Source organism: Numenius arquata, chromosome 1 (genome assembly GCF_964106895.1).
Source record: "Numenius arquata chromosome 1, bNumArq3.hap1.1, whole genome shotgun sequence".
NCBI classification, from domain to species: domain Eukaryota; kingdom Metazoa; phylum Chordata; class Aves; order Charadriiformes; family Scolopacidae; genus Numenius; species Numenius arquata.
This window is the reverse complement of record NC_133576.1, coordinates 36,692,955-36,823,454: the sequence shown is the minus strand read 5'-3', so window position 1 is coordinate 36,823,454 and position 130,500 is coordinate 36,692,955. Positions and strand designations below refer to the sequence as shown.

Genomic DNA, 130,500 nt, shown 5'->3' with positions numbered 1-130,500 from the left:
GAGAAGAAACCACTGAGATTGACTTGCAGTTCCCAAGACATCCCAATTAGCTGACAATCCACAACAACTTTGCCTCGTACTACAAAATTATTTTGCCTGCTGGTACCTGACCTTGAATGAGCTCCAAGCAAACCCTACACCCAACAGTGTGATGCGCAAGTGGGGAGAGAGAGGGAAGGGGAGAAGTTATTGTTTCATTTGAGCAGATCAAAACACAGCTAGAAAATAAAGTCTGTCTAAAACATCCACATTCTGCTGCCCAGTTCATTAGAGGAAGAGTTTCAGGCTAATGCACCATTACTTGACATTAATATGAAACTAAGCCAGAAATAGTCACATGTGACAACTTATGGAAACCTCAGTAAGGAGACAGACAAAAAAAATAATGTGGTAATATAAATGACTTGGAATATCAGCGTTTCAGGATCCTATTTTTAATCTCCTAAAAAATGCATTTACACATCCCACACATTAGCTACACAATCTCTTCCTAACACTAACAAGCAACCAACCTTCCCAATCATATGGAAGATAAAAAGCTCATCAGCCACTTGGAAAAAGCAAGAAGGCATCATTTAGAGAGGCCTTTGGGTGGGTGGGGGGTGTGACCCAGTGTTTACAAAGTCATGATGCTGGATGCAGAACTGTTATCTATCACCTTGTGCACAGCCAGAGTTTGAGGGCACCTGCTGAACCTCACAGGCCATCAGTCCCAAACAGGGAAGAGCGAGTGCATCTTTAGACTGCAGGCAGTCAGCTGTCACTCACTGCCTCAGGAGCTCAGGGGGGGACAGACAGAATCGTCAGGTCCAAAAAGGGACTAGAAAAATTCATTAACAACAGGTCCATAAATAAATACCAAAGGGACTGGGTGAGGATGCATCCTCTAACAGACCAAATACAGTGCCTGGGAACATGGGTAGAGTGAGGCAGAAGGACTGCCACTGGCAGCCGGGCTCACGTGCACACCTTAAATGGCATCCCCCGCTGGCACTGTCGGAGTTAAGATGCTGGGTGGCTGAGATGGCCCATTAATCTGATTCAGGAGGGCATCTGTCATGTTAAAAATAACCTTCAGGGAGGAAAGAAAGAAAAAAAGCTCTTCCATGTGACCACAGAACGTAAGAGAGGCATAGAGAGCATTTACACTCCTGGGAGCTTTGGCAGTGCCGGCCACCTCAGGAGCTGCTTAATTACACTGTTAAGCCCATTTCCCCCCTGGAGGGCTCTGCAGCCAGCTAGCACTGGAAGAGCACTGGGGGAATATTTCAGATGGGCTGACAGCAGGGGTCACTGGCAGGGTCATTTTGCTGCTCTCTTCTCCTGCTCTACGTGCATTAAAAAATTAATATGGAAATTCAAATGATGGCAATTCTGGAGCAGGAACGGGTACCGAAACAGAAGAATAACACCTCAATGCTGACATGGAATAAACTCTGATGAGGGAGAGGTTAGGGATATGCATGGTCGGTGTTGCCTTCAGTGATCACATTTAAAGCAAGCAGTGTGGGGAGTGAGGGAAGTGCAAGAGGACATCTAACGCTGCCACAGGGGTGCCGTGCCTCAGGCATCACTGACATAATGGTTTGCTTTTCCACTCTGTGCAGATTCGGTCCATGCTGCGCTGTCTCAGTCTGTCGCTGACGTGCACCACTGGGGATGGTGATACAGAGCTGGGGAGGAGGACAGGTGAGCTATCGTGGCCTGGATCACCTGGCCACCACACAACGGCAAGGAGGGCTGGTCTGTCAGGGCTGAGGTGGATGGGTGCAAGGTGGAGATCTCTGGGAGGGTGCAAGCAAGCTTACACCACTCAGTAGCACTTAAGGTTGGGTGTCAGCTGCTGAACCACTGCAGATGGGTTTTGTGATGATACAGTTTACACCAGAGATTAACAAACTTGACTTCAAGTAGACATTAGGGATGTAGCAGGGCAGAACTTACTTGTTTGCTTGCACCTCTCCTGCTGAGTGTTCACTTGTGTGATGTGGCCACCTGTAGTTTTGGCTCAGACCTGTGTTTGTGTGCATACTTGTTCTCTTGCTACCAACAAGTGCCTTCTCACACTAAAGGTCCTTTGAACGTGGGGTTACATTTTTTACACCATTATTAAGGTATTGTGTCATTCAGATCTCAGTTAGGACCCCCATGTTCGAATAGGATTTGTAGTCAACAGGACTAAGGCAGCTTTTCAAAAAGACCGTGAAGGAAATAACTTGCTCTTTTTGCTAGCCACAAATCTTTTTGCTGGTGCTACCTAAAGGGAGTGGAATGCTACACCTGCAGTACCAGGCAACAGCCAGGAGTTACCTTCTCTTTTGGGCGTTACCCAGTGGACTTGTCAGCTGAGACTTTCTGGCCCTGAGATGAAATGGGGAGGCTGGAAGCCTCAGGGAAGGAGGACCAGGCTCAAGAAACCTGCAGATGATGAATTCCTCCCTAGTCTTTCAGATTTCTCTCCCTGTCTTGTCTCCACAAGAAGATTTTGGTTGGCCCGTTGTTAGGGATGCTGGAGCTGTGGGCTCAGACACCACCAAACTAGTCAGAGGTGGATATCAAAACAAGCTTGTTGGACTATCTAAAATATCTCTCTTTCTCTGGGGAAAAAAAAAAAAGTTACTACTTGATCATTTCTGAGAAACTCACTTTGAAATCCTGTAACCAAATCTTGTGACTTAACACAGTAAATTTTCTCTGAGCCTTCCTGGGAGGAAGAAGGCAGAAGCTAAGCTGAGCTGTTCTCCTCAGTCCTTTGCCCTGCACTTTCCCCTCACCTCCCTCTGCGCTGGGCGCCACGGCCATGCAGCCAGCACCCACTTCTCCCCGGCTTACAGGGAGAGCCTGACCTCCCCTGGCGTTTAATTTATTTTTTTTGTGGCTATTATGATGCTGATATAAAACCCCTAGAAAATGCGACAACTATCATTAGTGTAATGCTAGAATGAAGGGATTAAGTGGGGGGGGGGTGGGGGGGGTGGGGGGGGAAAGAAGGAAAGAAACAAAAAAGCCAACTTAACCTTACACTTTGTCTCCAGAGAGAGCATTGATGCATCTGCTTGCCTTGCCTGGAACAGCCCACGCTGTGAGGATACACATCAGGGAACTTACCACCATGTCGGTGCTGTTCGATCTCTCTCCTCCAAACTAGGATCCAGCCACTCCTTTTGCCCAGCCCCTGGAGGTGACAGCTTCTGCAGGGCTCAGGCGGCTGCCTGTGCATTTACAGCTCCATCTCACAGGGAGCGAGAGCCCCTGCTGTGATTGTCTAGGAGAGGCAGGCGACATATGTGCATGCCTTGTCTCTCAGCACCTTTCGTAACAGTCCCTTATGAATTGCTTTATCAGCAGCTGGTAGCCAGTGTTATAAAAATCCTCCACACCTGGGGCAGGGAGGGAGGAGGTGGATGACAGAGTATCATGTCCTGTGTGGAGTTGTACAGCTCTGCCATCACTGCTCATGCAAGGACCGTGGTTTGCTATGACTACTTAAAAACATCATGGTAGCTCCTATGCTTTTTTTGAAAGAAGACCCTCCAAAGCAGTCTGTAGCCTTGCATGCTCTGCCTCAGGCTGCCCCATGGCTGCCTTAATATCCAGCCTCTGTGGGCACAGCTCACCCAAACTCACACCCTCGGGCAGCCAGGGTCCACAGGTTCTCGTGGGCTCTGCTGGGCACAGCTTTGCTGCACTTGAGACCATGATGGCTAATTTGGAATAGAAAAGACATCTTGCTTGGTGTGGAGGGCAGTCCCCTGGGCTGCCCTTAACAGAAAGTACTGGCACAGTAGATTAGTCTTCACGCATCGTGCAGTAAGGGGAGATCTGGGGTCAGGTGAACATTTGGGGGTCTCTGTTTCAGCTGGCGGGCTAGGTAGCCAGGTGCACCAGCAACACCCAGGCAGCATCAGGCTGTCTGAGCCATCCTTACAGGGAACCTTACAGGAACCTCCGCCTGCAAAAAAAAACAATGTTAAGAGGAATTTCTTTTCCACAAGGCAAGGCTGGTTTCCCTCTCTTGAGTAGTCTCTGCAGGACCACCTGTGGCAGGCAGGGGGCTGGCAGCGTGTCTGTCATCCTGGTACTCTCATCCGCAGGGGGGGATAGCGCAGTACCCTCAAGCAAAAAGACCCCTTTAACATGATTTGGTTTTAGTTTGTTTTTTTTTTTAAAAAAAGGCTTGAGTAGCAATAAGCTCAGGCTGTTGCCCCAGGAGCAGTGGGTAATTCTCTGACTAAAGAAAGGCAGCATGTCAAGGAAAACGTGTGGGCTGTAATGCATGACAGGTTTCACTGATCCCAGCATCAGGATGACTCACTATGAGATGGTGTAAGGACAGGCCTGCAGGATGCTAATAAAGGCAAGCAGGGAGCACCTGAAAGCGGAATTTTCACTCAACTGCTTAGGAGAGACAACATACTTCCAGGGATAGCTTGCAAAAAAATAGAGACACAGAGGAGCCACTGCTATTGGCAGCTATTACAAGAAGCAGCTGTGTGCCCTCCCAGGCAGCCACGGTATGGGGACCCCACGCAGGGAGTAGCATTTTATGGGCTGGGTGAAAAGAAGCAGTGACCCTCCTGTTCTTTAAAGGCCTGTGTGTGCTCCTTCCTGGCAAGTGGTTTCCAGCAGTGCTGCCAAAATGGCTGACCCTCCAAAGAACTGATAGCTCCACCAAAAAAAAGAAAAAAAGGGGGGGTGGAAATGCGGTGAGTTGACCTTGGCTGGCTGTCAGACACACACACGGCTGCTCTCTCATTCCCCTCCTCAACAGAACAGGGGGAGAAAATAAGATGAAAAAGCTCATGGGACATGATAAAGGCAGGGAGAGCACTTATCATCATCATGGGCAAACGTTAATTTAATTTATTACCAATTAAATTACAGTTGGATTCTGAGACACAAAGACAAAAATTAAAACACCTTCCCCTTATCCCCCTTTCTTCTCAGGCTCAACTACATTCCTTCAAACCCAACTATTCTACCTTCTTCCCCCATGCTGAGTGGTGCAGGGGAATGGGGGATGGGGGTTGTGTTCAATCCACCGCAGCTCCTCTCTGCTGCTCCTTCCTCTGCACACTCTTCCCCTGATCCAGTGTGAGCTCTCCATGGGCTTCAGTCCTTCAGGAAATATCCACCCACTCCAGCATGGGTTCCTCCATGGTTGCAGTGTGGATATCTGCTCCATCTTGGTCTCTCCAGGAGATCCCTCTCTGGACCCCTGGAGCACCTTCTCTAGCCTCTCCTCCTCTCACCTCAGTGCTCGCAGGGCTGCCCAGCTCCCTGGGCACCCTGAGCACAGCAGACACAAACCTACCAAAAGGGATGGCACCCTGGGCTCTCTGGGAAAATGGCCCCTGGGTGATGGCACAGGTGGTGGCTTTCCTTTATGTTGTACTTCCCAATTTCATCCCAATCTTCTGTGATATTTCACTGTGCAATGCCCCTTTGTCCTGGCAATGTCTCCTGGGGCAGTGAAAACATTTCAAAGATCAGTCCAAAACAAGTTTGTGGGATGGTTACCAGCCCCCCTGCCCTGGTGCAGAGACCCTCCCCGTCAGCTGTCCCCATCAGCCATCCCTGTCCCTAGGATTCAGCTCTTCTACAGCCACGGTTCTCACACTGATCCTGGGTTTCTCTGGCTTTAGCTGTCAATCTCCAGATTCAAATCATAGCACAAGCTTTACTGAAACAGGTAGCGTCGGCTCTACCAGGTTTCCACCGCTCTGTCTGCTTTTTGGGAGATAAACCAGCTTGTGTGTTTGTACCCCACAGAGCATCCTTTGCTGGAGAGCTGTTGGAAGGTGTGGGAGAGCAGCGGGTTGGACACTGAGTACCAATGAGCACAGGCAGCATCCCCTCGACGCGTGTAATTGTGCGTGGCAGGAGGCTGTCAGGTACAGCAAAAACAGGCACAGGGCAAGGCTTAGGCCAAATGGCTGCAGGTTCTCCCCAGCTACTTAACGGAGGGGTTCGCCTTGGCGTGAAGCAGGGTGCTGAGCCTCATGGATCCTCCAGCATGGGCAGCCATGTTAGGAAGGTGCTCAGAGCAAAATTTGGGTTTGGTAGGATTTTATCATTTGAAGAACAGCTGACCCCTGTGACAACCGAAGGGAGGGACAGAGAGGAGGGAGTGTGACTGCAGAGGCTGCTTGCAGGAACTCAGGATGGAGCATGAGGTACCACCTGACCCCTGGTACTGAGTGATGCATACTATTTACCTATGTCTTAGAGCACCCCAGAGAGGTGGCAAAAGCTATAGCAGAGCTGGAAATAAGGCACAGCAGACCAAGTGAAGGCCTGAGGGCGGCGGGGAAGCTTTTGTGGACCTGTGTGAGTACCGTTTCTGATCTTCTTTCCATGATCATATGGCACTAAAACAACAAGGAAAAAAAGAACTCTTTTCTTGCTATGGCAGAATGTGGTGACACAAAATTCAGGCCGAATGATTGCGGCTTTGCAGTCAAAGGGATGTATTTATACAGATTGGAAAGAAAATAAATCCCTTCAAAGAATAAGCTTCAGAAAATACCTCCCTGGTAATCCATCCATCACTTCTAATAAGGTGGTGATGCAGTATCAGGTAACGTTATCCTCTGGAAAAAAAAATTTCTTCCAGCCGAGCGCAACACCATGGGACAAAGTGAACTTTCCTGACCTGCACTGGAGAAGGAGTTCCCATGCTCCAGACTCTGCACCCAGGACTTCCTTCTGGCCATGTTACCCGTGTGTTTCAAATACATCCCAACCTGCTCAGACACGAGGCAAACTCCCACGCTTCACTCCTGCATCCTGCTGGGCTCTCGTCCCACGGTTAAATTTCCCAATGGTACCATCTGCTCTTTCTGTTTAGATAAAATACACTTAGAAAATCCCAAAGAGAAGCTCAGCACGTCCAGCTTTTGGCACGGTCAAGCTGTGAACAGCCAAGCAGCCGCAGCCCAGGACCCACTGAATGGTGCTACTGCAAGGACCAGGCCTTTCCCCTTGTCCTCTGGACAGCAACATTCAGTTTTGCTCATGCTTTGAGCTGCCTCTGCATTTTGCATCAGCAATATCCTTCCCACCCTGGCTGCTGCAGAGTGGGCTGAGGGACAAGAGAGGTGTGGCCAAGATAGCCTGCCCTCTCCGGCAATGACTCACATAGGTGGAAGATGCCTTTTTCTCCATTGAGAAGCCTGGAGGAAAGTTTTTCAGGCAAAATATTTCCGTTTTTGGAAAACAAAAAAAAAATCTGGTCCACAGAGATGTCAGTGGGAAAAAGAGAAGCCCAAGCCCATGTATTTTCTTCAGAGAATAAAATTTCTGTTAGCAGAAACCTCAATCTGAGAGAGAGCTCCTCCAGCATTGATGCTGGCATGGGAAAGTTTCTTTCCTTTTTTGGTTATGTCCTTTTATCCTCTAACTCAGAAAAATGGGGTATAGGATGTCTCGTACTCTCTAAAGGCCTGAATAAATTCAACCAGACAGATGTGTAATGAGGTTTATTTAACAGACCCTTTTACACTTCAGGTATTTCCACAGACAAGCGTGCATGTGGAATCCATCCATTTCACAGGAAGCCCATAATACCCACTTCAATTTAAAATACACACTTAAGAAAAAATTGCACTGCATCTTAATAACTGTAGGGGACTTCGGAGGTCATAGACATGGGGAGACAAGTGGATGTATTTGCATCAGGCATTAATTCCCTTTTGTAAGGTCTATCAGCACATGGTAGTCCTTAACCTGTCAGTGCTGCGGTGATTTTCCGACCTTAGGCAGGCCTTTTCTGACCAGAAATCAGCAATTGTAACAAACTGTATTGCAGTTTTATTAATCAGACACCCACTGGAGACTGCTATTTTCACTAACAACTCACTAATACCTTTGGTCAAATCCCATGCGCAGTGGCAGCAGGCGTTTAAACGATAATTCAAAGTTCAAGGCCAGGCTTGTTTGTCCACTGTCAGGGTCACCTGTGTAGCTGACAAATTTCACATCAGAGAGAGGAAAATAGAGAAAAGAAATAGCCAGCATAAGCCAAGTCACCTGTGAATTTCTTTGGTTGAGAGATTCCTGATGGCATTCCTTTATTTACGAAACCGCTGACTTTCTCTCTTCAATGCTGGTAATGAAAGCTAGATACAAAAAAGCACTCCTGACATCTTCCATATGTCCACATGCCTTCCAGCGTGACTGGGAGATGCATGTGAACAATTCCTTATGGCAGGACACAGCTTTCGCAGAGCTCCCAGTCACGAAAGCAGCCCAAGGGCATCCACATCAGCCAGATGCAGGGTCCCTCCTTACGCTGAGGGTCGCTTCATCCATTTGTCTCGTCACTGGCTGAAAACCTACTCTGTCTGCTGCCTGCAGAAAGGTTCCCCAGCCACACATTTTCAGGCTGCTGTCTGAGAGCATCGCAGGGCTCTCATTTCAGTCACAAGAAAGGCTTTTAGGAGTAATCTGTCTGGCAACCTGTATTTATCGGCCTGCTTTCGCATGATTTACACAGTCTTTTCAGCATTATTCAATCGATGCTCAACTAATCTTTGTTACAAACCTTTATATCTAAACCATTTGTATCTTTCTTTTCAATAATATAAACAAATTTCAAAGCAGGTATCACAGCATAGAAAGCATTATTACACAGACAGCTTGTGTGTGCAGGAGAATATTTCATTATGCTTTTAGCTTCTTTATACTCTCCGGGCAAAAGACGATCAGGCTATCCCAACGTCGTTTAAGAAGTAGCAGGAACAAAGATTTTGCTGAGCAGCCCCTACTCAGGCATATGGCAGCAGGTTGCTAAGACAAAATATTTGGTTTTTTCCTTTTTAGCATATGCAGGTGCCGATCTTGGAAGGCTCAGAAAGGCTTAGGGGTCTTGCTGACTTTTGTCCGTGCATCAAGCTTGTCAGAAATAATAGACGTGTAGGAAAACCTTGACTGGAGAGTGCCTCTTACTTTAGGGTTGAGTAGGGTAGTGATTTATACCGGTACATCACCACATGCAAAAAAACTACCTGACCCCAAAAGGTATCACAAGGATCTGCTAGCTCCCTGTGACTATGCCGCCAGTGCTTCACACCCCTTTGCTGCCGTAGTGGCTGCCTCTACCCAGTCAGAGTGGAAGGCGAATAAGCTTCACCTTGACACAAGCAGCTTGGACCTACAGATGCTGTGAGAACTTGTCTGAGTATCAGTTTTTCGGCACCACGCTGCCTTCACGCATGGCCTCAGTCTGTCGGTGTTGCTTGACACTGGAGCCTGGAGCAGACTTGCTGACACCAGCCGAACAGAAAGCAGCGGTGTAAGTAATGCACACAGTCATCTGTTTGGGTTTGTTGGCCTTGCTTGTCTCGAGAGAGAGGATTCTTGAAAATCCATGATGGGCTGTCTTGGGGTTCAGTGTGATTGCAGGCACCGGTAGGAAGCCTCTAAAAATGAAAAATATCATAGTTTTAACAGAATAGAAAACTAGTATGGTGGCTGAAGGAAGGGGGGGACCTTCTTAAGCCATAATGGTTACAAAATGTGAGACTCCTGTGTTGCTAAATTACTGCTTACTGAGGCACTTCAGTGAATCAATCTCTGCAAATAGCTATACCATTTTAACTTCTCTCTAGGCATCCACTAACCCAGCCTCCTGCTCTGACTCTGAATGCAAGAAATGGCTGCCACTGGCTATTGAATTATAGGCTCTGGCATCTTCACAGTGACATTTCATAACAACAAAAATTAGCCTGGGTTTAAAAAGGAAAAAAAAAAAAAAAAAGAAGAAAAAAGAAAAAAAGGAGAAAGCACCTGAGGGGATAAGGATGTTTCTTCCTTCAGTCACTGTACATGAGACATCATGGCACTGTCTAAGACAAGATGAGCAGGACTCGGGGCCAACTCACCGAGACAAGCCGCCTACCACTTCTCATGAAACGAGAGGTGAGAAGGATCCCCTCCAATTTTCTAGCAACGTCAGTGGCCCGGTGTAATTTTGGTGGCTGCTGGCATCAGGAGATGTGGGCAGTTGTATATCGCACATGCTGATGACACAGAATGGTGTTGGCTGCTCCTTCCTTTCTCTTTACAAATCGCAGTTCCAGTAAACTGATAGAGGAAACCTTTAGGGATCAGGGCTAGGAGGTGAGAGTGCCTCACAGCATCAGCCCTTGGGGGCTGGTCTCAGGGACGTTGCTGCCAGCAGCAAACCTGAACTGAGCAGGGTCAGGCCCTTGTCACATGCAGGTATACACTCCTGTCCCCATGCAATCTTCTCCACTGAGTCCATACAACAGCTCACAGGGACACATCTTTAACAGGATTGCAAAACTAATCCAGCTGAAAAATAACTCTAACTAAACATACTGTGAGGGTTATTTTAAATAATTCATCTATTCTGTACAAATATTAGGTATACATAATAATGTATTATGTCATATACAATTGCTATATATGTTTTCATATATGTAAACTTGTATTTTTTACTATATCTCCCCAACCATCAAAACTTGTCATTTTTAACCTGGATGAGTTTATTGCTGTGGCTTACCTTTCTGTGAAGCACGGCATTTTTAACAAAATCATACTTCACAAACCCTCTGCCATGAACTGTGGCTATTTCTGATCAGCTTCTGGTACTGCTTTCCAGCTGGGACTCCAGGTTGGATCCTGTCATCTCACGAGCTCGCAGCCCACATGCCTTATTTAACGCAGAGTGCATAAAGTCCAGGTGATGCAGTAGTTCCTCTTCGACACACACCCCACCTCCTCACACCTCCCAGCCCCCCCCCCAAAAAGGCTACTGGAGGTTGAAGGGCTGGGCCAGGCCAGGGCATCTCTTCTGCCATGTGAGCTGCAGCCCCAGAGTAATCCCCCTGCTTCCCACTCCGCGTTGCTAAACCACCAAGTTGCGCGACAGCGTAACAGAAATGATTTTTTAATAAAAAAGGCCCCGTTTTTGAAGCCAGAGGTAACAGGATCATAAATCTTTAGAAGCAGCTCATTAGGAAGCTGGAATTAAGCGCAAGTGAGTAGGAATTTTAAAGATGACATTCTAATTTTTTAATTCAAATTATTGACACTGCAATCTTCTGTTAATTTCCCTGTAATTTGTATATGCACTTAACAGAACATATATCCTCCATCCATCTTGTCAAGCATGTACACCCAGGATTTCGCCAGCAGGAGACTGAGAGAACGACCCAAGGTTGGTAGAGAGAAAGCTGGAGTAACACCCACTGGCGCAGGGAGCTCTGAGTGCCTCTCTGGCAAATACGTCACAGCACAGTTCTGTAACGCAGGAGGCACACAGACCATATAGCTTCACAGCTTTTTTTTTTTTTTTCTTCTGCATTACTCCAGTTGAAATGCTTCAAGCACACCGCTGAAAATGTCAGAGAACAAATCAATAGCATCGAGAGGAGAGTGTTGTCGATGCACCACCACATCACATGTGAAGAGGGGCACAGCACTCTGCTCTGCAGTGGTTTTGCTGGAATGAATGCTACCGCCTGACATCTTCCCCTAGGGAAGAGAGAACTGTTGGGATTTCAATCTTACTTCAGCTAACCATCCTCACTCTAATTCAGCTGAAAGCTCAGAAACCATGACAAACCATCTCCAGGGTGTGTCATAGCAGACAACCAAAGCGCTGGTTTAGAAAAGACAGGAGTAATTTTCATATACTTGAGGAAAGCCTGGGTTGAAAATAACCATTTTCAGCTGATGCATTGCATCCACTACCTGCTGACCCAGAAGACACGTCTTGCCTGCAGTGAGGAAGGCAAAAGCTCTCTGCCCACAGCAGCAGCTGCAGGTGGTTGGGAGGAGGAGGAGGAGGAGGAGGGACGAACATCCAGCTGGGAAGGTGTAACCCAACCAGGCAGCTTCAGAAGGGTAAAGTGCAGCAGCAGCAAATGGGAAGCTCTCTGCTGGACTTCATGACAGAAGCAGCATTAAAAAAAAATTCCAATAAAAACTACTGAGTGGTTCATACTTTTCAGTGCAGTTGTGTCAGACTCCTTGCAAATTCAGCCCTGGGGCCCTGTGAATGCTTTGTCACTGTGGTCTCCACCTCCTTGGTGCTTTGTAGACACTCAGTTAAGTAATTAACCAATACAAACATCTTTCTTACAGAAAAAAAAAAAAAAAGAAAAAGAAAAAGAGGCTATCTTCAACAGAGAGCTTTGCCATGTGACATGGTCTTATTTTGGTAACATATGAGGGAGTTTTGACAACAGTTATAGAAGATGAAGCTTTTTTTCTCCTTTTTTAACATCCTGCTACTTGCCATTACTTGGCACTCTTCTGTTATGATATGCTCGATTTATGTGCTAAGCCTAACCATTTTTAATTACTTCCTTGCTTTTGACTTGATGAATCTTTTTCACTTGCTTTCCAGGTGTTTTGTTTTAGGCTCCTTTATGCATTTGCACGTTATCTTCTTACGATTTTTCTGGGCTTTGTTCCGATGTGTAGTACAACCAAGTCCCATGCAAAGCCTTGGAGCATATTCATTGTTACCTCTTTTCTGGATTTAATTTTCCCCATGCTGTTGACAGCATTATTCATGTGTTTCTTGGCTGGCACTAGCATACTTGGGATATGGATGCCTGATGACTCTACTGAGTCAAGAACAACAAGAAACGTCCCCTACCGAGCCACCAAGTTCCCGTAGCAATCACACGCCACCCCTCCTATTTCTCACAGGGAGGACATGGGCTACCAGGCTGGTTGGTGACATCCTTCACGCAGCCCCAGCTCCAGCTGCAGCTCTGGAAGCCAGGCTGCAGCGGAGACCTCTGCCACAGGGCACTGTGAGCCAGAGGGCCAGCAAGGGCAGTGGTCAAATCACCTTGGAAATGCCCCATGCCTCTTCTGCTGGCCCAGCCGCAGCAGCTGAGAGACACTGTGGGGCTCAGCTGACCACTGGTGCCCACACTGAGCCTTCAGCTCTGCCATATATGTTAATATAACTTCTTCCTACGCCCCCAGGATGAGTGTCTTCTTCCTTCAGGAGCATCATTAGATTTCATAAAGAGTGCTGCTTTTCTGTCTGGTGCGCTTGAATTCATTGTCAGAGTGACATCAGCTGGGAAAAGCTGGTACTGGAGCACAACTTTATTTTAAAGAAATTCCTCTCCAGCCAAAAGCAAGTTCCCCCCATGCTGCACAGAACACATCAGTTCTGAAATCCAAAAATCCCAGGCAAATTATAACTTTCCATAAGTTGAAAGCAACCAATGACCTCCCTCTTCAAGACCGTTACCTAGACTAATTATTCATTTTAACTGTAAATTCTTCATACATGAAATGAGCAAGAGAAAACCGGAGCAGGACAGTGCAGCCAGCCTCACTGAAGGACAAGGGTTGCACACAGTAGGGTTTTCTCTTTCAGGCATACAGGAATGAAGCTTCAGCATCAGCTCTCGTGGGGGCTGGAGGTGGCAACTATCATACTGATGGGCTGGCTGCTTGATTTAATTTTTTTTGGTCCTTCTGGTGGTAGTAGTTGTATTTTAATGTTATATTAAGACTACAGGGTTTTCATTAAAAGACAAGGCAGTTGCAACACAATACTAAGTGATTCAACACATGTTTATAATAATTTCTGCTTTTGGCTGGCCACACATATTACTACACAAGAACTTAATGTGTTTCATAAGATCTGGGCATAAATAAGGACTATATTTCTTTCTGAAAGGTATCCACAATTACTGTAAAGTACCTTGAACAATTTTGGCATACACAGATGAACTGGAAATACACCAAGATTTTTCTTTGGCAAGAGAGCACACACACTTCATTTCTGAATGTGTGATAGGTGAGGTTGGAGAAATCCTTCTCAAAGATGAATATGGTAGAGAAATCCTCGAAGACTCAAATCTGCATTGAAAAAAAGTTTCTTCTTCTTGGGAGAGAAGACGAATGTGTATGATATTTTTTTCAGCCAAAAATCTCTATAACTGAGCTTGTCTTTTGGGAAAAGAAGCTGTATGAGCTTTTACTTAGTACTCAGTAACAGCTGTGATGTTTGCTACTCTCAAATCTATTATTGATTTGCTGAACCACCACAACCTTGACAGAAGGGCTTCTGATTAGGATTTTGTTTAGTGGCTAAAGTTTTGTAGCTCCAGCAAGTGACAGGCATTTTCAGTGTCTAAGGCAAACTGTGCAAAGAGAAATTGCTCCTTTTACATATAGAAAACTGATTGCCCTGAAGGTCACAGGTAAAAAACCCCACTTTTTACACACAAGCGAATTTAAAAGAGGGTGGAAACAGCCTATGAAAATCAGTCTGCACATTGCATGTCTTTTGGGAGAAGGGAAAAAGCTGAGCTTCCCAGGAGAACATCACTCCTGGACTGGTTTTGGCACCACTGTCCTTTGATAAAAAGAAGAGATGCTGAGCTAGCACACTCCCTAGGACCACTGTCAGAAAAAAGGAGTATTTTTGCCTTTGGTTCTTCCATTTCATTGAAGAATTTCCACGATGATATAAGGAAAGGGAAGGAACGAAGTGCGTACCAGAATAAATAGCTCCAGTAATTCCCGAATTATTTATGAAAGTCAGATTGACCTGGTGTGTAGTTTGTGAGTTTCACTGCAGCAAACAGTATCCGGCCAAACTTTAATTTTGCTGCTGGTTGAAAGAAAATTGTGATCAGTAGGTGAAGCAATGAAAAACTGCAGGAACAGCGGAGAGCAGTACAGCACGCTTCTCTCTAGCAAGAGCTCCTCTATGATCACAAGGCTAAATACAGATTAAAAAAATTAGACAAAAGTCTCCCTGGTACTTAGAGGCTTTGGGACCAAAGGCTTTAAATGGGTAATTTAAAATGCTTCATTGAATAACACTGTAATATAACAGTCTGTTGGAAGTTGTCTGCTCCCTGGGATCACCGCTCACCGGACATATCTGTTAGCTCATACTGAAAATTATTCTCCCCAGGACATCCAAAGTTTAATCAGAGCAGGTTTTTCAAAAGCCACCAGTGAAGCCCAGTTAGTGAGAGAGGAAATGTTTCCGAGGTCTACAGCGCTGCCAATGAAAGAGGAAAAACTGCATTTATCTGTTTACTCTTCCTGGCCCAAGGGGATAATCAATGCCGGTTGCTTCGGTCGGCGGCGAGCGAGGATATAATCAAAAAGATCTACCATAACACCATATGGTTTAGTTACAGAGGCTCTCTGAGATATGGAGCCAACAGGACACAGTTCCTCAGCTTACAGCACCAGCCGTTCTCAGGCAGCAAGCAGCAGCAGCTCTCGCTGCATTGCCTCAACTTCAGCTGAATCAGAAGTTTCTTTGCTTCCCTGAGTTTTTCCAGCGATGGCTCCCTTTCTCTCCCCTCTGGCTTGCCTGCACCTTCAGTCCACATCAATGCTCTACCGGCTTTTGTATTCAGTCTATTAAATAACACGTCCAGCCTCACAATTGCCATATCTGAGCAGCTCTGCACCTCTAAGGAAGAGGTTTTTATTTCTTCCTTCAATTTGTTCTCTTTAGTCAGGTCTGTCTTAAAAAAAACCCAAAAAATGAAATCACTCCTCTGTTTAAGCTTTGTCTAGTGCATGGTGAAGTCCAAAGTGCTATCTGTCTCACCAAGCAAAGCCAGGGGACTGCCCCAGTTGGGAACCCACCCCTTGAGACACTCCCTCCCAATATATGTGTTTATTTATAAACTCGCACAGCACTTTTCTGTCAGGACACATCCGGTCCCTCAACACAAATCAGTTTTACTCCACTCCTGTGCAAAGGCACCTTGACTACTCCCATAGAGTGTCCGGGCAAAGGCTGGCTGTTCCCTTCATCTCTGCAGGCCTGGTCTAGCTGGCCTTCTGGTCTGGGCTAAAACTCACCTCTCTTGCCTCATTTCTGGCTTTATAAGTATTTTGCAACTGTTTCGAGAAATTAATTAATGTTGTTATTTTTAGTATAGTGCCAGCTCAGTGTCATAAATCAGTGGTCAGTATGGTACTGCGCTCTAGCTGGTCTTCACCTCTCCTCAAGGAGCTATCCTACTTTGACAAAATATTTCAGCAGCAACAATGAAACTAACGAAAAAACTGTTGAAACTTGTTTTCCAAAGTAAAGTTCCCTCTGTCCCAACACACCCACGAATTGCAGCTCTGGTCTGTCTTTTCCTGCTTTTCCAGTTGAGAAAAATTCAGCCAGTCCGCAAAAGCATACTATTGATCGCAAAAAAGGCTGAATTACGCTTTATTTTCCTACCTGGTCACACCAATTTGAGCATCATGGCGCCTAATCGGCTCTTCACTTCCACAGAACTCGTGAATGTTTATTGTTTGCAACCCCTTGGGTTTGGTAGAGCAGGAAAGACAGACACACCGCTTCTCGGTAAAAACCCCTCTGCACTAGGAGTAGTCCCCAGCTGATTTTTTTTCCCCCCTCTTCATTGTTATAGAGCTCACTTCAGGCCTGGTGAATTATTCCTGGGGACAAGTTCAAGCTCCTGTTACAGCTTCTAGTTCCTTGTCGCTTACAGTTCAGGTCACCTGATTAATTTATGGTTGTTAGCCAAACTGCTTCCCCATCCGTTCTACCTCTCTCAGCTGTTTTTAGCGGACAAGAGCCAGGAGTGTCACCCCCTCACCGGCTGTCTCTAACCTCCTTTCGCTGATCTCAATGGGGAAACCAAATTCCCGAGGCGGGGATTACGGATTCCTACACTGGGTAGTTTCTGTGAAGCCCAACATGGTGGCATGCCTTGGCAGGCAGGGAATATGCTTCATTCTGGGAATAATGCTGCTTTGAGTTTCTGGAATAAAACCTTGCTTTCATGGGGGCGGGGGGAAGAATACTTTTTCTGTTCTAACCCTGAAGTTTAAAGAACCACCCCCTGCAGGTATCCTGCCCCCTGGTTAATCTCATTAAACCTCGTCTCTTGCATTCACTTCTAGACTCATTTTTTCCATGCACGCTGTTTGCAGCTTTTACTCTTACAGGATTTTTTTAAAACATACTGGTTTCCCATTGTCTTCTGCAGCTGAAGTTTTTTTCAAACCCAGATCCTGTGAAGCAGTTCCTGCAGAGTCCTTGAAAATGAGAATATTGAAAGACCTAAGCTTACTGGGAAGAAGGGGGAAACAGCCAACTAATATTTTTTTCATCCCAAAATACATAAGTGGGAGGAATGTCAAATAAACAACAAATCTTCTAATTTCTAAGAAATAATTTGTTTAGCGCCATCTGCGCTTTCTTCAATTATAATTGATACATAATATATTATATAACATACATAATTTATATAATTTGCTTTTTGTCTGCTGAGCTGGTGATGTTCTGATACGTAGCCCACACAGGACTAGAAATATGGCTCCTAAATGCTAATTTTTTCCATTTATGTTACAAGGCAGGTTGCAAAGGTAAGGGGAAAAAGAAAAAAAAGAGTCTTAAGATATGAGATCTATTATGGAGAGCGGGTGGGTTTGTTTTTTTTAATACTCCCAGCTCATTTAGATCATTAGTAGCAAATATCTGAAGCAATTCAAACGCAAAATTAAATGTTTCCAGAAGTTTTCACACTCACCAAAGCTGTGCTAAACTAAACAAGCATTTTCCCTGCTGTTTCTGAATGACCTTTTCAACTCTGGAAACCTGAAAATTAGTATAAAGAATAAACCAAAATTTTATTCCTATCTGCTGTCCAGCAGTTGGGTAATTAAACTGTTGGAAAATTAAAAACTAAGGTGGTTTCAGCTGTTTCTGGTAACATGAGACAACTATTTACATGAGGATTCAACTGTTTTTGATATAGTTATCTCCTCCCTTAAACTGCCTTTACTTTTATTTAGTAACTGCATAAGCAAGTTGCTTACAACTATGATCAATAATTAATTACCTTTGGATTCTTTCCTTCCCATCACAGGCAGCTTCGGTGACACCACCTACAAAAAGAACCTACTTGGACATTGCGTGTCACGAACCACAAACACAACAACCGATTCCCCTGTTTTTCCAGGTAAATGAGAACTGTCTGATGGGTTACAGACGTATCTTCCAGTACCACTGCCACTAGCACCACATCATCTTGGTTTCCAGACCAGTTCCACAAGTAAAGAACAATTTCAATTAAAGGCACTCAATGGTTTTTTCCTCCCTCCTCAGCATTTTTCTAACCTTAGTTTCAAATTATTAATGGCTGAGGTGTCAATACTCTAAAATAACAAGATGATAAAATTTCAGTTTGGTGCCCCATGAGATGCTGTGGGCTCTGATCCTGAAATAAAAATGCAAAATGTAATTGAGTCACAATATAGAATCATAGAATCGTCTAGGTTGGAAGAGACCCTTGGGATCATAGAGTCCAACCATTTACCCTACTCTACAAAGTTCTCCCCTATATCATATCCCTCAACACCACATCTAAACGTCTCTTAAACACATCCAGGGATGGTGACTCAACCACCTCCCTGGGCAGCCTATTCCAATGCCCGACCACTCTTTCTGTGAAAAATTCTTTCCTAATGTTCAGTCTAAACCTACCCTGCTGGAGCTTGAAGCCATTCCCTCTCGTTCTGTCATTAGTTACCTGTGCAAAGAGACCAGGACCAACCTCTCTACAGTGTCCTTTCAAGTAGTTGAAGAGAGTGATGAGGTCTCCCCTCAGCCTCCTCTTCCTCATACTAAACAGTCCCAGCTCCTTCAACCGCTCTTCATATGATTTGTTTTCCAGGCCCTTCACCAGCTTCGTTGCCCTCCTCTGCACTCGCTCCAGCACCTCGATATCTCTCTTGTATTGAGGTGCCCAAAACTGGACACAATACTCGAGGTGTGGCCTCACCAGTGCTGAGTACAGGGGCACAATCACCTCCCTACTTCTGCTGGTCACGCTATTTCTAATACAAGCCAGGATGCCGTTGGCTTTCTTGGCCACCTGGGCCAAATGTCTAATATATCGAGTCCCGAAACCAGTCAATCGTTCCACTCTTTTGATTATTAAGTAACATTCTGTTTAGCATCACCCATGTTAAGAATTACTTTTCCAAAAGAAAATTTACACAGCATCAACCCCAAATATATTGTAGAAGTCCTGATAGAGCTGTATTAAAACCACAGCCTTTAAGAATATGTATGATCTTGGAAAACAAAACCCTCCAGTTTAGTCAGTAAAAATATTTTCCGTAGACACGTGTGAATCGATCTTATATCACACTCTTTTAAAAAAAGAATAAAAATGTTTCCCATAAACCTATGTTGGTGGACCTTACGCCATCCTTCTTTCACTCTCAGGCAACGGAGCCCCACGTCAGCTCATTTTACTTAAGAGTGATAGTCGCAGCCTGTTAAGTTTGTAATTCCCTGAGAACGGGAATCCCAAAACAAACTCTCACTGGCATAAAGATACGACTTTACTATAAACAGAAATAAAAGGTCCTCAATTAATAAGATACTGAACACTTGTAAGTGCATTTTAAAAGATGGCCAACAAGTTACTGAAATGCTCTAAAAATCATTTTCCGTCCATTACACGCTGTTGCTGCTGAGCTAAACATAAACATTTTGAAATCAAGTGATCTGGTAGGTTTAAAGATGACAAAATATTTCAGTCTTGAATTCGACAGTCCAGATGGTGGAGTTCAGAGGTATAATGAGAATATTTCTAGTGACACACGATCTAAAAATAAGGTAACACCAGTATAATCAGAATTTTATCTTCTTTTTAACGAGGACAGTACTAACAATTGAGTTAGCGGGGCCACATGAAACATGCGGGGCTATTTACAAGAATGAAACAAAGTCCAGAGTTTATAGATCAACATGAACCTTTCCAATTTAAACACACCTAAAAGCATAAACCAAACTATTTTACAGGGCTACATTTCACCCTACTGCTAAGTTTCCATCATTATTTTTATCAAAGCACCATTTTGAGACCTACAATTAAGATGTTAGAGAAAACTGTTACAGTAACGAAGGACAACGAATTCTGGGTTAAAAGTAGAAACACGTAGACAAGTCCTGAGCCAGAGAAAATGCATCTTCAGAAAATAAGACAGTCTGCCTTCTTCCTGTAACGAGTCTGTGATCTTACAAGTCATGAGAATAAAGTGCAGGTATTAATCTTTAAACTGGTTGCACCTGAATGACATTACAAACGGCTTTCCGGAAAATTAAGAAGTCAACAGGCATTAGATGTATAACATTTTTATTTTACTATATTGACATTTTATGCACAAATATTTTATCAGAGTAAAAATAGAAAATAATTGTTTCATGTAAAATTACCAAAAAAAAAATGCAAACCACAAAAGAAATACATAATTATTAGCAGAGTATAAGTGTCTTTATTTAAAGAGTAAAAAGTATGCAAAAAACCTTCCATTTTACAAAAAATTGGGAATATTCTTTCTATGTTTTCTTTCTGGCAGCAACAGAACAACCTTTGACAATATATTCTACATCTTTTATTTTATTGAAGACATCAAGTTAGTCACAGATTTCTCCCTCCACTACAGAGAATGTGACAGTGATTTTATACTCTTTGAAAGATTCCTTCTTTACTAATTAGAACACAGTGGAAAAGCAGATGATCCCACAACAAAGAACCCAAAGGACTATCATACCTACTGAAAAGCTGCAAAGTAATAATCAGATTTATTTACAAAGAAAGTGTGATATCAGAAGCTTCCCCTAGAGGGCTTATGTGACAAAAAAACATTCAAGGGGATAAAGTATTGATATTAGATTTCAATTTTGCTGTTAGTTTATCCTCCCGCAGTCCAGTTTGACCTAGAAAGCTAGTATTTTAAGCTTCTCTTCTTTTTGTACTGTATTTTGACTAAAAAGACCCCTCATGAACTCTGCTAAATATAACTAGTGATTTGTATCGGACTTCTGTTTAGTAACGGAGCAGTGGTATATACAAAGCTGCTGCCACCCAACTATCAGCTTCATCTTATTCTCAGCAAGCAAATCTGCATCTATTTGCATACGTCACCCCAAACATTTGCCAGCTGGTGGAACCAGATGACTGTAACAGTAATAAATGGATTAATGGTTGACCTCTTATGACAGATGCATTTACACATTGTGCTCAGGGCTTGAGATTTTTTTAAAAACAAAATAAACCCAGCATGCTCAGTAGATGGAGTGCTTTAAGAGCTCAAGAGTTAAAACAACATTAAGAGTTACTGAAAGAATCTGGCAAAAAACTCCCAAAATTATAATCGTGGTGATGATGAAAAAAGTAAGCTATAACTAACTACATGCAAGATTTCTAGTTAAGCAAAAGCTATTTGCAGATGAACATCCACCTATAAACAAAAAGCTTTGTCCTCAATGCATCGTTAAAATAAACGTAAGTTTTCTTTCTGTGTTCTTTGCCCTCTGCCTGCAAGTACGACCGTTCCTTTCCAGATCAAGAGCAACAGTCTAGTGCTCTCCCTGCCCAGCATAAACACATTGTATGTTTAGGACCTCACTGTACGAGCACTTTTGATTTAAAGTTTAAGAGTAGCTCCATCCCTCATAGAACTAAAGGTTTTCCCTTATCCATTTGCATTTTAATTGTTCAGTGTTACCAGAGGGGGTTTTCTCTTACATAATGTTGGAAAATATGCATGGTGACGTAATATTTATACTGTTTAATAACAATGTAGCGGCAAAACGGAAGCTGCACCATTTTCACCCATGAAAAGAAAAAGTCTAATAGGCATCAGTACAGAAGCTCAAAAGTTGCAACCTACTTTTTACTGCACATATAGGTTTGCATGAAGTACTCTCCATATCTCAGATTTCAGGATACATTCCAATTATTCCTATTCATCATCCAGACTTCAAATTGCACCCAACTCTGGAGCATGCATTTGGCTTATGAAGCTTCAAAAACATCACTTGAAGTTCAGCAAGAAATTAATTTTAAATAAAAAAGACATCTTTGTATTTTAATATATGTCAGACTGTACAATAATTTGGAAATCAAATTTCGGTTCTCTGTAAAACTATTTTCAACTTGCATTTTTTTTCTAACCAGGGACTACTGACTGTGATTAACTTAAGTCTTCAGTTCCTAAGGTTGACTACTGTGCAGGCATAAGCACCTTGCAGAAGAGCAATAAAACCCCCCACCAAAACAAACTACTCTTTGGGCGAGGGCTATTTTTTCAAGTTTTCAAATCACCTGATGGGGGGTGGTAGCAGGGGAGAAGTTTATCTTTGTTTTTTGCTAAATGGCTAGCGTTAACAATGTCTTTCAGAACAGGTAAGTACTTGCCCTCATATATGCATATTATCTACATATTACAATGAAATACTCATAATTGGCTTTTCACCTAAGCCAGATCTAAACCTGGATCTCCTTCTTCAGCACTGATCTTCAGCTCGGTCTAGTCTTAGTTTCCTTTGCTTATAAAACACAGAAGCTATTTTAAGAACCTGATGCTTTGTATCGTTTAATGCGTCTTTCGGCTCTGCTTGATTAAATGAGAATAATAAGCATGTTTAACTTTGAAAGCATCAAACGCCATTTGGTAGTTCAGCAGAGAACAAAAGACTGGAGAGGACTGAGTTCAGACAACTGACCAGCCTGCTCGCTGTAGGTACTTCATTTTTGTTAAAAGCGCTGCAAAAATTGTTTTGTACAGCTGCGGACACAGAGCATTGACCAGTTGAACCTTTCTCACCAATTTCAGATCGCTTACCACAGAGGCCCTGAATCAAAGCTGCAGAAGTTGTGGTGATCCCTTAACTTATACTGAAATATATGCTGTTAAAAGATCCAAATTTATGCGAGTCCCAGTTCTTGGTAGAAAATCATGCACTATACTGTACTGTCAAGAAACAAAAGAAGTTTCCAATTCTGATAAAGGTAAGAGCAGCAACTGCTCTGATTATATAGGAAAGGCCTCAGGCTCCCACTTTCAGGTCCTAGTGCTTAATTATCTTTCTCTGTTTGCAGGGATGCTGTAGCTAGTGCCACTGCGGTAACCGGTTGTGCAATGCCATGGAGCTGCATCTTGGCTAGTTTCTTCTGCTCACATTCCGTGACCAACCGATTCAGCTCTGCTGCACTGTAGCCAATGAGAGTTTTCAAGTCGCAGACAAATTTGTACACAAACCTCTTGCCTTGCACCTTGCAGATCATGTCTCCATCATAGTAATACCTGTAAAAAGAAAAAAGAAAAAAAGACTAAATTTTCAGTAACTTCCATACACATCAGTCATTTACTTAAGGTCACTCAGAGGCCAAAATACCAATCTTTTCTCATCATGATTCTCATATAATTTCACATACTGAAGAAAGAGAGCTGAAAGTTGTTCCTGTATCTTGATACATTAAGGAGAAACAAAACACAGTAACTATTTTATAAACTGTAGTAAGCACCAGTTCAGAAATGAAGGTCTCTGAGCAGTTTAAAAACAGCTGAGGATTGTTTTGTCTTGTCTCAGATTTGTTTTCTATACTCGTGTATACCTCATATGCTGGCAAAACTACGTCTTTTGCCTTTATTTACAGCTAAAAGTAACTTCTATAACTATGAATACCTTTTACATTGTGTCACAGAAGAGACTGAGCACAAATGCAGTAAAGGTATCATAAAGTCCGTATGACCCACTGTACTCCAGAGACATAAATCTTCAGGTAAGACCAACAGAACAGAAGTTAGAATTTTACAGTTCTATTGCTGTTCTTGTCTCACTACAGGCATTTAACAGAATGCCTGTGACATTTCTCGTTAAAAAACCCAAGTGGCTGGGACATAACTTGGACCTGACAAGCTTGTGATAAATTTGAAAGAGAACTAAACCAACCAACCAAACAAAAAACCCCACAAAAAAACCAAAACAAAACCCAAAACAAGACCACCAATCAAAAATCCCCCAAACCACACCAACCAAAAAACCCAAACCACAGAAAACAAATCACGCCCCCCCCAATTTAATTCCTCAAAATCATCACACAAATCAGCCCATCACACAAACTAGCCCAGATTTCTTGACTGTCTAAAGCTCAGTCCTGAGTGACATGCCTGTAAAGCAAAGAATATTCTCATTCACCAGTAAAATTAAGTCAATTAAAAGACTAACTTTTGTCTTCTAGCTTTAATGGAAAACTGTGCAAGAAATCAATTATTTTTCTTCAAGTCTTACTTCCTTACTGGATAGTTAAACAAATGTTGATTTTAGAAAATTTACCAAGGCATGTGTAACAAAAAAAGCTGCTCTTGCTTTTTTCACCCTGCCCTAGTTTCTATACAGCTTGGTTTTCCTACACCTGGGCAGAAGATCTAGCACATTTCCCAATAATATCAACAACATTTTCTGTATTAATCAACAATTGACACAGTAATTTCAGTACATTAGTAAACAAAACATTACCATTTTTCTTTTATTAAAACTTTAGCTTGACAACAGTGTTTATCATGGGAGTAGCAAGAGGCATTAAATATCCCTTCAGACATTCAAGTGTTAGAAAACATGTCAATATTGATGCAGCTGCCAAAATGACAACATTGAGAAATGTGATTTCTGTAATTCTGCGACTAAAATATAAATGCAAAACTTCTCTAATAGTGATTTATGCAAATTACTGTGCAGACATCTCTCTAATATCCCAGTGATAAGAACATTATTCTAAAGTTCCTCAGCTGGCTTTGAGATCTTCTGTGGAGCTTGTTGACAAAACCCAAAAAACATTAGCATCATTTACATAATGTTTATGTTCCCAGAAAGTTTTCACATATACCTTCAGTACACAAATGCATAGATTCACAAAAACAGGTATTGCAATACAGGCTGGGAAGCAGCTCTACTAGAAAGGCCCTGCTTTGGGCAGGAGGTTGGACCAGAGACCTCCTGAGGCCCTTCTCACCTGAGGGATTCTATGATCCTATAAAAGTAGCATTCTAATTTAATATATATATAAATAATGCAAGAACAGCCATACAAGACCAGACTAAAGATCTAACTAGAACAGGATATAGACTCCAACAGACCAAAAGGGGATGCCTAAGGAAAAGCATGAGAGTAGAGTAAGCACATAATGACACTCTTCCTTGCTTTCAATGATCTGGGGCTCAGGGATGTCTAGAAGGTGCATCATCCCATACTTAATATCCTTCAAAATATTTCTTTTTCATTAATTTGTCCACTTTCTTCCAAACTCATAAAGTAATTCCGGCATCCACAATACTGTGCCTAAGTAAGTTAGGCACAAATTAAAATGAAAGGGTATAGTTAAGCTATGTATCTGGTGCCTGCCAGTTTCTTCTGATGCCTCCCATTCATGTAAATAAGATAACTGAGCAGTCATTCTCTACTGACTCTGTGCCAGTCATGGGCTTCTAGACTTTGCTCTACCCCAGTAAAAGTACTCATTCAGCATTATGAATATTGATGTTATTTAAATCTTCCCTAAAAGACTAAAGAAAGCCAGAATATGGTAACTTTACCATACAGGTATTTTTAAATAGAAGTTGACTTTTAAATTTTTTTAATGCTAGATGAGTTTAATTCCTTTTAGAAAAATAGTGTAACCAAAAGTGGAAATGCTGAAAAGTAAATCTTAGATCTCAGACTTCAACCATACACCACTTCAGCAATATAATTCTTAAAACTGCTTAAATAATTTGCAGGAGTAGGCAATAAATGCCTTTCTTGAAAACTAATCAAGAGAACTAGATTTATTGATACCAGAATAAGAAATTAGAAGTTCAGTCCTAATGGTTTCAGAGAACTTCGATGAATCGTCAAATGATTCCAGAGGCCAAAACAACCAGGTAAAAAAAGTCTAAAATTCAGCTACTTGCGTTCTTCCCCCTCCTCAAGCACATCACCTACAGTGATTCAATAATACAAGTCCCTTTTACCAAAGGGATCTTTGTACCAAGTACCAAATCATAATGGAATGAAGACAGCCTGAGACAATTCCATTTCTTCAGACGATAAAAGTTTACTATGTTGGAATCATAACAATTAAAACTTACCTGTCAACTTCATTTTCTAATTTAACATCCCTACCATAAGGATAATGAAACGGATCAATTAATATTTTAACTTAAAAAAAAAGTTATGTTACATACAGAAATGTAATTATGTAATCACAGGAAAGTATTGCTTTATGCCATAACAAGTGCAAGAGGAACAGGAACAAGTAAATGGTAAAATATAAAAATAAGTCAATAATTCACATTATTCATGTATTTCTGTATCTGTCCCAATAAGCAATATTGAGCTACCCAAATTAACTATAATGTCAGTGTTCAATAATCTTGAAAGAAGAAAATATATTTTCAAATGTTCAAGAAACTATTGTATTAGCTTCTTTAAAAAAACCAAAAAACCAAACAAATACCATGCCCCTGAGACTAGTATGATCTGATGGGAAGGAGTAGCTTCAGAAGATCAGTTTATCCCTTTACTAAAAAAGCCACAAGTCTTGCATTATGAGAGTTTAAAATAAAGTAGCCAAGCGGAAGCAAAACACTTCATATCTGATCAGCTCCTAAAGTTTCTTACCTCAAAGCCCGACTAAGCTTCTCATAGTTCATTGTGGGTTTGTTTTTGCGCTGTCCCCATTTTTGTGCAACCAGTTCAGGTTGATTCAGTTTAAACTCTCCTTCATCACCAACCCAAGAAATACAGTCCCGAGCATCTTTGTCAGTGAGAAGTTCTAATAAAAACTGCCACAACTGGATCTGGCCATTGTTTCCTGTTGAAACAGGGATAACAAGATCCATTTCAATTAGTCTTTCTTACATTCCCCTCATAGCTAAACATTCAACAAACATATTAAAGCAGACCAATATAGAATATATGATAGAAGGGAAACTTGCACTTAATTTCTTCCAACTGTTCTTTTGTACACATTTTCCTGTGAAGTCGTCGGTATTAATGTTTAAAAAAAGAAACTGAGGAATACAGAGGAAAAAAACAAATAAATCAAGATTTCTCGTAAATCTGTTCCTAGAACTTACGGGAAAAAATTACATAACAGTAAAAGTAGTCATTTAGACACGTATCTATCCATAAAATAGAACAGATTTAGCAAAAGCTGCTTATTCCTCTTCAGGCATATACACACACACATATATATATATAAAATAAAAGTTGCTTTTTAAAAAAATAGCTTAGTCTCCAATTTTCAAGACTAATATTAGAAATACAAAAAAATGTGGTGTTTCAGCTTAAGTCGGTATAACATCTTTCACATCCAACCATTAAGGTTTCTTCTTAAATCAAGTATCTGCAGTTAAATTTCTAAACTCTCAACGAAATACAGATAGCAGACAATGTCTAAAGGGAGAAACACAGTGAATTCTCCACTGACATCAGCTGATAAAATCTTGGCCTAATAATCAAGAGTGATATCATAATAGGCTTTTATGGAGTTTAAAATTCAAGGGAAACAGTAATTTCAAAAATAAACTGCAGTTTCAGTGTTCTGTTTTCCAAAAGGTGCATTCATTGAACAAAATAGGAATTTGAAACTTGCTAAATTCTGAAGTCACCAAACTGGGCAAGGGGCGAAACAAGTAGAGCAAGTAGTAGCTAGGCTAGGATTCTACAACATACAGTTTATTTTCTCCCCTTTCTGCAAATTGAAAGAATTTAAAAGCTTGAATAAATGCTATGCCGTGGTTTGAGAGGACAGACTGTTAAGTGACAGGAAGAAAAACGATTTTATGCATCTCATTTGCTGCAGGATTCAAAAGCTGTGGGACCACATTAACGTAGTGCCTGCAAGAGCTAATCGACCTGCCAGGTCTGCATGTGCTTGGGATATATTTTGTAGCTACGGTCCCCTTCATACCACATGGCCTTCTGCAAACCTCACATACAGAGTAACAAAGATACGTCCTACAAAACTGTAATTCAAATTAATGAGTGTTTACTGCATTTGCATTTAAAAATAACGGAGACGATACCTGTTCTGTTCCCAGGGGAACTTCGATCTTCCCCAGAGATCCTTGGAGCTCTCTGTACTTTAGCTGCCTTTGCACTGCTGTTTATTACTTTAATGGTGGTTGGGGTAGCAGGCTGTACAGATGCTGGAATAATCTGCACAGCTGTAAAGCAGAGAACATTGCAGAACATCAATTATAAATTGCTGGCACAGAAATAGGCATATATTATTTATTACCTGTATTATCATAACATCTAGGAGCTAGTTTTTTCTTTGCTAAAAAGACACACTATATAAGTCATAAAGCTAAGAAAAATTTAAAGACTTTTTACCACTTACAGTGGAAATCGTGGGTTTAGACTCATAGCAGAGATGTCACATTACAGATAAAGCATCAGCTTTAGTTTACTATAATGTATATTACATGTTTCCATAACAAAAACCCCTCCCATGCCTTTGTTTTAATCTTTCTGCTGTTCCCATATGATCTACCCTAATGCACTTTTCTCTATAGTCACTGTACAACCCCCCATACCTGCTATTCAAACAGCAATTAAATACTCTTCCATTGCAATGGTATAAGAGGATGCAAACGCCACACTCTAGTGGCTTTAACTAAACACAAACCCAAGATATAATACACGGTATGTGTAACATATAAGCTGCTTACAAGTCTTCTGAAAATTGATTCATTGTAATAACTGACGACACTGCTTCAGCTGGAAGAATAAGTTTCAAATAACTAGAAAGTTAATGTATTTTTTCTAGTATCGGTTACTAAACAAGTCCCCTCTTCCACACTCCCTTGCAATTTTTGGAAACACTTTCTTTTGAAATTGTAACATTTTAATATATCCATTCATTAATGCAATATATAACCTTAAAAAACAGAACAATTCAAGACCTCAAATATCTATCCTGGACAGCTTATTTCAAGAGAGCAGAAAACCCACCATCCAAAATGAAAGTTAGAAACTTTCATAGTTCAGGTCACACACCACCTTTTAGCCAGTAACAAAATATTGAGAAAACCAACATTTTGCTTTGAAGTTTAAAATATGCCCTCCTCCCCTCACCAAGGAAAGCTACTCTTGAGTGATTTTCTAATGCTGTAGTATTACAGTGGATGGATGGAGACCCGACAGAGAGCTTATGGGTCAGGATTAAAGGGAGAACAGGGGCAAGTGACGTTACAGTAGGGGTCTGCTACAGACCACCAGATCAGAGTGACAGGGAGGATGGGGCCCTCTATAGGCAGATAGAAGCAGCATCGCACTCACACACCCTGGTCCTCATGGGGGACTTCAACCACCCTGATATCTGTTGGAAGGACGACACAGCAGGGCACGTGAAATCCAGGAAGTTCTTGGAATGCATTAATGATAATTTTCTTCTTCAAATGATAGAGGAGCCAACGAGGAGAGGAGCCGTGCTGGACCCTGTCCTTACCAACAAGGAGGGGCTGGTGGGGAATGTCAAGTTCAAGGGTAGCCTCAGCTGCAGTGACCATGAAATGGTAGAATTCAAGATTCATAGGAAAGCGAGGAGGGTGTGCAGCAAGCTTGCTACCCTGAACTTCAGAAGAGCAGACTTTGGTCTCCTGAGAGATCTGATTGGCAGGGTAGCGTGGGAGAAAGAACTGGAGGGGAGAAGGGCCCAAGAAAGCTGGCTGGTATTCAAGGATCGCCTCCTCCAAGCTCAGGAGAGGTGCATCCCAAAAAAGAAGTCTGGCAAAATAGCCAGCAGGCCTGTGTGGATGAACAAGGAGCTGCTGGACAAGCTCAAGACCAAAAGGGACGCCTATAGAGGGTGGAAGCAGGGACGGGTAGAACGGGCAGAATATAAAGAAACTGTCCAAGTGGCCAGGAACCAGATCAGGCAAGCGAAAGCCCAGGCAGAACTAAATCTGGCCAGGGACATCAAAAATAATAAGAAAACTTCTACAGATACGTCAGGGACAAAGGCAAGACTAGGGAAGTTGTGGGCCCTCTCCAGAAGGAAACAGGAGACCTGGCCTCCCAGGATATGGACAAGGCTGAGCTACTAAACAACTTTTTTGCCTCAGTCTTCACTGGCAAGGGCTCTAACCACACTGCCCAAGTCACGGAAGGCAAAAACAAGGGCTCTGCGAATGAAGAACTGCTCACAGTAGGAGAAAATCAGGTTCGAGACCTATTAAGGAACCTGAAGGTGCATAAGTCCATGGGACCTGACGAAATCCATCCACGGGTCCTGAGGGAGCTGGCAGACGAAGTTGCTAAGCTGCTTTCCATCATATTTGAGAAATCGTGGCAATCTGGTGAAGTTCCTGCTGACTGGAAAAAGGGGAACATAACCCCAATATTCAAAAAAGGAAAAAAGGAAGACCCAGGGAGCTATAGGCCAGTCAGCCTCACCTCTGTGCCTGGCAAGATCATGGAGTAGATCCTCCTGGAATCTCTGCTAAGGCACATGGAAAATATAGAGGTGATTGGAGACAGCCAGCACGGGTTCACCAAGGGCAAATTGTGCCTGACAAATTTGGTGGCCTTTTACAATACTGCCACAGGCTTGGTGGATGAGGGCAGAGCAATAGACATCATCTACCTGGACTTATGCAAAGCGTTTGACACTGTCCCACACGACATCCTGGTCTCAAAATTGGAAAGTCATGGGTTCGATGGATGGACCACTTGGTGGATAAGGAACTGGCTGGATGGCTGCACTCAAAGGGTTGTGGTCAATGGCTCAATGTCCAATTGGTGACCTGTGACGAGTGGAGCTCCTCAGGGGTTGGTACTGGGACCAGTGCTGTTCAACATCTTTGTCGGAGACATGGACAGTGGGATAGAGTGCACCCTCAGCAAGTTTGCCGATGACACTAAGCTCAGTGGTGCGGTCGACATGCTGGAGGGAAGGGATGCAATCCAGAGGGACCTGGACAGGCTTGAGAGGTGGGCTCGTGCAAATCGCATGAAGTTCAACCAGGCCAAGTGCAGGGTCCTGCACCTGGGACGTGGCAATCCCAGGCACAAATACAGGTTGGACGGAGAATGGCTGGAGAGCAGCCCTGAGGAGAAGGACTTGGGGGTGTTGGTGGATGAGAAGCTCAACATGAGCCGGCAGTGCACACTGGCAGCCCAGAAAGCCAACCACATCCTGGGCTGCATCAAGAGACATGTGGCCAGCAGGTCATGGGAGGTGATTCCACCCCTCTACTCTGCGCTCGTGAGACCCCACCTGGAATACTGTGTCCAGCTTTGGAGTCCTCAACACAGGAAGGACATGGACCTGTTGGAACGGGTCCAGAGGAGGGCCACAAAGATGATCAGAGGGGTGGAGCACCTCCCCTATGAAGACAGGCTGAGAGAGCTGCGTTTGTCCAGCCTGGAGAAGAGAAGGCTCCAGGGAGACCTCATAGCAGCCTTCCAGTATCTGAAGGGAGCCTACAGGAGAGCTGGAGAGGGACTCTGTCAGGAGATGTAGTGACAGGACAAGAGGTAATGGTTTTAAATTGGAAGAGGGGAGATTTAGATTAGATATTAGGAGGAAATTCTTTACTGTAAGGGCAGTGAAGCACTGGAACAGGTTGCCCAGGGAAGTGGTGGATGCCCCATCCCTGGAAGTGTTTAAGGCCAGGCTGGATGGGGCTTTGAGCAACCTGCTCTAGTGGAGGTGTCCCTGCCCATGGCAGGGGGGTTGGAACTCGATGATCTTTAAGGCCCCTTCCAACTCTAACCATTCTGTGATTCTATGATTCTATTATAGCACTGAACCAAAGTACAGTGCTGAACCTGCAAACAGTTCATTGTGTGAATTAACTGCTGGCAGAAGTACTTACGCTGATCAATAGTAACAGTTGCTATTTCTCCAGAGTGTTCTTGGCTAGCCAACACATCTGCAAATTAGAAAAAAAAAAGGTTTTTATTTAACCCACAAATTTCAAGCCACTTGAAGATCAAAACCTTTCATATTTCATAGAGGAAAAAAGTCAAAATTGGGTATCAGTTTGCAAAAGACATGAATAGCTCATGGTCTTATAAGTAGAGACATTTAATGTCTGTCATTCAATTTTTAGAAATAAGGATGTACACAGTGAATTTCAAGGTATCTTATGCACTCTCCATCCTCTAAAACCTTTAGCTATGTCACATAAATTAAGATGGAAATAGTTTTTAGTCTGCCAAGTTACATCCACGCATGGTAAATCTGAAATGCACATATAAATTATTGTATTATGCACATAAAATGCATCACTTATCGGTTATGTTTTGTACAATCTAAGAATTTTGGTGCCTATGCTTAATAATCTTCACTTCTATATGACACAGATGTACATTAAATAACTTACAATCAATATTTAATTATAAAACTGTCAAATTCAGGAGATGCACAAACTAAAAATCTTTATTAAAACAAAGGAGGAATCATCAGTCACTACTTCCTCCCTATTAGCTATGAAGTTTGATGAAAGATAGGCAAACAGTGTTTAGTATGCAGACATGTTTCATAACAGCAGACATTCTCACTAATACCTCCTGTTATCTTGTATTGATGCCCTCATTTTTACTGCCAATAGTTAACAGAAGAAAAACAACTGCTCACAATTGAGTTCATCTTTAAAGACAGAAAGGGAAAAAAAAAAAAAAAAAAAAAAAAGAGAAGAGGGAGGAGGGGGAGTAAGTAAAATCAGTTACAGAAAAATCTCCCGTACACTTTCGAAGAAGCTCCAAATGGCTCCAGAGGATTTCTCCCCGTGGGACACGCTGGAAAAAGTCTTCTTGACTGAGGCTGCAGAGCTCCCGCCCGGGAATACTGAGTGCATTGAGGTCAATGTCAGTCATGCTGAACTCCTTCATCACCCACACCACCCAGTGAAGCACCTGATCTGTTGACCACTGCACTGGGTCTGGGAAAAGAGAGATGAAAACGCGAATCACCTCATCATATACTGCAAGGTTCCTGCTCAATTTTATAATAACTTCCATAAAAGTAAATACATAACATCAAGAAACATAGTTACCATGACCAAATCTGACCAGATGGAAAGTTGACTCCTCCTAAAATGCTGACAGAGTGGCGTGGCTTGGTGGGGAGATGGAAAGGGCAAAAATCGGATTTTCTTTAGCAAAAGCTTTTACATCAGAACTATGCCTGACATTTCTCAAACACAGAAAATAATTATTTTTCCTTTTCCATAGGTCTTTAGTTTCAAAAAAGAGTAGTCTCTCTCACACAAGGATGCTCTTCCTCAAATATGTTGATCGGCATGTGATTATGATGAAGGATTACATTCAAAATTCACGTTTTATCTACTGCGGAGCAGTATACTTGCAGAGTCGAGGTGTGACTGACTAAAGCCGTAAGGGTGGAAACATGAATCGCAGAATAAACCCCTACAATGGAAGAAGGCTCAGAGGAGATGGGCAAGTGGGAAGTACCCATGCAGCTCAGAGAGTATGATTTTCCTGGAAACTCTGCACTCCCATGACACAAAAGACATTAAACTTTCAAAGTCATACGCCTCTTTTTTTTTTTTTTGGCTTCAAACATTCTGCGTCAAATCCCTGGTTATCAACAGACATAGCACGATGAAAGCTATTTTGAAATGCTTGCCAGTGAGAGCAACAAAAAAGCATGAAAAATCCATTGCTTTACTTATCAAAAATATGTTAAAAATATTGTCGAGCTACATGTCCTGCAAAGACCTGTGACTTCACTGGAATTCTTAAACACTTCCAAATATTCCACTTGCTAAATATATTCCCGTTTCACAGGTCTGCTCAGATACTACAGCTTCATGTGCTGAATACGCCTTGACAGTACATTTCTGGAAGTCACAACAAGCAACTCAGCTGGATAATCTCCTGAACGTGATGTAGGTCTAAAACCCACAGTTTCAGCTCAATCCTAAGCAGGCATTCAGAGATGCTTTTTCTAACCTAACATTAAATTAGCAGCCTGCTAAGTAACAACATTAATTCAAAAGAGACGATCTAGCAGAATAGTTATATTCAGATTTGAATCATCTTTTTCCACTATGTTGAAGCCAAGTACAGCTTCCATGCAAAATCTGATTTTACACCATAGTCAGCATCCCACGATCTATGAACAATTTGTTTCAGTGTCTTTAGAGGCAACCCCCACCAAGCACTGAGTCTAGTTCAAATTCAGACACCCATGAAAAAGAGCTTTATTACTAACATACATATTTTTAAGGTGGGGAGGAAGCAGAAAACTGTTTTCTACAAACTGCAATGATACAAATGTTCCGGAGCAAAACCCACTATTTTAATAAAACTATTACAAGTGTTGTTTCTACTTCTCTTTAGCTGTTTCTTATGCAGAGGTGTTTGTATTTTACTTACCCGCACCATAAGAAACCTTCTGAGGTATCAGAGCACTTTAATTATATAACCAAAATTAATTAATTTATGAAATAATTAATTAATAATAATTAATTTATGAAAAAAAGCCAACCCCCAAAATGAACAAAATAACCAGCTTCCATCTCAGCACACACACACACACACACAGAGTCATGTGTTATTACCATAGGGTATTCCAAGGCGCTCCTGCTCCTTTCGGTAGCCTTCCAGTGCTGCAGCCCATCGTGTCACTTGTTCAGAGGTCTCATCTGAAATTGTTGTAATATGTTTTGTTCCATCCAAGGTTATCACTTGAGCTTCCTCAACAAGGTGAGCTTCAGCCTCTGCATGATGAGCATCTGGATCAATCACTACCTCCACAGTCTCCACAGGCTTCACAATTTCAAGGATGTTTAACTTGGGCTCTATCCCTAGATATAGAAATAACAAACATAAAACTTAAAGATAGCAATGCAAGTATGACAAAACCCATCGTTTTAAAGATTTCTGATTAATAGGTGTTAGCATATCTGGAAAAGAAGCATGACACAGAAGCATCGTGAAATTTCCGCAAGTGTAGGAACGTAGAATGATGTATTATATTATACAGTATACACTTTACTAAGGTGAATACAAAGCTGTCCCTTTTTCCTCCTCTGGTATTACAGTTCCCTGTTCTATTTAGGTGATCCATTTCACAGATCTTGAACAGGATGTTCAGTGTGTGGGTATGAAGAACAAGTATTTCGGTCTGTAAGAAATATACTGAGCCACAGGAAAAAAGCAAACCCCAAAAAACCAAAACAACAAGCATCCACCTCTTCCCCTCAACCAAGAGGCATTTCTTTCAGGCATTACAGTATTTCTCTGCTACCTCTGGGGTCTACATGCAAGAGTTAACATTTTCTTTCAGTGCCCTGCAAGAGGCAGCATGTTCAACAATGAGATCAAAGAAAACTAGAAAATTTTTCATGTTTTAAGGTTAATCAGCTATTCATGGTTTGGTTTTATGTCTGTCATTTAAGATATTAGACCATGGAGATGCAAGATATGTCTGTATCTATTCTACAGCAATAAAGAATACATTCAGTAATGCTACTAATGCTTTCTATCATCACCTCTGTCGTCTTCTGAGATGGTGCTTTCTCCAACTGGTGCCTCGCCAAATTTCTGACATTGTATAGAGGATTTTTCTATTATAATATGCTAAACAGAAAAAAACCTTTCCTTTTTTTGGTGACATATTTCCATTATAACAACAGTTAACAACTACACTTCTTTAACAGATTTTTATCAAATGTGGACATTTTAAAAAAATAATCTGTAAAAATCCATTTTAGCATGACTTGGAAAACCTCAACTACATTTAGGCAGTTTAAAGTAGGACTCAGAACATCACATGGCCAGAATAACTTCAATATCTTGTGCCATAAGGTATTACTTTGTGTCCCTCTCATCTAACCTATATTAAAGTTCAGTGTGAGATTGTAGGTTCTGTAGGTGATGGTCTTAAAAGCTAAACCCACTACCTATTCACAGTTTGTAAGGGAAACCAAATGGAGTACTTACCTGTAGTACGAATAAGAACAAACCAAGTATTTTTCAGACAAGTATTCCTCTAGACTTAAAAGTAATTCAGCTTGATAAAAATATTAGAAAGGGAACACCACAAAGACTTTAAGTACAACATGCAGCAGTATCAAATTAAGGAAGTGAAAACAGACGTAGACAATCAGAAAGTGGTTGATTAGATGAAGAAGCAAACACGAAGAAAAGCCAAACAAGAACCTTACTTCGGAGAGTGTTTTATCTAGGCCATCTAAGATTAACATTTGCTGCACAGGCTTGTTTTACAGTCAGATAGAAACGGGTAAGGGAAAGCACCAAGTGTTAAGATTCTATTTTTGATCTTCAAAAAAGAAAGTAAAGTTAAAAGCTTCTGGAGAAGAACAGCTCACTATTGCTCAAAAAAATAATTCTGTCAAATAACTACTTGTGAAAAGAACTGTGAATATACTGCTTTATCCATAATGCAAACATGGAGATCAAAGTGATGAATCTCTGTAGAAGAATCAGCTTATAAGTAAAAATGTTGTGAACTAAAAGTCTGCTACCTAACCTACTGCAACATTAGATCAGCATTAATTCACTGGGTTTGTCTGCATTTCTTCTCACATCTCTCCCTTTACCTACTGCATAAGAAAACAGGTGTCCAGCCTTCCTTGTGCAGCACGTAATTTGTGGAACGCAATGTGATAATGCCCAGAAGTCTAAACTGGTACAAAAAGTACAAAAATTCAAGGACATAACTATCAAGACACGTCCAGATGTTGTCAGTACAAGCCCCTTCACTGCTAATTGTCTGAAGCTAGAGCATATACTAGGGTTAAGACTGATGTACCTGGGTTTTTTCCTTAAAATGGACAGTATTAAACTATTAAAGTAATTAAAATCCATTAAAATGGACACAGCCAGAGACAGGACATTAGTCAAACTGTAACTTTAATCTAAATCAGTATGTTTCATTACACTTATGAATCATTCCATTACATACTAAAAATAATAAAAGCCTAGTTATTGCAAAACACAGTTTAGAAACCACAGTCAAATGACTCACTACAGACTTAGATAACTATACACTTAAAACAGCACTCAGACTTCAGTTATCTAAATCTAAAGAACCTTTTGCGCTTAGCCACCACTTAATCCCAAAATCTGTGTAAGTATCTATAGTACAGCTACATACACACGCTCAGAAATTCTCAGTGCAGCTAGACACTAGCCTCTTATGTCAGTCAAGCGTCTAAAAAGTAGGTGGAATAGCATCTGTTTGAGAAAATGTTAATCTTGCAGGTGTGCTTTGGATATGTGTAACAGACAGAACTGAGCTCAACACAAACAGCAGCTACAGACACTTTTCATTCACAAACATGGCCTTGACTCATTTTTTGTGTATGTGGCATGTGAACGACTTGAACAGCAGGTTATCTGGGCTACCTGTTTGTATACTTTGCAAACAAGGAGCAGAAAGCAAAACTATACTGTCCACCACCATAATACAGGTCTCTCTCCTATCACTCAAACCAATGGCTGTCAGAGATTGCTGCTCTCATTCTAGCCTTTTCAACCTAGTATCCATCTCCCACAGTTAATCTGAAAAAAGTGTGGCAAGCACTTCCATTCAACTGTGTTTCTACTCTGGTGGTTAAGGAAGTAGAAAAAGAAATATAAAATTCCTTCAGGTGACAGACTGACAGCCAGAACTTTCACCTCTAAAGTTTTATAAAATAAGATTTCAACCTATGCCATACAGCCAGTACTGGAATTTACAATCAGAAATATTTATATTCCCTCCACACTACTTGTTTCTTTTCTTATTTTAAAAAAAAAAAAAAAAGTAAGCAAGCAACTAAAGGTAGGGTCAGAATCAGTTTTATCATATTATCTCAAGGAAAAAAAACCACATATAAACAGCTTAAGGATGACAAAATGTTAATCTGATATTATGTACAGTCAGAGAGAAGAAAGCCTTGATCAGATATAACTTGTGTCTGGATTAAGACAAAGAAGAGACGAAAATATTTGCTATTGAGGTCTTCCAAATTAAAGCTTTTTTTTCAAATTCTTTGACATACAATACAACACAGTTCCTCAGATCTCCACAGGCTTGCAAGAGGCTTAGTTCAGAGCAGTACAGAACAAGGATCCGCTAAAACAGCTGTTCTCACAATGGCAGGAAAACCATATACATCTCCATTCTTCAAACCAGGAGAAAGGAGTTAAGGCAAGGTGGAGCAACAGAATGGTATTTCTAGTAAAAAGAATAAACAGGACTGATATTTTATCCGCTGTAAGTTATATTTAGATACCTTTGTATGAAATGCTATAAAAGAACTACAGTGGACTATGTTTAAGTTGGTGTTTATTCCTTTGAATTTACAGGTGGCTTATCAAAATTTGATAGAGAACACAAACTGACATAACAGCCTGTCTCTTAAAAAATAAGAGAGTCTAAAACCATCACAAAGATTAGCATCACCGATTACCACTAGCTGACTTCTATATATTACACAAGTTGGGGAAAAATAAACCAAGAATCTTTCAATACCTCATCCATAGAGGAAAAATATGCAGATGGCATAAGAAGCTGTTTTTTCTCTCTGGCTTAAACAGTCACTGCAGCCAGAGTAACAAGTCCATTTCCCTTTTAGTGATCTAAAGAGCTTCCTTTTATTATTCATATTCACACTATTTGGTTTCTGATATTCTGTCCTGCCATACTTTACTTGCCTTCAACAGACAGATTTCTCAGGAGTTGCTTAAGTGTCATGGCCTGCAAAACAACACTGAAGATTGATCCAAAGTTTTATCAAAGTACTTAATACTCGTTTGAGAGAGAGAGCGCGCGCGCATGCAAGCTCCTTATGCTATATGATCAGGAACCTCAGTTTTACATTAAAGAAGAAAAAAAAAAGAACACAGGAAGAAAATGGAAGATAATAATGAAGATACTTATCACCTCCATCCTTTTGAAACTGGAAGTCTGAGCACTGCATACTACAAGTTACTGGGCATGAATGAAGAGCAGTTATTCTAGTTCCCTGAATGATATTTCTATTCTATTTTTAAAAAACAGAAAGGTAGTTCAATCCCCGTTACATATGGGGAACCAAGGATTCAAGCTAGTAGTCACCTGACACTCAGCATTAAATGCAAACCGTCAACATTACTGTTAATACAAAACAGAAAGGCTTTTTTCTGTCTAATCTACACTGAAGCCACAAGAAAACAAAATGTCCTCCCCAAATTTTTCTAATCTGCTTTGCTGACATAACTTAAAACAGATAATCAAAGGTACCTTACTCCAGTAGGAACTCACTGCCACTGTTTACTTTAAAATATGGCAACAAACATCTGTAGCTGTTCCCAGACCCCAACATGAACGTTGTCTTCAGTGAGTGGTGGCAGTCCTTCCACTCAGACATATGAAGGGGTCAAAAGAGAAGAACAGGACAAAAAGTAAAACAATAAACCTACTAATTCCTGAGGATTTGACAACGGGAAATCCTGTCATACCTGATAATACAAATAAAAACTATGCATTAACAAATCTCTACCCACCTGGTTAATGTTTCTCTGTCACAATAGTTTACTCCAAATTCTCATCCAAACAAAACAGACAACAGATAGTAATCCCAGCCTTTCATACCAATTTTCAGTTAGCTACATAGAGTCTCACAATCTAATCGTTCATCAAGCACACAAGCTCACTTGCCTCACAAAGATGAAACTGTCACCTACCTGGACAAAAATCTTTTGCTTGCCTAGATACTTGGCCTGGTATGAGTAATTATTCACCCTTAATGAGAGCCTCATATTGTAACTGTCACTATTTGACCCAGTCTTGTTTGGTTTGTGTTTTAGAAATTGATATGAAGTTGCTATAAAAGACATTTTGAATAGATCAGTCCACGACATTTGTCTTAATTACTACTACTTATAATCACAGTACACAATGAAAGAGACATTCTGAAGCTATGTAACCATTTAGTGATTTTCTCAATTTTACAGTTACAAATAGCAGGGGATTGGGTTTGCTCACAAGCGCTCCTACAATATTAATTTGTCTGTGCAACAGATGAACATAACTGCTTACCTTGCCTAGATATTACTTGCACACTGAGTTGCACTGTTCCATCTGTTTTTACTCCTTGATCAAAAAGGCTTCGATCTGGGTCCAGCTTGATAAAAGCAAAAAAATTGAAAAATATGTATCACATTTTTATCAGACAATATCACACTTATAAGAAACTTTTATTCTACTTTAAACTTCTGAAGTACTTAGTGTCTGCAGCAAATTTTCTGAAAAAGAGTGCAAATATTTTCAGTACTATGTAGATACAGTACATGACTGAAAGAACTTCATCAGAATTTGAAACCCACCACTGTTCTTTTAAGCTAGTTTCACTTACAGGGACATTTTTTAACCTAAAAAAGCAATGCAATACCTGGAAGTACCTTCACTTTGTGAAAAGTATCTACAGTTCCTTTGCTCAGTTTTTAACACATAGAAAAATCTTGGTTTTAAAGCAATATTATCCCTGTTGTTTCTGGAAAAGCCACAGATGTTCGATTATGACTAGAAGTAAATCATCCAGCTAAACACAACATGAAACAGTTATACTGTCTAACATGTGGCAATGCTTGTAGAAACAGCATATAGGGGAAACTTTCTTGAGTAATGTTTTGCTATCTATGCATCTGAATAGTAAAAAACCTTCTCGCTTTATTCAGATTCAAAACAAGATTAGACTCACAAACGTTCAGGCAGCAACAAATACTGTGGGCTACCTCAAGAGAAGATAGTGTTCTCCTTGCCCTCATTCTTCTTTCACTTGCAAGGTGATATTTTTTTTTTTCTCTCTTACCCTCACCCCAGGAACCCTGAAAGCATTTTGTATACATAGTGTGTACATATTAAATGGTCTGATGATAATGAACCTGGCATAAAATTAAACTCTTAATTACAATTAATATACCAAATGAAGCATGAATTCCACGAACAATGGAAGAAAAGGACAAAGTATGTAAAAGGGTTCTCCATTAAGCGGTTAAATCTTTCATAACATTTCAATTTACCTGGATATCTTGCAGGCATATTTCATGTGCATCCAAGGAACACTGCAGTCTGGGTTCCAGCAACTTCTTAAGATTTCCAATTGGTTCATTGATGTCAATAGCTTGACTCACAAATTCCGCTGTGGTGTAGGTTTGCTCAACAATGCTTAAATACCAAATTAATATAACAAATCATTACCTACATGTTAATACAGCTTGTGCAATACAGCAGGTATAGGAAAGCTTAAAAAAACATTAGAGGTAAGCTACATAAAAGGTAACACTGACTCTAAAATCTAAATACCGTGCAGGAAAACTCTTAGCTTGAGTAGAGAGTGAATTTGGTCCCATTGATTCTACAATTGTGTAATTCTTCTTTTACCCTGTCGCAGTTAAAAAGTTAGGTTCAATACCAAGATTATTTTCAGATCACTGTTTTCAAGAGATTAAGTCATGATTAGTATGTTATACATTATTAACTTGCATGTAGACTAATTCTATTTGCCTTGTCTAGACTGTATTTAAAAGATAAGAATATATTTAAAATATATTTACGTATATAGTGTATATATGTATATATTTTTTATATATATTTAAAAGAAAAACAAACACAGAAACTTAGCAGATAGGGAACAAACAAGGAAAAAATATTGACTCTCATGCAGACCAATTGTCCGTGTCTTTTAACTGGTCAGCACATGGGTAAGCTTAACACATACAAGAGACAACCAGAAGGAACTACAGCAACATGGAGCCCTGAAGGAAACAGTCACATGCCATGGTTGCCCTGCACTAAAATGATGACAGTGTTGGCGTAGGCTTTCAGAAGCATCAGTGTTATGGGATTCGCATCTTAACAATGACCCTAGACAGTTGGTCTCTCTACACTTACACAGAACGAAATCAGAAAGTATACAGACACAGTCAGTTTGTAAAGTAGTGAAAATATACAAGGAGCTCAGAATAAGAAGAAACTAATAAGCAGTTTTGAATCAGTTCTCCAAAACAGGTTCTTAAAGAGCAAGTCACCTACCAGCCTCAGCTATTTCTATCCAACACATTAACTGCCTCTTTGTGCTTCCAAAAAGTCGTAAAAATTAGGAGGGAAACATTATGAATAAACCAGATTGAGGTAATTAAGTCAAAGGATATCAGACTGGTATCTACAATTTCAATGATCCTAATAACAATATAATCAATAGATACAGAACATCATTTCTGGCCTGTTAAAAACAAATGACCCTGTATAACGGTAAAGCAATGGTGTCGAGAAACTGCAAGGTTCATCTCAATTACAGAAGGATACACTGAAGCTGAAAGGTTTGCAACATGTACATATAGACATATTCCTATGTACACGAAAGCAGGGGAGAACTACTAAGACTGTAGCAAGAGATAAGCAAAATGGTTTGGGATTTAAGCAATTAAGATTGAAAAATACGATAGCACTATATTAGTTTCCTATAGTGGCTACAGTTCCACTTCAAGAAAACCACCATTTAATTAGATACGAAGCATGAAAACTGAAGAGAGCACAAGCAAAACGAAGAATTTCATATCCAGCAAGAAAGCTGAAAAACTGGAAACAATCAACATCGTGATTATGGAGATCAGACTGAGCCAGTTACTTCTGCCAGTTCAAAGTTAGCTCTTCTGTCTAGCTAGAAAACACTTGCACTTATTTCATCTCTGAAATCCATCTCATGGCCATCTCTGAAGCATTATGCAGTACCCCATAATAAATCTGAATAACAAAACTTAGTGTGTGCAGTCACAAATCTGAAACCAATTAAAGAAAATAAATAAATAAATTGCAACCTAAGCACCCTAAAAAGCAAAGACAGTACGTACCTTTCTTCAGTGCATTCCTGTTTCTCAGTTCCATCGATTTCTATTTCTATCAGCTCCTCTGCCTCTCTCTTAGTCATGGCTAAAATTTCTTAAGTACAGAGCTATGAATAGAAAAGAATTTTTTTTGGTAAGTCACAGACAAACAAAACTGGATGGTGGGTTGACATGTTTTAAATCAAATACCAGGATAGCTTTTTAAAGACAAGAATTCACCTAAAAAATAAAGCCAAAAGCTAATACAGATTTCACAAAACAGATGACAATACCTGGTCCTCAAATAAACACTCCAGGGGCAAATCCTGGACTATAAATAGACATTAGCACAGAGCCCAAAGCCTAATTTTCTTGGAGGCATCCAAATTTACTGGATGTTTCTGTTATGGGCCAGCTACAGCTTTTAGTGGCTCGTTGCAAAAACTTCTGAAAATTCTTTGAAAGTTAAGTGTTATTTTTCCATCTAGATTCAGCTACCTACCACCTTCCTAGCAAGGCCAAAAGATGCTGTTTATAAATTTAAGCAGCTTTTTACATAAAATGCTGCAACAGGAGGCTAGAGAGAAGATTCATTATTTCCTCACAGGTAAATAAACTCGACCATGAAGTGTTTATTGACTGTCCTATCCTCCACCCATCCCTCTCACGGGCAACCACTTGATGATAGGTACGTAGTGAACGCATCATGCTAAGTCCCAAATTAATGCAGTATGTTAGCAATTAAAAGGAAAACTATTCTGTGACGATATTCTCATTGACGCTGCAGATTTTCATACCCTGCAGAACACTGGAATCTATCGGAACATAAGGGGGAAAGAAAGAATTACAGCATTTGGGTCTGTAAAGACATAGTTTGTATAATACTGTCGTGTTTCACTGAGCATCCCATTCACTGTAAGTATGAAATACATATGATAGAGAACTGGGCCAAATTAACGGTTTACAATAAATAACACCACTAACTTATAGGAAAAGGTGAAGTAAGTAGGAGTACAGAGGAGAAAATCACATTAGAAAAAGCAAAACAAGCTGCTACTTAAATATCCACAACAGAACAGATTAGCAAGGTTTCTATCCTGGAATCATTCTTTCCCAGGAAATAGTCTATCCCAAATCCAACTGTTAATAAGTGAATTTCTTACAGACAGGGAATTTATTAAACTTTAAAACTTCTCAATCAGAATTGTAACCAAGTTGTACAGTTTTTACAGGAAAGGTTAAAAGAAATTCAAACTGCTCATCTTATTATATCCTTCAAAAATTCTTACGTAAAATTAGTTTTTAAGAAATCAAGTGCTGCATCTGATGTCAATCTATAAGAATCTACCAGGGTTAGACAGGAAGTAACAGCACCTCATCAGGTGCACCTCGTATCTCACTGCTAGAAACAAAACCAGAATGTGTTCTGCTCACAGATCTGGCTCCATGAAAACCCCCTAACTGCCAGAGTAGGGTCGGCTGAACTGAAATTGTAGCATCCACTGAACAGAATCCTGGGAGTGCAATCTCTGTATCACTTAATCTCGTATATCATCTTCACAATAAAGGGGGAAGAATGAAACACCACTTCTGAAGAATACAGACAAGCTTAATTAAATATCTGAAAAAATGACAACTGCATGGTTACAGGTGATCTGGTTAACTGTTAAAAAGATTTTTCAAAATTAAGGTTTGACCAAAGTCTCCTATTGAAAAATCCCAAAGCAGCTAACTGGTACCCTAAAAAAGGGGGAAAATTTTTCCTGTATTAGCAATCAGATTGAAAATCCCAAAACAACAAGAATAAGTTAACATTTTTTTTGTGAGGAAGAGAGTTTACCAGTAAGGTCACAAAAGGGGCTAGGCTAGGATTTCTGTTCCTTGATGCATTTGTAAGTTATTTATTGAGAAAACTCTGCAGACAGGCTGAAATAACTTACCATCTTGAATGATTTCTGGCAGAAAATATTCAATATTGGTAAATGCAAAGTGATGCACAGTGAGCAGATATTATACCAGTATAATAATGGTATAGAATTGAGTAAGATGTTTTGAAGTCCCTATGGATTGGACTCCAAATTGGCAGCTGGATGAGTAACTGTTCATTCTTTAAAGGTGGTTTCTGGTTGCATCTCACAGGCTCTACTACATTTCTGATTACCTGGGGGAGGTAGGAGAAGGGAGCACAGGCACAGAAAGAGGAAGAAAGATGGTTCCATTGAACACAGATGCAAGCAAGGGAGATGACGGGTGGAAAGAGGAAGAATAATATTATGGAAACATGTGAAGTCACTAACAGTTCAGAGAAACCTAATGGGGAAAATTATTTTGTCTTTCCTATGCAAAATAGAGAGACTCCTGACGACATAAACATTTCACACCAAGTTTAGAAAAATTTCTTGCAACAGGATGATGCAGAGATTGAAAGTGTACATAGGTTCAGGCGGGACTAAGCTTCCTGAGCCTTCCCTGAAGGCTACCGAGAAATACAAGAACTCAGCCTGGTTTGCAAGGAGGTTCAAGATGGTAGGAATACCACAGCAGCAGCATTTGTTTGGAGGAACATAGAAAAATGTGCTTGATTTGAAAGTTACAGCCTCCTGATCTCTGTTTTTATTTTTCCTTCAACCTAGAAAGCCCTGAGACTTACCTGTTACCCAAGAAGGAATCTGACCACATTGCCCAACACAGACCTCGACTAACCTAAGAGAAGGCACCTGTTCACAAAGCCTTTTTTCCCCTGCACAACAGCCCAGTGCTAACTCCAGTATCTGGTATAGTTAGGCATTTGCAGTCAGGGGAGAAACCTCGTTGTTCCGCTAAGATCTGTATTTTCTTTTCCCCGGAACACAAGGAGTTAAGCAAGTAACAAGCCCATCACGATAGGGACACAAACTTTACTGGTAAAATTAACGTTTGTTACCCTACCAGGTAATTGTGAAATGGGGGCAATGACTGGAGCCCCTGTGCATTATCAACTGATACGGAAGCCAAATCACCGGAGGTACTTGTGCTCCTGAGAAACTCCAGTATTCACAGGGCATTTGGTATTACCCATCCCTGCTAGTGTTTAAATTGGTAAACACCAACACAAACTGGGTAACAAAGCAGACAACCCATCCTTTACGAATCAGCTTTTGCAAGTTATCAGCCAGTTGGGATTTAAGACAGTGGACCTCTAAGCACGGTGGAGTCATGCCAGATTTCAAGCGTTTTCCTTCCTTATCAATAGTTAGAAGTTAGGGGGAAAAAAAAACGGACTCGGAGAAGTGGTTGTGCAGCACGCACCTGGCCAAACACCAGGAAGCAAACTACGTGAGACTCCACATACCCTCATACGTTTCCACCCCAAAATAAGGCTTTTTACGAGCGGAGTAGTAAGTTTTTACGCCCCGGGGAGGACTCGGAGACCTCGGTCGGGACTGCCTGATTCTCCCCCAGCCGCGACGGCAGGAGGACTTCGCCCCCCTCCCGCCGCCGGCCCACCAGCTCCGCCGGGCTGCCCCGGGGGCCCTTCTCCGCTCCCCGCCATCTCCATTTCTCGCTCCCGGGACCTGAACCCGGAGGCTCCAAGGCCACTAGGGAGACGGGGCACCCCAGCCCGGCCCTCCGTCCGCAGGGCCACCACCACGGGCCCTCCCGCCGGCGGGCGAGCGGCGCAGCCAGGCCGTCGGGCCGCCGAGGCCGCTCCTCCCCGCAGGCCCCGGTTCTCTCCCCCGCCACCCCGCCCGCTTCCCCCCCTCTCCTCCTCCTCCTCCCCGCGGCGCCTCGTCGTTGTTTGAACCCGAAACGGAAATGAGACTCGCGGCGCCGGGGAGAAACGGAAACAAAACACGGGCCGCCAGGCCGCGCCGCGCTCACTCACCCGCTGCCGCCACCGTCCGCCGCCGCGCCGGCCCCTAAGCGGAGCGGCCGCACAAACGCCTCCCCGCCAGCCACGGCCCTCGGAGCGCCAGCGGGTCCCGGCCGCGGTCCCGGCCCCACCGCCGCCGCCCTGAGGAGACCGTCGCGCGCCGGGGATTGGGCAGCGCGGCCCAGCGCGGGCCCGGGCGGGAAGGGCGCGCCCAGACCGCCACCCCCCGCGCGGGGGCGGGAACTACAGCTCCCAGCGACCACCGGGGCCAGACGCAGCGGCGGCACCGGGCGGTGCGGGGGTTGCTCCGGCAGCTTCCCGGCGTGCACTGCGTGGGGAGGCGGAGCGGACTGGGGTCGTGGCGGCGGCGGCGGTGACTCTCCCAAGGTGACTGGAGCTGGGCCCGGCGGCCCCGTGGCTTCCTCTGCCTGCCCACCTTCCCTCCGTAGGTGCTGAGGGTGGGCTTATCCTCCGTCGGTTTGGGCTTAGGGTACCCGGGCTCCGGAGCGAATGGTGCCGCCCGGCCCTGCCGCCGGTGGGGTGTGCCCGGGCGGGTGAGAGGGAGACGGAGACCCCGGGAAGGGGGGGGCGGTGGGGTCAGTGGTGCTGCTGCTGGCTTTGGCTGGGTTAAAACCGTCGCTTTTTCTTCAAACAAGTCAAAACTTGAAATTGCGAGTTGGTCTCGGTGGTGGTGCGAGCTAACGGGAGGTGTACCGGGTCACTCGGGGGCACGGTGTCTCTGGGCTCAGGGGCTGGGGTTTCACCCCAAATTGCGTGCAGGTTTCAGTATTCTTTGAGGTTTAAAGCTCATCTCTGCACTCGATTTTTTGGGTCTTTATGCATGTAGATTGCAGAAAAAGCTAAGTAATTCTGTGTTTCTGTTTTGCTGTTTTGTTGGTTTTTTTTTTTTTAGCTAGAGCATCAGTGCCATCATGATCCTGCATCAGATCCTGCGACTTTCTTCCATTTTTCGCTCTGCTGTTTCTGTTCACTTGCGCAGAAACATCGGGCTTTCTGCTATTGTCTTTAATAAGACAAAAGAGCTCGATCCAGTTCAGAAACTCTTCGTGGACAAGATCAGAGAATACAACACAAAGAGCAAGTAAGTAGAGGAAATTATTTTAAGGCTGATAGCAAAAGGAGGAAAAATGTTGATTTTGACAAATGCTAAAATACGCTAGCTTTGTAGGTTGGCCTCTAAATACTTAGGTGTGCTTTCCTGCAACATTTGTTAATAGTGTCACAAATGAGAAGGCTTGTTCTTGCATACCTGACAGAAAATATCTATTTTCTCCTCTTAAATAAATAAATAAAAGAAGTAAAGCTGAAGTCATTTTTCTTGGGGAGTTAAGGCACTTAATTAAGTTTTTTTGCAAACTTTATGAAAATACCAGTATGTTAATTTTTACCCATTTTTGTGCTCTGTAAAAAGAAAAGGGAAAAAAAAAAAGCCCCCTTTTTTTTTGTCTGGGGAAAATAGCTGTTCTTCAGTCTTGTTGCCAGAAGCTGAATGGAAACGGCCTCCAAAAGCAATTGAGAGTTAATGGAATGTTAGGCTGATTCCTTAAACATCAAGTTAATAAGCAGTTCATTCGAATGGAATCTTAGATTCTTGTAATGTTTGAATGAACTACTTAGCAGGGAACTAAAACTGTAGTAATTCTGTGGGATTTATTCTTAGTTCTTCTTAGTTCTATTGGAGGAAGATCTGTTTCCATACCTACAAACTAGCCTGTGTTTGAAGGCATGTTCTTGGTGGCTTTAGCAATCGTAAGTGATATCTGTGTTGGTACAAATGAGCATTGGTAATCTAAAGAGTTACTACTTTAATTATTTTATATTTCTATCCCAAGAAATCCCTGTTTGAATCTATATGAATGCACCCTGTCTGTTTTTTGTTGGTTTTTTTTTGCTTGTTTAGTATTCGAAACACATGCTCTGCAAGAACAGTTAAGCTTTACTGACCAAGATTTCAGAAATAGCAGAATACAAATCACAACTTTGTTAGTAAATCACACATGGAACAAGTGAAACTGAGAGCCCTGAAAGCCTGGATACTCAGTGTAGTTTTATGTGTCAAAAGGCTACCTCTCTAGCTTGGATTTTCATCATTGATAGTAGAAAGCCTGTACTTTATCCTGAGAACCTTGTTTATGTGTAAGGTAAGTAGGCCCTAAGGTGTGGCATATCTTGAGTTTTGGAAATATTTTAGATGGTTTGCTTTGGTTGTCAAAAAGCCTTTTAATTCATAAATGGCCACGAAAACATAGAACTTCCACGGGAAATTTCAGAACTGAGATATTAATCAGGACTTTTAATGTTTTTTAGGCAAGCTGGAGGGCCTGTTGATACAGGCCCTGAATTTCAGAAAGATTTGACTGAATCCCTTGCTAGACTTCAACGGGCGTATGGTGAGGGAGATCTCACCAAGTTTCCAGAATTTAAATTTGAGGGTGAGTTAACAATCTTACTGAATTTCTAATTGCAAGTAAGGACGTGTTCCCTGACTGTTTTTCTTAATTCCCATTTAGTTTTTATTTGGACCATTAATTTCACATAAGATGCCCTCAGTGAATATCCTTACTTTCACACAGTTCATATATGATTCCGTCTGACTCCTTTTATTGATTATTTGCCTTTTCCAGTGGAGATGTGGACTTACTTAGACTGATGCTTAACAAAACTTGCAGTCAGATCCAGCTGTCTTAATTACAGAGCCTAAAGAAATAGCAAAAATATAATAGAAATAGCCCAGGGTTATTGTTCTATGTTTTTCTCACCCTCCCACAGAGGTCAGACAACTGGTTTTCAGATGACAGTCTGCGATGTCATCCAAACTGCAATTTGTAGATTTTCTAAGCTGATCTGTAAAGTAGGTGATTTCAGAAAACGAACACAGAACTTAACTTTGTTACTTATAATTTGGTCACAAAGTAATCATATTAAACCTTTTTCTTCAGTTATTTTGATACCAGTTCTGTTTAACTGCTCTAAGTTGGTGTTAGCATGGTTTCATATTACCCAGATTGATTATTAGAAGAATGTTTGTGAGGAATGGTTTACCAAGAATTCAAAGAAACAGTACAGACTGTCTACTTAAAGACATAAAGCAAACTTAATTTTTTAACGGACAGGCTAATTTCTTTAGTTGATTCTTTTGCCTGCTTATGCAGGTACAGCTCAAAGTCTTCATTGCTTACAAGCAGTTTTAGCTGAAGACAGATTTTGGAGGTGTAAGATGTCTTTCCCATAAGCTGAGATGCAGCAATCTTTTGAACGTGTCAGCGTATTTGGTTTATGTGGCAAGGTTTTGGTAGCAGGGGGCTGTGGGGTGGCCTCTATCAGGAGAGGCTGGGGGTGTCCACATATCAGACAGAACCAGTTCCATCCGGCTCCAAAATGGATCTGCTGCGGGACACAGCTAAACCAGGAAGCAGTGGTGATGGAGCCTGTGTGACAATATAATTTAAAAAGGGTGAAAAACACTGACTCTGTTTTCACCCCTCCTGTAGAGGGAAGGAAAGAGAGGGAGAGTGTGAGGCTTGGTGGGCATCTGGCAGCCAGCCAAGGTCAAGCCACCATAGTTAGGGACTTGTAATTCTGATCAGACTGACTGGAAATTCTAATTCAGATTAGGAACACATCTAGAAATGATTTGGGTTTTGGTGGTATTTGACATTTGGTGTCAGATTGTTACTGGTGCAAATAGAGCATCTGTAAAGTAGGATCTATGGTGTTTCTTCCCCCTTCCCACCCACCCCGTTTTAGGGATGTGGTTTCTTTATATTCAGTTTTATTTCTATGTAATATATGAAACAATACATATGGAAGTTTAGGACTTTTTTTGGTAATAAAACAAAAATTTGTGTGACCATGAAAACAGAATAAAGAGGGAGAGACTATGTTCTTTTACCACTGCTGCCTACCCGTAATCTAATTTCAACAAGTTTTCAAAACTAAGTGGCTAGATGAGTAGAAACTTAGGATTTTTTGTTTTAGTGAAGATTACTATGAGTCTTACCTCTCAGACTTTGTAGCAAGAACAAGCATTAATAGCCCACCTGTTAAAAGCCTTAATTCTTCTGAGTTTGTACCTTTGACATCAAGAACTCCTTCCTCAGTGTTTCTATGTGGAGAATGTCTTTTGCTAAGTGGAGTTGAAATTGTGCACTCCATTCTGTTAATCAGCTATAAGACACTAATCAAGACAGAAGAGCTTGGTTACTTGTTTGTGTATCAGAGCTATATTGGAAATACTAGTGTCATGCTGTCCAGTAATATCCTGGTTGACTTCTTCAGTTCTCTGCTGCCTTCCCTACCCCAAGTGTTTCTAAAAGCTGTTTTAACAGAATGGTATTGAGGTGCGTGTCTGTCTGAAACCTCATGCATAACTCCTCTGAGGTGGAAAGAGCCTGTCTCCACCATAGTTTAGTCTTTAGTGCTGCCCACATCCAGTCATGCCCTGGTACAAACAAAGTTAAGTGGCATACAAGAGCTTGCTTTAGCTTTCCAACTTTTAGTTTCTGAATTGTGGTTTTTGAGGCTGGAATAAAAAGACACTAATACGACTTTTCTCTCTCGCCTTTGTCCTTTAGAGCCCAACTTTGAGGAGACGCCAAAGTGATCTCTGCAGGTTGTACACCAAACAGCAGTGCACATCAGTGGAGCTGCTCAACATGCCACCAGTTGTAAATTAATAAATGCAGCATTGCAGTTCGATTTCAAAAGCGTGAATAAGTTCTTAACTGTATGGTGTGAGTTAGCTGTGCTCATCACCTCTTTAAGTGACTGAGGCATCTGAGTAGTGTTTCTCAGTCTTAACTGCAAAGCTCCTTTGCCAAGCTACATTTTAGTGCTGAGAAACTATAACACTGATAAGTAGTTCCTTCTTGGTGTATTGTTATTTTTCTTAGTTTGTTGCATCCAAAAAGCTGCAGAAAAAAATCCCCATGAACCTAAATAGGTAGCAAAACCCTGCAGTAGTGATGGGCATACCCAGCCAAAAGCATAGTCACAGCTATACTAATTTTACACTGCATCAATGAGTACACAAGTGATAAAGTGTTACTCTTATGGAAGCAACCGAAACCTGTTCATGAGGTTGTGAGATTTAAATTTTATTAAGTGAACTACTGACACAAACACTTCAAGTTCCAAGGAGCTATTTATTTGTGACACTTCAGCAGTTAGAGTCCAGATACTACAGCTTGAGTTGTACTGGCATGATATTTCTTCAAAATGAAATTACACATGCAGTCTACAGAGACAGAGAGAGGTACTTCCTTATGGAAGAGAAGCTGCATGCATTTTATATTCAACAACAAAACACCGCTTGAGCCTCAATTATAGGAAGCTCTACTCTGTCAGGATAGTAAGTTTAAGTCTGCACAACGACTTATACATGGCTTTGGCAAATCTAATATAAGTCAGAATTGCAGGAGACTTTGAGCCCTTGACAAATGGTGGAGACATAAGCAGTAGAAATAGTGGTAGCAAGGTCATCTATTGAAGTTATTTGAATAGATTGTTCCCAGCTGTAAGAGTGAATCCTGTATTGCTGCATGTATACATGAACAAAATGAAGTGTCTTCACAGAAGTGACTTGTACATTCAATTTAGTTCTGTCTTTAACTTAAGTTTTTTTGGGTTTTATTGTTTTTAAAAGCAAATCGCAGACACATTGACTAGATCTAAACATTGGCAGTTTCTATTTTCAGATTGTAGTAGGTGGAAACAATATTTACATAGTAGAGGTCAAAAGATCCCTTTGATACTTTTGTATAACAAGTAGTCATTTGATGTCCCTCACAGAGGCTGTAATCTTCTAAATAACAAAGGACTTGGTATGCTTGAAATCCTAAATGAAGCAAACAAGGTTACATGAGTAATTTCAAAATTCAAAGATTTTAACTAGATTAACATTTAGTGTACATCTCAAAATAAACTAAGGCATGGAGATTGAGAAGAAGTGTGCTTGAAACACCGTTAGTTAACATTTACTGTTTTCTGGAAAGGTAAGCCTACAGAATGCACTGCCACACAGAATAAAAGTAATAACCTATTAAAAAATACAAGTATCCAACGGCTCTGTTGAGCATCCAATTCATAAGTGCATTAATGTTGATAAACAGATACTATATCACTTCAAAGTTTGTTCCTTCCCACTCAGCGCAACCAGGTATCTGGCCTCAGTGTCTTACATCTACACTAGCTGGAGGAATGAGCTGCCGCTCTTTAGCGTGCTCTGTTTTGATTAAAGAAATGGGTGGTGTTCAATGAGCTTTCAAGGCTACTAATGTAGCCTTAAACTATAAATAGCGAAACTAAGTTGCTCCTAGTTGAACCTTTAGCTGGAGCTCCATTCATTTTGCATCAATCTGACAAATGGGAGCAATGTACGTGCTGTTACAGCCCTTGAGAACTCTCAGTGAGGAAGGGGGGAAGAGAAGAGTAAGTTTAACTTCCATACTTAGTCCAGGCTTTTAACCCACATTAATCTTAGAAGAATTAAGGCCCAGACTTTCTCTTGCTGCTGCTTTGGACTGTGTCTGAGTTAGTTTCCTAGGTTAACTGATATGAACAAGCAAGGCAAAGAAGACTTCACAAACAAGAAACGGCACCATTAAGTGGACAGTATGGAGATGAGGTTGCCAAGCAAGTGTAAGAATGTTACCTTTTTAGTTTGATAGAGGGAAAGTAATCTCAAAAAGGGGAAAGAAAAAGCATGAAAGAAGCTAATAGAACAGGGAGATATAGGAAGAAGCAGGTAAGTGACAACCACTGCCATCCTTTTCTTTACCACACTAATCAAAGTACAAAGCAAGGTGCTGTAGTTGCATGATGCTTGAGACTAATAGGGAGCTATAAATGCAAACAGAGGTATCTCCAGGTATTGGTGGCATATAAGGTTTGGGGGGGATGGGGGTGGTGCAAAACCATCACAGAACCAAGAAATTTTGAAGACGCCTAGAACTTCTTTAACACTGCTGAATGCAAAATACTTGCCTTTTCACTCGTAGATTGATAGTTGGTCTTCTTTCTGTTAATAGGAAAGAAACATAGGTTAAGTAGTACTTTTCTGCTATTAGTTTTAATCTATTGAGAACCTTATTTATGAATGCATTTTTCCTGATGTCCAGCAATCCTTAGAGTATTTTCCCCTCTTAGAAAAAGGTTACAATAACAAACCTATTGACTGCTTTTACACTGCTGTCATTATCTCATTAACCACTGTCAAATTACCTTCCCTAGCTTGTCATTTCAATGCTTTCAGTTATATTTTGTCTAGTTCATGGCCAGTATAAACACCACAGTATTTAAAAGTAATATTTGTATTTCTCTTTAATACTTTTTTTTTTTTACCTGCTATTGCCTAGAAGTGCCAAGATAATTTTTTTTTCTTTTAAATGTTTATTTGAGGGCTGCCTCCAATGAAGCACACAATTTTAGCCTTGTGTGGGAACACTAAAATTGCTTGAGGATTTCTAACTTGCTACTAAGAAATATAACTGCATGAAGTAAATCCATATTAGAGGAGCAGACTGGACACCCTCAGAAAGTCTCCACCTGTCATTATTTCAAATATTTTCTGAAATAATCCGTAGGCATGGATATGAGAACAGTTTAGTTTGGTTCTGGGCATCTTTTGTCCAGTTTGAAGAGAAGAAAAATGCATGCTTATAGCTGAGTTAGGGTTGTAAACCATAGCTATGTAAAAAGACACATCTCTGAACATTTATCACAGTAATATTCCTTAATTCATTTTCTGAGCATCACATTGGTTCTAATAAGGGAACCAGCTAGTGTGTAGGATCAGGTTTACTTCAGTGTTCAAAAAAACCACTGTAACAAGAATCATGTGAGAAAGGCCTTAAACAATCATCACAATTAGCAAATCATCAGAAACTTATATGAAGTTTGCAGTGGTTTGTGAACTACTTGCATCAAGATACTTACTGGGAAGAGCTTCCCTCTGAAAAAGGAAAAAAAAAAAAAGATTAGCATAAGAACAGTTTTCTTAGCTGATGTAGAGTTCTTTGAAATAGCTATTCATAGCTTATTCAGCTCTTCAGTTTCTAGAAGGAGTTTCTGAACCAAATGTCTCTTTTTGGTGTAGTGAGTTTAAACAGAAAAAGTTGCTTTCAAAGGTAAATGAACTTCCAAGTGAACATGAATTCTAACAGCAGCTCTGTTAGCCTTTTATTTTTAGGCAGCCGACCTTCTCAGACCCCGGCATTTGGCATCCCTTCTGCTGAACTCCACAGGCGCTAATGTGAACGCTGCGGAGAGGGTTGCTGGACCTCCGGAATTTTTGCAGCAACCTCCACGTGCACTTTCACCACGACCCAGAAGAGGGAGCCAGTAATTTAGTTTCCCTCTCCATCAGAATTCAGCCGCTCAGACCTTTTAGACTACAAGTGAACTTTCCTGGCTTGTATTTTTAGGTTGTCTTTCTTTGTCATTCCCTCTCAAAAGCAGAGCAGAGAGGCTCCGGGAACCGGGGTTCGGCTCGTTGCTTTGCCCAGATTGCCGTTTGGTAGCCTTGTGCAACTGCAAGAACATCTCCATGTCATTCTTAAAGTATCTTTTGCAGTAGAATAAAAACGTCTACACAATAAAGTTGCTGCTGTAATGCTCTTTAGCTTTAGTACCACAGAGTTAGAGCCTTCATGACAAGACTGTTACGGTCAGCACAAGTACAGGCTTTTTTTGACACAGGGAAGGAGTGATTTTACTTTACTTACTTGTAAAGTAGCCCTTTTTTTGGGCATAAAATACTCCAAGGCCACACAATGCCATTACCAGACCCACAAATACTACTGCAGCGATGATACCACTTACATTAAGGTCATCTGTAATTATAAAACAAGTCCAATGTTATAAGTTGTAAAAATTTCCATAGGCTGGATTTTTTTCCCCTAATTACTACAGGCACCTTTTGTATCTATAGATGGTCTTTTGCCCAAGCTACATAAGTTAATTAGTAACACGTAGATGAAGCAGCCCAAAATCATTGTATCACAGCCGCGTTAACATGAGTGCTTGATACATTTCAACTGCTTAGTTTGGGTCAAAAGTAAGGAAAGAGTAAGAGGGGTTCAAGGGATACATACTCCTCATTATATCTATCCCCTCAATAAGTATTATTCACATCATATGTCTCTAAGGAAAAAATATCTTGAAACCTTTAGAAGTCTAAAAACAAGTGTTTTCATACAGTTACTTTGCCTAAAATAACTAAAAGATCTGATGCCAATATCAGATCTCAGTCCTGAAGAACTCTTCGGGCAAGCTATTTAAAATTGAATGCTTTTTTATTTTTAAACAGCAAGGCTTTAAAAATTCAACGCAAGAAAGGCCAACAAATATTTTAGCCCAGATGTCAAAAGTTAAACTCTGCACTGTGCTACAGAAACATCTAGCCATTTTTATTTTGAAGGTGATGACCCATGGCCATTTTCTGATAAAACCACTATAATCTTCAGACAATCATCCGTTTTAGGAAAAACAAAAACATCAACAAGCAGAAACATTTTCATAGTTTTTTTTTTTATATATATATATCCAATTACTTAATTGCATCCTGACTGTAAACATACATGTATGGTTGGGAATTTCACACCCAAACCTATCAGTTTTTGTGCATGGGTTGATAGCAGCTTAGGACTTTGGTGAGTATTTCCACAACAGAGGGATTCTGTCTTGGTAGCTTGTAGAACACTTGCTCATAATCAACCAGGAATGCATTAAAGCCATGTCACAGTGATTTTCAGCCAAGTTCTAAGAATGCACTAGACAACTGCTTTATGGAATACTTGAACATGAACTTCTGTGCAGTATTTGTTAGGATCTTTTATAAACTTTGTTTCTTTACCATCTGCTTTCCTATCACATCTGCAAGAGCTAGTTCTATATTCTGCAAAAACATTCATACATTTTGGGTTATTATGAATTCTGCCCCTCCAGCCTTTGCTAAATTCTTTATTAGCTAACCACTGTTACACTTCACCTATGCTACGCAAGTAGAAAAGAAAGAGGTAGCATGATTTTATTTAATTTTTTTCAGATACACTGACTTCTTCAGTGTTCCCCTAGCAGGTATAACTGAGTCACAGTTATATTTCTGATCTGTTACATTAAGATCTCACATGAATGAATCTCAAAAGGGAGGCTTTTCATAAAGAAAATAACCCAGTGGATTGGCATGTTATGCTGTACTGCTTCCGCAAAAGCATTCTGAAATATTAAGGATGTCATATGGGTACTGCTGTTGCCTGAAGTTCAGCATTTAGCAACCTAAAGGCTGGCTACTGCCATAATTTTAGGGCACTACACTAGCTGCTTTTCTGTGAAATGCTGTAAGATGTGTTTGTGCTGTAAGAAAGGAATGCTTTGAGTAACCACAGCAACTACATATAAGGAACTACTATTATTATTCCTCCCCCAAAATGCTACAGTGAAGTAAGAAGACAAAATTCAATCTGGTCTTAGCTTCTCAGTTGCATCACGCAATAAAATCATTCCTATTGCAAGGCTGTTTTCCACCCTTAGTTGCTTTGACACATACCAACTTGCATTCGCTTCACTGAGCATTTCTGAGATAATCCGATCCCATTGGAGGCTTCACAGTAATACTCTCCAGTGTCATTCTTTGTAACTGTGTTAAATAGCTGTTAAGACAGAGTCCAAAACCATTATCAGAATGGAAAAAAATTCAGAATTTCCTGTGGGATAGAAAGTTTGACACGTCAATAGGGTTTGGTTGGTTGGTTTTTTTTAAACAAAACAACCTGAAAGTGAGTAATTGACCTCATGATTCAGCTCCCTAATTCCATCCCCTGGCCTAAAATTCAGCTTCTGGTCTAAGACAGTCTTTTAGATGGACATTTTAACTAGATGGAGTGTGTCTACAAGAAGATTCTGTTTCAGTGGATCAGTACTTTCCAACAAAATGCATTTTTTTAGACGTGCTGTAATTTCAGAATCCCTGATATCAGAACATTTTGTTCATTTCACCAAAAAAAATAATAAAATTCATGTAGTACAAAAATATTTCCCAGGGAAAGTCTGTGGCCTCCCCTCCCCCCCCCCCAAGAAGTGTCACTTTGTAATGCTAAACTGCACTATTTATCAAATACTACTGCTGTAAAAATAAAAATAAGGAAGCAAGAGATGGACAGACTGACCTCATGTTCATTCCAGTGTTCCTCTGTATTTATTATTTTTTAATCATTAGACCTGTTAGTGTTTTTCACTTTAATATATCCCAGACTTTAAAACTAAGATTTTTTCAGAAGTTATTGGTAATTTTGAGTAGCCTACCTAATTTCCACAGTGTGCTGATAGATCCACAGCACCTCAGAATGCTTAGTCACATTTCAGTTTCCGGGTTTGATCACACACAAGAGTAGAGTGTCCCTGGAACAGCTCTTTACTTCTGAAAAATCTCAGCTGACAATGCATCATAAGTGGTACATATCATTAATTTTTTTTTTTTTTTAGAAGGATAAGCTAATGGTGAAGGGATGAGAAAGAGATGGCCAGTTCCAAGGGAACACCACCCCCCCAAACAAACAACTAAACCAAAAAACACACTAAGGTTACTTACAGCTCCAACTCATTCCCATCGAATTCACAAACACCGGACTGGAACCTGTAAATGCCACTAGGTTGCACAGATTCTGGACTGCCCTTAGCACTGCACTCCCACAGAAGTGTGCATAATTGCCATTTCAGATTTTAAGGTGCTCTCAAATATAACTGTTGACATGCTGAGAGATCGTTCTCAACTGGCACTGGTTAGTTAAATGACAAGGTGAAATTTGTCATTTCTTTTCTAGATTCTGCTCATTTATCATTACTGCAGCCTTGCAACTCACCCAATTTGTCCGTATCACTCAATGCCTATGGCTTGTCATTGGTCCGGGGCAAAAGCCACCTTCTACGTTTGTTAGTACTTATTTCAGCATGACATTGATATCTGACAAACACCTTGTCCATTTTTGGATTAAGACCTCTGTGCATCATTGTACTAAACAGTAAATTTGGTTTTTTTGATAGTCGGTTATGACAGTTGGTTACTACACTTACCAGAGTGCCAGACTTTTTATTCATGGTGTAAGTTATATTTGCTGCTCTAGCACTGCCTGTTCCTGTCTTTTCCAGTAAGGGAACACCATTCTTGTACCACTGGTACTCCGATGGAGGAGACCCCTCAGTCTCCTTACAGCTCAGTTCCACTACTGTTCCCGTCATTGCAGAGCTGGGTACCTCACACACCGGAGTAGTCGGAGCAACTGGAAAAAATCAAATTGCACTTGTTACGCAGTCTTAGCAGTATTGTCTATATGACAACAGTTTGACAGACACTGGTGAGGAGATGAGCACTCGTGTACATGCTTAGAAACTACCATGTTAATGAAATGAGGTGCTGGAGAAGGGGCTGGAGGCAGAGTACTGCTACTGGAGAATGCAGTAAAATTTGAGTTGCTAAAAATGGAAGAACGAGGCTTGCTCCCAGCCTCCCCCACCACATGCTGTGTCATCCTGTCTCCCATTTATACACTCTCATCCAACCCCAGAGTTTTTTTTTCCACCTTGTTTCTTGTACAGGGCCTCTTGCTCACAGACAGAGGAGGGGTAAGGGAATCTGTAGTTCCGCAATTCCCCCTTTCCCTGCCCCAGTATTTAAAAAGAGAAGTGAGGAAGAGGAAAAAGATTTTTTTTTTGTATTAAAAGAAGTCAACTGCTTTTTGAAAAATGATTGTCAAAGAATTACCAAGACTGGCTATTATCACAGTCATTGTGTGAATCCCAGGTTGAGGGCCAAAACCAGTTGGCTACTAACTTTTAGTATAAATTAAAACCAAACATTCCCACACACAGATGCAGGAGAACTGATCATTCCTTCTGCCATGAAGATGAATGTCTCTTTTTTGATTTTTATTATGTGATCAGAAAAGAAACTTAATTGTTTTTAGTAACCTGAAGCTATGCAGAAGAAAACTAAGGGTGAAGAGGTATGCATGGAACACACCAAAAGCACAAGTGACACCTTAACAAATATTCGTAAAAGGTTTGTGAGCAACACCCACACTCTCTACTTTGGGCTCTAAGACTTCAACTTTAAATTAAGAGGGCACATTTAAAAGATTAAAGGCATTGAGAAAGTGGACAAAAGAAGGAATAAGTGGGGTTACCTCATTTTTGGAGCTAATCAGAAGTTCATGAATTTATAATCTTTTATGAAGAACTTTGAGACTTTTATAATAAGACCAATTAATTTTGTGTAGGAAAAAAACCACCAATACAGAAGCTACAAAAGCAAATATTTTCTTTTCCTCCTATATGGAGAAAAGAAGAAAACTACCAACTTCTACCACTCATCCACTGGGAAAAATATCAGGAACAGTGTAAGAAGAATGTACTTATATTCACCTTTCCTTCCTTTCCCCAATTGGGATAGAAAACAAACAAAAAGCCACAAAGAACAACCACCCCCTCAAGACAACACCATCTCTCTTGTAAATAAAATGCACAGATTGCTAGCTCGCTGGCTGGCATTGCGCAAGCACTGCAGCAGTTTCTCCTTCCAAAAACAGGAGGAGACTGTAGCATATTGGAATGAGCTGCTGCTTAGAAATATTTGGTAAGTGTTGACAGATGCTGACTTTCCAGTGCCAAACACCATGATCATCTTATCAGCCACTGAGTGACTTCAGTTTTAGTAGAAATGGACATTTTACCATCACGTACATCAGCATACTTGCTAAGTTTTGAGAACTTAAACCCACATTTATATCATCAAAACCCTAGTTCTGTTCCTTTCTAATGCATGTGAGTTTTGCAAAGCTCTTTCATGAAGTATGCTGTAGAATGTGCATGTGCACGTACGCTTATAAACCCAGCCCAAAGAAGACTCAAAAACCCAGCAGCTACACACCATATGGACAACCCTACCTTCAACACCCCTTGCCATCATTCAATGTCTTTACAGAAGCCCGAGTAACAAAGTTTGTACCCAATACTGTGAGAGTAATAGTAGCCTCTCCCAGGCGTTGCCCCTCTTCACTCTTTACACTGATTTCACAGCGGTAGGTCGCAGAATCCCTTCTAGTCACATTTCTAATACGAATTCCTGTATTCAGCATCTCTGCTCGGCCTCGAAGATCACCTTTAAGGGAGAACAGACAGAGAGGTTTCTGCTCTTTGCTTATAGCAAATGTATACCTCTCATTGGCTTGTTCTGAAATCATGTACAATTTATGAACTACTGCTCTTTTGTTCAGAGTTAGATAACTATCACCAAGGAGCAATATGTAATCCCCCTCCCAAAACAGTAAGAACCTTCCACAACTTGTCCAAAAAACCCCTCAGTTCAAAAAAAAACCAAACTACATTGGTCATACATTTTCTAGTTGGAAAATGGAATGCTTTTTTCCTGCAGATATTTCAAGAAAACTTGAATAGCAGTAGTCAGGTGACAAGAGACACAGTTTTCCACTAGAGGAATGGCAATCACTAACTTAATTACCTTACAGAAAGAGCTGTGAGCGATACCACAGCAAAGTATTTGACATTTTAACTTGGCAAGAAAAACTTGGTAGATTCAGTAAAGATATTGCCATCAGACTTCTTACAATTAGATTTTTTTTTTCCCTCATTCTACAGCTTATTAAATTAAACTTGAAATTAAAGTTACATGTACACAGAACTGCGAGTTCCAGTGTTTCTCTAAATTAAATATATGCAGGAAAAAACCCAAGACCAGAACATCTTGCAAGATTGCAAGATTTACAAACAAAAATCACTGTGCTTTTCTTTTACTTCTCAGCCTTTGTTTATGATGTGCAAGGTACCAGAGACCCATATTTTCTTCAACACACAAAGCTGAGGTTCCTTTTCAGAACATACAAACAGAAATTCCACTTCTGAAAAGAATACGAATAATTTAAGATATACAGCTGACTTTATATTTTATGTATATAAAATTGCTGCATTATTCATATCTAAGACTCCAGCTCTACAGAAAGCTTCAGAAACCTCTTTGTAGGATAGGAGTACAAATCTTGCAATAGTTCTGGGGAGTTTATATCTGAATGTAATTTCATTTTTGAAAAGTGTCAAGGGGTGTGCAGTGACTTTTTCTTAATCTTAAGTTTTATTATATTTAACTTCATTAAAAAGGTAACTAAACATTGACATTTTTATTAAATGTTTTTCTCCTCCCTAGGGAGGAATTCTTTTCTCAAAAGGACAGCTGTTCAGTACGCAGAGTGAAGAGCATTCTCTTTCAGTCATTTTTCTAATGTTATTCCCCAAGAAAGAGTCAATATCTATGCTAGAGAATGACTTGTTAAACCAATAGTCTATATTTGTAGTACTGTACCTGTAAATTCACCATTGTAGTACACAAATGAGACTTCTTGAGACTGGATTTTCTTCCATTCTATTCTTAAGCTCATCCCTTTTGAAAATTTGTGCTTGCAACTAAGAATAGCCTCTAGAGGAGAAAAAAAAAAAAAAGGAACACAAAAAGGGAAAATTAAAGACTTTAGTATTGTGTTTGGTACGCATTCAGGCTCCATGAAATTAATAGTCCCCCTTCAAAAGAATTTGAGCAGTCAACTTGAGCAGTCAGCAAGGGCCAGATACCATCAGGCCGTCTCCAGACTTACACAAACACAATGGGAAAACAGAAACTAGTAATTTTCCCATACTTCAGTGGTCTTTGGGTCAAACTTCAGATGCTGGGGACTAGATATTCCCATGTTGTATAGGCACAGATTCTGTATTACTACCCTCATTTTAGGTACAATATTTTTATCAGTGAGCAGACCACCATTAAAAAAGGACTCTGACCCTGTTATCAACAGTATTTCGTGAATTGCAATTATGAATTCAGTATCAGTAGTTTAACTGTTCAAACATATGGCTTAACAGAGATAGAAAACATACCAGTAAGATGGTTAAATATGTTCCTAAATAACTTATGCATTTAGTTACAGTTTCACACTGGTTATTGTAAGGGTGTGTGGACGGCATCTGCTTCATTAAGGTTTCCTAATCAAGGACTTTTTCAATGTAAATGTGATAACAAGGGGGCAACAACAAATCAAAACAGAGACACACAAACATGACAAACAGGGAACAGCAGAGATGATGACAGCTACCATCAGTCTCCAAACAAACTAATGGGACTGTGGTATAGGCAACTGGAGTGAGTGAAGGTCTCTGTATCAGTAGTTAGAGGGGCAACAGATGTTGGGAGTGCACGTGTGCATGGAGTGTGAGCTGTTGGAGCATAGAGGGGTGGCTTGAGTAAACCTAGGGCCAGCAACTGGGGTCACACTGGAGGTGAAGACACCCCTGGTCTCATGGTGCTGGCTTCTGGAAGTGGGTGTGTGTGGCGCATGTGCAGTGTTTGTATCTTCTCTAAACCTGATGTGCCTGGAGGTGTGTGTGTAATTCACTAGCAAACCTCAAGCTGGCCAAGCTAGCAAGTAGAACAAGGGTAGCAGATGGGCAGAGTGGCTGTGCTGGTACTCAGGGAATCCAAGAATGTGCATGTGCTTGTGAATCTAGAGAGTGTTGTGGGAGGGCTTTTACCACTGAACTGCAATCTCCACCAGCCAGAGAGGAGGAATAAGGCTCAGACGTCTATACTTAATGCTTTATGTGAGCCCAGACAGCATTGTAGAATCATAGAATTATCTAGGTTGGAAGACACCATTAAGATCAAGTCAAACCATCAACCTAACACTGTCAAAGGCACATGGTTTAGTGGTGTTTAAGTGTCACGTCTACCTCCAGGAATGGAGATTCAACCACTTCCCTAGGCAGCCTGTCCCAATGTTTGATAATGCTTTCAGTGAAGAAATTTTTCCTAATATCCAATCTAAACCTCCTCTGGCACAACCTAAGGCCATTTCCTTTTGTCGTATTGCTTGTTACTTGGGAGAAGAGATCAACCCCTACCTCACTACAACCTCCTTTCAGGTAGTTGTAGGGAACAATAAGCTCTCCTCTCAGACTCCTTTTCTCCAGGCTAAACAACTCCAGCTCCCTCAGCCACTCCTCATAAGACTTGTGCTCTAGACCCTTCACCAGCTTCGTTGCCCTTCTCTGGACACACTCCAGCACCTCAATGTCTTTCTTGTAGTGAGGGGCCCAAAACAAAACTGGACATGGTATTCGAGATATAGCCTCACCAGTGCCAAGTACAAGGGCGAAATCACTTCCCTAGTCCTGCTCACCACATTATTCCTGATACAGGCCAGGATGCTATTGGCCTTCTTGGCCACCTGGGCACACTGCCAGCTCATGTTCAGCCGGCTGTCAACCAACACCCCCAGGTCCTTTACTGCTGGGCAGCTCTCCAGCCACTCTTCTCCAAGCCTGTAGCGCTGCATGGGGTTGTTGTGACCCAAGTGCAGGACCGGGCACTTGGCCTTGTTGGACCTCATACCATTGGCCTCAGCCCATCAATCCAGCCTGTCCAGATTCCTCTGCAGAGCCTTCCTACCCTCAAACAGATCGACACTCCCTCTGCAGAGTCTTCCTACTCCCAAACAGATCGACACTCCTGCCCAAGTTGGTGTTGTCTGCAAACTGAGGGTACACTTGATACCTTGTTCAGGTTGTTGATAGAGATATTAAACAGTATTGGCCCCAATACTGAGTTCTGGGGAACACCCCTTGTAACCAGCCACCAATTGGATTTAATTCCATTCACCACCGCTCTCTCGGCTCAGCCATCCAGCCAGGTTTTTTTACCCAGCAAGGAGTACATCTGTCCAAGCCATGAGCAGCCAGTTTCTCCAGGAGAACGCTGTGGGAAATGGTGTCAAAGGCTTCACTAAAGCCCAGGTAAACAGCATCCACAGCCTTTCCTTCATCCACCAAGTGGGTCACCTTGTTGTAGGAGGAGATCAGGTTAGTCAACCAGGACCTGCCTTTCATAAAGCTGTGCTGACTGGGCCTGGTTAGGTGGTTGTCCTGTATGTGCTGTGTGGTGGCACTCAAGATGATCTGCTCCATAACCTTCCCTGGCACCAAGGTCAGACTGACAGGCCTGTAGTTCCCCAGATCCTCCTTCCAGCTCTTCTTGTGGATGGACATCACATTTGCTAATCTCCAGTCTACTGGGATGTCCCTGGTTAGCCAGGACTGCTAGTAAATGATGGAAAGTTCCACCAGTTCCCTCAGTACCCTCAAGTGGATCCCATTCGGCCCCATAGACTTGTGCATGTTTAAGTGCAGGTCCTTCACCATTTCGCCTCAGATTATGGGAGCTTCTTTCTGCTCCCTGCCCCTGTCTACTAGCTCAGGGGTCTGGGTACTCAAGGAGCAACTGGTCTTAATGATTGAGACAAAGAAGGCATTACATACCTCAGCCTTTTCCTCCTCCTTTGTCACTATGTTTCCACCCCCATCTAATAAAAGATGGAGATTATCCTTAGTCCTCCTTTTATTGCTAATGGATTTATAGAAACATTTTTTATCATCCTTCACAGCAGAAGCCAGACTAATTTCTAGTTGGGCTTTGGCCTTTCTAATTTTCTCCCTACATACCCTCACAACATCTTTGTAGTCCTCATGAGTGGCCTGCCCTTTCTTCCAAAGGCCATAAACTCTACCTTTCCCCTCCGCCCCAAGTTGCAACCACATCTCTCTGTTCAGCCAGGCCAGTCTTTTTTCCCCAATGGTTCATTTTTGACACATGAGGATGGCCTGCTCCTGCACCTTTAAGACTTCCTTCTTGAAAAAATATTCAGCCTTCCTGGACTCCTCTGACCTTCAGGACTGCCTCCCAAGGGAATTTGTCAACCAGGCTCTTGAAAAGACCAAAGTCCCCCTCCGGAAGTCCAAGGTGGCAGTTCTGCTGACCTCCCTCCTTGCTTCTCCAAGAATAGAAAACTTATGTCATTTCATAATTGCCATGCTGATATATACGTGGGTGCTGTTGAAGGCTGTGGCTGTCTGTGTAGCTGGCAGTGCCAGTGTTGTGAGTGTGTGGATGTGTGCACACAGACATGCATCCCAGGACACACAACCTTGCTACTGCTTGAAACTGCAAATGGGAGAGCAGCAGCTGTGTCCATCAGCCTGGGATAAAGACCCCCAGGTCTCCAGGCACATTGGGCTGGGCTCAAGTGACCAGGCAGGAGAAATCCCCAGACCCCCAGATTTTCTGGCGGCAGAGGCTGCTCATAATGTCCCTTGACAGTTACCTTTTATTTCGCTTGAGTTCTTGGTAAAAGAAGGTTCATACAATTGTTCACCTTTCTGTCTGTCTACTCAAGTTTCCCTGATTTATGTATAGTGGGCATTACCAACCAAATTTCAGAGAGGATGAAATTTCAAGAGTTACTGTTTATTGCTAAAATTGCCATAAATTGGGTAGGAAACAAACCAAAACTAGTGCTCCTAATGAGGAGCAGGTCATACTGGAAGCTCAACTGTTCTTTTTTCCTCCCTCACATCAGGGCATCAGCACATGCCATCTCTAATACATAGCTTGCATCATAGTAATTGCAGTCTATGGTCAAGCCTATAGTTATTACAGGGGAACTAAAGAGGGAGAGAAGACATGACAAACTGTATAGGTGAGTTATTGGGACAAACTCAGTGTTTCAGTAGTTCCATCCTCTGTGGAACAGCATACTGAAATATCTATATTTTTTTCTTTCTAGTAGATAACTCTTAAGTCAAGGTATTAATAAGAATTGTTGGGAGATAACCTCAGAAGAAAATAGAGCCACACACTTGACTACCTCCAAATCTATTAATAAAGTTTAGTATCTCCCAGAAACTTTTGTAAGAGAATCAAATACAATATTGATCTTGCCACCCTTAGGCTGCTCACCTTCCAATACAGGACAGACTATCAAGGATCAAAAGCTTTTACAGTTTTGGCAATGCCTGTCTAGCATTCAGGAGACAAACATCTTAAATGTACAGTCAATGTGCATTAATCAGCACCCTCATTTCCAGTCTCAGCAAACAAGGCTGAAGGGCAATTAACTGACAGATCTATCCACTCACCCTTTAGAGTCTGATTTTCCAGGTCTGTTCTGTAGAGAAACAAAAAAAGCTTCCAAGGGACCAGACTGGTAGCCTTGGTGATGTCTCACAGGGGAAAAAAATGTCGACACTTGAAAGAAAAAATTGAGGTAGGAGGGCATTCTCTGCCAGAAACACGTTACAGACACACTGGCCACTTTGAAAAACATGCTGTGCACTCAGGAAGCCTGAGGTTCCTGACTTCAGGTTGAGTGGATGGGTGGAGGCTTCCTGAATCTTAAGATTTGCTAAAGTTTCCTTTCCATTTTGTTTTCATATCCTTCTAACAAAGAAAAACCATCATTCAAGCTCAGCTTGCTTTTGCTACTGACCTTGTGACAGTTGGCTGGTCTCATAAGCTGGTCCATATTAGTTGACAGAGACAGCTCAGCTGAACAAGTCACCTCTGTCTTGAATGAGCTGCCCCTTTCTTGCATGCTACATTTTCTTGGTTTCAGAAAAGCTAGCATTGATGCCCTCCCACTAATCTTAGGTGAAGGAAGGAAATGACACAGAAGAAAGGGAGCGCACGCAGAATGGAGATAACACAGTAAAACCTTCCTTATAGTTCCCCTCTCCTGCTTTTTCCCATACTAACAGAGTCAGTGAGAGTTATTTTCCAGAACAGGTCTACTTAACTTACATTAAGGTAGGCCCACAGGATGCTATACATCAGCACAGGCTCTGCCAGGCCTGGAAGAACCTTCTGGGATCTTGGAGAGGTCTGGACAATGTTTAATTTGGATTTACATCTGCTCTGGAGACTATTTGGTTATAGAATCATGGAATATCTCAAGTTGGAAGGGACCCATAAGGATCATTGAGTTCAACTCCCTTCCCCTTACAGGGCTACCTAAAAACTAAACCATATGATTAGGAGTATCGTCCAGATACTCCTTGAACTCTGACAGGCTTGGTGCCGTGACCACTTCCCTAGGGAGCCTGTTCCAATGGCCAAACACCCTCCTCTACAGTAACAGGATTTCAGGTCAGCTGCATTCAGCTGAATAGCTATATCTATCAGCCCCTCCCATTCCTTTAGTGCTGCTACACAGAAAGAACTTGGCATGGCATCTGACCTATGTTAAACCAATCTCACTCTATCATACAAATAACAAAAGACCAAAATGCAAGTCCTATGTCATATAAGATGACAGAATCTAATAATTATTTATTACCTGAAGAGATTCTCTCTTCTCTTGCCTATCCTGAGCTCTAAATTAAGTTTTTCTTCCCGAAAAGTGACAAAAATACTTGACAGGAACCCAGCTGACAGCTTTAGAGACCTCCGAAATATTTGACTGTCTCAAACAGATGAATAAAGCCTAAAGCTCAGCAAACAGTTCCTTCAATTCCCACCTCTCTCCATTTCAACCAAATGCAACCCCCACACCCCACCCCCCAACAAACAAAAAACCCCCACATTAACCACAAACCTCATTCACAATACTAGTATCCCTTTCTCATCTACCCAGGTTTTCCTCCCTGCCTCCTTAACTTCTCTAGGACATTATTGGAAGTAATTTGTCATTTTACATATATCATATACATGTATAAATATGCAAATAGCCATTATAATTACTGGCAATTAAAAATAGCCATTAAGTTATAGTTACTGACAATTAGCTGACTTGCAGTTGTTCTCTCTCTAGTCCCTCACTTCTCTGTCTTGTAAGATAACTACATTCTACTTCTCCTTTCTATCAGTTCCCATCATTCTGGGTGGAAGGAAACCATGCAGAAGTTACAGAGTGAGCTACCAGGATTGACAAACAAGTCATAGAATCACAGAATAGGTGGGGTTGAAAAGCCCCTCTGGGGAGCATCTAGTCCAACCTCACATCAAGTAAGAGAAAATGAGGGCAAGAACAAGATTACACAAACAGTCAATGGACAGAGTAGGAGCAGGACCCCTCAAAACAGGAAGACAATCTTAATAGCTATACAGCTTCTGTATACATTGTTGGCATGTATTGTGTATATATTAAATAATCACAGCAATGCCCATACTGTACCCTTAAACTCCTCTGCTTTTACATTTTTGTTATCCGTTTCAATGGAAATTCCAGACACTTTATGATCTGCAAGGGGACAGAAAAAAAAAAAAAAGAGAATTCAGCAATAAACACTGAAAATTTCATACATGCTTCAGCACCTACAAGCAATATTTTTGAGACCTCCTTACAGTGGGCAGATTAGATATTGGCTACTAGAGAGAGCACAGGACTAAGAGCTAGGCCAGGGCTGGCTATGTGGGTGGCCTTGAACAATTCCTCTTTTCTCCATGTCCTGGCACCTGTAAAAAACAGTAATATTTCTCTTTTACAATAGCATGATAATATTTACATGTGAGAAGTTCTATATAAACAGAAGGCATTGTTTTATACTGGGGTAATGTCTCAATCTGTCTAATTGGGAAGACTTGTATTAATCCATAAGTGTATTTTCCATTGTATTCCTATTACAAGGCACGCATGTTTACTGGAAAATACGATGTACAGCTTCTACGGGGTAAAATAATGTGTGCAGTAATTGGCAGTCACCCCAAATTCTTGCGGAAACAAGAAGGAAAACATTAGTCAACATTTCTATAGTTTTACATCAAAGAGAAAAAAACCCCATACATTCTTGGATATTTCTTCTATTGGGAATACTGAAATTCCAGAGAGAACAAGTGAAATAACTACTAGCCCTACATCACCCCCACCCAGCTACCTCCTACCCCACCGCATGTCACTAAACATTCTCTCTTAATAGCTGCTCTCCTCCCAGGAAAGGACTCCACCATGTCCCCCCCCATGATCCAGAAGCATTCCTGCAAGGCCCAGCAGTCAGTCACTGTTATTCTGATTACTCCATGGCAGGCTACAAGTGTACCAAGTGCTTAAGAACAGCTAAGTATAGTTCTTTACACAGGTTTACGTTAACTTTTTTTTCCCCCCAAACACATCTCAAGTTCCCTTGTGTTTAGGGCCAGTTTTGAAGACAGCATAGACACTCCTAATGCAGTCCATTTCCACCATCCACATCAGCCAACTCAACAATTGCTACAGAAGGTATGAACAAGAACTGAGGCCCTCTGCCCATCAATAATATTTAGAAACATGGCTTGTTTAAGAGCGTAATGTTCTTTTACTGATAGAAACTAGTCTTGCTTACTACTTTTAGTCTAATCTTCCTATTTGTCTCTCATGCACAGAGACCTCCTTCATTTATTCCCAAATAATTAATTTCCCTCTCCGCTGCCTAACGGGGAAAGAGTTGCACACAACCTAGCAGACGGATATCCAGTCTTGATCTGAAGACACAAACAGATCAAGAATCTTTTGCTTCTTACTGTTTTCTTTTGACAGTTGATTACTTCTGTTGAAGCGTGTGCCTCATTTCTCACTGGAGTGAGCCCATCTGGGTTTTCAACTGTGGGTTCTTGCCCTGGTTCCAGTGGCAATAGGGTTAGTTTTCATTAGGAGCTGGGATGGGACACAGCTAAGTCAGCCAACCCAAACTAGCCAAATGGTTATTTGCTGTACACTAATCATACTTTCTATATTCCTCTATCAGTATTATTGTTGTTGCTTTCCTCTTTCCTCTGCTGTTCTGTTAAACTGCCTTTATCTCAACCCATGAGTTTTGCCTTTCTTCTGATTCTCCCTCCATAGCACCACTGGGGGCAGGGAGTGAGAGAAAGACCACATGGATCTTTGTTTCTGCCTGGGGCTAATCCACAACAGTTCTCACAGCTCTGTGTTAGCATGCTGTTTTCTTTATATGAAGGTACCATCATAGAATGATTTGGGCTGGAAGGGACTTTTAAAAGTCACCTAGTCTAACCATCCAACCCCCCTGCAATAAGCAGGGACATCTTCAACTAGATCAGGTTGTTCAGAGCCCCTTTCAACCTGTCCTTCAACCTGTCCAGGGATAGGGCATCTACCACCAGTGGTTCACCACTCTCATTGTAAAAAGTTTCTTCCTTCGATCTAGTCTAAATCTTCCCTCTTTTAGTTTAAAACCATTACCCCTTGTTGTATTGCAACAGCCCTGATAAAAAGTCTGTCCCCATCTTTCTTATAAGCTCCCTTTAAGTACTGAAAGGCTGCAATAAAGTCTCCTTGGAGTCTTCTCTTCTCCAGGCTGAACAACCCCAACTGTCTCAGCCTGTCCTCATAGAAGTATTCTACCCCTCTGATCATTTTTGTGGCCCTCCTCTGGACACAATCCAACAGGTCCATGTCTTTCCTGTGCTAAGGGCTCCAGAGCTGGATGCAGTACTCAAGGTAGGATCTCACCAGTGCAGAGGGGCAGAATCACCTCCCTTGGCCTGCTGACCATGCTCCTTTTGATGTAGCTCTGGATACGGTTGGGTTTCTGGGCTGCAAGCACACATTTCCAGCTCATGTTCAGCTTTTCATCCAACAGTACCCCTGAAGTCCTTCTCGGCAGGGCTGCTCTCAATCCCTTTATCCCCCAGACTGTATCAATACCACAGGTTGCGCCAACCCAGGTGCAAGACCTTGCACTTGGCCTTGAACTTCAGGAGGTTCACATATGTCCACCTCTCAAGCTTGTCCAGGTCCCTCTAAATGGCATCCCTTCTCTCAGGGATGTCAACTGCACCACTCAGCCTGGTATCATCTGCAAACTTGCTGAAGGTGCACTTTATCCCACTGTCTGGGTCGCTGATGAAGATATTAAACAGTGCCAGTCCCATACATGATCAGATACCATCATGGTTTTCTTCTCAATTAAAGATCATTCCTTATTGTTTTTTTTCTAGCATCCTTTAAAAATACAGATTGTGGTTCTATTGGCATCTATAACCATTTCCTGAGTCATAGAGCAGCAGTCAGAATGGGTATTTGAGTCCCCAGCACTGTAGCAAAAGTTCAGTTACTCATTCACTGTATCCTATTGTAGTGGGTTGACCTTGGCCAGCTGCCCACCCAGCCGCTCTCTCACTTCCCCTCCTCAACATGATGGGGGAGAAAATAAAACTAAAAAGCTCGCGCATCAAGAGAAAGACAGGGAGATCACTTGGCAATTACCACCACAGGCAAAACAGATTCAACTTAGGGAAAATTCATTAAATTTATTGCCAACTGAAAATAAAGTAAGCACAGGGGTTCTAGGGAACAAGGGTTGCAGTCAGTCCATGACAGCTCCTCTCCGTCCCTCCTTCCTCCACACTTTTCCCCTGCTCCAGTGTGTGGTCCTCTCCATGGGCTGCAGTTACCGTCAGAAGCCTGTTCCAATGTGAATCCTCCATGCATTTCAGCTTCCTTCAAGGTATATCCACTTGCTCCAGTGTGAGATCCTCCACTGGCTGCAGGGCAATACCTCCTCCACCATGGTCTCTCCATGGGCTGCAAGGGGATACCTGCTGGGACATCTGGAGTACCTCCTCCCCCTCTCCCCTCGGGGCTCCCAGGGCTGTTTCTCACACTTTTCCCCTCAGCCCTGGCTGCCAGGCCTCATTTTGCCCTTTCCAACACAGGCTTTCCCAGAGACGCTGCCATCGTGGCTGCAGGGATCAGCCATGACCTGCGGTGGGTCAGTTGGAACCGGCTGTGTCCAGCTTGGAGCAGACCCAGCCACTCCACACAGAGGCCACCCAGCAGCACCACCTGACAGCCCAGCCTGGGCACCCCCATACACCTGTATTGCTCTTCAGAGTTGATGCTTTCTAGATCTCTCACCAACCCCTTTCCAAATTAATGTCCAACATTTCTTATTTATAAAAGAAACAGCTATTCGTATGTACACATTACCAAAAACCACAAGTTTGTGTATAACTATCGTGTCCTTAGTATGTTTTATCACCATGTTTGCGTTAGCCCAAAGTAGTTACAGCAGAAGTTTATAATATGAAAATAAATAAGACGTGAAGACAATTCCAGCAGTGCCATTTACGTACCCTTAGAGTACTGGAATAGCAAAAAATATTTGCATTACAAATAGCACTTGGAAGTTTTTTCCACCCCTTCAAGAAAGGAAACTTTCCTGTTGGACTTAAAAAAAAAAAACAACCCCAAAATGACCACCCCCACACCCTGTTGAAACCAGACGAGAGAACTGCTTCTCCAGTGTCTCCCAAAGTTACTGTTACTCCTGCAAGTCCACACTGAGTTTTGTCCAAGCTTGGTCTAGAATAAAGCCTGAAGTCACAGAATCACAAAATCACAGAATCTTCTAGGTTGGAAGGGACCTTCAAGACTATCTTGTCCAACCATCAACCTAACTGACAAAAATAAACACCCACAAAACAACAAAATGCAACACCATCAAAGTCATTAAGTTATTTTCCTTTTAACCTAGTAAGCCCTATTCAGATTTATCGAAAACTAATTTTCTTTCCACTTCTACCCAAACCTTGTTGTTTCTAGAACAACTACACCCACCCACCCTTTTATCTTGTATGCCAATAGATAAGAAATCGTGTTTATCTATTGAAATAACATTTGCCTTTATGTGTTTAAGATGGGGAGGAGCATTTTGTTCTGAGGCTCTGAGAGCAGCTAACACTTAGGTAGGAAACATTTCTAGGACTCCAGTGTGTGGGTAAAGCCATTTATAAGTTATTGGCACATCAACCTTCTCTGTTTGGACAAAAAGCAGCTCAAATACATGCAATTCACCACTGTATTATATTCGCTGTTTCATGGCCCTGGAAGTTTTTCTCCTCTTTAATAGAGATATCAGGCAACTCACTATCACCGTCTAAGTATTCGTAAGCTAGAAGCCACAAAAAGAAAACATATTTTATGACTTCTGGGGCAGGATCATGCTACTTGCTTCTCACTATGGAAGTTATCACAAAATTACTTTGCATACTTTGTTTTGGGAGCTTGTAGTTGCACAAAGTCTCCATATTTCCCCTTGCATCAAGGGATTTATAGAATACGTGAAGATCCTACTATGCAATGCAGCAAGTACAAAATCTGTCAGAAAAAAAAAAGAAGTTCAACATACACACAGCGCTCCTCCTTACACACACACAAACCACACATATACATGACCCTCTTCAAGAAGCTGTAGAGTTTGACAGTAACTTAAGGTGGTGCGGAGATAGCTGACCGAATTAAAACCATTATATATTCTGTAGAAATACACGAGAGCTCTTCAAAGCTATAGCATCTCTTCCTTAAATTGTCCTTTTAGAAAGGCCTCCGACAACAACTATTCAAGAAACTAAGTTTTAAGCTTTGGATTTTAATTCACCATATAAAGAGCAATAGTGAAAACATGACACATTACTGTACCAGTAAACTTTTTTTTCATGAATTGCCTTTATACAGACTGAAAAAAAAAACCCAACAAAAACCACCCCTGCTCTTACGTGCCAGTAACTCCTTGTGTTTAGAAGTAAATTCCAAAAATACATACTTTCCACTTGATAATTACACACACAGCTGTAAAGTGAAACTACTAACTGGAGGAATCATTAAGGAAAAGCATATTAGTCAAATCAAATCAAAGGAAACAGTGTGCCTGGAGGAAATTACATGAGAACAGAATCAAAACAAAGTTATAAGTACAAGAGAAAAAGCAGTCTTGTGGTATTTGTTTTGCCAAGTTCTAAATAGCAGGTGGTCTAGAGCAAAGCTTAACAAAGGATTTCAGAGGATACTGTAAGTTTAGAAAGTCTGACGTTCCAAGAATAAAGTGATAATGAAGCCAGTTCTCTTACTGCAATCCCTAAAAGAGAATAGGAAACCAGACATCCGTTTGGTGTTCGCATCCTTGAGACACATGACTGCCTCAGGATAAACCGTGGGCAATGTGCTTAGATGGCGATGCAGACTTCTCAGCTATGTAACTACCTACCATGAGGTACTCAATACCTACTAATACCTAGGGTTTTGTCACAGTCACAGCATTTAAACACTCATGTCTGTCTTGGCTCTCCTGTTGTCATATATTTTCCTAAGAGAACTAGTCCATATATTACATAGTCCATAAGTGAGGAAGGGGGGAGGAGAAGCTATTTACCTTTGGACAGAATTAGTTGTGAAACACCTAAAAAAACCCCAAACAAACAAACAATAAACCCACAAAACCCAGAAAAGACTAATTCCCATTCTTCTCGGTAGTTCTAATATGAGGTTGCTACAACCGGAAGGCTACCAACCCTGCTCACGGTGGCATTAGCAGGCATGAGTATATTAACTCTGACAGTTAACAGCAGGTAGCCAGGTCTCAGACCCACTACTCTTCCCAGTCATAGTGCTGTCAGTCAGTGTTTAAGCAGCCTTCATCTTCCATCAGTTCTGCTTGGTGAACGCTAACCTCCACCAGTAAACATGCTTGAGAGAGACCAGGAGTATTCACAGGTTCTGCAGGAGTCTCCTGTGTTGGACCAAATCCTTAAACGATCTCTAAAATTGGTGATTTAGGTACCAAAACACAGGCTGAAATAACTGGAGTAAACCCAGCTTCATTAAATAAACAGAACATAAACATGGCATTAAGACTTCAAATTTTGGACAAGGGCTAGAAGTTATCCCACATCATGGAAAAAAAAGGAAAAAAGCTCAACTTCAGTCTTTCAGTTGTCTTGAGTTATAAAATTTCTTGAATCTTAAAGAATAATAATAGAAAAGGATTTACTTTGGGTAGAGTTTATCCGATTTACAAAAAAAAACCAACCCTGCATATCTTCAGCCAGATAAAACAAATAAGAGAGTAGTCTGAAGGGGGGGCCTACAGGGTGGGAATAAGCAGCCCATCTAAACCCAGATGTGGAGAGCAAGTTTGTATTTTAACAGGCGTGGTGTGACTGCATAAAGGATGGTAATCCAAGAGAGAAGGCACATTTTCTGGCTGACCAGCTAAAGGGGTCTAAAGCACAAAAGAAACTTTAAGAGCTTCTCAGCCGCCCCTTCACTTACGTGCCAGCTGTCAGCAGTGCTTCTGTTGTGTTTTGGAAACTGCTAGATTTAAACAAAGCAAGTTTTACTTGTTCAGACCCCAGAGCTGCTGCAACTTTCTGAGACCTGGTGGTAACACACACAGCTCTTGAGAGCAGCTTAACATGCTGTGAAATACGTGACAAGACTTCCAACACTCTTACTGGCTAATTAGGACATAGACCTTGCAGATGTTCTTAATCAAGGAAGAAAAAGTAGGGAACCTACACCATGTATACATATGCTATCCCTACACCAGTGGCAAATAAAAAAAAAATTTCTAGCAGCTTGAAGAAACTGCCTTTAACAGAGTAGTTTTTAATCCTATAACTATGAAGAAAAGCATTCCTTGATACAAGCAGATGCAGTGCTAGTTTCCTCACACTACAAAGAAGCTGTTCTAGTGTGCCTGTGCTGGCAGCATTTAAAGCATTGAGAAAAAAAAATATAGCTAGTTATTTCCACTCCTTAGTACTAGAAACATAGTATCTTGGTACAACTCTTGGGAAGGACAGAGGTACAGCAGAAGCAGCAGGCTTTTAGATACTCAAAAATTTCGAAGAATAGGGGGATGCAGGGAATAAAAGTTCACTGGCAGAGTAACACAGTTTAATATTTATGTTGTAGTAAGTGCCTTTTCCACAAGGCAATTTATGAATAACCTCATGAAAATCCCTGTAATGAGCCACAATTTGTGCATATAGGTACCTGCTAGCTTTCCCTCCCTTCCTTTTATATAAGCCCTCTCCTAACTCCTGACAATTTTTTTTATTCATGAAGGAATGGACTAGGTTTTTAGAGCGAGAGAAGAGCTGGGGCAGTGGGAAGAAAAATATTTGTTTGGCTTCTCTTTTGGAAGAGCAGCAATTACAAAATCATAATTCCATCTCTACAGCTGAGTATCTGACACACACAAAACTGACCTTCCCCCCACTTTCAGCAAAACCAAAAAAATGTCCCCCAAACCCAAAGGCATTTTCTCCCCTTCCAGCCCAAGCTGAGAGTCATGCACAATGGAGTAATCCTCCACTCACCTCTGCTCAGGAGAGCAAACAATACATTTGAACTTGATAATAAGGCCAGCATCCAGATGGTAGGTCAGTGAGATATCTAACACACACTATGTCTCTTGCTGGGAAGTCAGCAGATATTCTCTTTACTTTTTTTTTATTAGAAGATCAAGTCAAGAGTAACGGTAAAAAAAAATTAAAAGTTATCTACAGATACTCAAGACAAAGCAGCCAAGTTTTAAGGTATCCTGCCTGCAAAACCTCAATTGCAAAACAAAGCAAATTGTCACCCTAAGGTGTACTTTAGGTAGTTCCTCCAAACAGAAAAAAAACTTGACAAGTAGCAGGTTGTTTCTGTAAAACAAGAAACACACAAAAAACAAAACCAAAAAACAAGCTACACCCCAAAACTTAGGCTAAAGTAACAGCGTTTAAATGGCCAAGCCGATCATGGTCAAATAGTTTTTCTTGGATTTATTACATATTACATATCCCGAGGTCTAGAGCCTAATACAGAAAAAAAAATATGCTATTTTATTTAGACATAGCAAAAAAACCAACAATCCTTTACAATCATCTGTTACAGAAAGTAGGTTTTAATCAGCTTCAGTAACTCTGCCTTCGTAATGGAAATCACATGAGAAACAGAATGCAGAACTGCATTTTCATCCAGCCAGGAGTTATTTAAACAGGGGAAGAGAAGCTTCACCAGAAAGTGACTAATAGTGGGATTTCTGTCTGTATTAAAAGCTAATATTGGAGGATCTGAGGAGCTCTCAGTCTCACAGGGGAAAGAAGTTATTGGGCTAAATGCTTTAACTCCAAAGCAGACTAGCAAAGAGGTTTTCATTTACAATGGCAACCTAAGAATGAGTTAATCCTTGGCTTTGTGTGTTGTTTAGTGCAATCTGGAAGGCTAGCACACCAGCTGATGGTGCCTTTATTCTTAACTTTCAAGTTAAGCAAAGAAAAAAAAATCTTAAAAGTAAAAGTAACAAGAGACCGAAGTTTTCAGTGCCAATTATCTGAAGTTATCAGTAGTAGTCCTAAGAGTTTAAGACAATGTTCATGATTCATTTCAGAGCAGACCCCCAAAGACAGTTGGCCCTGGAAACACAAAACTGGAAGTGCTCGTAGAGGAAAAAGTAGGGAATAAAAATCAAGTAGCGTGGGACAAGAAAGAAAAAGATTTAGGTCAGCCTTTCTGAAGAAACTGAACACCAAAACACAACAATTCCAGATAAATCGAACAGTCTCCCAAGTGCTTTCAGCAGTCCCAACACTGAAAGATTACTGAATGAGATGGCGCGGGAAGTGATAAATTTATAATTGATTTTTATGCAATTAAAATGTAAAATTCAATTCCCTTCAAAGTTTGGGGTTTTTTTTTTGCCTCCTCTTTTTCTACTCACACATAAGAGAGGAATAGTTTGAATTCACAGCTTGCAAAGGCTCAGTGTAGAGTGTCCAAATCATGGAGTTTATTCCAACAGATAGACAATCCAAAAAAAGGATATGCTATTAACCAAATAAATATTTATAGCTCGCACTTTTACAAGACCCAAAACTCTGCTACTCTTCTTGTCTCCATGGTAATTCAGAGAGAGCTTCTGGAAACAGGGGATGGGGTTTTAAACTAGTCAGGCTCCCACACAAAAAGGCCTATTTTCCAGCCCTCTCACAGTCCCACTCAACATTGGTTTCCATGGCAACTCAGCAGCACCTCAAAGACCACTTCTAAATGCAGCACAAGCCTATAGCTGCTTCAGCTGTTGCTTATTTTAAGATGCATCAGGATGCTGACAACTTGTGTCTAGTACCATCATGTTTCAAAAGACCACGAGAATAGGCTCTGGGAGTAGAAGCCCCTTGCCACTGCTGTCCCACCCACCTCCTATCACACACTACAGCTGTGATTGGAAGAAACAAAATTCCTAGTTGCATTACTAGATCTAACATTTCAGCAAAACACTTGCCTGTGCAGATACCTAGATAAATTCTTGTAGAATGATTAAATTAAAACAAATGAGTAAATTTAAAAAAAAAAGCTAGGTACCCAGTGCAAGCCAGCATGTTCCTCTGAAGGCAATAGTACTAGTCTGATTTACATCAACTGTAAAATCAGCCCAGAAACACAAGAGAGTCGGGAAACTAGAAGAAACAAACAACTCCCCCCAAAAAACCACACAACCATTCTGGCCCACAACTTGAGATAAAGACCTCTGAAATCTCCAGCAACACTTAAGTGACTTTTGCTGCAATTGCAGAGCAATTTGAAAAGGATAAACGCTTTCTAGAAGTCCATCACTTATATACCTACACACATTACTTATCTAAAAAAGCCTGAAAATAAATTTAGTTTCCTTTCCAACTGTGCAAACCAACATTAGTTACAATTCCAGTAAGCACCATGTGAAACTGAAGTCCCTGCTCATTCAGAACCAGTGAAGTCATTCAGGAGCCCTCAATGTAGCATCATATTTCCAGATGCTAGGAAGAACATCAAGATACTACAATTTTAAATCACTAAGTAGATACATTGTTATAGTTGAAGGAATGTCTCTTTCCATAGTTAGTCTTGTTCATTTAAGCTGGACTCTTAATTCCTTGTGTATCCTCAGCCCCTTCTCAAATTTAGAGCAGTTTTTCCTCAGGTCTTCTCAACCCCTTTTTGATTAACGTCAGCATTTCTACAAGGAGCTTTCAATGCAGAGGATGAGTACATATAAGTATGTATTAAATTCTGGCTTCTAAAGGTGTAGGAATAGCTAAATAACCAGAATTGTGCATTGCAAACAGATCCCCAGTGGCAGGTAGGGTAGCTAATTTGAGCAACTATGCCCAAATGTGTCGTTTTTCAGCCAAGTGTAATAATCGAAGCCAAGTCAACATTGTCACCTATGTCCTCCACTGAAGGGGATGATACGTCTGAAATACAGTAATTTAAAAAGAAATTGTTCTCTCTGAAGCAAATATTGACCCAGAATACAGTTCTATACTAATATGCAACAGACATAAGAATAACTCTTTGTGGTGAGTTTTTAAAGAGGGCTTTGCACAGGCTCTCTCCTATGCAATTTTTGCTGACTTTGGGACACACTGTGACTTCATTCTAGCTAGCATGTTCATTAAAAAAGTAGTCAAGAGTCTTCCCAAAAACAGTAGGATGCTTTTTAAATACAAATACTCAGCAAGAGCCTTGTGCAATGCTTTGTGAATTTGGGATTTCTGAGGAGATGTTTCCAATACCTAGGGCTGGTGGCAGTGTTCTCACTTGAGCAAGTTTCACTTGAACTGTGAATTTTAGGCCTGCATCCTATTAGTGATAAACAGTACTAAAGTCAACTTTTTAACTTGTTTCCTCTAGACTACAGACCAGATTCTTCGCTAATATGAGCTGGGAACATGATGACCACTTCTCTCCTGGCCAAAAGGATTTGGTGAACCCTTCCTAATAATCCAAATGCAATTGCCAGATTAGCTCATCCCATTTTCATTCACACATGGTCTCTTACACTGCCAAGTTTGTTCAATTGTCTCTTCCTGCCAGAAGCAGCAAACAGTCATGTTTGATGACTATTATTTTCAATCAACATCGTAGTTTACAGTACAAATGCATATCTTTAGCCTCAATTCTACAGGCCTTTAATAGATAATTTAGTTCTTTGATATCAAGTTTTATAGAAGCACCTTCTGGGCACATTTGAACAAGACTGAAGCCACTCCTTAAGTTCAATTAAGGCTGATACATATCAAGAGGACCTAGAACAAACAGAAGATGTTTTGCACGCTTAAAGGAGAAGGGTGATTAGAAGAAATCCTCCGGAAGGTAGAGCTAGGAACAATAGGTCACAGTATAATATGTGCCAAGTTTTCCTTAAAGGGGATGAAGACAGTAAAAACAAAACAAAACTAAACCACTACAGTCTTCATCGCATTAAAAGCTACCCAAGCAAAACAACATATGGGTATTCAGATTAGAAAACATTAGAAGAACAACACTGGAAAGTTACACAGGAAACAGGTATAAACATAATAGAGTAACCCTGTGCTGTTTGTTTATTTTTAAAACAAGCATAAATGTTAACTTGATGATCATCACAGCTTTCCAACAGAAGAGGTGTGTTAGGAACCACATCCTCAAGAATATTTGCATAAGGTTCACTAATGAAACACTGCTGCTTTGCATCAGAAGGGAAAACTCAGTATGTGAGCTAACATTCACAATTCACTGGTTTGCTTTGATGATCTTGTCTGCAGTTACTTAAACTAAAAAAGTACCAGCTGTTTCAGTCCCACAAAAATGAAACAAAAAAGTTGTCAGCAAGTCTGTAATGCTGTAGAACTACCTCAAAAAAACATAAGTCAGGAGACATAATGATTTGTATAGAAGGCATAGACTTTTCAGAATTAAGTAGTTGATCTAGTCACAGTTCAGAGACAGAAACAGTACCAGGAACGTGTGGTGCTAGGAATTTTTTAATTATTTTTTTTTTAAAAAGCCATACCTGACTAAGAATTCAACCCCCTGGGTCACTACCTTCTCAAGCACAACTTAAGATTTAAAAGTCTTGTGGTTATATCTGGAATACTCTACATTGTACATAGGATATAATATCATCAAAAACCACATGTTAAATTTCTAGAATACTTGTTAGAGGCAATAGATCAACACATTTCATGAAACCATGACTCCCAGGTAAGCACATATGCCACTTTAAACTACTGTTTTGCCATCTGCCTTGCCTACTTCTGCCCATATTCCCTTTATAACCAACTGCTCCTGAAATATTGATGCTCTAGAAACTTGTGTCACACTATTATTGCTTAAACTGAAGTTTCCTTTAGAAATAAGACCAAGTAATACTGCTTTGAAGGTGCTTGTGCTCCTTCAACTCAGGTGAACTAATTTCAGTTTAAAGATCTCTTTTTGAGAAAGATGACTGAAAAACAGGCCAAGGACTAAACCTGTCTAAACTGTTTGCCAGCAGACACACATCAGCATAAGCACTGTGATCACATGGAACTCAAACTCAAAATAAGGTCTTCAGAGTTCAGCTCTAAATTCACAGAACAATATATTTTAGTAGAGGATCAGGGAACATTTACATATTTATTCCCACTGCTGTTGCAGGGCTGAGCTTCTTGTAATGAGCCTGGATGGTACAGCTCAGCAGAGCTATGAGTGGTCAAGAAAGGCAGCAAGGGAACAAGATGGCTTGTTGAATAATAGATTGCTACCAGCATTTCTCTTCTAGAAGCAGAACTCATCACCAACTAAGTAAAAGTTCAACAGTTCTGCTGAATACACCTTTGTAAAATAAGCACATAAGCATTTATGATTTATATTTATGAGCACCAGGTATTGTTTTAGGGCAGATAAGAAACAGGTTCCCTACAAGAAAAAAAATAATTACTCTTTCACAAGAAAGAGGATCCAATTCAGAGGTTACATAGCCAAGTCTACACATATCTTCTACTTAAACAGTCTGATTTCTTAACTAACCCCCTTGACACATTTAGCCATAGGAGCTTCTTTGGATACTATCTGTCCCTCCAGCACACATTTCCCGTCCCAAGGCAGGGGCAGCTAAAAAAAAAAAAACAGACTATCTACCCTTCAGTCACCACAACTGACCATCTAAAATAATCAGATTTCATACCACATTTTTACATACAGGATTTCAGCAGGGGTTCTCAGATGATTAGACCTACACCACAACTGAAGGTGTTTTAGTTACCAACATATCTATATTTGACATCCTATTTTAAATACTATGCCTGCAAACAGGGCTACTAGGACTCCAGTTAACTTCTTTATGTACGTATTTGACACACAAGCTACACTGTTAGTTTGATTGATACTCTCTAGTTACAATTGGTCCCTCTCCTTCTCTTTGTATTCATGCAATGTGACCTAATTCAGCTTCAAAAGAAGGGCAAATTTCTCTTTAGCCCCCCAATATTTTATTTTGTTAATATAATATTACTGATTGTAATATCTAATTTCTGCTGGAATTCATGGGTACAGAATTCACAGGTACAGGGGGAGCATACACTGATATATGCAATCAGTAGTTAAAGATGCCAATAAGAGCCAAGTTCAACTTTGTGTCGTTCCCCCCAAAGAAATTAGATGAACTAAAAACCAGTTGTATTCAGATTTTATCAAATGCTAGGCTGATCCTAAATACTGACTTATTCCCAGATTTCCAAAGTGAAGTGTTAAACAACCTTTTGGGTTTAGTAGATTTTGTTATGTAGATATTCTTTTAGGTTCTATTATTTTACTAGAAGACAAAGTATCTGTCTTAAAGCCTTATGACTTTTTATTAGAAAAAATATAAGTTCACTGTGACTTTTTTGTTGGACTGAAGACTAACTTAAAGAGGTAAGAAAACCCCACCTTCTGTGCAGCTTTGATGTTCCATAGAAGACATTAAGTTAGCTTTATCTAAGAAAAATGTCCTGCACCTGAAAGTCTGTACGTATAAGAACTGGCCACCCCACTCCTCTTTCTCTGTTTATATAGCTTTCCAAAACTTTGAATAAACTTTAAATAAGTTTAAATGCTTATAAAGATACATCACTCCATTCCTCTCTCACAAAAATCAGTGCATTCTCCCAACAGCTATTAGTCTTAGAAAGCCACTGCACTCTTTGGCAACTGGGCAAAACCTTTGTAGGACTGCTTTCCCTTCCTTCTCCCCCCTAAAAAAAAAAAAGGGGGGGGGGGGGGGGGGGGTGGCACTAAAAATTTGAATACAGCTGGAAAGCAAACAGCAACTGTGTGTGGATTGTTACAGTCTTGAGGACTCAGCTAGAGATACAACTAGACCATGAATAAAATAAGAAATAGAGTATGCAGTGACAGGGGAAAAGTAGAGCTGAAAACAATTTTTTAGTTAGTCTCTCTACATATGATGCTGAGCCCCTGTTGCTAAACAACTTCCCCAGATGACTTTTATCCCCTACAACATTATTTGTTGAAAGGCTCCAAAGACAAGTGCTATAAGTACATTAACTTCTGGAAGTACCCTGAGCCATCACTTCAACAACGCTTATACAGAATATATAGTAAGAATCATATTTATATCTTATGCCTAATACGTTTCAGAAGACTTCTGTATCACTTGATTCAAACAGCAGTAGTTGACATCCAGGACATAGGTCTTATTCAGAAAAGGCAAAAAATAAGAATAAAGCAATTTGTTTTTAAATGGAATTACATGAAGTCCTCTTAGACTGTATGGCAAGTAGCAAACCTGTATACTAATGCAGCCCAAAATGTTGCTTCTTGACATCTAAGCATACTTCCACTATGGATGCATCTGCTTACTGCTCTCTAACTCCTCTCCCAGGCACCAACTTTGATGCTACCAGTGGATTTGGAATGTCTGAATTTGCTTTTCTAGTCACTCCAATACTACAACAGCATCATCTTAATCTTATGAGCCCTTACTACTGCTTGGCTGTCCCAACCCTCTCCTCTTATGTTTTCAGATGCTGTATTACTCTATTCCAACATTGAAATATTGTTTTTCCTTTCAGGAACCTCTCAAATAATTACAACATTCTTGTTTATCAGTGAATCACATTACACCAGGGAGGACCATTATGTTGGTGAACAGAAGGCAACTGCAGCATTCATTGCAAGACACAAAGAATACTCAAATAGTGACTAAAAATAAAACATTTACCTCTCACAAAAATAGTTACTGACATTTAAATGGAAAAAACCTACTAAATCTTCTCAGAGGATAAAGACCTTTTCTGCACAAAGTCTTCAAACGTATAAGCATTGCTATTTGTGATCTTTTAATTGGATTTTCTGTGGACATTAAAGGAGAATGAAAGAAAAAAAACACCCCCACACACACCTCTTCCCCACCTTCCAAGGAGAACCCTATCATACATGTTTGTTCTTTAAAGAAAAGCAGGGGGGATGAACAGACACACACAAAAAAAACCCAACAAAACGCACAAAAGAACTCAACCTAGCAACATTTATCAGACATTTTTGTTTCTGAACAGTGCTAAGCAGATATCAGTGATGTCTTCCTATGATATTCTACTACTTCAGTTTTAGACATAATCCTCCTCTATTCAATTATTTCTACAGTTAAGAGTTGCAGACATCTGAAACAACCTGGAGCTGTTTATGTGCAGTGTAAGTCACTGATTAGTTATAATCTTCTAAGTCTCAAGCAATGAAATATATGCATTTATCTGTTAGAATTTACTAATTTATACCCTTTTCCAAATCTTGACATATAGCATCTCAATTGGCAGAACATCACATTAAGATTTGTTTAATTCAGCAGCAGCATTTAAAGACTCTTCAGTCATGTTACATTTATTACAGAAAGCATATATTTCCGTTTAGAATTAACTTGCTTACCTTAAGAGTTAACTTAATTAATGCACACACCTTTCATATAGCATGGGTCGGCCAAGTGCTTTATTCTCAGCAGGGCCTGACTTTCTCCCAACCTACATTTTCAAATGTTCAAGCTCTCAAGCAAGCTCAACACCAGTCAAACCCAACACCAGCAAAGCTCTGTAGCATGAAAAAGGTGTCTCAGAACACCCCAGTCAACGCCACTGAGCAATGCCTCAAGCCAGAGCTGTAGGGGCTCCCAGCCAGCAGCCCTCCACAGGTCTTGGCATACCAAAGCTCATGCTCTCATCCCCAGCCACTGTGCACTCTCAGATTTTTCTGTATTTATGCAGGGAAGCAGCCTCCCCAAACACAGAAGTATAGCCCTTTGTTATTAATGACAGCTTGCTTTAATCCCAGTTTCAAAGTGTGAACCACCACCAGTTTGAATGGTATCAAAGCTGCATCAAAGCCCTGTCACACTCCCCAAAATCCCAGTCAATCTGGCACAAGGGAAACAAAACAAGAACCACAAACAAGAAGCCATGAGTTTAAAAGATAATTTCTCACCTTTGTGGTTGACTAGGGGTAGAAAAAAAAAAATCAGTTTAGATGGCCCAATAATCAGAAGGCAGATAACCAATAATTACTTTTTAAGACCATTTTATAGAAACAGGAAGGGTACTGGAGCACAAAAGCTAAGCATAGTATGCACCTATACGCACCTACACATTCTACAGATGTCATTCCAGATGATACGGTTTTACTCATTTTTGCCAGTACTGTTACTGGAAGGCTTCAGTTATGAACTAGGGAGTCCAGAGGTAAGTACTGTCTATACATTCAAGTGGTAAACTGCTGTCTAACTCTCATAACGTGATATGCAGAAAACTAGAGTTTGAATACGTTTCCTCATATGTTTACAAGTATGCCAAGCACAAGCACTTCTCCAACTCTAACCCAGCTCTAGCCAACATACACAATGTTATGACTTAGCATACCACCTCCAAGAGTTTCACCCAATTTGTGTCTGCAGGCTGACACACAATACATAATCATTTTGGTTTCTTTATAATGTTAATTCAAGCAAAAGTCACTTCTCAAATATGCATGTTCCATCATGAACATGAACATGTTCATCCAAGAACTATGCTAGCAATTCACAAACAGCAAATATAGTCCCTATAGTTAACATTATCTGGTACTAAACCAACCCTATGATACATCACTTTCCATCCACACAATAATGTTTTGTTTCCCTGTGAGTCTGATCCAGTGCTTTGCATGTGCTTGAGAGCATGTTAAACCCTTAAGAAATTAATCCAAACAAAAGCTACATAAATATATCTGTTGATTTCATACCTATAGGGTCTGTTCTTTCCAGCTCAAGTCTGACCATTTCTTACTTTTTCAAACAGCTAGGATCAAACTGGAAAACTGCTAAGTTCTGAAGTTGTAAAAAGCAAGCATTCAAAAGGTTTATTACCAGATCTGCCTATCATGTTTTCCCCCGTGAATAACCTTTGAGAGAAACTGAGTGACTACTTTAATTCCTATTAACCAGGAGGAGTTACAGCCTCACTAGTGGTCCAACAACTACTGCTATTGTATTACTTGCTGTTGTTCAGAAATGGCTATTTTCCCCTTCTTACTTCTCCAAGAGCTCCTTCACCTCCCAGTGTGTGTTAGAAACTGACAAGTGAACAGGACCAGATGTTCAGCTGCCAAGCTCACCTTCTGCCTGATTTAAGAAGTTTTATATAAGCACTCAAGTGCTCAATGATATACTGTGAGCACAGAGGTGACAGACCTCATTGGAGAAAATTCACTCCAGAAAGAGAGTGGCTTTGGAAATACAGGTTAGCACAAACACTGGCAATCCTCCAAATGTTCCTCCAGCCTCACTTGCTGTCTCATCCTTTGAAATGAATATGTATTTCCCTAAAAAAACCACCAGTATTTAGATGATAGAAACAAATAATTTGTCTTTATTACAAGGCACCATAATATTTGCTTTAAGCTTCCTGTGGTGGAATTACAGCACAATCACGTACAACATTTTGAGGAAGATGTGATAGGCTTTTCTGCAGAAGTGTTTCATTAAAACGGAGAGTTCTTTGTAAAGTACCTGGGATGGGAAAAGTCATGTCAGAAAGTAAAACTGTAACAGAGCTGAGGGGCAGTGGGAGAAGGTGACCTACACAGAATAGAATTAATTACTGTTAAATGAATTGCCTTTCAGCTTCCACATAACATTTTCCTCAGTTTCCATTAAAATGCTAACCCCATTATAAATTAACCACTAAACTAGAAAGTCAGAACTTGTAAACAATCTATTTTCCCACATCTATGCAATAATGCAACAAAGTTATCACGGTGGAGAAAAAAAAAACCAAACCCCAACTAGCCAAACAAGATAAAACAGCAATAAGATAGTTCATTGTCTACATCCACAGGGACACTATTTTAAGCAACTTTTTTTTTTTAATATTGTTGTATAACTTCAAGGGAACCTTAATTTAGCCATTCAATATGGCCCTGACAAATAGCCTGCAGTGACAAATACAAATGTCTACCTTGGGTTTCAATTGTTTTGATATACAAGACATCTATATTGCGACGTGGACATTTCTGGCTGCGTGAACATTTCTTCATAATCTTCCTTTACGTAAGCATTTACTCTGGAGTCACCTCTAGCACTGCTAAGAGAAAGTACAACACTAAGACTTTGAGAAAAGTACTCCTAAATGGGATCGCCAGCTGCAGGGAACTGACGATGAACAGACTGTCTCAAGAAGTGCTCCAACAGAAAGATGACATTTTGAGCATTTGATGGACTCTAAGTAGATCATGGCATATCTAAACTTTCAAATCCCAGTTTCATAACTAAATTACTATTTGTTCCTGCTCCTCCAAAAGCACTGACAACCCAAACCTACACCCACCCACCCCCAACAAGGTAAGCTTGCTTACTGCTATTGTGGAAGACTCACATGCATGTCACTATCCACCTTCAGTGAATATCACTGTACTATATCACTATTATTTACTCATGTGAAACTATGAGAAAACTGGATAATTTTTTTTTTTTTAAATTAGTTGTACAAAAAGCTCCTCCCATACTTAAGAGAGCTACTCTCTCGTGACCACCAGCACTTGAGAAGAGGCTAAGGCACTTGGGACACCCTTTGAGGAAGGGTAAAAGCCTTCTCTAACATTTTTAGCTCACTTCTTTAACAAAATGACTGCACACGCTCCCAATAACATTTGAAATTAATCAGTGGACACAGAAAACTTTGGTAGCTCTAGGTCACAGAAGATGATTGTACATGTTTCAAGTTGGTCAACTAAAGAGAAAAGGTGAAGTCAAAGTTCAACTGCTTGCGAGTTCCTGCCTAGTCATTTGCGATGCCATCAGGCAGTTTCTGCAGCAGAACCTGGCAGTTACTGTGTTACTGCCAAAACAGTCTGCAGTAGGAAATATAGGTATAATACAGGAAACTATTGCAAAAATATCTTTGTGTAATTCAGTTAGATAGCCAATAAGAAGACCTCATCCAGGCTCAATTAGATCTGCTAATCACAGAGGTAGTTTTAACTCTCATTATTAATGCCAGATGCCCTATGGTATTCACAATTACCAGCAATACATGCCCTATGACATGAACAAAGAATTGTTGCAACGTTAAAACTGAGAAAATACGACCTTGAAGGTCAAGTGACAGCAAAATAAAGTCTTCCACTTCCATACATCCACCTTAAACAGAAGAAAACAAGAGGAATTGCAGTTGTCTTGATATTACATTTCCAGATATGTTTCCTCTATGCCGTGAGGGAAGACAGTCACCCTTGTTTTTTCTTTCACATATCCAAGAGCAGCCTGCGGGGCCAGTAACCTGAACTAAGAACGCTGCAGAGCCAGCCAGGGACCAGCTTGCTCTACTGGAGAGAGGGGAAGAAGAGAGACAAAGCCCTTACCACAGAACAGCATTGCTTCTGGCTAAGTCCTCTCAGATGAAGATTCCTTTCAAGTATTGTGCCTAGGTTTAAGGGAAAGAGCTTGACTTGCTCCAACACAGCAAAGGCAATGATTTCTGAGAGACATGCCAATAACACAGCCAAAAACTTCTTCTGAGCCCTAACCAAGAGGGTGAAATTGAGACCCCACCTGGAGTACTGTTTCCAGCTCTGGAGTCCTCAGCACAGGAAAAACATGGACCTGTCAGAGCAGGTCCAGAGGAGGGCCACAAAAAAGATCAGAGGGATGGAGCACCTCCCCCATGAAGAAAGGCTAAGAGAGATAGGGTTATTCAGCCTGGAGAAGAGAAGACTCCATGGAGACCTTATTGCAGCCTTTCAATACTTAAAAGGGACCCACAGGAAAGATAGGGACAATCTTTTTAGCAGGGCTTGTTGTGACAGGAAAAGAGGTAATGGTTTTAAACTAAATGAGGGAAGATTTAGACTAGATCGAAGGAAGAAATTCTTTACTATGAGGGTGGTGAACCACTGGAAGAGGTTGCCCAGAGAGGTGGCAGATGCCCCATCCCTGGAAACATTCAAGGTCAGGTTGGATGGGGCTCTGAGCAACCTGATCTAGCTGAAGATGTCCCTGCTTATTGCAGGGGGGGTGGACTAGATGACCTTTAAATATCCCTTCCAACCCAAAATATTCTATGATTCTATAAGCTAGAGAGGAACAAGTCTCCCTTTTAAAGACAAGAAAGTCTTTCAACCAAGTTCTTAATTTTTATCCATTTTAGAAGTATTCTAGTATCTTGTGCAGTGTCACCACAGTCATAAACAAAAAGAGTTAGGCTGAACATTGTTAACAAACATTGCTTTTCTGTAGTAAATTATCATTTGTTTGTTTATATTTAAGAAGCTTACCATTACCTCACAGCCTATCACAAAATCATGGAATTGTTGGAGTTGGAAGGGACCTCTAGAGATCTAGTCCAACTCCCCTGCTAAAGCAGGATTGCCTAGAGCACATTACTCAGGACTGCATCAAGGCAGGTCTTGAAAGTCTCCAGAGAAGGGGACTCCACAACCTCCCTGGTCAGCCTGTTCCAGTGCTCTGTCACCCTCACCATAAAGAAGTTCTTCCTCATATTTGAGTGGAACTTCCTACGTTCCAGCTTGTGCCCGTTTCCCCTCGTCCTGTCACTGGAAACCACTGAAAAGAGGCCGGCTCCATCCTCCCTCAAACCACCCTTTAGACACTTATAAGCATTAATAAGGTCTCCCCTCAGCCTTTTCTTCTCCAGGCTAAAGAGCTGCAGCTCTCTCAGCCTTTCCTCATAAGGGAGATGCTTCAATCCCTTAATCATCTTTGTTGCCCTACATTGGACTCTCTCCAGTAGCTCTCTGTCTTTTGAACTGGGGAGCCCAGAACTGGACGCAGTATTCCAGTTGTGGCCTCACCAGTGCAGAGTAGAGGGGAAGAATGACCTCCCTTGACCTACTGGTCACACTCTTCCCTATGCAGCCCAGGATCCCATTGGCCTTCTTGGCAACAAGGGCACATTGCTGGCTCATGGATCCACCATACTATCCACCAGGACCCCCAGATCCTTTTCCTCAGAAGTGCTTCCCAGCAGGTCCATCCCTAACTAGTCTGTGCAGGTTTGTAGACTACTAGCAGTCTATAGCAAAGGATACCGTTTCTCAATAAAAATAACAAGAGAAGGAATCTTCCTTTGATGTCTCTTTCCCCTACTCCCTCTCAAAAAAAAAAATAGGTAGTCTAGTTTATAGTATTATGTTGTACAAATATTACTAGAGAAGTATTCAGTCTTACAAACTTAAGAAATCCCATCTCACCTGAATATGGACTCCGATTTAGAAATCGGAGTAAGTCCCTACCAAGTTAATCCAGCAAACAAATTTTTCTTGTCAGAGGCAAGGCACAAAAGGCTTTTTTGGCCTTGAACCTCTGTATCTGGCTGAAAGATTCCTGTGCACTAAGGAGTGTTTCTTTTAAAACCAAAAACAAAAAAACCACCCCACACTCACCTTATTTATTGCTCAAACTGCCCCTGTGAACTCCATCAAATGTTTATGTAAGACCGCTATTTATTGCCCCTGCATTGTCCTCACACAGACACATTGTACTGGATTTGCTTCCAGCATCACCAGCTTAAGTTTAATTTCTACTGCACACTAATACAGTAGAAAAATCACACCTGGAAGTTTCACAAAAAGGCCAGTTCATCAGTACATACTACCTTCTCCAGAGATTAATAACAATCATTTCTGTACATTTTCTAACTATCTTGCCAACAGGGCTCACAAGTCTTACTCTGTGGCACCTTTTAAAACTTTCCAGATAACATCAGTTTCAGGAGCTCATGCTGACAGAGAATATGACTGATGACCTCCAACTCCCTTACTTTCCCCTAAATTAAAGGTGAAAGAGAAGCTTTAACTCAGAGAAATCACTATTTTTGCAGATCATTTATGTTGCCTTGTAGGTTCTCACTGAAAAGTAATCCAAACCTCATCTACCTCAGCACTGTTCTCGGCTATGCTGATGTCCTTTCACCAACAGCTCTTCATTTCCACAGCTAAACTACCAAGCAAGTTCTCTAGACCTGATCCACAATATAACATTCACATACTTCAGGTATCAACCACTACTTTCTTTTCCTCATTAGTTTCTGCCCATTCCCCACTACCTCCTTGGCATACTAGGCCCCAGTCCCACATAAGAGACCACTCAGCCCATACATCACCTGACTTGGACACCAGTTTTACTCAGTCATATGTTCACATGAACAATAATTCAGCCACAGGAGCAGCCCTGATTGCCTGGATTTCTGCCTGGATTTCCTCTGGCTCACTCAAACAATCAGCATTTGCACACCCTCCTACAGTTGCTTTCTTCATGCAACAGCTTCTTATCAGCACTTTGCCGGTAAACTTTCTCCCCACCTGGTGTTTCTTGGGAATTGGGACAGGAAGAGGGGAAAAAAAAAAATATAATGCAAGTCTGACAACAATGTAGGCATCAGACTTTGATCCACTGTACTGCTTCCAAACCACCCTCTATTATTTCCTCACTGCTCAAAGCCAGCACTGCCAGCAGACACAACTAACCAGAAAGCCGAGCAGCCTGAAGGCACTGAAACCTGTCACCAAAAAAACCATAGCAGCCTCATCTGCTCAGATATACCCATGCAATTAACAACAAAGAAAAAAAAATAATCAAAGAACATAATTTTTATCATTATTTACTACATGAAAGAGAAAGTCTGTGCTAGGTGCCCATCTAACAGCCCAACAGTTCCATAAGGTCTCGTAAAAGCAAAGAGAAGGGAAAAGAAAAACCACCACCAAACCAAAGATCTAACAGCCACACGTCATTCCAAGTCTCTCCTCGACAGGACTCATCTCTCCTCTGCAAGGAAAAAAGCAGTTTCCACACAGAGAAGTTCCTGTTAGGTGAGGAGGAATGAAAGGTAAACTACACAACATACCCAGCATCAGCACTATCGATGTCCCACATTCACAACAGATTAATAACCCGTTCCAGGCTGGAACCAGGCAGTCACTCCATTGCAAGGCTGTGCTACATAGTTCTTTTCAAAAGATTATCTCCACGTACAGCCTTTTTCCCCTAAAATATCAGCAAGGCACAAGAAGGATACAACAGAAACACAGTAAGACACGATCTGAAAGCGACAGCCTTATCACACAATCAGCACTATTAACACTGTATATTAATTCACTGCTTCTTCACAGGTATGTAGCTCTGCAATCTGTTTTGTTTTTTTTTTTTTTTTTTCTTATTTGCTTGTACTTTCTGGGTGGGGCAGCTTTTACCAACTTATTTTAATATCCTTTTGTTTTTAACAAGGTAGACACCAGGACCATAAAAACATTGGAAGCATAAGCCTGTCCTGGAGCTGCAGCATCCAGTGCTGGCAACCCAAACCACGCTCCCGCCACTTGTTCATTCATCCCGTAAAGGCCATCAGGAAAAGCAAACTACGCAGCCTGCATCCTAAAGTTTGCATCGCTGCAGAGAGCCACCGCCTCGCCTCAGACAGGCCCGCCTTAAACAGGTCACATCTGTGTGAAAACAGGAGACACATGGAAACGATCAGTGCGCAGCGCTGCCCCGGCTCCACCGCGGGACGCCGCCGCCGTTACCGCCTTGCTGGAGAGGCGGCTCGGCTCCTCTCGCTCCGGGGGCGAGGGAGGGGAAACTCCATCCCCCCGCAGCTCCCATCGCCCTGAAGCTGCCCGGAGGCTCCCCGGGACTCCGGGCGGCGCCACGGCGAGGGCGGGCGCGGCTCTCGGCTGCCGAGAGCCCCGGGGCCGAGACTTTCCCCCACCCGCTCCACACGCACTCCGAGGGGACCGTTCCCCCCGCGGCCGGAGGGAGCGGTACCCGCCCCACGCCGGGGAAGGGACGCGGCCACTTACAGCTCAGGACCCCCAAGTAACCGAGGAGCAGCAGGCGGAGGCTGCGGCTCGCCATCTTCCCGGCGACGGCCGCTCCCCGCCGGCGGCAGCGGCTAATAAGCGCCCGGGCGACGCCGGCGGCGGGACGTGGGGCGCGGCCGGGGGGGGCGGCCCGGCGCGGCCTCGCCTGGGCCCGGGGGAACGGGGGGGCGGCGCCGGGGCCGCCCGGGAAGCCGCCGCGGAGCAGGTGCGGCGGACGGGGCGCAACCCGCTGGGCTCTGCCTCTGCCCCGACGATGCCTTTTCCGCCCCCCATCCCCATCCTCCTCCTCCTCCTCTTCCTCCTCCTCCACCCCAAAACTTTTAACGTGTCGGAGGAGGCGCCTCCCGGCCCCACACCGGCTCCGAGCCGCGGCGGGCAGCAGCTCCGCGCCAGCTCCGGGCGCATCGCCCTCCTCCTCCTCCTCCTCCTCCTCCTCCTCCTCCTTCCCCTCCTTCCCCTCGCCGTGGGGCCAGCGCGGTGCCCCCGCGCATCCCGGGGCCGTACCGTACTGTACTCAGCACCTCTTCCCTCGGATTACTTATATTTTTAAACCGCGGGGTCTTCATAAGCTGAAGGACATTTGTTGCAACGGAATAAACTTTACGAAAAGCTTAAACCTCTCAAAGAAGACCATGGTCCCTGTTGGTACGTTTCCCGAAGTCAAACCCAGCCGGGGGTGGAAGGAGGAATTAACAGGGTGAAATCACGCAACAAAAATGTGGATGTCGCGGACGGGAAGGGAGCGGTGTGAGTATGAGGCGGGCGCTGCCTGAAGCCGCAGTGACTCCTTGTGCCTCTGTGCGGCTGGGCTGGAGAAAGCCCCACCGGCTGCAGGGGACACCCGCTATCCGGCAGAAGATGGATACTACATGGCGACCTTCAAAGCCTTATATATATATATATTTGTTTTTTAATTAATAGTTTATACCAGTCTGGGAGATTCTTGATTAAATACACAGAAGGTGTAATGGCCCTTTAAATTTATGAATCAAGGAAAATTACTCATTATGACAGTTAATACTGCATCTGAGTAGTTTCTAATGACATCTTAAAAATATATTATCACTGACGTAATATGGTTCTATAGCAAGAAAAGTATCATAATCATTTCTCTGATAATCAGAACAGCTATGTTGGTTATATTTTGTTAGACTGTAGCAAAACAAGGAAAGATTATTTACAAATAAAGTCCCTAGCAGCTATTTTAATGGAGACCAAAGAAGTAGGATAACATGACGCACTTCGAATCAAAATCTTAGCTTGTTTTTCATATGCAAGTATGTATTTACAATACAAGCAATATTTCTGAAAAAAATGTGCACACATATATATATGACAAGTATATATTACCAGTACAATGGTGACATGCATTTAATAAAATCAAAACTATTCAATAGGTAATAGAAAAGTTCTTTATTTTGTGTGGCCCAACACATCATAACTTTAAGCATATACAAACTTTCATTGATTTCAGTCGGACTGCTTTAATGTTTAAAGCCACATGGTGATAGAAACACCATGTTGATATAAAATTTAAATACATGGGAGGGGCCTGGTAATATAGAGGTGGGGAATGTTAAGATATGGCATTATGGAACTAAAATAAAGGAGAGCTCATAGGATGCCTACTAAAGCTGATGTAACGACAATGAATTGACGAGGGGAATGAAGAGATGAATCGTGAGGAGAACGTATCCCATTAGACACTGGGATGAGGATAGACAGTAGCCTTTCCACCACAGTAAGCATTCAGTTCTAACTGCCCAAATACATAGACTCGCATATAGGGTTTAATTTGGATTTCGTTAAGATGACTCTTATACCACAGTAAACACACTTAAATGCATAGGGTTTATATAAGCATGAGGTCAAATCCCTTTTTTACCCTGTTCACGTTTTTGTTTTACTTGCAAGTGAAGCAAATAGCCAGTGTACAGTGTTGTCTCCCCAGCATTTCTCTGACTTTTTCTAGTACAGTTTCACAGTACTTTCACGGTTTCTTTATATTCCTCTCTCTTATTGCAGCAACAACTACATCACGGTTTCTCTGCTTGCCTTATACAACTGTAGGAAACACCAGCAACTAAATGAGAGTACTCTGAATGCGTTTACAGAACTATTGGAAAACTGTTTATAGTGCATATAGTTCATTTAATGTATATACTTTTTCTGTATGTACTTTGCTGAACAATGGTGTTCTTAAAAATACTGTAAGTACTTTGTTAGAAGAGTTCAAGACTGCTATCCATATTTTTAATCTTTTTAAGTTAAACGTAGTAAAAATATTTTCATTAAACAGCACATAGAACCCAACATGAGCTTAACAGTTATTCTTGGAGAGCTTTCCATAGAGACTCCTTTTTAGAATAATAAAAATAGTCTATAATTAACATCTGCACACAGAACGCTGGTCAAGAATAGCTATCTTATTTTGTAATAACTATTCTAGTCAAGTTTCTTTGTGTAGAAAGCCCTTTAAGAATTGTGTGGAAGTACAATGACTTTAAGACTTGGATGCTTCTTAATGATCTCAATAATTTGTAAACCAAAAGATTACCCTCATTTCCTTAGATGATATTTTAGATAAATCTACATTCTTACAGTGCAATGAAATTCTTTCTCCTCTTAATAAAATTTTCTTTTACGAATGCAGAGTGCTGATGGTAATCTGCTCTAACAATACAAGTTTACTTCTTTTATTACGGTACCACCACTTGTTAAAGAGCTCTTTGTGAAAACAGTTTTGAAAAATAATTTGCAAAAATTCTGTGGAACAGCATAAGCCAAAACTCTTGACTTTTCACTTTGGCACCATTTCATTTTTCTTAGCTATCAGATGATAGAAATGAATACAGAGAAATTAATCTATATTAATAAATACTTTTTTGGTGATTTCTCCACTCAAAATAGGTTTTATTTTGCAGGGGCAACAAAACCAAACCACCCTTATTTATTTTTCTGCACCTTGCATGCTGATTTCTAGAATAATTTTGAGGTATAATAATAAAAAAAATCAGTACAACAGATTAGAATGGCTAAATGTGGCTACAAAGGTGTTGCAATGCAAATACTCGAACACATTACAGATAGGTAAGAGAGGAAGATTATTATGATTCCTCTTCTCAAAAACATGCATAGGATAGGGGGAAAAGTAGTGCGCTACAAGAAGCGAACTGGCTGTTTAATTAATCCTGAGAAGAGTAAGATATTAATTCCCATGTCGTAACTCATCTGTCATGGCTTACACATACCAAACTAGAAGGCAGTCTTGGGAGACCTAATGAATGTTCATCCTTGCACCTCTATTAAAAAAAAAATAAAAATGAAATGCAATACTTCTCTAATATAGCCCATTCAGGCATAAACCTGACATATCTCAAGTTTATTCATTGAATTCAATTAGATCAACTAGTTTCATGTAAGCAAATGCATATTTTTTATTGTGTTTATGAGTGGGTAGTATGGATGTGTGATGAATTGTGAGTAGCTCATCTCTTTTTGGCGGAGTGAAAGCACTGAAGATTACAGTTCTGCACCATTTCCCCCCTTTGTTCCTGTGCTTTCCTAAGTTCAGTGTTCTTTAAAATTCTTAGTGTCTCTTAGCTGATCTATAATAACAGGTAGCCCAGCAAGGTTGCTGATAACTGTGCCCGGTTATGATGAGAGGAGCGGGGGGGAAGATTTAGGATCTGGAGCCACTGAGAGAGAAAGCAAAAAAATATAGGAAAAAAGCATTCCTGTGCATATCTTTATTTTTATGGAGAGTTGGAGGGCTGATTGTTATTGGAAATTACATTGTTTAGGTTTTGATCATGAAGACATGTTTGAATATTTTTCCATATTTAAGGAAGAAGAAACAGACTTTTTCATACTTGTAAGAGAGAAATGTTGCCTTTGAGGTGGTCAGAGATGCCTTTTGAGACTTGGTGCTATAGCCTGTGGGTTAAATCTCTGTACACATCTTTTTTCCAAGTACACCAAATTGTTGTCCCACATGTTTGTTCTAGTACGTGCTGAAGATGGGAGCACACAGCTGTAGAGCAACTGCTCTGGAGTGATTCTGAGAATGGCAATTGGACAAATTGATGGAAATCTATTTTGTAAAACTGCTAAAACAGAATCTGTTTAATTAACTAACTAATTAATCACCAAAATGCATATTTCATGTTCCACGTCACAGATGTTGTTCCTGAAACTCATTGATCAATGCGCATTGTATTTTCTGTTGCGCCCATGCTACCAGTCTGCAGTACGTTGAATCTATCAGCTTGAAAGCCTTGCTCTTTAGCGTGAAGAATTATCAGCAGCCATGTGTAAGCATGTGAAGAGGTTGTTATTTACAACTTAAGGGCTAATTTTTTTCTTTTTCAGTTTTAACTGTCACCACACCTAGCTTTTTAAAATGTTCTGGGGTATCGCTTTAACGGCTATCCACTCCTCTGGTTATAGTAGGCCTTGTCTCCTTTCTGCCTCTGTGGCATCTTGTTATTTTGTTTTGCTGCTTCATGTTAATTGCTTTAACTGCTGTCTGAAAAAAACCCATCTGATTTAGCTAGTGGATTATTTACTTATTTTGTACTTTGAAACACAAAACTATGAGCAAGTACAGTTTTGAGAAAAGAAGCAAAAAAATTTCATATATTTTTTTTTCCCACAAAGCTGTTGTTGATGGCTGTTTAAAGAGACTATGCCATAGATTAGTTGTGTTGCTTGAATGAAAAGGATTAGAGCACTGTGACAGAACACTGTATCTCTATTAGACTGTTAAAATATTTCCTATCTAATGTGTCAGCCAAACTTGAACCAGGAATGCCAGAAAATGTAAGGGTAGAACAAGATAACAGTAATACAAATTACTTGTTCTCGGTAGCTTTTTTCTGTGAGTACTCCCCCTCCATTTTCTGGAATGTCTTGTATAATCTTATCTTTGACTTGCAAAGTACAGTATTAATGCCATGTTTTTCAAATGAATTTGCAAGATTACTGCCAGTGAGCAGACAGCTCAGTAGCAATCAAAGGTGCATTTCTAAGAGATCCAACAAATTGGATGGCATTGGACATTTCCCGATTCAACCTAAGCAACAGTGGACAATGCCTTAGCCATGATGCTGATGGTGGTAGAATCAGAATTATTTCACCACAGCGTGCACAGGAATGTGTATATGAAGCTGCACTTTAAGCCAGGTCACTGAAATAATGTGAATAAAAGATAATCTTCCAGCAATCCTGACCCTGCAATTTGTATCATCTCAGAGATCTTGTGTACAGTGCCTTGTACAGCGCTGCCACAGTTGTCTACCTAGAGGGTAAGCAGCGAGAAATGGATGAGAATGGCAAAGGGAGGGGTGCAAATTTTTAAGCCAGTTTTGCTTTTGAGGCAATCTTGATTCCATGAGAGCCATAAACCATCATGGTTGTCACTTACCCGTTACGCTTCAGATACATACTAGGGCATAAGAGCACTTAACGGGGTTACTGTTGCCTCATAGGGCAACCTCCCACTTTCTTCTGCATGTTATAAAATAACATCCATAGTTTTCCTGCAAGTCACAGGGCTTTATGAAGTCTGATACCTTGTAATTATTCTTGGACAGTTTTTCACTTTTGTTATCTGTCTCTTCTCTGTACCACAAACATGCTGTGTTGTGTTGTGGCACACTAAAAGCCGCTGGACTTCAGCCAAACCCTTCCCAGAGTATTTCTCAGGCAGAAGCTCTTTGTCTTTTGGCATCAAGGGTTCAATAAGTGGGGGATTGCACCGTGCCTTTTCTTTTACTGCCACATTTGGCAGCTGAGAGTAACTCCCAGCTGGCCCTCGGCTCGGTCCATGGGGTTTGCGTGGACCCAGGGGTTTTTACCATCTCACAGAAGCCTTAAGTAAATATATTGTAGTAAACAGAGAAATGATATTACAGTTGTGATCCAGCTACGTCAGCATGAATCAAAAATAAGTGTGGACACTGAAATTTTTGATTAGCCCCAATCTATGCTATTGTTGTTCCTCTTTTCTGCTTTTGTCCAGGGGCTGTAGAGATGCCAGCTGAGCTCTGGGTGAAATTTCCAGCAGCTTTGGATGTCTTTTGATTTCCACTGGGGGGGGTAAAGCTTTACACTGTCACTCTGTTAGACGAGGATTACCAAAAGGCAGAGGGCTATGACCACAGTCCTCCTGTAGTCTTCAGTGTGTTACAGGTACCTGATGTTTTTTATCTGTATTGTGCTTCCAGAGCAACACCAAAAAAGTGGAAGGCAGGACCAGATATTCTGCCACCATTTTTCTGAAGATTTAGCTGAATAAAAAGTTGCAAATACTTGTACAAAAGAAGATTTAGAGATTAGAAACTGGCAATTTAAAACAGAGAGAGAGACATATAATAAAGTGTGCCATATCAAATAGGGTTTTACTCCTTTTGTTCAAGACTTCCTCAGAGTGACAGAATAGGGTTTGTTTCTGTCGCTCTCTGAACATTTTGAATTTATCTCCTCATAGAGTAAAAACGTTCTTTTTATACCTTACACTGTGAACTTTGATTTGGTTGGTTGTTTTTTTTTTCTACTATTTAAGCCAAAAGAATTATGCAATGTGATCATTGACCATATATGATTCCCCAAGCCATAAACTAAAAAGTTAATAGAAGAAATGGTGTAGTTGACCTATAATGACACAAACACTAATAATATCTTCGTGTTTTCTCCGGACCTTTCACCTCAAGGCTATAAACTTGTGCAAGTATGTAGCCTACAATAAGCCTGGTGCTCTAAAAAAGACCCTTGTATTTAACTCATTTTAAAAAATGAGGAAGCAGGATGATTGACTTTCTGAAATTCTTAATCTATCAAATAATGTAATGAAGGGCACCAATATCCACCGTACTTGCACACCTGGTTTTCTGGATGAGAGTCCAGGTGAGCAGGGAAGCCAGTGCCAACTACTGAGCCAGGAGGAGGCAGCTGTCCCACTGCTCTGTAGACGTGTTTCCACAGTGGAAAATTCTGTCTGTTGCCAGCCCTTGCCAGTATTAACAGTTATTTTTTTGATGCTGAGTTTAATTACATCCTTTAGCTCTTAATGACACTTATTCAGTGTAACTGTTTGACATTGTCATTCTTGATGGCTGTTAGATCTTTGCCAACTGGGGATTGAGCTGAAGACCACCATCAGCTAAACTGTAAAGTATTGAAACAAATTCTTCTGAGTTATTGCACAAATTTTAACAAATTTTAATGCAAGTCATGATCTTCCTACCTGGGCAGTAGCTAGCATGTACTTTTCCCCCATTTTTTGGGGAGGAAGGACAGTAGGGGTGTCAGTGACGGCAAAGGGGAGCTGGTGGTGAGGAGCTGCAGTTACATGGGCCTGCCTGTGGCCCTGCTACAGCAGGGAGCCAGGCACCAAAGATCCTTTCCACCAGCCACCAGGCTGTTAATGTTACTGCTATAACCCCAGTACTACGTTTCTGCAATCCTTACTACGAGTACAGTCTAGACAAGATGGCCCAGCACTCTGTCCAGCTCGATCTTAAAAGCATCCAATGTTGGGGAGCCCAGCACTTCCCTGAGGAGATTATTCCAATGGCTGATTGTTCTCATTGTGAAAAATTTTCCTCTTGTGTCCAATCGGAATCTTCCTTGGAGTAACTTGTACACATCGCCCCTCATCTTTTCCATGTGACTCATTGTAAAAAGGGAGTCTGCATCTTCTTTATAGCTACCCTTTAAATACTGGAACATGGTGATAAGGTCTCCCCTAAACTTCCTTTTCTCAAGGCGGAGTAAACCCAGTTCTCTCAGCCTTTCCTCGTATGGCAGGCTTCCCACTCCTTTGATCATCTTGGTGGCCCTTCTCTGGGCCCTCTCCAGCCTGTCCGCATTTTTTTTTGTATAGTGGGGACCAAAACTGAACACAGTATTCCAGGTGTGACCTGACAACCGCTGAGTAGAGTGGGATAATGACTTCTTTGTCTCTGCGGGTGATGCCCTCCTTGATGCAACCCGGCACCCCGTTGGCTTGCTCTGCCGCTGCAGCACACTGTTCACTCCTATCGAGCTTGTGGTCCACCAGGACCCCTTACACCATTCAGAAAAACCATTCAAAAGCTGCCGGTTTCGGGGGTGACCTTACTGCCTGGTGAAATGCGGCCAGCTGAGGCAAAGGGCGGGCAGAGGGGCTGCGGCCGACACCCACAGCCTGGCAGAACCAATATATACATAGTGGGGCCTCAGAAGAGAGATAAAAGCCAAGGCGAGGAGGGCCGATCTCCGCTGCGCCGCGGGCAGCTGCCGCCGGCAGCCGCCGGCCTCTCCTCCCGCCCGGAGCCGCCGCCATCGCCGCCGCCCCGCGGCTTCGGAGGTGGCCCCGGCCCGGTTCCCGCGGCGCCGCCTGGCGGCTGCGGGAAAAACGACGGGCGGAACGGCGCTGCCGCCGCCGCTGTTTCCCCCGGAGCCCGGTGAAGGCGGCACCGGCGCGGCGGGACTCGGCCGGAGCATGGCGGCGCGCTGGGCCGCCCGCTGCCTGCGGGGCGGGCAGGAAGGGCGCCGTGAGTGGCGGCGGCGGCGGAGGGCCGGGCGCGGGCGCAGCGTGGCGGCGGGGCTTTGAGGGGCCCGGCCTGGGGCGGCTGGGCCTGGCCTTGCAGGGCGGCGCTGGCCCCTGGCCCTCCGGGCTGAGGAGGCCGCTGTGGGTGCGGGCGGGGAGGCGGCGGCCGCGGGTGCGGTCTGCGGGGGCCTGTCTGAGGGAAGGGGCCCGGAGGCCTTTGCAGCCAGAGAAGGTCACGAAGCTTTCGTTGCCTGAGAGTTTTCTGTGGTGGCTTCATGCAGGCGTGTCAGGGACCGAGTATGGGGACGGGCAGCCAGAACTGCTGAAGCGGACACCTCATGCATATTGAGACAGACCCATGGATTGGCAGTGCAGGGGCGTGGCTTCCATCATAGATGTAGATGATGTAGAAACCGTCATAAAGAGGACTTAAAAACTCCTTGTTGCTTATTTTAGGCCATTCCTTTTACCAGGGTTCATCTCCACGCCGACTGTTCCTCGACTGACATCAGAGGAAGTGATTCAGATGCGTAACGAGCTCTTTGCCAAAGAGAAAGAGAGACAGTTATCTCTCTATCCCCGAATTGAGAAAATCGAAGTAAAATACACTGGGAAGTCTCACCCTGGCACTGTGTTTGTAATGAACAAAGCTTTGTCTACTCCGTACAACTGTGCCATGCGTAAGTGAATGGGCTCAAACTAGCGTCGTGCCACTGGGGATGAAAATGGCACTGCCCATTGCAGCACTTGCCATCCGAGTTTGAAATATTAATATTAGTGGTGTTTTAATGACCAAGGTAACAGGCATGAATTCAGAATATTTGTAATTGGTATGTTTAAAATACATTTGTACTAAAATAAATCAGCAGAAACTGATTTAATTTTTGGAGCCTCTATTAACAGATCTTCCAAGTCATTTACAAAAGTGAAACTTGTAGTAAACTTGTAGTTTATTGTTACAGATGCAGGGGTCTGAACTGCAGACTCTGAAGAGTACGGTTAATAACTGTGTAATACTTTTTTCATTTTCTTTAGACTTAAGTGAATGGCATTGCAAGAAATCTGTTCTAGCTCTCGTGGATGGTGAAGTCTGGGATATGTACAGACCCTTGACCAAATCATGTGAAATTCAGTTCCTTACTTTCAAAGATGAAGATCCGGAGGAAGTAAACAAGGTAAGTCTGTAGCTTATCCCGTTGTAGGTGACCCTGATTATGACCACTTGATTCTGTATGACCCCGTCATTTCCCTGTCTGTCTGCTCTCTTGAACTTTGTTAACAGTCCTGAAAGTTCAGATATTTTTAATAGTTGGTCGGCACATCATGGTTATCATTAGTTGGACCAGGGTCCGGGCTAGGTGATGTGTGGACATCCCTTTCAGCCTGTGTTGTTGTATATTTTTGATTTCAGATTGAAATATCTCCAGGGAAACATCTGGCTTGCATTCTAAGTGCAGTTAAGATATTTTTGATGTGGAAAATGATCTCCAAATAGAAGTTTAAATGCTAAAGAAAGTAATGCTTGGTTGACAGCTAGGTTGTGCCTAATTTAGTTAAATGTTGGTGATATTAATCTGGTATGGGTTGTCACCTTCTAGGTAATAAATCTGCTTTGAAATTCTCTTTATAGGCCTATTGGCGTTCCTGTGCCATGATCATGGCATGTGTGTTAAAGCGGGCGTTCAAAGATGAGTACTCAGTGAATCTGATTAAAGCTCCAGAAGTGCCAGGTGATACAAGTGTTTTATACTGATTGTATTGTCTTTTGCTGGTTCTTAAATGACTGTCTAATAATGTTATCAAAAAACCCAGAGGCTACTTTTCTAAGGATTGAAGGTACTTAGCATTGATTTGGAGCACAAGTCTTATGAGGAGTGGCTGAGGGAGCTGGAGTTGTTCAGCCTAGAGAAAAGGAGGCTGAGGGGGGACCTTATTGCTCTCTACAACTACCTGAAAGGAGGTTGTAGAGAGGTGGGGGTCAGTCTCTTTTCCCAAGTCACAGGCGACAGGACTAGAGGAAACAGCCTCAAGTTGCACCAGGTGAGGTTCAGGTTGGATACTAGGAAGAATTTTCACACTGAAAGGGTTATCAAGCATTGGAATGGGCTGCCCAGGGAAGTGGTTGAGGCGCCATCCCTGGAGGTGTTCAAAAGACGGGTTGACATCGTGCTGGAGGACATGGTTTAGCGATGTTTTTTTTTATCAGAGTTAGGTTGATGGTTCGACTAGATGATCTTGAAGGTCCCTTCCAGCCTAGATGATTCTATGATTCTGTGATTTGTGTACTACATGCTATTGTTGTAGGCTTTAATTTATAGCAATCGCACTGAAAACAATGGTACAAAAGTATAGAAAATTGGTCTGTGGCATCTACGTTTCAGACCACTTAGGATTTCATTTAACTTGATTACCTCAAGTTAGTAACTTGAGGACATAACCTCTTTATTGTGAAGTTACCTGAGTGTTTAGAAGACATGATGTGGTTCTGTGAAATTTGCCCTAATAACTATGTAATCTTGTGAGCACCTGAGTTACTAAAAGTTATTATGTATACATCAAGTTGGAAGATTATTGAAGTACAAATAGGTTTAGTAACAACTTGCACTCATCTGTGACCTGATACAGGTTTAATGTGCCATTTGACGGTAAAATCACTGTGGAAAATTTATATTTTATGATGGATTTCTTGAGATCATTTTCATTTTCTTCTCATTCGTTTTGATACATTTATAAGTGTATATTATAACAATGAAACACATACTTTATTACAATCATGAAATTTTTTCTCTTTGGAATTACAGTGATCTCTGGAGCTTTCTGCTATGATGTAATTTTGGACAATAGACTGAATGACTGGAAACCAACAAATGTAAGCACAATAACTTCTTCCTCAAAAAGTTATAAAGCTTGCATCCTTGTCCAGTGGTTCTTTTCTAACGGTGGAGGGGGACAGCGAGTTTTTTTTTCTTTTCACAGGGTATACCTACACTAGTATTTTATTTTAGGTGAGGAGTATTCTCTGTAAACTAATCTCTATATTTGCCATATATTGGCTTTCATGGCAGAGTGGTCTCGGAGCACACAAACTGGGTTCTTTTCAAATGAGATTAAACCTACAGCTATCCTCCAAATACTTACAGGTTTTAAGTGTATGGGGCTAGAGTAGCTCCAGTCTGAAATACAGTTCCCGAAATAGTTGGTGTGGCTCTTGGGACCCCAGTGCCATCTTTGTTACTCTACAGATCTGCTCCTACTCGGCCGCTCTTGCCTCGTAATGCAACCATAGCCCTATAGCTTTTATGTGAATAGAGCCCTCTGAAAATAAAAATGTGTGTAATACGTGTATTTTCACTTAGTGATTTACAACATAATCAGTTTATTGTTGTAACAGAACCATGAGCACATTCAACCCAAGGTTTCCTTAGTAGCATGTGATCAGGAGTGTTCTACTCATCTGGTGCCTATTCTTGTTCTTATGCCCAAATATTAGCAGAGGTGTGTATGGCTAACCAAGCAATATTGGTAAAATGCAGAATTTTTCTTCAATATGATCTTGTAAATGTTCTGTAAGTGACATTATAAATGTAATTTATTCTAATAAAAATCTCTTATTTATCAACAAATCTGAGTATGCAGAGCTTTGGATTGTAGACCAAGGTCATCAATGTCTGTTTATTAATTATTCAGTACTTTTTTCTTTTGATTCCATCAGAATAGAGGTCATTTATAAACGGAATCGTGACTCTAGGAAACAGGATACACAGAGGAATACGTAACAGTAGGAAGACCGTATGTGTATATATCACATTGAGAAAACCCGAGTTTAACTGCAATTAATATGTGTAGTTTCTGATGTAAAAATGCCTATTGATTTCACTGAGCATTGAATTAGTCCATTCAAACAGTGATGGTCTGTAGCAATATGTTGCAGATAAATAGTAAGAGTTACAATCCTACACCAATACTATGATATTTAGGATTTATAGTACATGATCCTTATTGTTTTGACTAATATTTAGTGTATCTTATTCTTTGTCTATTCAGTGCAGCTGTGAAACAGTGGTGACAGTTTTATATATCAACTGTTTTTTAGGAAAACTTCCGTTCTCTTACAAGGGATGCTGGAAAGCTAATTCATAAAGACCTGCCGTTTGAAACACTACATGTTGAAGCAAAAGTAGCACGTGAAATGTTTCAACATAACAGGTAAGTGACTGAATTGCCTTTTAGAAAGGCAATTAGAAATTAATGTAAATGTCTGCTTGTTTTTGTAAATCTAAAATAAGGTGTGACAGGTGAAGTAAGAAGGTACTTCTCCCAGTACTCTGAATGAACATGCTTCCGTTCTTTGTCACCAGTACCTTACTTCATTTTTAATGTTCTCTCCAGAGGTCAACACCAGGTACCTTTGCTGGATGTAGTTTTGTGACAAATGGAAAGACTGTAGACTTCTTAGTTTAATAGTGAGCTTCAAGATTTCACTACTTTTAAATTGAAGCTCTGGTGGTTAAACGTGGCGTGCTAATTACTCTCAGCCTTTGCTGAAAGGCTTTCATATTCAAAGAAATGTAGATTTTTCATATCTTGGTATCTTCAAATGAAGATTTCATGAAATGCAATTTTTGAGCTCTCTAGAGGGAAAATGGGTAAAACGCTTTGGCCTGTGCTATAAAAGCAATCTTGTTCAAAACACTCCAATCATCTTTTCTGAAAAAACACTTAAGCAATGTTTTGGTGAAAAAATTTCTCTGATCCGCAGCTTTTCAGCATTTGGAGAGAGGTGGGGGAAATGATAAATAATTTCTAATTTTGTGAACCAAAATAAAATTATGCTAAAGTTGCAAAAATAACTAGTATTTTAGCTTAATAATGAAGATTATATTAATGGGACATACGGACTAGCATCTCTTCGCTGTGTTGGCTGGCAAGTATTGACAGCAGGTGGGAGCTGACTTTTGACAATAGCTTTAGACATTTTATGTGTATTTGTGTGTGTGTAGAAAGAGCAGAGAATCTCCCAATTTATACTTTGCTGTCTTGCAGATGACCAGCTGTTGAGGACCACACACTGCATAAAATCAGTTTAGGTGATTTGATAGTATCTTCTCTTCCTGAATAAAAGTTTGCTGAGAGAGCACGGCCCTCCTATAACATATACATAGGATATAGAATAGACTAGAATAGTGATGAATGAAATAGTCATTTCAGTTGGAAGGGATCTATAGTGATTATCTAGTTCAGCTGCTAAGCTGACCAAAAGTTAAAGCGTATTGTTAAGGGCATTGTCCAAATGCCTCTTAAACACTGACAGGCTTGGGGCATTGACCACCTCTCTGGGAAACCTGTTCCAGTGTCTGACCACCCTCTCAGTAAAGAAATGCTTCCTAATGTCCAGCCTGAACCTCCCCTGACGCAGCTTTGAACCATTCCCAGGTGTCCGATCCCTGAATCCGAGGGAGAAGAGCTCAGCACTTCCCTGTCCACTTCCCCCTCTTTAGGAAGCTGTAGAAGGCAATGAGGTTGCCTCTCAGCCTCCTGTTCTCCAAACTAGACAAGCCCAAAGTCCTTAGCTGCTCTTCATGGGACATTCCTTCCAGCCTTTTCACCAGCTCTGTTGCCCTTCTCTGGATGCTTTCAGGGACCTTCACATCCTTCTTAAATTGTGGCTTTTAAATAACCATTAACAGAACTCAAGTTGGGGCTGTACCAATGCTAAATACAGCAGGATAGTCACCTGTTTTGACTGGCTGGTTCTGTTGTGTTCGATGCACCCCAGGTTGTGGTTTGCTCTCTTGGCTGCCAGGGCGCACTCCTGGCTCCTATTGAGCCTGCTGTCAACCTGCACCCCCAGATCCCTTTCTTCAGGGCTGCTCTCCAGCCGCTCCTCTCTCAATTTATGCTTGTGCCTGGTGTTACTCCCTCCCAGGTGCAGAATCTGGTGTTTTGACTTGTGTAATTTCATGCCATTGATGATTGCCCGGTGCTCCAATCTATCCAGATCCCTCGGCAAGGCCTCCTGTCCCTCAAGAGAGTCAACAGCACCTCCCAGTTTGGTATCAGCAGCAGACTTGCTAATGGTGCATTCAACTCCTTCATCCAGATCATTGACCTGAACAGAACTGGCCCTAGAGTTGAACCCTGAGGAACATGACTTGTGATCGTTTGTCAGACAGTTGTAGCCCCATTCACTACAAGCCTTTGAGCTCTGCCCTTCAGACAGTTCTTCACCCAGCGCGCTGTGAATGAGCTCGTCCCACAGTTGGACAGTGTGTCCAGAAGGATGCTGTGAGGGCAGTATCGAAAGCCTTACTAAAACCCAGAAAAAATACATCCATCACTTTCTATTCATCCACTGGGCGGGTGACCTTATTATAGAAGGGTATCAAATTAGTTAAACAGGACTTTCCCTTTGTGAACCCATGTTGCCTGTGCCTGATTGCATTATTCTTTAGATGCCTTTCAATAGTACTCAGTATAATTTTCTCCATAATTTTTCCAGGAACTGAGGTTAGACTAGCAGCTCTGTATGACATGCTTTATGAGACATACTGATACGTGCTGTCATATAAAATTGAGAATTTAAACCTGTTTCAAAGCTCACATAAATACAAGCATGATTTTAAAGAATGCCCCTTAAATCAACCTTTTAAGTATTCTTACAATAACTAGATGTTAAAAGTAATGATTTTTTAATTTTTTTCCTTGTTCAGATACAAAATGGAGATGATAGAACGAAAAGCTTCTCAGAATGTGGAGGGAATTGTAACCTTACATAGGTGAGCAAAACCGAACTCTCATTCTGTAATGATTTGCTGAAAGATTTGATTATATTGCAAATACTCTCTGCAAGTGAGAAAAGTAAGTTACTTGTGATGATTTTAAATTTAGAAATCACTTGTATTCATTGCTGTCTCTAGTCTGTTTTAAGCTGTTGTTCGGGTGGTTGTTTTGGTTTTTTTTTATGCAGCCATTGTTTTGTGATACTTAGCACTTAGTAGATCTCACTGCATTTCTCTTGTTATGTTAAAGGTGGTAAGTGCTAAATAAATCTTACTTGTTTAAAAGTTTGTACATAAAATTCTAAATAAATCTCTAGACCTTGACAGGTTAAATAAAATGCAAAGCACATACATGTTTGAAAACAAGAGTTAGTATTGTATAGTGGATTTTTCTTCCAAAGTTGTCAAGATCTTCCTAACTGGCAAATTACTGCCTTGTCATGGTGGAGGTGAGAATGGAGCTGGCTCCTGGGATACGGTGTAAGATGTAAGTTCTTAGGCTGGAGACAGGAAGCTTGGATAGTATCTCAGGCATATAAAAAAATTGGTGACAAGGTTAGGCTAGTGTAGGATATTCAGTTTTCTAGATGTCTAAATTGTTCTGCATTTGGTTTTGGACTCCACATCTCTCTAAAGAAACAGATGTCTTTGCAGTGACGATTCTTGAAATTTATGAATGATGTTATGTCTGTTGTTCTTCCTCCCACTCTCTAGTTTGCTCAGTAAGAGGGGAAATGAGCTTACCTGTTGTTTTCTGGGAGAGGTTTGTTTTGAATGTTCTTTTGCTATACATCTTTTTTGTCTCTTGCTTTTCTTAATCGATTTGCAGTTTTCCAAGACCTGAAAGGGAAATACCTGTGCAGATTGTAAACACTGTACTGTGGAAAATGTGTGATCTTGGAGACAGATCTTTTTCTGGTGAATGACAGATTTATCTCACTTTTAAAGCCAACATGGCTTCAAACATTTGTTAAACCTAGGATCTTCTTTCTAGACTTGAGGTTTAAATTTCATAATTCATTTTAAGGAAATTGGGTGACCTTTACTTTTGCTTCAGGTAACCTAGAAATGCTGAACTGGGGATTTGTTTAGATTTGGTTTGGGATTTGTGTGGATTTTCTTTCATCTGTTCAGTAGATAGGAATTTGCTAATCAAAAATAAATAGGCTTGTACTTCTTTCTGAATATATGTCATAGGTGTTTTTTCTTTTGTCCCATCAGGTTTGGTGACTTTGTAGATGTTAGTGAAGGCCCTCATATTCCAAGGACAAGTTTCTGTTTCCAGTATGAGATAACAGCAGCCCATAATCTTCAGACTAACCAATCTGAATTGATAAGGAGGTTCCAGGGTGTGTCCCTGCCAGTCCATTTGAAGGTAACTGTATAGTCATGATAAAAGATACCATTTCAAAGTCTTTCAAGACACCAAAGTAAAACTTAATAACAATAACAAAAAAAAGTTGTAGTATTAATCAGTCTTAAAGGCTTTGCAGAACTATAAGCGGAGGCAGGAGTCTTTCTTCCCATTTCAGTTGACTTAGGTGATTTTGACCTGTGATCTAGCACATCTCCTCTCAGTGGGGAAGTTTTCAAGTGACAAGTGGACACTGGGTTCCTCACCTCATTTCTGTGTACCCTTACCTGGCGCAAGCTTTTAATTCCTGTTTTTGCCCCTTACACACACAATGATTGGATAGGATCAGGGGACGTGTTATTCAAGTCCCCCAAAGGAATATGGGCAAATTGGACTCTGAAATTATAAGCTGTAAGATCTGTTTTAGGGAATGTTATGGTTTTGTGCCATCATTTCTATATACTTGTCAGAATCTATTCAATGAGAAGATTTTTTGGTGTTTTTTTTTTTTTGGCCTCCGGTAACATCATTTAATTACATTTAATTTCAGGCTCACCACACTGTGTGGCACAAACTGCTGGAAAGATCAAAGAGGCTGGTAAGTCTCATTAGTGATGAAGTAAAGCTTACCGAATTTAAAGAAATGTTGTAATAGAGTAGAATTTGAATGATTAGAGATGGATAATATCTTCAAGAACATACCTTCAGGAAATCTTCACAGGTGAAGAAAAATCAGATGCACATGAAATCTCTAAGCTGTTGTTAATTACCACTTTAAACTGTATTAGTATTTTTAGAATTAATGTTGGTATTGTGTGTGTAAAATTTAAAGTTATTTTTTCCTGTTTTAATTGTGAGCACGAAATAAGAAAACTAAAACTTGGAATACTGTATTTATACTTATCTAGATTTTAGGTAGTAACAAATTTTCTGCCACAGGTTTGAGAGAACACATATGAACATGTTTCTTACAAGTAAATTCAGGGTTAAAACCTAACACCACTGGGTGAACCTAGGTGGAAGTTACTGGAGATAAAAGGGAATGTTATTGCAGTAAGCTGCGTATATGAGCTAATTTGAGTACTTTTTGCCTGTTTAAAGCCTACGTGGAAAATAAGACTTTCTTGCAAACATTCTTCTGTTAAACAACCAGTGTTTCAAAGTTGAAATGTACTTATCCAAGAGAAGCTTTACAATGGCTGAATGAATGCAAAAGGCAAGTTTTTAAGATAAATACAACTATAAAATATCATAAGCCACATATAGCTTGAAACTCACTATCAAGGCATGCTTAAACTTAGGAAATCTTCGTAAGAATTAAACAATAGATGTTTTGAATCAAATATTTTACTTATTTTTGTGACAAGAAAGATAAAAAAAAAGTACTGTATGTCTGCTGAAACTGGTTAGCCAAGGATGTGTTCCCGAGCCTAATCTATGATATTTTTCTATGAAATTAGTTTGAAGATGCTTGTCATTCAAGTTGTTTAATTTTGGAGACAATAATTATCTTTGTAGGCTGTCCTTTCTTGTTACAGTGGCAGTATAAGGGGGAGGATTTCCAGGATTAAGGAGAATTAAATAATTTAAAAAAATATAAAAAAATGCTATGTTTCTGCAGGTCACTGAAGGAAAGTATTTGGAAGCAGCAGCAGAATGTCTTGAGGCAAAAGATGGCACTGAAGAAGGAAAAACTGCATCAGTTTAAGCTCCAAATGTATATAATAAAATGTGTATTTTTACATGACTTATTTGTGCTGTGTATAAAAATGTCTCGGGTAATTAATTTGAAATCTGTGGACCTAAATAATGATAGATAAAAAGCCATTACCAGACATGTCAGTCCACTTATAAAATTTTACTTTTAAAGAAAAAGGGAATGTGTGTGGGGGGAAGATAATGTTTTATTTGGTGTACCTTGCAAGTTACCTTATCTCGACAACAGTTGTATGTGCCCGTATGTTGTCCTTTGTGATTAGTGCAGTTTGGCCTAAAGACTGTAGTTGAAGGAAAGGCATCCCCTTTATCTTGATATAACTTCAAGAACCTTCGTTTGGTCTTCCATGAAGAAAGTATTTCTTTCTAATTTCTGACCTGATGTGTTTTGTTTCTTGCTGGAACTTCCTGGTGAAATTCCGCTGAGTTCTTTTCCTAGTGCAATAAAAAGTTGAGACAAATAGTATCTTAAAAAAAAAAAAAAGCCCTTTCAGAAGCTCATAAAGGGTTACAAAAGATTATTATTTTACTCACTTTGTTTTTCTGTCAGAATTGAAATCGGATAATCCATTGTGTTTCTGGTTCAAAAGACTCCATTCAGTAGACAACTGTGTAATTGTCATTACTTTACTAATACAAAAATAGCAGAATATAAAAGCTGAAAAGTTCTTTGAGTTTAATATTTTCTGCTGTACAACTGCAGTTAAACATCATTTTCCAGAATAGTACCGGGAATGTGGTCTGTTACTTGCATCCCCAGCGTAGTAAGATTTATTATGCATTTTCATTCCTTGATATTTAAATATGGTGACTTCAATTAAATTTCACGAGGGGCTCTTGTTAGATGATTTCTGACATTTTGAATTTTCATCCCTAGCTCATTAGAGCTGTTCTCATTATACCAGAAGAGATTTTTATTACTTTTTGAAGTGCAAATATTTTTCTCTGAATTTTATCCCAATTACTATTTTTACCATAACTGCTTCGCTTGCTTTCTAATTAATTGACACCATAGTTTTTTAAGAGCAGGGTAGCAGTTCAGTAAAATACGTTTAGGTAAGGAAGTCTTACCTGGCTTAATCGAACTAAGTAAGTAAGTAAATGCTGAGTGTGTCAGAGCACAGAAGAAGAATTGCAACTGGTAAAAGTGGCCTTTGGTGAAATTGCAGAAATCTGCTTCAGGTATGTGTTAAAATATGTTTGCTCCTATTGGTGTTTCTTGTGTTCCTTTTAAGCCTAACCTAGAGTGTATTTTGGCGTCGGACCTGTTGTTGTGGTGCTACTGAAAAAGCAGATATTGGTTCCTGTCTTGAGGGACACAAAATTTGCTGGTGTTTTGTGGGAGTTCGTTTTTTTTTTTTTTTTTTTGGTTTTGGGTTGGTTTTTGGTTTTTTTTTTTTTTTGGAGATACCTGCCATCTCTGATTAACCCAAGACCATAGCGAAATTATGCCACTAGTAGGATCTGATCTAGGTGGTCTTTTCTGAATCTTAAGTCGGTTACATCACCAACTCGTACAGACTCCTGATGTCTGCTTTTGTCTTTTGGGAATCAACTTCAGAATTCCTCCTGGATTCCACCACCTGCAGAGGAAGGTGAGAATGCTGCTTCCCCTTTGGAAATTTTTTAACCTTAGCATGGAATTCCATGTTTCCGAGTTTTTGGGTTTTTTTTTTTTTTTTTGGAGGGGGAGGGTACCCGGTTTCCAAAGCGTGCAGTGTAAGAAACGGTTTGAAAGGCGCATGGCTGGGCTGAGAAGCCTGGAGAGGGAATTTCCTTTTCCTGTCCTTTACTGGATGTGGGACAAGTGGGTGCGGGACTGGCAGGGGAATTTTACATCCGAGCCCGGGCGAGCTGCAGAGCTCCACCGCTAGGTGGGAGCAGTGGCTTGGGGAGGAGCGGTGCTGCCTTAGCGGTAGGAGAGGACCAAGAGGGTTACCCTGCGGGGACGTGGGTGAATTCCCGTGGAAGGGACTTTTGAAAGTGCAGAAATACCGCAAATGCTGTTGAGGGCTGCCAGCTGAAGTTTACACGAGATTAAACATCCCCCCCTTCCCCGGAGGTCTATGTGTAAAGAGGTGGAAGATCAAACTTCTGCAGAACTTGGTACTAGCTCACATCTCGGTTTACGTGGGCTCCAGAAGGCAGATCTTCCTTTGGGAGATGTGGAGCTGGAGGACATCTTTGGAAAGCACCAGATTCTCACAGAAGACAGTATCAGTTAAAAGAGAATCAGGTTATAGATGGAAGCGTCCACTTCTTTCTTACCATCACTATGGTGGTGACAGCACTTTCCAAAGAAGTAGGAGATGTAGATTCAATTTCCTATTCTGCCACGCAGGGATTCAGAGCCACATTTGTAGGGAGACACACCTTTGGGGGACGGATCATGAGGTGCTCTGTGTACTCCCTACCCAATCTGTATGAAGTGATGCCACTACTAGAAAAAAAATTCCTGAACGTTTCTTGGATGAGCATGAGAACAAATGGGAACAGTGCTCAGTGCTCATGGCAACCACAGAGCAAGAGGGAAATCTGGTTCCTGAGCTCAGGGCCATTTCTGTATGTAGCCATTTCTATATTTTATGTCCATTGGAAGTAGCCAAAAGAGACCACTGTAGGTCAGTTGAAAAAGAGGCAGGAAAGTAAATACTGTTATTTCTCTGTACTGAATGCGATAGATCCCAGAGGTTACAGAGCTTAGGGGAGGGTAGATAGAGAAAAGATACTACAAGACTAAGCAAAGTCACCTCCTTGGCTTTTTCTTCTTTTATTAAACTGCTTTTCAGGTTTAGTGAGGCCATTTTTACTGTATCCATCTGGTAAAATAATGCAGAGCCAGGTAAGGAGGAATCTAGGAAGACACCATACTGCAAAACACAGATGATGGAGAAAGGGTTAGGCCAACATACATGAGCAGAAACTGGCCAGATTCTGATAAGAAATAAATAAGGAAGAATTTTTTTTACATTGGAGGTGGTGAGACACTGGAACAGGTTGCCTAGAGAAGTTGTGGATACTACAACCCTGGAAATGTTCGTTGGACAGGGCTTTGAGCAACCTGATCTACCAAAAGACATCTCTGCCCAAAGCATGGGGGGTGGAGTAGATGACCTTTAAAGGTCTCTTCCAACCCAAACCATTCTATGATGCTATGATTACAGGGGAAAAGACAGGAACTGAAGTCACCTTCCTTGCTGCACATCAGTAGTAGCTCCATGACGTCTCACATTCAAGTTGTTCCTCCTTCCATCCCTTGTTTGAAAGACAGCTGAAGCTTTTCTAAATTGCAGAAGTTTTGCTCTGACCTTAGGACTCTTGGGCCTTCCCTTTTATTTATTGGTTTTAACCAAAAAGGAAACTCCATAGAAAGGTTGAAGCTACATTGTGTCTTGATCCTAAGAGGTGGCAGTAGAAAGTTTTAACTGAGTCAGTTCCACCTTTGTATACGCATTATCTGACCAAGTGAGGTATTTTTTCCAAAGAAATAATCTGTAATCCATGTTATGGATTTTGGAGATAGAAAAGGCAATTATGATGTAGTCTGACTTTCTTCATAACAGAAGGAATTAAATGTCAAGAGAGAGTTATTTTTTTTCTCACCAAGGAAGTGAAACTCTTCCCTGGAAAATTGAACACATGCAAGTGATGAAAACGCTCAATCATCAGTAGATGTGGAGTCCTTTTGTGACAGCAGCCAGAATGAGCTTCTCTTTCTGTTTTAACCTCTGGCAAGAAGTAATCTCATATTGCTGTTTGGTAACATCTAATGCTATACCAACCAGTTTATCGCAATACTTTGTCATATTTGAAGCCAGTGAACTTGCTAGTGCAGCTACATTAATTTTATTACGGTGTTTTTTTTTTTTTTTTAAGGAATCCAGACACAGGAACTCAGTATCATAGAGGCGTTCAATGGGAAGAGCTGGCAGTGGATATTTCTTGAAGAACACCAACCATCTGAAAATGGTAATGCTATCATGCTGTGATCTTTCACAAGATTTAACCCCAGTCATGGACAGCATTAACATTTTTTCAGAGTAAAAAGAAAACCTATTTTTTTTTAATATCTACTATTACAATATCTACAACTTAATATGCCCACTTTTCTGGGGAATCAGCTATGCAGAAAAAATACATATAAATGGTCTAACGACCATATTTATATCTGCTATTTATTTCTTAAGTTTGCAGGTCACTCAACTTACATTTTAAAGAGAGAAGATGTAAGGGAACATACATTTGATTTTTATAGCATGACTATGAATGAGAATGGTGAGTGGCAAGACCCATTTTCTTCCTTAATATACTTTCTAGTGGCATGTGTCTATATAGGATAAAAATGGAAAGTCCAGGCTGGCGAGTGGAAAGGTGGGGTGAAGTGAGGAAGCCACAGCTGGCCATTGTGTCAGTACTGTGTCATTCACAAGCACTAGGGATGGTACTGTACTCCAGGTATACTGCTCTGATGTTAATTTAAGCCTTTGAAGAAGAGAAAAAAATCTGTTACTGGTTGCAGGCTTGGGTTGCTCTGCAGTAAATGAGGCTTCTTTGAAAGCAATGAGGAGCCAAGGAAAATATCAAGTAACATCTTCCTTTTGTAAACAGAATTGACATAATAAATGTAATCAATTAATACTTCACTTTAATCTATACATTCCATGGGGTAATTTAAGTTGTGGAGACAACAGCATCTCCAGGTTTCTGAGTTTCACAGAAATCTTAGCTTTAAAATTGTCTTTCTGTGTCTGTCATGCAGCGAGGTTCTCCATAAGTACTGCAACCACCTCAGGGCAGCACTGGGCTTGCTGCCAGTTCTCTGGTGACTGCACCAGGGAGAAGACAAGCAGCAGTGACCTGCAAGCCTGGGACTCCCCTGCTCCTAGGGGTTCAGGGACCACTTTGGCTTCAGTAAGAGAACTGATACCGCCAAACTTTGCCTCAAATGGAGAGGGACATCAAGCTGCGCTTCACTGTTTCACCCTAGTCCCAAGAAATGAGAATTTCTATTGACTCTCCTCATCTCGCCACAATTTCCTCCCCACTTTCAAAGTTATTTTCCCTGCAAAACAAGTAGGAATACGCTTTTGTTTAACAAAATGTGCTTCACCACGTTGTGAATCCCCTTCAGAGCTACAGCTCTGACTTTTGGACGGGCTGAAGCTGGCTTTTGCTTTTTGGTGGTCCTGGCTGTGTGCATCCCTGGGGGAGCCACTGAACTTACAGCACTGAACTTACAGAAACTTTTACACCCTGCAGCGGTTCTGTCTGAGTGGAAAAAATCACATTCAGTGAGACTGTTCATATGTGAGACTGTTTTGTATGTGAGACCATTGATTCATAAGTGTCTGCGGTCTCAAGGTGCTCTGTAATCATACCTCGTGCTTGGTTTTCACAGTGAAAACACTGCAACAGAAAAGGGTATACATATTGATACAGCACAAAGATTAGCTTTATTTCTTAATTAATGGTGAGTACTTTGAGTCTTTTTGTTTCCCCTTCTGCTCTCCCATCAAATCAATCTGCTTAATGAATAGTTCAGTTATGAAACATTTAATTACAGCATAAGAGAGAAAATTTTAGACTGGCTCTGTCACTCAGATTTTGTGACTGTGAGTATTCGGTATTATTTTGACTTTCTACAAAATAAATATAACAATACTTTCCTATGTCTCTGGAATTTTCTAAGATGTCTTCTAAAAGTTTGCATTGCACTGCTAATCCTAAAGTGAAATATATTTTTGTTTTCTCCTAATGATGCATTGACCCATTTCTCCTAAAGAACTGACAATAAAACCTCAGAAAAACATTTTCTGTTAGTTTTTCTCTTACCTACAATAAAATTCTATAGAAATGAATGGAATGCACAGTTACACATGCCAAAAGTTTAATTTATCATTTTTCTTTCCTAAATAAAGTGAAGAAATGAAATACTTTTGTGGGAAGTAAAGCCAGAAGAGCTGAAAAGCAGTAAAACAAAATAAAAAACAGGTTGTTGCATTCAAAATGTTACACATTCTACATCCAAGTAGGGACTTATTGATACACAAAGCTGCTTTTTTCCTTGCTTTTTTTCCAGTGACTCTAAACCTAGCAAACATTCTAGCAAGCATGCCTGTATGTAGAACAAGTCATCTTTTTACATGTAGAACAGAGGTTTTCCCAGCATAGCACTGACTGATTCATGATTTCTGTTCTCCTCCCACAGCAGTAGTTTGTTCCATGTGAATTCTGGTAAAAGGCATGATACAGTGATAATGCTAATATGTAGGAGTCAGTCAGAGGTAAAAACCCCTATCACGATTAGCATTAACAACATACAGCCTTCAGAAGAACTCCAGAGACCAGAGTATGAGACATAAAGAACTGAAACCACTGTTTTTTCCCCTTGATATACCTAAAAAAAAAAAAAAAGACAAAAAAGGAGACAGAAATGCATATAAAAAAATTATGTCAGAAACAGAGAAAGGACAGACATCAGAGGAAAAAAGGATTGTAGTTAAATACATAGGAACCATCTGCTGCACATTTAAAAACAGTCAAACCTGCAATTGTTTTAGTTACTTTTACAAGAGAACTAGAGTACTTTCACTGTTCTTCTCTGAATGGCTTCCATCATTCTGCTTATTGCATTTTTTTGTGCTGCTTTAGTTGCATTGGGCAGAAGGAATACAGATAGTACCAAGGTCTTGCCTAATTTTGCATCCCTTAAGATATCAGTTAATGAAGACTTCTAATATTAGCCAAGTTCCTCAAAATGTTAAGAACCCAAGAAAAACAACAGCATAAAGAACTTGGGTTTATTTTTACTTAAATAAGACAAAATGCCTATTGAGAGAGCTGACTGTTTAACGGGATGTAAGAAACAGAGCTCAGAAATAATCACAGTTTCATCAGTCTGCGGTGTTTGTGATTAAGCAACAAATATTCCTTTGGATTCTGGAATAAATGAGTGCTGAGCAGAGACAACATCTGTTGAACTTAGCTGCTGGTCCAGGATCCATATACAGGGCTCCTACACCCTCGTTCTAGTAGGCTAGAATGAGATTAAAGATTATAATTGTCTGTGTTGAATAGTACATTATTTGCTAATCTCTTCTTAATATTAACCAGTAAATGATGCTCTGACCATAGAATTAGTAAGTGCTGATTTTTTTTTGACCAAAGTTGCACATTTTTTTGTATACTCCTTTAAGCCTATTGTGAGTTCTCTCCTGAAAACTAACAAGGAAAACATAGTCTTAGAAATCAGTAATTCTATAAAATATTTCAAAAATCTGCAAAGAAATGGCATAATGAAGTAGAAACACACTCAGTAGAAGAAAGGTTAGAGAATCCTCATTATATATCCAATTACCTGAAATTTTTTTACAATTTTCAGTTACTTACATCGTTAATAAGGATGGAATAGTTGAGACAGTCATTCCAAGCAGGTTTTAAAAGGCCTAAGTAATGCCCAGTTAGTTCTCTGCTAAGTATGTCTTGATTGAAATATATTTTCCTTTCTCCAACCTTCTAAAATAAAGTGTCAGCTCCTGGGCAGAGTTCAGAAATGGTTGAATCTTGTTTGCTTTCTGTTTGGTCTCCCAGTAACCACTTTTAAAAAAACACATTTACTGTTGTTTAAGAAAAAAGTAACAAGAAAACCAGTACGGGAAGCAAGACATTATATATAAGACACAATTTTGGAGATCTTTTTTGTATGTAAATTTAAAGAAACTTATGTACATTTATAACTTCCCTAGTCTTACTAACACATGTTTTAAGAGGAAGTTAAAATGTCATAGTAAGACTGTGATCTAATTTAGAGATTTTAGGGAAATTACCTTTCACTTTGTGCCACTCTAAATGAAACCAGTCAAGTACGTGGTTGTGATATGTAAGTAGCAAACAAAAATTCCAAGATGAATATAAAATTTTGGTAGGCAGAAAAAAGTGGTTTAGAAATTTCCAAACCCCAAATTTAAAATGATGATTCAGAGCTCTGTTGAGTGTTCAGGTTGAACTCCTACTGAAGTAAGACACTGAGACCTGTGGTGTAACATTTGCATTTGTGGGCAATGAAGCGAACAGTTTCTAAAAGTACACATCAATACTCCTAAATGTTGTGTGTGCATACGTGGTATGTGTGTGGAGGGTGAGGGGTGCAGGTCAGGGGATGAGGATGAGAGATGCAAGTTAAGGTATTTCTTTCCTTTTTCTTTTTTTTTTTTTTCTCTCTCTTCTTTTTTTTTTTTTTTTTTTTTTTTTTAGGAAGAAAGCAAAGACATTAATTCTGTCAATAAAAGGCTATTATCTTATCTGAATTTACTATGGTTTGAACCTGTTTTGAGCAGGGATTTGGATTTGATGACCTTCAGAGATCCCTTCCAACCTAAATTATTCTCTGATTCAATTATTGTGCTTTTAATGTCTCTAAGTCCCTGACTCCTTATTCACTTGCTGTCACCCAGTGGGCATACATCTTTATGAAAGGCTTGATGCATAATATTTGTTCCACTTGTGGGAACACTAAATTTGGCTTCATTAAGCTTTGGACAAGGACCACACTATGCAGTAGGACAAGAGCTTTGCTACAAGAAGCTTTTATCACCTCCAAGTCTGTTGCCCCAAGAATATTTGTAAAACATATTTGTAAATTTGCACTCTCAAATGTATTCCAGATTCTTTACATCATGCTTCCCAAACCCTAATTTGTCCATAACTTTTTAGGTTTTGCCAGAGACTCCTATAGGTTTTGCTAAAAAAGGGAGCATTTTTATCTGTGGTTTGCAGCAACCATTTGTAGTTGATGGCACTTTCCTCTTCAGTCTGCCTTCTCCTGCATTCAGTCTTGGAGAAGGGATGTTTTCGAAATTGAGCACTTGAATAGATCTAAAAATTGTTTCTCTAAAGAAGCTGAATGAGTGCCATATTTGCATATGCCTACTTCCAATATTACTGTTGAGCGGTGAAGGAAGCGAGAGACTCCAGGCAGCATTTGCTCTCCGCACTGTTACTCCAGAGCCAGACCTTCTAGGCAGAAGTGAGTAAGCGGGTAGCCATAGCCACGGATGAGCCTTTGTCTTTGGTGCTTTTTCTACTCCCATGATCTTGGATTTATGTAATGGAGGAGTTTTGCCTAGGCTGGCACTCTAACATTTTAATTTTGGGTTTAAAAGCTGTATAGCATCTCCAGTGCTGCAAACTGTTTTGCTTCTGTGTGCTAAAGACAAAAAAAAAGAATCATGCTTTATCAGGAAGTGGTGAGAAATGACATGTGTTTCCTCTTGCTGAACCTTTGTAACAGCCCTTTGTACACTTGTCAGATTTCCATTACATGAACGAATACATATATTGCTGCCTGTCTTCTCACAGAGCTCTATAAGTGTGGCCTTGACATCAATGGAAACGATGACCAGCTACTCATGCTTAAATATAATAAAATAAAATCCCCTATTATTTCCCTTGCAACACTGAAAAGGGTAAAGCTCATAAGACCTGATGTGATTTCCCCCTTCCTCTTTCCAGCACTCTCTTCCTTCAGTCACTAACATCAGAACACATTTATTCTTCCTATCTTATTTGCTGATCTCTGTCATCAGGTCCCATCCACTGGTCTGCTTTTCTATTCCTTCATCTGTTGTAGTGACCTCAGATAGGTGTGTGTTTTGATTTCATTTTCAAACTTCATATCTGCTTTCATAGCTATTGCCTCCACAGAAGCTATCTGTATCAGAATTGGTCTCTTAGGCTAGATGCTCTACCCTTTGATTATTTTATCCCTGTTTGACAGGCAGACGCACATGAGTTACATGCTATGCAAGTAGAAAAAGCACCAAAGACAAAGGCTCATCCATGGCTATGGCTACCCACTTACCCACTTTTGCCTAGAAGGTCTGGCTCTGGAGTAACGGTGCAGAGAGCAAATGCTGCCTGAAGTCTCTCGCTTCCCTCACCGCTCAACAGTAATATTGGAAGTAGGCACATGCAAGTATGGCACTCATTCAGCTTCTTTAGGGAAACAATTATTACATCTATTCAAGTGATCAATTTCAAAAACATCCCTTCATATATACACTGTTTTCTCCACAGTTAGTTTCTCCGATTTCAAAAATCTCCTAAAGGTCAACTTCTGCTATGACGGCTTCCAGAAATCTGCTAGCGCTTTCTGAAGAGCCTGTGAGGCAGTTGGGATAAACTGAAAGGCTGGACGACTTGGTCTGAACTATAAGTAATAAAAACAAAAGTAAAATGAGTAAACTGACAAGATTTTCTCTGTGCTTGTAAACACATATGCACATATATTTAATTTCTTCTCTTTATAATTTCCTCAGTATGTGACTGTTTATCTTCATTTCTGTTGCAATATTAATGCAACTGATTGAGACCTTACTGAGACCTATGGTATTACTGAAAAACAAATGTTGACTAGTAATTTTACAGACTACAGTAATTTTACTTTGCAACCTGTCTTCCAAAATGTGTGAGAATGGACATCATATTCATAGCTATTTTTGTATTTCATATATTTAAAAAAAATCTGAGAGTTATTGAGGCACTTGAAAAGCCTGCTCAAGTGTAGCTAGCTCATTGTTCTCTAACCTAGGCTTTTCTTTGGTCAGAGAAATATCAATGGTTAATAAGTTCATCCATATCATAGTCTGTATTCAGATCCCCTTCAGAAGGAGTACCTCAAATATAGTTCAGACTACCTAGTTTTAATGCGACAAGTACTCATTTCCCCACCTGTACATTTGTACATCATTGTATGGTACCTCAAGGGTCTGAGTAGACTTATGCTGCTCCACTGATGGACTAGAAGCATTCAGCTTGTTAAGCTAGTTATGTGATTATTAGCCAGTTTTGCATCTCCTGTCCAAATGACCAAATTCTTATTTACCTATTGGCCAACCAGAGTGGATCTTTTGTCATGAATTTAGAGTAAAACTCAAGCTTTTGTCTTTAGATTGGTAGCAAGAGGACATGCCAGCTTTGGTAGTACTTCCCGATATAATTTTTTTCTAAAAATCACATGCAGGTTAGGAAAGTAATTCCAACTCTGCAAAACTTGATAGCCAATTTAGAAAAGATAAAATATGTTCTCCAAGCAGCAGCAAAAATTTAGAAATTTGCCTTTTGGGAAACCTCATCTGAAGGTGCTTAGGGTTGTGTGATGATCTCTGTTACAAAGCCCCTTTTCAGTGGGAGAGTGTGAGGGAGGAAAGGCAGTCCACCAAGGCCAGAAATCTGCAGTGCTCATGCACATGAGTATGTACGCTCACAATCATGTTGGAGGAATCAGACTGTGACAGACCCCAAGATTGATGCTTTGAAGTTAAAGAGTAGAGACCCACATTGACCACAAAAGGCTTTGAAACAGACCTAGTGACCCCCAGCCTTTTATTTCCATTTACCTGCATATAAATGAGACATCTCTCGAGTACAATATCATATTACCTGTTGAAAATAAACTAAAGCCCTGATTCTTGGAGAAAAAACTTGCAGGAACTTTGGGGTCTTGAAAGAGATACGGGAGCAAGCAGATTGTGTGAACAGCTTTGTAGGGAACATGAGGTGGGACTCGCATCACCCAACTGCAGCTGTAGAAAAATTAGGTCTTCAGTCGATGCTGTCTATCTGTGTATTCTCCCTTAATGTCCATCAAAGAGAGAAAGAAATGGGCACTGGCCAAAGGGTAATGTGCTTCACCTATTTTATATCTTTCTTAGAATGTTGCAAATTGCCTTCTGGAGGTTCCTCTTTCCTCAAAACTAAAATTTGGTATTGTATACGAGAGTGGCTTTTGAGTCTGCCTTCCTCTGCAGTCATGAAAAACTCATTTTTGTAAAATATAAGACCAAAATGAAATGTACCAGTTTCAGAATAGCAGAAATCTAATTTTGACTGAAAAAGAATTAGGGTTAATATAATTAGCAAATTCTATAATTCTTTCAATCACCTACAAAAGGCTGTTACACATAAAAACACCAGACATCCATTTTCAGGTACCCTATTTATATTTTCATGAGGATTTAAAGTCCTCTAATGTCCTCTAATTTCTCAGAAAGTAAAGCTATTCTTTTTGAAACACTTAGAAAAAATATTGAATTCAAGTCTTTTACTTAAGATACTGAAGAGCTCCAAAGATGTGTATGTGGACTGAAGAGGCATTTTCTGCTGAAAACCTCCCTCTAAAGTAAAAGGTACCTCTATTTAACTTTGTGGGTTAAGTAGCTGGATTATTTTTAAATACATATTATATTTCAGCTTTTTTGCTTGTGCTGCTGTAAATTAAAAATCACTATATTAAAAAGCTAATAAAACAAATGATTAATCTTAGATATTGGTTGCCAAATTTGAGTTCAGAGCAAATTTTAATGACCAAATTAAACTTTAGAGGTTTCACCAGACAGGTATTAACGCTGAGCATGGAGCTCCTGTTTTGTAAGTATGGATATGCATTTCAAGGAAGTTATATAAAGTTCTTGTATGGGCATTTTAAACATCTCATTTCAAAAAGAATTAAAGCAAACCATAACTAAATGATGCAAGTGGGTGTACTTTTAAGAAGGCATTTCTCTGTTGCTTATTTATGAAATAAGGACCAGAACTTGTCCCATGCTCAAAACTACTTGTATGGCCAAAATTAAGTAAGTCAAACTAGTCTGTACAGCTATTTTTCCCCACCTCAAAATGTCTCTGGCAAGCTATAGGCAAGAGAATAACTGCAGATTAGTCATAAACCTCTTCCAAATACATAACAGAAACACTGTAGAAGTTATATTCCATATTGCATGGTCTTCTAAACTATTCATCTCAAAACAAAAAAAAAAAAAGCAGGGGTGCAGGAGCTAAAAAGCAGCATGCATCCCCCATGTCCTCTTAGTTGTCTGCAGGCACCTTTCCTGTGTGTGCTGTCCCATCAGTTACGTGAGGTGTAGCCACCTACAAAAGTGAATGCAAAGACAGCAAGGGGACGGGGTTTGTGTTCGCTCGAGACTGGTTGTCCGTGTGTGATTCTGGATGGCTGAAGGCATATTTCCGTCAGGATGCCTGCCTGAGAGTTTCTGCATGCGTGCAAATGTTTGAAGTTTAGCCTCTCTGACTCTTGAGGCTTCTACACCCTGCCCGAGGGCCCCTTCCCTTGGCCTGATCCCCTCTCCTGTAACAAACGAGCTTCTCATTAAAAAAAAAGAGCACACGCAAATAAACAAAAAAAGCCAAAGAACCAAACTGAAAAACCTACCTGCTACGAGGCAGTTTCTTTACACAGAGATGCAAGCAAAACCAGTGCAGCAAGAAGGCCACAGACTTCCTTTGTTCCATCACACAGGTTAACCATGATCACTGAGCTTGGGTTGTGTTTTTTGTTTGTTTTTTTTTTTTCTTCTGAAGAGAGAGAGGGAGAGTGAGTGAGAGAGAGAGAGAGAAATAAGGCAAAGGAAAAATGAAAAAAAGCAACTGAGGCAAGAGCAGTTGCCACAGAGGTCTGTTGGTCTGGCTGGTCGCCCGATATCCTTGCAGCGCAAGTTAGATGAAGAAAGCCCGCTCCAAACAACTTGAGACCCTTTATAAGTCATGAAGGTGACTCATAACTAACCGACTTGCCTTGCCTTTAGTAAATCCCCTGCTTTCCTTTTCTTAGAACAGAGCTTCAAAAAAAAAAAAAAAAAGAAAGAAAGAAAAGAGAAAACCCAAGGAAAACAGAAAACTCCAATCAAACTGAGGATTTTTTTAAAAATACACCATGTACTTTCCTTCCCTCAGACAGCTTGGCATCAGCCTTTGAACTGAGTAATAATAAATGCAAATGTTTGTTTAGTAGTGACGGTACTCTTAAACAAGTTAGGGGTATGTTGTGCGAGAGGGAGTTCATGCCAGTATCTTGAGAGATCTAATTGGAGAGGGAGTTCACTGTGGTGAGCTGCTTCTTGCTTTTCTCTGTATTACTTTTTCATCCAGAGCTGTCCTTTTGTATTACTATTAACCCTTGCAGATCCACACAGAAAAAAATAGTCACAGATGAATAACATTCTCCCTGTCCTCGAGAAATGTGCAGACACCTGACAGCTGTAGCTGGAACGGTTGCAAACCTCTAAACCCAGGGACAGGTTCTAGCCAAACTGGGGTATACATGGAAGACTATAAAACAGTGGATTGTGGAACCCTGTTGTTAAAATTATATGGCATTTTTAACATTCTTGAAAGACCACTGCAGATGACTGGAAAGACAGATTGGTTTGAATGTACAGGAGATATAAATTCATACAGTTCTGAACATATTCCCAGAAAAATCCAGTTTATGTGAATTTCCAGCAAGGAAAGGTGTGGCTGCTACCTCCTGATTTTCCTCAGACACTGAGGGTTGTATGCTCTCAAAATACTGCATTTTCACTATGAATAACAGAATTTATTTTGCCTTGTGCTTTGGAAGTTCAGTGACATTTAAAAAAAAATATTTTCATTTCAGAACTCCCTAAGATGGCTGAAAGACAATAGTTCTGTGTGCCAGCCACCGAAACATAAGGAAATAAAAAAAAAAAATCTGTCAAATTCCATCTTGCACACACTGTTCTTCTCTTTGTTTTAGGTGTGTAATTAGAAACGTCTTCATTTTCCCTGTTGAGCCCGTGTAAGTTTTGGGTGCTTGTCTGCAGATCTGCACTTACACGATTACATCAAACCCTCATGCCTCATTAACTATATGATGGATTTTGAAAAAGTTTGAAGCTGTGACTGGAGCAGTGGTGTTTCTCTGACTTCCCAAGCCAAGCAGCTCTGGGAACTACAAACAATTACTTTTATCTCCAAGGTCCTCCGCCCTGGGGACATTGCCCCCACCCACGCTGCTGGAGGAGAAGAGAGCATTAAGCCTGGCTCTGCGCTAGTGCTCATGTGTCTGGGTGGGTGGGGAAACTATGGCAGTCACCTTTCTGTTTTCTTTCTATGCCTCTGGGTCGGAAGGAGACTGGATTTCTCTTGGGCCCTTAACCAGGAAAAAGAAAAAAACACTGAGCTACTTGGTCCTCCGCCCGAAATGTCTTCTCTTACTTGGTACTTGATGTAGGGCCCCAACTTGGGGCCAGATTTCACGGGGAAGAAGAGGGAGGCTCCATTTCAGTGAGATTAGACCCTGGGATTGTCTCCAGCCTGATTATACCACAACAGAAAAATCTTAATTTTTACCTCAAATTCTTTTTTTTCAAACTTGCATTTTTACTTGATTTCAGCATAAATTGGAAGCCTATATTCCTAAGGAGATAAGACTTATAGAATCACACTTGGCATATGTTTGAGTGTGCGTATTTGTTGTTCTCCTCTCTAATGACTTGAAATCATGGGTTAATTTGAACCCACAGTGATGGAGGGATATCTCAAGGTTATGAAGCTCCTACTATTTTTGTAAAAAGAAGTGAGCAGATTAGGAAAGACCTTATTAAAATTCCCAGTTGAGGAAAGGATGGTAATAGGAGTTCAGTTCTTAGTAAATATTACTGAGTCCACATGGGAACTCAATTACAAATCCACAGGCAATCAGATTTTGTTCATTTTGCCACTCACAATATGACCTGGTTTGTAAGGGATTACGTTAAATGCATGAAAACACCAGTTAATACATTGATCAATAGACCGTTTTGGGTTAAAGAGCAAATAAAATCCCAATGTTGTTAAGAACAATATACAAGGGCAATTTAGCAGGAAAGCTTCCAATTAGTCATTGATAACTAATTAGAGGTAGCCTGATTAGGGTTATGTGTGAGCATTTGTGTTTGAAGACAGGCAGGCAATCAGCTTCAAACGCACAGACTGACAAGTGCTGTGAGGTGACCTGGTGGCATTGCTGAGGCTGTCCCATGCTCTCTTCCTGCTCCTCTGAGTTTCAGTCCTTAAACTCTTTTTTACACCTTACAGCAATTATCACTGTGTTTCTGCACTCGACTACGGCACAGAAACATAGCATCATTTTCTGGGAGAAGCGTAAATGCCCTTTGTATTTTCAAGTGTGTGAATATGATTTCAGTGGCTACACTGGGAGACACAAAGGAATAATGCCTTGCAAGAACATCAAAAAGGACCTTTAGGGTAATATAAAAAAAAAAAAATATAAAATCAGTCTCTAAAAGTATGCCAGGCATTTTTAAATTCCTGGAGTCTTCTAGTCATCCGCAATACAAAGGAACATAAATTTCCGAACTGACATAGTAAAGAAGGTTAGGTTTCCTGTCTTCTATGATGCTCTATGAGATATGCTTGACCAACAGAGGGCAATACGTTCATACAAGCAATAGGCTCTGGTCCAAAACTTATGGAAATCAAGGAGAATTTAGGCTTAGTTATGACACTGGTCAGACCCATAACACTCAGTAGTAATTTCACTTGAGATAATGGCTAAGGCTCCTAATGACATCTATCGGAGACAGAAGCAGATTGTAATTTGAGCTCTGTTAGAAAATAAACAATGAAAAAAGATGGAAACACCAGATTTAATTAAAAGTGTTTAATGACAGAAGTACCATCTTCAAATAGAGCTTGTTCATGAGTAACTGCAGGGGTTTAAAATATGGGTCACTGGAAAAGCTAATAGCAGTCTAGAGGTAGCAAACTTCTCTTTTAATTAACTGCAATTTTCTTCAGACTTTCCAGACTCATCTTCTTCTCCTTTTTGAAATAAATTATTTTATTCTTCTAATGAGTTTTTTGAGCTGAAAATTCCAAAATTGCTAAAATTAGGCTTTACAATAAAAGCAAAAGCTGACTGTAAATTTTTATTTTGAGTACACTTCTAATTCTTCTATGGAAATTGTGACATTGATTAGATAAGATGCTTTTCAACCAAAGTTCTTTTAAAAGGTAACATTTCAATTAGCCAAAAATTATTCTCTATGGTTTATCAGTTCTTGTCACACCACCTAGTGAAGTGTCTAAAACATAATTTGAGATGGATGTTCGAGGCTTTTTCAAACCATCTCTCCCTGTTCTCCTTTATGCCCTTGAAACAGCCTCTGGGACTGCAACTTTTCCAGTCCTGGGTCTTAATGACAACTGAGTTGTTTTTAGAGGAAAACAGTTTTTTCTTGTGAGCACCAAAATTCTCCCTGAGTTACTCTTTAAGTGCCGGTCACTTCTTCTGTGATACTGAAATCCTACTGGCAAGCCACAGAGGAGCCAGAATGTGATTGCTCAGTTCTATCTTCCTTTTCTGTTTCAAAGGTCCTAGATGCAGCTTTAAACCCTGATGAATGGTACTTTCCCTTTCTTTACAGTTTCTCTTGTCCATGCAATGGAGATCCTGCTTTCTAAAGTTGCTGTGCTAGCAAGATGTTCTGGGGGACCTACTTTCCAGTGGAACGCGTGGTCATTTCTGAGGAACTAGGGCTAGAGCCAGTATCCCAGGAGGTGGGGAGGCTCAGGAAGAACAGATGAGTTGCTTGTGGTCCTCCTCCACTCATGTCAAAATTGACAATGAGAAATCCAGGAAGACATGTCAGAGAAATAGGCTGCACAGATGTTTGAGTCCAGCTTGGAGCCCATTCCAGTGAAAAAATATGTAGATCAGGCTTTGAACATGAACTCCAGAGCCCCTGTGTTCAAGGCCATGGAAGGAGGCAGCAGTGATGGAAAAAGCTGTTTTAAAAGTTACATCCTGGGCAAAAGAGGTTTCTTCTGCTTCTTTAAAGAAAGGAAAAGACTCAGTCCTAGAATACAGTGAAAACCAGAACTCGTAAGGAGGACTCTAAAACAAAAATGGAATAGATGTTATTGTGAACAGCCTTTGAGATTATCTTTACATTGCAGAATGGGCTACGTTTATAAAATACACATTTTAATGCATCCTGGATAAGCCCAGGTGTGACTGTATAGAACTCCAATATAATTAAAGGTACGTTTAATAATGCCAGATTAATGTGTATGATTTCTAAGTGCTTTGAGTTCTATCCAGACAACCAAAGAATAACATTTGGATTTGTATTGTAATGGCATTTATTCTAACAGTGTTCTCAACTTATAGTTGCAGCTGTCATAGTTGCTGGATATTTTCTTTATTATAGCCTTTTATTCTTTGAGGAGAACTGACACATTTTATTCCCAGACTTTCAGTAATTTTAATTTCTAGAAGTCTGTGAGATAGTATTTTATTTTTTATTATGTTTAACATCCATGCTTTGTCCACTTTGATTCTAGGAAGGAAGGCAATAAAGAATGAACTTGAAATAATTTTGACATACTAGGAGTCTCTTCCCATTACTTTGTTGGTGGTACAAACTGCTGTCACCCTTTCAAAAACAGAAAACCACAGGGAATATGAATATTGCTACAAACCATAGGGCCAGAGGACAAGGGAGTCATATGGAAGTATGGGCAACAGTCCATACTCTTCCATCCAGTGTGCTTCTGTAATTCTCAAATCTCACTAACATCATGGGGGAATGCATTTTTTGCTGATACAGTTTATATGTGATCTCTGTGTAAGAACAGCAGCTGGCTGGATTTCTGCTAACTTTTTGCTCAGAAGGGGTTCTTTCCACTGTTCTGGTTTGTGGAAATCTCCTGTCGGAATTCTCTGTTTCTTCAGGCAGACTAGTTCCTCACACCACAAGTGGTGCCAGCCAGCATGCCTGGTACTCAGACTCACTACTTGATGGAGAACAGCCCTGGACATGGCACAGGTGCTCTATAGTGGTCCTCTCAGGGCCTTGCTAGGGGCAAGATCCAGGGGCAACCCCCTGGGTCTCTGCCCTGGTGCGAGCTGGTGAGGAATGTGGGAGCATGGCTGGCCACTGGCAATGCCCCCTGCTAGCATGGCACCCATAAACCGCTTCACCCTCTCTTT

The 130,500-nt window shown here is 40.8% G+C and overlaps 4 protein-coding genes across 7 annotated transcripts; 2 read left to right on the top strand and 2 right to left on the bottom strand.

The window, feature by feature from the left end:
- Positions 1 to 20,135: 20,135 nt before the first annotated feature.
- Positions 20,136 to 46,722, bottom strand: GABPA (GA binding protein transcription factor subunit alpha). The gene is made up of 10 exons (XM_074168403.1): positions 46,503 to 46,722; positions 42,665 to 42,765; positions 40,835 to 40,979; positions 39,852 to 39,936; positions 34,381 to 34,626; positions 32,542 to 32,736; positions 31,669 to 31,725; positions 27,871 to 28,011; positions 26,462 to 26,654; positions 20,136 to 23,106 (listed from the first exon to the last, which is right to left on the bottom strand). Exons 2-10 carry the CDS (start codon positions 42,739 to 42,741, stop codon positions 22,878 to 22,880), a joined length of 1,368 nt encoding a protein of 455 aa, XP_074024504.1. The 5' UTR covers positions 42,742 to 42,765; positions 46,503 to 46,722; the 3' UTR covers positions 20,136 to 22,877.
- Positions 46,723 to 46,760: 38 nt separating this feature from the next.
- ATP5PF (ATP synthase peripheral stalk subunit F6) lies at positions 46,761 to 53,808 on the top strand. Of its 3 annotated transcripts, none has more exons than XM_074158508.1 (4): positions 46,761 to 46,877; positions 47,404 to 47,592; positions 48,819 to 48,943; positions 51,086 to 53,808. In XM_074158508.1, exons 2-4 carry the CDS (start codon positions 47,423 to 47,425, stop codon positions 51,112 to 51,114), a joined length of 324 nt encoding a protein of 107 aa, XP_074014609.1. In that variant the 5' UTR covers positions 46,761 to 46,877; positions 47,404 to 47,422; the 3' UTR covers positions 51,115 to 53,808. The 3 variants fall into 3 exon arrangements, with proteins under 3 accessions (XP_074014609.1, XP_074014527.1, XP_074014691.1); XM_074158426.1 differs by having other exon boundaries at positions 46,823 to 46,935; XM_074158590.1 differs by having other exon boundaries at positions 46,825 to 46,948; positions 51,086 to 52,123.
- Positions 51,588 to 93,388, bottom strand: JAM2 (junctional adhesion molecule 2). 2 transcript variants are annotated; one of them, XM_074158219.1, is made up of 9 exons: positions 93,284 to 93,348; positions 68,570 to 68,635; positions 61,879 to 61,992; positions 60,511 to 60,663; positions 58,581 to 58,786; positions 57,058 to 57,160; positions 55,207 to 55,342; positions 53,496 to 53,529; positions 51,594 to 52,347 (listed from the first exon to the last, which is right to left on the bottom strand). In XM_074158219.1, exons 1-7 carry the CDS (start codon positions 93,336 to 93,338, stop codon positions 55,227 to 55,229), a joined length of 813 nt encoding a protein of 270 aa, XP_074014320.1. In that variant the 5' UTR covers positions 93,339 to 93,348; the 3' UTR covers positions 51,594 to 52,347; positions 53,496 to 53,529; positions 55,207 to 55,226. The 2 variants fall into 2 exon arrangements, with proteins under 2 accessions (XP_074014402.1, XP_074014320.1); XM_074158301.1 differs by lacking the exon at positions 68,570 to 68,635 and having other exon boundaries at positions 51,588 to 52,347; positions 93,284 to 93,388.
- An 8,377-nt stretch (positions 93,389 to 101,765) lies between these two features.
- MRPL39 (mitochondrial ribosomal protein L39) lies at positions 101,766 to 111,720 on the top strand. The gene is made up of 10 exons (XM_074152647.1): positions 101,766 to 101,841; positions 102,311 to 102,517; positions 102,873 to 103,012; positions 103,468 to 103,567; positions 104,639 to 104,706; positions 105,931 to 106,043; positions 108,548 to 108,613; positions 109,838 to 109,991; positions 110,521 to 110,568; positions 111,592 to 111,720. Exons 1-10 carry the CDS (start codon positions 101,790 to 101,792, stop codon positions 111,676 to 111,678), a joined length of 1,035 nt encoding a protein of 344 aa, XP_074008748.1. The 5' UTR covers positions 101,766 to 101,789; the 3' UTR covers positions 111,679 to 111,720.
- Positions 111,721 to 130,500: the final 18,780 nt, after the last annotated feature.

Bases quoted from the DNA above. Each gene is read 5' to 3' on its own strand.
- GABPA (XM_074168403.1), bottom strand. From the start codon at position 42,741: ATGACTAAGAGAGAGGCAGAGGAGCTGATAGAAATAGAAATCGATGGA. The intron at 40,980-42,664 runs GTACGTACTGTC...TTGGTATTTAAG, and splicing joins CAGGAATGCACTGAAGAAAG to CATTGTTGAGCAAACCTACA. The intron at 39,937-40,834 runs GTAAATTGAAAT...GCTTTTATCAAG, and splicing joins TATGCCTGCAAGATATCCAG to CTGGACCCAGATCGAAGCCT.
- ATP5PF (XM_074158508.1), top strand. From the start codon at position 47,423: ATGATCCTGCATCAGATCCTGCGACTTTCTTCCATTTTTCGCTCTGCT. The intron at 47,593-48,818 runs GTAAGTAGAGGA...AATGTTTTTTAG, and splicing joins GAATACAACACAAAGAGCAA to GCAAGCTGGAGGGCCTGTTG. The intron at 48,944-51,085 runs GTGAGTTAACAA...TTTGTCCTTTAG, and splicing joins TCCAGAATTTAAATTTGAGG to AGCCCAACTTTGAGGAGACG.
- JAM2 (XM_074158219.1), bottom strand. From the start codon at position 93,338: ATGGCGAGCCGCAGCCTCCGCCTGCTGCTCCTCGGTTACTTGGGGGTC. The intron at 68,636-93,283 runs GTAAGTGGCCGC...GTCCCCTTGCAG, and splicing joins TTACTTGGGGGTCCTGAGCT to ATCATAAAGTGTCTGGAATT. The intron at 58,787-60,510 runs GTACAAACTTTG...GATTTTTTCCAG, and splicing joins TATTACTCTCACAGTATTGG to TTGCTCCGACTACTCCGGTG.
- MRPL39 (XM_074152647.1), top strand. From the start codon at position 101,790: ATGGCGGCGCGCTGGGCCGCCCGCTGCCTGCGGGGCGGGCAGGAAGGG. The intron at 104,707-105,930 runs GTAAGCACAATA...ACTGTTTTTTAG, and splicing joins ATGACTGGAAACCAACAAAT to GAAAACTTCCGTTCTCTTAC. The intron at 110,569-111,591 runs GTAAGTCTCATT...ATGTTTCTGCAG, and splicing joins TGGAAAGATCAAAGAGGCTG to GTCACTGAAGGAAAGTATTT.